Source organism: Phocoena sinus, chromosome 4, assembly GCF_008692025.1.
Source record: "Phocoena sinus isolate mPhoSin1 chromosome 4, mPhoSin1.pri, whole genome shotgun sequence".
NCBI classification, from domain to species: Eukaryota; Metazoa; Chordata; class Mammalia; order Artiodactyla; family Phocoenidae; genus Phocoena; species Phocoena sinus.
Genome location: NC_045766.1, coordinates 63,731,394 through 63,874,938, shown reverse-complemented (window position 1 = coordinate 63,874,938; position 143,545 = coordinate 63,731,394). Strand labels below are relative to the sequence as shown.

The following is a 143,545-nucleotide window of genomic DNA, read 5'->3' as shown; positions in this document are numbered from 1 at the left end:
GATACTGTCAAATATTTAAATATTTGGCTTTCTAATAGAATTTTTAAAGTTATCTCTTTGGTTATGTGTGAGGAGAATATCTTTTCAAATATTTATTGGTTGTTTGTATTTATGTTCCTGTGAATTGTGTGCGAATTTCTATTTATCTATTTTTCCTACTTTGTCATTTTTATTAATTTTTTAAAGTTCTTTGTATATCAAGGAAATTAATCCTTTTGAAATTTTATTTAGCTCTTGTCTTTTAAAAAACGTTTTATACAAAAATTTTTGCTTCCTATTTGGTTAGCTTAATTTTTTAACATTTTCATTTTGGCCTCTAGATTTTTCTGTGTTGCCTGAAAGATTCCTCCCATTTTAAAGATATTCTTTAAAATATGTTTTCTTCTAGAATGTTCATGATTTCTTTTCCTTTTAATTCACTATTTGACCAATCTGTAATTATTTTGTCAAAAGGGCAAAGACCACCTATAGAGTTAATCAAGGGCTGTTTATTCAAATCTTACTATTGTAAGGGGGTCACTATCACTTTCATTCCAGTAGAGATTGGAAGGGGGTTAAAGGAGAGTGAATTTTATAGGCTGAAAGGAGGAAGTCCTACGACAGTCTTTGGCGAGTGTTCTTTTAAGATGGGATTTTCTAATCCTAGCAGAGTGGGATTTTTTGAAAGTGTGGGAAGCTTTCTGATTGGCTTTCAAGTACATTTGGCAGTCTTCAATTGGTCCACTATCTACCTGTACATAAATGGGGGCTTTCCAGGCTGGGTAGGGTCATATGGGTTATTCTGCTTCACCTGAAAGAAAATCTGGTCCCTGGCTTTGGAGTCTTACATTAGCAATTCATGTTTTAAAAAATAAGATAAAATCCATTTTTTTCTGTATTCTTACTGAACCCAGTACCCATTTTAATACATATTTATCTTTTAAATTCTAATTTTAAATGTCTTTTTCATATACTTTTCAAATGCATGGGGGGGGAGTCTATTTCAGGATTCTCTACCCTGTTCATTGTGTGTGTTTATTCCTCATCAGGAGTAAGTATCCTCTTGGCAAACGAAAGCAGCATGATGCAAAGCTCTAAGATATAAGTATTAAAGTCATATCTGAAAGTTTATCCATTTATAAGGCTTGATACAAGAGTAAATATGTAATTGGGAGACTGTATTTAATAAAATTTTCCAACGTCGTACTCTGACATGGAGCCTGGCATACAGGAGGTCTTCATATATGTTGGCTGAGTCCAGAAATGCTAGTGTGGCAATGAGGACTCTGGGCCAGGAGTTGGAAGACCTAGATTCCAGTCTCTGCTTCACTGCAGGCTGGTTGGGTGACCATGCTACACATTAATGGCCTGGTAGCTGGGAAATGGCCTCCAATGTTGGGGACTATAATTCCCATCACTCCTTAAAGCTAGGAGTTACCACATGACAAAGTTTTCACCTATAAAATATGAGAGACTCAGCTATTCCAGGCTGAGTCTTAAAATATTACACATGTGATCTTTCAATTTCTTCCCTGTGAACAGGAGTGCAGATATGCCTGTGACCCAGTTTTTTGGGGGAAGCGTTTTTCTTTTTAAGAACTTTTTAAGAACATATTACTTTTTTCCCCAAGTTTATTGAGGCATTATTGAAAAACATAATTGTATATATTTAAAGTATACAATGTGCTGATGTGATATATGTATATGTATACATTGTGAAATGATTACCAAGATCAAGATAATTAACACCTCTATCACCAGACATAGTTAACTCTTTGTGTGTGTATGTGTGTGTGTGTGGTGAGAATGTTTAAGATCTACGCTCAGTAACTTCCAAGTACACAATACATATTATTAACTATAGGCCTGTGACCCAGTTTTGATCATACAAAGATGATGTTCCAGAGGACGGTGGAAAAACCAGAGGAAAGAAACCTGGGAGTCCTGAATGGCTGTGTGGAACAGAGTAGTCTTCCAACCTGCCCTGGACTGTTACTTGAGATAGAAATAAGTCTATCAAGTCATTATATTGTTGGGTCTTTGTTGCAACAGCTTACTATTCTACTTGGCACAGGTATCCCACAAAGGAAACAGTTCTGCAAAGAGTCTGGGAAATAAAGGGTGTACTAAAAGTATGCAGGTTCTCTTCCTATAGGACTTCTCTGCACCTGTATAAGTGTTTCCTTTTCTCATATATGTCACAGCTTGAGGGAGAAAATTGCTGATCTCTTGTATTCTCTTACTGTTTCTGAAAAGCACATCTGGAAAATGCTGATTTAGATGATTTCTATTTTCTCTAAATATTGCATAATGCATGGCCAGTGTTAGTATGCATTCAGAACACCACCAAATTTTACAGAATCAAGGCTGCCTTTAGTCCAACTACTTCAGTCAGAGCATGTTATCTCTAGGCACAACAGGCAATATTATAAAACCATAGAGAATATGAATAATTCTTCCAAAAGTTTTAGGAAAAAATGTTTTAGGAGATTTTGATCTCATTGTTTTGTATTCTTTCTCATCTAATCAAATGGAAAGATGACAAATGTTTTACCCACAGAGGAGTTTGGGTTTTTTTTCGTTTTTTTTCTTGGTTTTTTTGGTCTTACTTTCAAAGGGCTTGCAAAAGGTACTGCAACCACAGTTCGTGGCTACTGTGTGTAAGGCCCTGGAAAAGCAGGCACAGTGCCCACGGGGAACAGTGGAAGGACAGAATGGACCTGTCCCAGAACACCTGGGGACAGCATCCTCGAACATCGGCAGTGATGACTGGTATTGAAATGGCTCCTCTGGCAGCCCAGGAGATTTGTGGAGAGGTTCTTCCAGGGAGGCCTCGGAGGTTTGAGCACTTCGCATTCTGCCAGCACCATCAAGTGTGGCCATTTCTGTAGATTCATAAAATGACTGAGGTGCAAAAGATTGAGGAAGTTTGGGGCTATTTCTGTAATGGGCAACTGGCCAGTCAATGATCAAGAGTATTTGAGGGGATCCAAGTGATGTGTTTCCTAAGGCTACTAGTCAGAATCCTGAAGATTCTTCTGTCCAGATGTAGTTCTTACATATTCTCATTGAGAAATGTATTATTGTGATTGATAAGATAACTGGAGAGACCAAAGGAGAGAAGTCCACTGGGAAATCTATACATTCAAAACTGACTATCTGAATGTGTATTATAAAAAGTGTGAAAACATGCCATCCTAGATTATGCAGGACTAACCTTCTTTTGACCTGGTAGATTGACTTAGTAGATTAGACATGTCCAATGCTGTTAATGCAGCAAAGGGCTCTACGTCCTTAGAAAATCCCAATCTGTTGATCCACAAGCTTGGATTGGATCTAAAACAGGTTCCCCCCTTTGGGAAAGGACTCCACACAACCTTTCAAGGGTTTCTGAATGCAGATGGAGGATGTTAGGATTGGTTCACCAAGAGTCCACTCCCACCATCTTGGTCTGCAGAACTCCCCTGAGAGATCCCACTGCAGGTCCCTCTGCTCTGCTCTGCCTCTTCTGCAGCTGCACTTCACAGCTGACTGGTCTCAACCCTCCTCCTTCCCCGCAGATGTTTAAGACGCAGCAACCGAAAGATGGAGGGGGAGGGACTCACCCCCCAAGAGTGAGTGGGAAGGAGTGAATGGACCAAGGAATGAGCTGGAGAATTCCAGACATGGCAAGTCAGAGGGTCTTGTAAACTGTGGTTGGAACAGTAAGGTCAGGAAGAGCACTGGCTGTGGGGTTGCCTCCTAGCCTCTTGCAGACTGGCTATGAGGACCAAAGGAGGCCATATCTGTCAAGCACTGGGGCCAGCCCTTAATGTTAGTGCCTTTCTGAACCCCGTGGCCCAGCAGCCTCTGCCAATGCCTCCTCCCTGCTGTGCATCACTTCTCTGTGCCTGTGCACAGGATGTCCTTCTCCTTCCTCTCCACCTGGAGAAAATGCTTGCTCCAGGAGACCGAGCTCAGACATCACCCCTTCCTTGACTACATCAGGAAGATCAGTGGCACGGTGCTATGTCCCTATAGTATATGTCATACCATGTTATCTGATGATCTGTTTCCACATTTGTCTCCCGCAATTGGACTGAGAGCTTCTCACTCATCTTTATACCTCCCTGGTCTCTCCTGGTGCCAGCACCTTCCTTAGGATGGGGGTGCCCAGGAAATAGATGTTGAATTAAATGAGTGAATACGTATGTAAATAAATAAATATTCTTATGGTCAAAATGGAACAATGTGGATTGGAAAATAATGTGAGTAGAAGGAAATAAAATTTCCCAAAGATTTGGGGAGAACTTTATTTTAGTGTGCAAATAATAAATATTTTATCCTACCAATTTGAAACACTCTACCAAGACAGATACTTTGTTGTTAGGAAAGGGGGCATGAGAGCGTGGAACCACCACATAGCTTAGCTTTCTGAATAATTTCGAAGAAGAACACTCTGCTGGACAGTCGTGCCAAGGAGCCCCTCCCTGACGGTGTGTCCCTCAGTCTCTGCCCTTTTTTGGCCACACAAAGGGCTTCTTTGTGGACACACTATTTTGGTTTTCTTGAATTCTACAATTATGGTCCTGAGTCTCATGGGAGACACTCCCCCGGTGCCTGCTGACCCACTCCATCCCAGGAACAAATCAGGGGACAGAAGACTCAGCCAGATCCCTTGTCCAGTGAAAAGTTAAAATCAAATCATCTTAACAATTCCCAAACTAAGTAAATCCAAAACTACCTCTAAAACTAAACAACTCCAGAGTTCAGGGTGCTGGTTATTAGCCATGATCGCTCAGCTCCCTGCCCACCCTTCTGCTCTCTGCTTTGTGATTGGGGCCATTCGCCTCCTTTGCCAGCTGCTCCCTGTCAGCCTGGGCCAACAGGGCAGAGGAGCAGAGGTTGGCAGAGGGGAGAGGGCTTTGCTCCTCCCTGTGTGCCTGGGTTCCTCTCAGCATTGCCCTAGCAACTGGCCTTCACCTCAAGAGCCCCAGTGGGTTCCAGGAGCTGCAATTTACCATTTTCCCAACACTTTCACAACCAGCCTCATCATGCCCCTTCCTCTAGCACCAGCTGGCAGCGCACCCTCCCCAGAGTTCTGTATCCAGTTCCCGGGCTCGTCTTTGAGTTCCTGGGGCACCTGTCCCATTGGGCAGTGCCACCCACTCAGAGGGCTACCCCCAGCCATATGGGGCCACCAACCTCTTCCCTTTGTTCCCTCAGCCCTTGGGCTGGTAGCTGCTTCTTGCAGTTAAAATTTCCATTATACTCCAATATTTGGGGGTGGGTTTTTTGTGTTTTTTTGCCTTTTTCGTTCTCCAATAGCCAAGTAACAATTCTTTATTTAAAATTTTTTTTCTTTATTATCAGTATTGTGTCTCTATCAGTGTTTGGACCCTGACAGTAACTCTAAAACTAAGCAATTTTAAAAATAAATAAACTTGGGCTTCCCTGGTGGCGCAGTGGTTGAGAGTCCGCCTGCCAATGCAGGGGATGCGGGGTCGTGCCCCGGTCCGGGAAGATCCCACATGCCGCGGAGCGGCTGGGCCCGTGAGCCATGGCCGCTGAGCCTGCGCGTCCGGAGCCTGTGCCCCGCAATGGGAGAGGCCACAACAGTGAGAGGCCCGCGTACCGCAAAAAAAAAAATTAAAAAAATAAATAAACCTTAAAACTAATAAGTAAAAATAAAGAACAGAAAAAAATTTCATTAAAAAAGTTAAGAAATTGACAATAAATAGCTCTGAAGATAACTTAAAACTAAATATGACCAAATTTTGAGGAAATAAAAAAACTTAAATAAGTCTGAAAATAATTCAAAAATAACTAAAAACGAAATCATTCAAATCTAAATAAATGTAAAACTATATAGCTAAAATTACAGTAACTAAACAAGTCACACTGAAAACAAATAACAAAATTAAATAAGTCAAAAGTTAAATAACACAAATAGATAAAAACAAAACTAAAAATAAATAACTCAAAATTACAACTGAAGAGTAACTGAAAAACTCACACACCAAGTCTAAAAATAAATAACATTAAGTAAATAATTCTCAAAGCTAATTCGAAAATAACTGAAGATAACTAAAAACAAACTTTGAAAAAAAATAACTTTGAAAATAAACTGAAAAGTCAAATAACTGGAATACTAAACAGCTAAATAGAAATGAAAAAACAGTCCGGCGGGATCGATTGCCTGCTGCCGCCGGGAGCCACTTCGGGCTCCTCCCGGGAGCGGCCTCCGCGGAGTCTGCACCCACGTCGCGTGCCCTGCGCAGGAGCGCGTCAATAGTTCCGGGTTCCGCGCGACGTCTGCGCCGAGTCCCTGCGCTCGCGCTTGCGCAGGTAAGACAGCGCGAGGTTCGCCGCGGGACTGTACCGGGAGGCGTGGGCTCCGCGGCGGACGTGGACCGAGCCTCAGGCCCCACTAGGACGGCCTAATCGCCCCCGGGCAGGGCAGCGGATCCCCAGGCGCCAAGGCCCCTTGCTGCTTCTGCTTAAGGGCGGGCCGGCCTCCGCATGCACAGCAGCGGCTCCCCGGAATGCAGGCGAGTATCAGTTCTCTGCGCAGGGCGGCCTCAGGCCACCTTCCCGCGCCCGCACTGCCTCCGCTCGAAAACCGGTCTCCCCACTGGGGACGAGCAAGCCAGCGGACATCCCAAGGCTCTCCTCAGTTTTGTTTGTGGCCCTGAAATTCCAAGAAGAAAGAGGAGCAATGGCTAACAAGTTCGCTTACTTTTCTTTCCGCTTCTAACTCACGTGTCTTTCTCTTCACTTCCCTCTTTCTCTCCCTGGATGCTCCCATAGGCCTAGTCTTTATGGGTGAGAATCATGAAAAGGAGGGAGAGGGAAGGAGGAGAGGAAGAGAGGACAGGAGAAGCTGATGAACAGAAATGAGGGAAAATATGAAAAGAGGTAAGAAGGATTCATTGCAGCACTACTTAACAATAGGCAGGACATGGAAGCAACCTAATTGACCATCTATGGATGAATGGATAAAGAAGATGTGGTACATATATGCAAGGACTATTAGCCATAAAAAAGAATGAAATTATGACATTTGCAGCGACATGGATGGACCTAGAGATTGTCACACTGAGTGAAGGAAGTCAGACAAAGACAAATATATGATATTGCTTATATGTGGAATCTAAAAAAAATGGTAGAAATGAACTTATTTACAAAACAGAAATAGAATCACAGATGTAGAAAACAAACTTATGGTTACCAGGGGGGAAAAGGGGGAGGGATAAATTGGGAGATTGGGATTGACATATACACCCTACTATATATAAAATAGATAACTAATAATAACCTACCGTATAGCACAGGGAACTCAGTACTCTGTAATGACCTATATGAGAAAAGAATCTAAGAAAGAGTGTATATATGTGTATGTATAACTGATTCAGTTTGCTGTACAGCAGAAACTAACAGAACATTGTAAATCAACTATACTCCAATAAAAATTAATTTAAAAAAAGAAGGAAATAAATTTACACTCAGAGCACTGCTCTCCTTTTCCATATCTTCTGCACCTTCACTATCATCAAAGGTTTCCATGGAGATAAACTCCCTACTGGAGCAACCTTAGGGAAAGAAAGGGAAGAATTTGGCCGGCCGTGGGGGAGAGGGTGTGGAAGGACAGGCCACGCAGCCTATGGCAGGACGGAATGGGCAGCACCGGTCTCCAGGAACCCATTCTTGCCATCTCTCCCTCCTCTCCCAGGACTGCACTGCTTCACCTGGGCCGGGAGGAGGGGGCCTGTGATCTCCACGTTCCCTTTTCCAGCTCAAAATTCTGTAACTGTGAGAAGACGTGTCCACATGGTGTTCACAGTCCTACCTCCTTGTCCTCCAAGAAAACAGTCATTGTCTTTTTGTGCTTGACGACCTTCCTGCCTTCCCTCCTTCCCGCCCTCCTTTCTTCCTTACCTCCTTCTCTCCCCTGATTACTGCCCATTTCCCATTTCCTTGGCAGCCTCTGCCAAAAGTCACTGCTCTCCCCGTGGGAAAATCAGAGGGATGAATACATCGTGCCTCTCTCGCCACTGAACTGATTAATTAACCAGTCAGCCACACCATTGTGCACCTGTCACGTGCCAGGGCTGTTAAAGACACTGGGGCGGGGGGGGGGGAACAGCAACGCCCACCAAATTCCGACCCTGCTCTGTGCCTGCTAGGATGTCAGTTATTTGTCAAAAGTTAAGTCTCACACAACTGTGTAAGGACCTTAGCCCCATTTTACAGATGAGAAACTCACATGAGGGAGGATTAATCACTTGGCCAAGTTCCCTTGGCCTGTAAACACCGCAGCTGGAATCTACCCCACACTAAAGGCGTGGTCTCCCAAATCAGGTAAGGGAGGCGAGCATCTGCAGAAAGATTTTGATCTGAGGGAGCCCCAGGTTGAGCGTCAGCTGAGTCCAATCCATCCCGCAGGAATCTGAGCACAGGAGAGTTTCAGTTCCGCTGAGAATTCAGGGGGAGGGGCCTTGTGGGGGCACAGGAGCGGAGCGGAAGTAGCCTGAAGTTGGGGTGGGTGGGGCACAGTATCTCCGGGAGCAGGCATCCAGCAAGAGGGAGCTCCCGACCTGCCGCCCAGAGCCACCCCCCCACCAGCTGCGTTCGGGGCCCGGGGTCCTCCCCGGAGCAGGGCCGTGAGGGCTGTGCGAGCACGACGGGGAGCAGCCGGGCAGCCGCTTCCTGGAGGCCTCCAGAGACGCCGCGGGACGACGCAGGGGCAACGCCTGGTTTAACTCCTGCTCCTGGGACGTGGTGGGGCGAGCGGAGGGAGCGCGGAGGCGAAAGTGGCTCTGGGAGGCGCCTCCCACCGCCCTCCTCCAGGTGTAACTGCGGGGCACCCGCGGTAACCCCCAGAGACGCCTCTTTAGGGCCGCCATCCCGCGTGGGTCGCCTTGGACCAGGAGCAGACAGTGAGGACGGAGGGATGGCCGTCTTGCTGGAAAGCTCTTAGGGAGGGACAGAGCAGGAGCTGTTGCGCCCTTGACCAGCCCCTGCGTGGATAGAAGAACTGTGTCTCCAGGGGCCGTGGCCTCAGTGCCTCAGGCAATGCCGGGTGCCAGGGGTCCCAGAGCCGCCCGCTGGGAAGAGCCTGGGGTGGTAGCGGGGCTGGGCGGTAACCTGGGAACTGAAAGACGTGAGGACGAGGTCCAGCCATTCCTCGAGGTAAGGGGCTGCTTTCCCCTCTCTCCGGTGGACCCTGCGGGCTGGGGAGTGTGCGGGGGCCTCAGCCGGGCACAGGGCTGGCACAGAGTGGCCCTCGCACACTTGGCCACGCGTTGACTGCATTATTTCAGGGTCATCCAGGCCATCATCCCCTGCCTCCAGGTACGGATTTGCCTGGGCTGGCAAGAGGACCAATCCTCCGAGCACAGTCAAGACCCAGACGCCACCTCCCTGCTGGGGCCGGCGGTGCACATGGGCTCCTCACTGGAGAGGCCACAGCTGGGGGTGGGGCCCCCATTTTAGTCTAGAGCAGGGTTTTCCTAATGTGGTAAAATAAGATGTAAAGTTTACATCTTGATACAGTGTACATGCACGCGCAGACACGTTAAAACAAGTTTTACGCACTATTACCCTGTGATTGATACTCTTTAACAGTTTGTATTGTGTCCATTCATTTTTATTAATGCTGGTCCAGACGCACTGAGTTGATTTTATGATCCACTAATGAGTTAAAACCCACAGTGAGAAAAGCACCTTTCTAGGGCAAAGCGGAGGGAGAAAGAAAGAGGAGCAGAAGGGAAATGGAAGGGACACGGGAAAGGAAGAACAGAGAAAGAAGACAGGACAGAATGAAGAGGGGGGGCGTGTGAGAGGTGGTGGGAGGTCACACAGCTGCCTGCCATGATGTCCTTTTGAGGTCATCTGCTCTTACACAACATCCCACTCTGTGTGTGCCCTCAGCGCTTCATTGGACCCTGGGCTGCTTGGTGGCAGGGACAAAATCTTTTCACTTCTGAAAACCCCACAGCTCCTGGCAGAGGAATTCTTTAGAATCAGGCAAAACCTGAGAGAACGTCTCTTAGTCAAATCTTCTCATTTTCCAGGGGAGGAAACTGACCTGGAAGGGTCAGCCAGCCAGTCAGTGATTATTCACTACAGTCAGGCCCTGGGCACAGTCAGGATTTGCTCCTGGTGGGTCACAAGCATCAGTTTTTCATCCAAAGTGAAGATAACAATATTTACTTTAGAGGTTTAGTGGGAGGATTAACATTATGTATATCCATCAAGAATGGTGCCTGACACATCATAGAAGCTTAATAAATAGCCCCTGCTATTATTGTTAGTAGTTACAGGAGTGAAAAACTGGGAACAGCATTGGCCACTTCAGGTATGCTGCTGTCACTAAATTTGGGGGGGCAGTTTGGCTGCCAACGTCTTCATCCCAGACAAAATAGAAATCCTCATAGACACCTAAGGAAATGACTTTAGAAATAAAAACAGGAAATTTGTGCATACATACACCAGCAAAAAACTAATTCAAACACACGGGCCTTAACAAATATTCATCTTGGTTACACCAACGTTTTATGTTAGTGTACATTTTTTATGTGAATGGAACTATTTTATTTCCCCACTGATTTCACCCAGTATTTTGGGGAAGACATAAACCTCAGAGGCTCTGGGCTACTCCCAGTCTGTGTGCCAAAATAAATGCAGAGTGCTTTGCAGAAATGGGTCTGATAAATGGGAACGGTGGCCAGAAAAATTCACGATGATAAGAACTTGAGAGCATTCTTTTCCTTCCACAGACAATAGTTGAAACTCACACTTTGTAAATATAAACATTTGGGGGAACTTAGTTTTAATTCTTAATGTTTAGAATACTGGGTTGTTGTTTTGCTTTTAAAAAGTTAAATGAATCTATTAATAAGTGAACTCAGAAGAGAGTTTAGGGCTTCCCTGATGGTGCAGTGGTTGAGAGTCCGCCTGCCGATGTAGGGGACACGGGTTCGTGCCCCGGTCCGGGAGGATCCCACATGCCGCGGAGCGGCTGGGCCCGTGAGCCATGGCCGCTGGGCCTGTGCGTCCGGAGCCTGTGCTCCGCAACGGGAGAGGCCACAACAGTGAGAGGCCCGCGTACCGCAAAAAAAAATAATAAAAATTAAAAAAAAAAAAAAGAGTTTAAGTTACACTATTCAGGAAACACTTTTTTATTCTTCCACTTCTTACCTGTATAATATGGGGCAAGTTCCTTCACCTCTCTGTTCCTCTCTTACCTAACTTCCAAAATAGGAATTAAATATGGGACCTATCAATATTTCATGGGGTTAATGTAGTGATAAGGGAAATACCTATAAAGATTTCAGCATGCCTCTGGCAGACTGTACGCCTTTAAAAAATGCTAACTATTATGTTTTATAGTTAAAAAAAGAAGAAAGAAAATACTTTTTTGGTAAATTACGGATGTTGACAACAAAAATCTAAGAGCAATTATTTTGTTTGAAATTTCTCTTTAACCTTCCTGTCCTCTAGATGGCAGAACGAAACCACTCTGGATCCTGCTGGTTGGGAGGCAGCTCTTCCTGCACAGATTTTAAATGGTTAAACTATGTTTTGGTTCCTTCCAGATTTTTCTTTCGTCTAATGGAAAAGAAAGGTAAGCATTGTATATGCAAAATTTAGGACCGTTTCTAGCATATCAACAGAGTCATTTTGACTAGGGGGCTGGAGTTGCCTTAAAGAAGCCTGGGACTTCTTTGCCTTTGGAGAAATATTGGACAGTACCATTGTGATAATGTGAAGGTAAGTCCTACCTGAGCCAGGTGCTGTGCTAAGAGCTCCATCTACCTGAATCTTCATAGGGAGACTACGAGCTGTCACCCCCATTTTGTAAAGTTAAAGATTAAGAATTTAAGGCACATTGAGATTAGTTAACTTGACCAAAGGAACAGGGCTGGCTTGAGCACTTGCACTTAACCCTGTGCTACTGCCACCTAAGTGACTGCTGCCTGGTGGGTGTTAAATCACAGGGCTAATTTCTGCCTAATCTGCCCTAATAGTAACCTAGATCTCAGGAAAGCAGGAGTCTCAGGATTAGTGTAGGTTACTAGGCTAGATTAGGACCTTTTGCAAAGTTTTGCTCTGCAAACCAGAGTTTAAGCTTGTACATTTAGACCAGTATATCTCTGAAGTGTGTATTTCCTTTTCAAACCAGTCTAGAACCAAGAGGAATCAGAGTTACTAGTAAACACTGAGAGGGCATTGGTATCGTTCTTATAAACATCAAAAATTCCTTGCAGTAAGCTAAGAAAATCAGTAATCAACATGAACTCTCCAAATATCATGCTTCTTTTAAAGATAAAAATAGTATTTACCCAAGCCAGCAATTTTTTGCATGCTTCATACAGAAGCTGATTTTAGGCTGAAAGAAAAAAAAAATCGGCACTCAAATTGAAGCCAGTTTTTGGGTTTTTTTTTTTAACATCTTTATTGGAGTATAATTGCTTTACAATGGTGTGTTAGTTTCTGCTTTATAACAAAGTGAATCAACTATACATATACATATATCCCCATATCTCCTCCCTCTTGCGTCTCCCTCTCACCCCCTCTATCCCACCCCTCTAGGTGGTCACAAAGCACTGAGCTGATCTCCCTGTGCTATGCGGTGAAGCCAGTTTTCATTTATTTTACACACACACACACACACACACGGGTAAGCAAGTATTAAAGGAACAAGGCCACCACACACAAAAAACATTATAACCACATACTTAAATGTATATGAATGCATGCATTTGATCTTTTCTTCCTCTTACATTCAGAAGACATTTCTACAGTCCTGGCTCACTTGGTCCTGACATCCTCTCCCACCTCTCAGCCCATCGTGCTGTGTTCCCTGCACGCCTTGATTCTCGGCCCATCCAAGTTGTGGTAGTTAGCTCTGTTAATAAGGAATAAATAATAGCAGCGCTCCCACCATTCTCCCTTCTTCCCTGTGTGTACCAAAAGAGAATAGAGATGAGCCCTAACTGTATAAGTTGGTGGGGTAAACTTACACATCCCTGGGTCAGTGATCACATTCTCTGTTCAGGTGTTGTCCACCTCAGCCTGATGCTCGAGGCTTACCTCCTTTTCTCTCAACCTCATTTCCTTCCACTCTACCCATGAACCTCTCAAGCCAGGCTCCAAGTCGTCACTGAACATGCTCCCTGGGCGGCAGCTCGGCGATTTCAAAGGTTCTTGGGTCCACCTTTATTACCCATGTGATGGCACGAGTTGCCCAGTTGCTAGGATGGGCCTGCGGCCTGGAGCACGATGCCTTGTACCACAAAGGGGCTTTGCCTTGTACCACGCACCGTGCTGCCCCTGCGAAGCCGCCTGCCGCCAGAGCCCCTGCCCGGTGAGCCTGATCTCCCAGTGTCCCTAGGCCTCCCTGTCACACGGGGTCAGGCCACACGGGAGGAGGTTGTCCCAGGCCCCCCACAGGGCCAGCCGCCCTCCTTGACTTGCACCGCCGTGTCCCACGCGTCGGGTTACGCTCTTCTCTTCCCAGCCCAGAGCCTCTCTGACTCTGTAACTCCCTCTGGGCACAAGCCCCTTCTGCCTGGCTGTCTCCAGAGGCCCTATCTCCACACCCTCAGCGGCTCCCAGGGCCCGTCCTGTCGCCTTAGAGGCCCTCGTCGCTGGGGGCCCGGAGGCCTTGCCCAGAGGGCACGGAGTTATCATGCCCAGCAGTCCCGGTGGTCGAAGGTGGGGTCGGTCGGTGTAGGAATGAACTGGGGTGATGATGCATAGGTGTCAGAGCCGTGTGAGTGCTGGGCAGGGCTGAGGTCCTGATGTTCCTGATCTGGCAGCCTCTGAAACCTCCCTCCCCTGTTGCCTGATGCCCCTGAGTCTGTGTTCGGCCCTGGAGTCTCATCTCTCGGGGACCAGCCCAAGGCCCCACTCCTGCTCACTCACCCACAGGGCGCGGAGGCCCCTCTGAATTCCTAGAGCCCTTGCTGGGGGCATCACTCGCAGTGACATTTCATCAGACCCTGCTTGGTGAGCCAGGCTCAGGAGACCTGGTCCTGCTGCAGGAAAGCTGTGTGAAATTGACCCTCAGTTGGCCTGCCTGTGAAAGGAAGGGGCTGGGACCACACCTCTGGGGCTGTCCTCCAATTCTGAGGCTTTATGTGTGTAGACGTTTTCCTTCTTATCTGAACTTTATGCTCTTCGTTCCCACCACAACCTAGAGCACAGTTCCAGGCTCACAGGGACCCTATAAATGTGTTTCTAAATTGGTGACTGAATAACGGGTTTGTCCTACTAATATGGTGATTTTTCAATTTGACACTCCTAAGTTTGTATTTTCTTTCCCCATCTCATAACAACTGGATTGTTTTCTGGGAGAAATTTAGCTAGGATACTGAATTGTAGTCAAAGGCCACTGACTAAACCCTCCATATTCCACAAATGCAGATTCCCAGGCACCCAATCTAGAGATTCTGTTTCAGTAGGTTGGGTGGGGTCTGGAAATCCACAGTAGTGACAAGCCCAAGTAATTCTGAAGCTATGGTCCTGAGAAACATTACTCTAGGGAGAAAGGATCTCTAGGACAATCTAAAGAGTAGAAATTTGTTTCTGTGATGTTTTCTTTCTTTATGAGGAACAGGGTGGTAGGTCTCCTTGAGAGCTGGTGCTTGAGGGGAGAGGAGTGCGCGTTGGTTTCTGTAAACGGCAGGCTGGCCTTTAAGCAGTGCAGAAGCTAGAACAGCCCATGCTGTTGGACTCATGCATAGCCTCCATCTCTGCCACCGTGTCCTCTCTGTTCATGAAATTATTGTGCCAACACTAGGGTGGCCAAGGGCAGAGGCTGGCTCAGGACCCCTGGAAGTCACTCTGTTTGGTTGATTAGTGCCTCTCCCATGGGAGATGCTCCCTGTTGGGTGTTAACATATATTACAAAGATGTTCACATTCCAAGCCCACTGCTTTGGTCCGCATGCCACGCACCTCTTCCCCAGACACCTTCATCCCCAGTCTTCCCGTCTTCCTCCTTTCAAGTCTCTGGCCAACCAGCCAGCATGACCACTGCCCATGAGTCTCTGGGCATCCTTGCCCCAGGCATCTTCTCTTTCTCCACCAAGTGGATGACCAGATGTACTGCCTGTAGCTGTCGTTAGGAGGAAACTCTCTCCTGCAGGCCAAAGGAGCCACCCCAAGTGAGGCTGCAGAGCAGCTGCGGTCCATTTTTGTCTTGCACCCACATAACAACTGACCCGTCCATGAACCAAGCTTAGCTTTTCCTTCTCTGTCAGCTTGTCTTCAGAACCCTTCACGCAGTCTGAGGCAGGCAGATTCTAGAGCGGCCCCCAGGACCCCTGCCTCCTGGTGTTCACTCTCTTAGGTAATCCCCTCCACTTCAGTGTGGGAAAGTTCTCGGACTTGCTTCTCATCAGTGGGATATGGCAAAGGTGATGGGATGAGCATTAGAATGTGTACATGATACATGACATAAGATGGTAAGGCCTATCTCACGAGGGCACTCCCCGTGACGTGTTTGCTTTGAAGGAGCAAGTGACTGTGTTATGAGCTGCCATGTGGAAAGGAACCGGGAACCAGGAGCTGAAGGGGGCATCTCTCCAACAGCCAACAAGAAACGAAACCCCTCATTGTGGCCACGGGCAAGGAACTGGATTCCGACTCTAAGCACGTGAGGCTGGGAGTGAATAGCTCCCCAGCCGATCCTCAGATAATATCACAGCCCCAGTCAATGTCTCAATTGCAGCTTTGTGAGAACCTGAAGAAGAGGAGACAACTAAGTCATGCCCGAGTCCTGACCCACAAAAACGGGGAAGTAGTAAATATGTACTAATGTAAGCTGCTAAGTTTATAAAGTTGCTATGCAGCAATAGAAAACCAATACACAATCATAAATACGAGCTGAGAGAGAGGCACTGGTACAAAGTGTAGGTGACACGGGAGCCTGGGTCACCTGCTCATGCAGCCTGCTTGTATCCGGTCCTATGCATGGCTGTTCCCAGGCCTCCACCTCCACCTTATGATGGAATGCTGCAGACTCCTCCCGGGCCCTAAAGCTTGGTGAAGGTGACAGAACCCAGCTCCTGATGGCAAATCTGGACACTCGGTCCCTTCGTGTCCCATGGTTAGGTGCATAATCTCTACCAGGGCCCATCAGCAGAGGAGCATCTCTTTCCTGAATGATTCTCCGCCGCAGGTGGCATAGATTTGCGTCAGGACCCCAGGGCCTTATGCTGTGGTCTGCTCTCCTCCACATGGCATCTTTTCTCACCCCAAATAACTCTAATCCCGTAGCATCTACCTGGTTGTGTAGCCCACTGGTTGTATTCCCCAGGAACAGGGGTGCTTGTACCTCAGCCTAGATCTGCTACACAACCCGTTCCTGTTGGCAGTTTTCCTTGTCACTAAGGAAATAAGTGAGAGCAGTATTTCTAAATATGGAACATGCTGCCTCCAGAATCCAGAAGGCCTGCCAGGCATCGTGCTTTCTTCTTAGTTGTGTGAGATATGAGATAACGATTTGTCCTAATGCAGTGGAGATGGGAGGATATGTTCCAGCTTGCCCCAAACCACTGGATCTCTAAAAACTTCACTGAAGTAGTGACCCCCTGAATCTTCATCTAGTCTTTATTCTGCCCTCCGGAATGCATGTGTCTTATCCAGTCTTCCAATGCCTTTGCCACTTCTTACTCATTTGACCGTTTAATATAGTAAACAATGTGATCTTCTGCAGAATGTCCAGATGGCCCAGGTCCTTAAGACTATATTAGGGCAAAGGGCAGATTTAGCTTCCAGGCAACACTGTGAGTTGATACTGTGTCCTGTCCTATCAGGATGTGAGCAGCTTCGGTCCTCTGATAAGGATGGAAAATAATACATTTTTCAGATTGATGGCCATATGCTATATATATAAGGCCATTTTAACCTGATCTAGCAAAGATACCATATCTAGCTCACAGCTGTAATTGGGAGTCTACTACTTGGTTGAGTTTATGGTAACCCACTGCTGTCCTCCAGGATATATCTAGTTTTTATAGCGGCCATACTGATGAATAGAAAAGGCGTGTGATGAGAACCACCATTCCTGCCGACTCTGGTGTTTAAGTGGGAGTGGGGTGGCGCTTATATTAGCCATATACTTCATATGGTATTGTTTTTGATTTACCATCTTGGCTGGGGAGGGTAAGGGGGTTTCAAAGGCTTCTACTTGGTTTTTGCTACTAGCCCGTACTGCACAGGACAAGGAGCCAATGTGGTTATTGCCAGTACCTAAGTATGGCTAGTCCAGTTATTCCTTTGAGAACCGAGGAAATGATCAGTGAGTGAGTCTGTGGAGCCCGTGACCTACCATGAGCCAGACCTGAGTCCAAACTCCATTTACTACCTGACCCCTTATCCACCCATTCCAACAAGGGAGTTATGAGGATGCTTTGGGTCCCTGGATTCCTCAACTCACACCTTGTATCCAACTGTCCTTGAAAGAATTTTGTATCCTTCTTTCCCCCCAGTGTATAGTCTCATGAATAAATGGCTTTGGGCAAGGACTGAAGAAATCTCTACTCAGGTTGCCGAAATTCGGCCTCCGTACACAAGTGGTGGATCAAATCTTGGAGACAGAGTTTTGGGTGAAGTAGAAAGAAATAGCTTTATTGCTTTGCCAGGCAAAGGGGGCCACAATGGACAAATGCCCTCAGAACTGTGTGTCCCACCCTGGAGGGGATAGTGAGGAGTCTCATAGTGTTCACGAAGCAGGGCGTGATCAGCTCGTGGACATTCTGCTGATTGGTTGGAGGTGAAGTATTTGGGAGTCAGCGTCAACCTTTTTCCAACCGGTCTGGGGTCTACATGTTTGTGGGCAGCAGACAGTTAACTTCTTCCACCTGGTGGGGGTTTCAGTATCTGCAAAACAGCTCCAAGGACATGGCTCAGAATATTATCTGTAGTCCTTAAGGAAGAACTAAAGGTCCTTGACTTTGTTTAATGGCTAAAGTATTATTATTTTGTCTTGCTTGACTGTTTTCCTTTCTGCATTTCCTCACTTCTCTGATTAAATTTATTCTTTAAAGTTTTTCTGCAGGCAAAATGCAGGCGGAGGACACGAGTGGGGGTCTATTCTGGGAAGGCCTCATACGGTCCTGCTCAGTTACATGCATGCCATGATTCATAAGGACCTAGTTTCTCCATCAGTCAGTGGAATTTGGGTCAGAGAACTGGCTCAGGTCTGGAAACTTAGAAAGTGATCATGACTTTTTACTCTTGTGGCTGCGTTCAGCCTCCTTGCTTCGGTTGTATAGACTGAGCAATAGTCTCATTTGCTGCCCATCTGTCATGTCCTTTGGGATGTGGTGCTGTATCAACCACCTCCCGAGTTCTCTGTGAGTCAGACCTCCCTGACTGCCTCTGACCTCGCCACTCATGATGACAATTGCACCTATCTTGTTTTTGAGAGTTAAGCATTGCCATCTGGCCTCTGTTATTTTGGAAGTCTGTTGTCTCCATTGCTATCAGAAAATCCTGCTCTGTCCCAGCATCTGCTACCAGCAGCCTTGGCCTACAGAGGACAGCCCACCACTGAGCTGGAGGCCTCCTCATCAGCACGATCCTTATCGCTTTGGACAAGAACACTGTATCCCAGGAACTGAGTTGGCTAGTGGTTTTTTGGCCTTACATAGTATATCCTACTTCTGTGAGTCTTTTGACTTCTTCTGCCAGTGTTTACCACTGTAGTTCTGGCATTTCTACCTATTTAGTGTGGGCTATTTCTTTTTCCAAGCTTCCAAGGGCCCACCAAATACTATTACCTGGGGTCTTTGCCAAGCTATTAAATCCTGTGTTGTAGGTTTATCTCCCTTTTCCAACTGTGTATTCTGTTCCTCTTCATCCAGCGCAGTCCCATATATGCTCTCCTGCTTTGCCAGTTCACGCTGCAGTCCTGCAGCTCTTCCATATAGTCCTCTTCTACCTTGAGCCATCACAGCATTTCCCCAGGTGGGCTACATTGTGACTTAATCCTGGCTATCATTCTGGTGGTTGTGAGTGGAAAGTGGAATAGATGGTTGGGGGTGAGGGCAGACATGTACAAGGCAGAAGCCTCTACATCATCAAGCATATACATACATCCCCAAGAGACTAGCATCAACCTCTAACAGGGAAGAATGAGCTACTTCTATAGATCGAAAACATTCAGGGAAATTTAAGATTTTCAAATACATCAACCCAGGTGACCTCATTTCAGGTATCAGCATCCCATTTTTCTCCCAGTCAAGGCCTTGACCTTAGTGTGGCAGACTTGGTGAGGCTGAGAATTTAAACTTCTCTGGAACTCTGATACTCCTAACATTTAGTTTTTTGGTCCAGCCCCAGATTTTTTTGCCCTCTGGCTGCAGGATGTGTGAATCATTTTATAAGCTGTCAAATAGATCCTCTGGCTTTCACACTTGGGCTGAAATAGGCAATTAATCACTGTCATTTAATAAATTAATTTAATAATTTATTAAATTATTAGATTAATTTAATAAATTAACGAGCCCCGCCTCCCCCAGTGGCCATCCAACTCCAATGTACTTATAATTGATTTTCCCTAAAACATCTGGGATTTTGCATCTGTTGGTACATTCCCTTCCACTGGCATCCCATTCCAGTCTTCCACTGGTGAAAATTTTAACAATTGCCATACCATTCCAGGGGCTCAGTCCCCACTGTCACCGGAGATGGGGTTCTCATTACCAGAAGGCTGGTAGGTAATCCAACTTCAAAATTTCGTCTTAGAATCTTTTTCTAGGACTACTTTTTGTAGCAACCATATGGGTTGAATTCCTTAGGAAAACAGATTCTGAGATTTTGAGATTCGCATGTAGGTTTTTAATTAAGTGGTACTCTAGGGACCAACACCTGAGAGGGGTCAGGGAAGCAGGACTGGGCAGAGGTTGTACTGCAAGTGCACAGAGATCTGGGGCTGGGACAATCCATGAGTTGTGCCACATAAGGCGAAATGGCTTAGCCTTTATAACTCTCCTAGATTTGTCCTTGGAGGTGGACTGCCCCAAGGAAGGAGAGTGACTTTGGGCAAAGTGGCTGTGTTTGGCTGAGGACAGTTGCTAGAGAGGACTCAGCTGAGAGCTATCAGCTGTTGACACTCAAAGCAGCTACGGGAGTGAGTGTCTCAGTCCTGAAAGGTGGCACACCATAGCATCCACTACACCTGCATTTCCTGATTTTAAAAATGACACGGCCATCCACTGTCTAGTTCTTCCCACTCCTGACAGCAATCTTAATTTCCATCCACGTCTTTTCCTTTTCTAATGGACCCATAAATCATAATCCAGGTACAGTACTGTCTTGGCAACATACTAAGTAGAGTTGTACTCAACTTTTGAAAGCCCTCTTTTAACATTGAAAAACGTCACAAATTTCCACATTATAGTACCATAATAGTAACTAAATGAATATCCATTAAAAAATAATAAAAGCTATTATAAATTTAGTAACTGGTTTAATCACATGAGCACCCATGTATAATACAAAAAAATGTTATGTATTTATATAATGACATTTCTTGTTCTGGTGACAGAGACAGTACTTGGTGCACACATAAACTCACGAAATACCTGGATTAGGATGCTACCTATACTTGTGTTCAAGAATGGAACGGCCAGCTGAATGGAACAGCAGGTGGAGGCCAAAATCCAGCCCAACCTCTAATCACCAAGACTTTCACCCCATCATAGGGCTGACTGTACTGAAGGAACGTGGGACTTTTTCTAAACCAGTTGCCCTAACAGGCTACCATTCAGGTCTCTTTTTTTCTACTTAGGATAAAGGCACCTCTATGCCAGCCTTGGACCTGCCTCGTGACTAAGTACAAGCCTCAACTCCAGAGCCAGACAGTCCTAGATGTGGATTCTGGCTTTGCTGCTTACTTGCTGTTAACCTTATCCATCTAAGGCTGAGTCTCCTTTGTAAAATGGGATTATATCTCCCTCTGTGTGGTTGTGGTGTTCAGGTAGCAAATGAATGCCACCTACCTTCACAGATCTTTGTTTTTATCAACCTTATTTAGGTATAATTTACATAAAATGTACAAACATTAAATGTACGTTGTGATGAGTTTTGACAATGTAAACCAGTGACCAGATAGGTAAACTGTGTGCTTTTTATACTGTCCAGAGATTGTACCAGGCCCTGCCTGTGCGAGTTACAAAGTAAAACAAAGCACCCTTAATCTGGTTAACCCCTGGATTAGGTTAGGCCTGGGATGTATATATTCAGAGCCCCTACTTCCTCTGCATAACAAATCACACTGTCACTCTCCTGAGGGCAAGACCTTCCAGCTTGTTCTCTGCCGTATCCCCAGCACCTCGCAGTGTAGGTATGGGCACTCCATAAGCATTTGTTGAAAGACAAATGAACATGTAAAGTTAACAGTGAGTGTCATGATGAGTATGTGCGAAATAAAAGTCATTCATCCGGAGAAGACCCAGATCAACCCTGTGGGTTAGGGTAATTAGTAAAGGTCTGCAGCGAAGGCAGCATTTCAAAAGGCTCAGATTTCAATAATATTTAGGAAAACTCCAGAGTTAAGACAAGCAGGGGGTAAAGATTAAAAGGGTGGCCTCAAACACTTGCCTAGAGCACACATTGCATGTACCCTGGTGGCGTTAACATTATCAATCTTGTAACCTTTATTGAGCGTCTGCACCACCAGATTTCTGGGCAGGGCCCTGGGATTAGCTGACCATAGCTGCGCGGCAAGGCCCTCCCTCTCACCAACGGGCAGACACTAATAGAGATATAAGCCACATGCACCCAAAAGGGCAAGGAAAGGCATCTTCTTCCGACGTCTCCGCCCTTAAAGCACACACGATTTACTCCGCGACGACCAAGCCGGAGGGAGAGGGCGGGGATCTTTACGGCGCCCTCTTCTGGCGAAGGATAGACTCCACCCTCCCCAATCCCCGTCCTTCTTTGGGATGAAGCAGGTTGCCCGCCGAATTGTGTCGCCGCAGAAATGTCAGTGACATGTCCATGACTGCCAATGAATTACAGGTTCTGCAGGCTCGTACCTACAAAAGAGAGTGGACCTCCACGATTCGAGGCCCACAAGCCCCTCCTCAACCGCCCTAGCGGGTCAGGGCTCCCGGAGCCCTCCCCGCCCCCGTCCGCTGAGCAGGCGGGTCCTCGGCCCCAGCCTCTCCTGCAGACGGCAGCTGTCAAGTTCCCTTGCCCCGCAGCCTCTAGTTGGAGGGCTACGTCGGGACAGGATGGAGATTTATTTACACCTCTGGACTCATTCCCATCCAGCCCCAGCATCCCCGAGAGTCCGCGTGTCTCAGCTTAAACACCACAGAATAGGAGGATACGGCTCCCTTAAGGCGGGGCGCGCGCAGCAGGCCGGAAGTGACGTTTGACGTGCGGCGTGTTCCCGCCCTGCCTTTCGCCGCTGTTCGGTGGCGGGAACTTGGGCTGCTTGCAGACGGCGGCTACCGTAAGGGTTTCCCCCCGCCATTCTGGCGGCTCGGGACTTCCTGGGCCTGAGAGTCTCCGCTTGGGGAACGGGGCTAAGACTTCGCGACCACCTCGCCTTTTCCCTGCTGCGGAAACCTCAGGAACGAGCCGGTGGCGTCCTAGCTCTCAAGACGTGCAGCTAAAAGGCCCAGGCAGTGCCCGGGGACACACGCGGGGAGCCGGGGAGAACAGGTGACCAGCCGGAGAAATTGCGAGGACTGCCTTCGCTTTCCTTTACTCCTGTGCCCTCGATACCCCTGTGATGTCTTCCACCTCTTGCGCATTCCTTGGTCTACGGGTGGCTCAATCCAGCATCCTTCAGAGCCCTGCTTTGGGCGGTATTACTGTTTGGCAGCCTGTGGCAGGGACTGAGTAATCCAATAACGTTAAAAACCTTAGTTGTTTACAGATGTTAACAATTTATTTTATTTATTGATTATACCCATATGCCAAGCACAGAGCTGTGTGTTTGCACGATTCTTTTATTTGACCCAGTTGCCTTATGAAATGGGCCTTAGCTCATTTACAGAAGGCGAAACTGAGTCTGATAAGTGGTAATTCAGTCACCAAATCTTATGGAGCATCTATTCTGTACCAGGCACTGGAGACACAGCAGTGAAAAAAATATAATTGCCATTAATGCTGGGGATTTTCAGACAAACTATCCCTAAAAACAGCCTTTTGCTGCCTGGAGAACGTTTACCTGAATGTTAGTAGTGCTTATCTTCTGGGTGAGATTTTGAATTTTTAAAACTCCTCATGCTTTTCCAAATTGTTTTGGTTTCTTCAAATGACCATGCTGTGAGAAAAACAGCTGTTTCCATTTTAACAACAGTGTCTCGCCTCCCCCCCCGCCCTCCCCCCACCTTCCCCTCCCCACAAAAGCTTCTGTCTGAAGGCAGGCACGGGCTCTGCCCATAAAATAGGCTCTCCAGTGGCGCTTTAGGCCCAAGAGAAGTGGAGGTTCTCATTTTTGGTCGCAGTACTACTCCTAATTGCTGAGTTCATTCCAGGGTCTGAGCTAGAGTTAGGCCCATGACGGAAGAGACTGTTGAGACCCATGTACAGTTTAGCCATTAATGCCATCATAGTTATCAAAAAGTTTGTTAAAGTTATAGAACTTTGTTCTATAAGTCCCTCACTATAAGTAGATTTGTAAAAAATATTTTATAGATTTTGGTTGTGCCGGGTCTTAGTTGCGGCATACAGGATCTTCGTTGCAGCACACAGGATCTTTAGCTTGTGGCATGCATGTGGGATCGAATTCCCCGACCAGGGTTCAAACCCGGGCCCCCTGCATTGAGAGCCCTGAGTCTTACCCACTGTGCCATCAGGGAAGTCCCTATAAGTAGATTTTAAGTTCCTTCAGCACTTTGGCCTTTTTTCTGTCCCTGTAGTCCTCAGTAGAATGCATTCAAAGGATGCTAGATCATGGGGTGATGTCCTTCATTTAATATTTTTTGAATGTCTTTGCACAAGGTTAAGTGTGCTTTCAGGCTGTACTTCCTCATGATGGTTTCGAAAGAGCTTTTCCTTTTCTGTCTTGCACCTGGTCAGGGTGAAGTAACCATGCAGGCATTTCTAAAAGGCACATCTATCAGCAGTAAACCACCATTGACTAAGGATCGAGGAGTAGCTGCCACTGCCAGAAGTAGTGGAGAGAACAAGAAAGCTAAACCTGTTCCGTGGGTGGAAAAATAGTAAGAACGCTTTTGTTTTTGTTGAAATAGTTAATAAATTATCTCTCTGACCAGTTTTGATCACTTTTTTTTTTTTAATTTAAGAGGAGGATGATTTGCCTTGTTTAAATGTTGCCTTAAAAGTCACCCAATTAAATAAGTCATAGAACCTTGGAACTGAAATGTACCTTAGAATAATCTAGTTGAATTCACGTATTTTCTGAATGAACTACAGCCTTCTCTGTAACTCAGGTCTACGGTTTTTGGGGCTGGGATACAGCAGTGAAGAAAACAGTTTCTATACGCTCTTAGGAGTTCGACTTAAGTCCAAATAATCTGTTCCTCTTTTCATTACTGATAGCTGAAAATTGTTGAGTTTTTGTTTATACATTTTTGGCAAAAACAGCACCTGAAGTGGCTCTTTTTTTTTTTTTTTTTTTTTCGGTACGCGGGGCTCTCACTGCTGTGTCCTCTCCCGTTGTGGAGCACAGGCTCCGGACACGCAGGCTCAGCGGCCATGGCTCACGGGCCCAGCCGCTCTGTGGCACGTGGGATCTTCTCGGACCAGGGCACGAACCCACGTCCCCTGCATCGGCAGGCGGACTCCGAACCACTGCGCCACCAGGGAAGCCCCTGAAGTGGCTCTTAAATTTCAGTCAGCTAAGTGATATTGTAACAGGTAGTTGGAACCCCTGGTGTACCCTCAGTTATTACCAAAGGATTACAGATTACTTATAAGGCAAGTAAGGCCCTCATAAGTTTTGTTTGGCACCAACAATGCTTTTAAAAATGGGAAATTTCACATAAAAGTCTAGAAACTTTTCATTAAATAAATTAGACAAGGGGAAAAAAATCTAGATTTTCAGACTCAGGAGACTAGGCAGCACTAGATGCAAGTTATCACCTGAAAACACTTAGATGGATGTGTGTACTACTCATTTTGGAAAGGTCATATATTCCTCACTTCACCATAGTCCCTACTAGTGTCTCTTGTCTTACACTCGAATTCTTCACTCTTGTTATCTGCCTGGACTCTGCAGGTATTTGAATATGAAACCCTGGTTTATAATATACACTGGTTTTCCAAGATAACATTATCTGACATAAAATATCTGCCCGGCGTTGGCCTGATTAGTTAGAAAAGTATAAATCAAAGAAAAACTTTTGTTTAGTTAGCTAAGCACAGAGCCTGACTTAGGGTTGGGAGTATAACTTCGTTTAACATCATTAGTTAACAATGTAAGACAAAAATTACCCTCCATATTGGTTAAGCTGGTTATTTTGTTAACCCTCAATGAAGTGAATAGGTATGCATTTTTTGTGCAGTTAGGTGATAGGAGAAATTGGTATTAACCCATTAACAACATAGTAACATATATGTAACTTTGTTACCTATCTTTAGGTTGCTAAATAGGTCTCCCTTTTCAGTTTAGGGGCATGTTGTCAAAACATAATATTACTTTCTAGGCAAATGTTCATTTTACATTTTGAACCAGTTTGCATTTGTGATGTTATAAAATCCTTTTGCATAGTTTTTATAAGCACAACAGATATAAGCAGTGCATCTGGAAAAGTGAAAAATTACTTCATTCCTCAGTATATATTTGCATAAAGTAAATATAGATGGGGTTTCCACATCCAATTATGAAAGTTTCTCATTTCATACTGATATGAGAGAGTTATCATTGATATTTTAGCAAAAGGAGAGACTTCTGTGGCTACTATAATACACTGAATAACTTCTCTCTCTTTTTTCTCCAGTCGCCCAAAATATGTGGATGAAGTTGCTTTCCAGGAAGAAGTGGTTGCAGTGCTAAAAAAGTCTTTAGAAGGAGCTGATGTGAGTAGCAGATGCTGTCTAAAGTCATTGGGAGATTTAATTTATTCACCCTCTTCCTTTATAGCCTCCGGCCCCCTTTAAATACTATCCTGTATATACAGTAGGCCCTTGATTACTATTTGTACAATGGATGATTAGTTCAACAAATATTTGTTGAGCATCTCCTTTCTGTTCTATGGCATTGTTATATGGTACTCAAGTGGAGATCATTGAGCAAGACAGACTAGGTCCCTTTGCTCGTGAGCTTTTATTTTGGTGGGGAGAGACACAGAAGAATAAACACGTAAGCAAAATAAATTATAGAATTATAGATAATGATATAGGCACTATAAGGGAGAGTCAAAGATTCTTTGACCGTATGATTGCTCACCTAATTTTAGGATTTGGTTTGAACTACAATACAAAAAAAATTGAGTCTTTAGTTCTGCTTATGGCATCATGTCCCCTGCTGTGATATGTGGGATAAAATGTCATTGAGTGACTTGCATTTTAGATTAATTCAGAGACAAACCATATGAAGAATTAGCAATTTAAAATTGTATATGATAAAGTGTTTTCAGAACTTAGTGGAAGAAGGGAAACAGTTGCAGGTGAAAGTGGGATGTGGTTTTTACTTTATTCCCAAGATTTTCTTCCCTCCTCTCAACCTGGCTGCTTTGAATTAGAGGTTCCTTGGTTTTTGCTGCCATTGGTCTCTTCCTGGAATTACACTGCAACAGTATATATTTTGAAAGAAGTTATATTTATAAAACTGTTGAAAATCTTTTTCTTTACCAGTGTTTTTTTGATTTGATCCAAATATCTTTAGCTTTTAATTTTATAATAGTATATAATTTAAATTGCATGGTAATATTTACACAGATTGCAGGACATGATGTATTTTTTTTTTTTTTTTTTCGGTATGCGTGCCTCTCACTGTTGTGGCCTCTCCCGTTGCGGAGCACAGGCTACGGACGCGCAGGCTCAGCGGCCATGGCTCACGGGCCCAGCCGCTCCGCGGCATGTGGGATCTTCCCGGACCGGGGTACGAACCCGTGTCCCCCACATCGGCAGGCGGACTCTCAACCACTGCACCACCAGGGAAGCCCCATGATTTATTTTAATTGCTGGGATTCTCAGCTCTTTTGGCAAATGTAGTGGGATTATGATCCAGTTCTTTATACCATCTAATTTATGAGGCTGAACTAAGAACTTTCTTCTTTATCCACTTGTTTAATGATTTCTTTTCAGACTTAAGTTTTTTGAAACTTAAAGTTGAAGTAATTTTTTTAACTCTAAAGAGTAAAGGAAAAAATTCAATCCTTCATTTATATTAAAGGGTTTTACAGTAGAATTATAAGAGATTTTTCAGAAATCAATTTTTAGAACTGCTAGTCCATGTACAGTTCTTAAATGCATGTATATATATATATATATATATATATATACACACACATCAGACTGTTACATAATGTAGGGTTTAGTAATTTAACCATGTTTTAAAGGATTTAAATTATTTTAATAGTTGACTGGATGAATCATTACAACTACTGAGGTAGTTGGATCAAAATAACAGTTACAACCTTAAAAATGAAGACGCCTAGGAGGTTTTGCTTTTGCTTTTGTTTTTAAATAGTGAATCTCATAGTTTGTATCTTAAGCTGTATGTTACCAGTGTAACAGTAATAGTCTTTTAACTAATACATTTATATGTTGGTTTATTTACTTGGTGCATACTGAGTACTGTAGGAGATGCTGAGAATATAGATGTGAATAGAACAAATAAGGTTCTTGACCTTCTCAAGCTTCTCATATAGTGAGGTGAATGGGTATTTTACAATTAAACCTAACAGTTACATAAATAACAATAAATAATTGCAAATTACATCAAGTGCAACAAAGACCAGTGAGAGAATAACAGAGGAAACCCTCTTTAGACTGGGAGGTCAGGGAAGGCTTCTGACTTGTAATGCAGTAGGAGTTGCCAGACAGAAGAATGGAGTCAGACCCCAGCTCATGGGGGACAGCATATGTGCAGGCCAGAAAGTGCTTAGCTGTTGGAGGCCATTGTAAGTTGGAACTTAGAAAGTGTGAGAGGTGGTGAGCAGATCATGGACATCCTTGTAGGTTATGGTAAGCAGGGTGATTTTTTTGTCTGTTTTGTTTTTCTAAGTGGAGTATGAATAGGGTGAATAGCTTTAAGTAGCAAGCAGAGTGGCATCTGATTTGGGTGAAGAATGAATGGCTGGGAGGGGGGAAGGTTAGGCAAGAGTGGAAGCAAATAAACTATACTGCTTAGTTTCCTATGTGCAGTGATTTCCGTACATGAAAGAAATGTATAGTTTCATGGAGAAAGACAAATATATATCACTTATATTCGGAATCTAAAGGAAAATGATACAAATGAACTTATTTACAAAACAGAAACAGAATTAGTGAACAAACTTAATGGTTACCAGGGCGGAAGCGGTGGTGGGGGGATAGATTGGGAGTTTAGGGTTGACATGTACACATTGCTATATTTAAAATAGATAATCAACAAGGACCTGCTATATAGCATAGGGAACTCTGCTCAATACTCTGTAATAACCTAAATGGGAAAAGAATTTGAAAAAGAATAGATATATGTATAACTGAATCACTCTGCTGTACACCTGAAACACACAACATTGTATATCAGCTGTACTCCAATATGAAATAAAATTAAAAGAAAAAAAGAATGTCCAGTTTAATTACAGTGCTCATTAGAATTTAGTACATTTGTTAATCTGTACCACAGATCAGTTGCCTATTTGATAGGCGCCAAGCCAGCTAGGCTTAAGGTATAAAAGAAGATAACTAGTTATTTAATCTTATCCTGTCTTCCACTGATGAAATCTCCCTGATACATGCGGGTATCCGTACAGGCAGGGTATGTAATCATGATGTGGACCACGGCCTGGCACTTAAAAGATGCTTGGTTTTTTTTAATATTTCTGTTCTTGGAACTTTAGCTCATGCAAAGCCCCAGTATGCCATTTTCATTCCTTTTTCCTCAGTATTGGCCAAATCCAATTTGGTCTGTGTTCCTTTTGAAGCAACTGACATCTTTATAAAATATAAAATCTTGCCCAGTCCTGAGCCTAGGTGTGGGACAGGGAACTGACAGAAGCCTAGTATTCCCTTCAGAAATAAGAGGTTTTTAATTCCAGCTTTGAAAATCCCACCTAAGTATTAGATTAGGTGTAGAACAATCATAAATATTGATTCAGCTTAAGATATTAGAAAGATCTCTTAGGGAAAAATGATGGTGTTTGTGAAAAAGCGGGATTTAGTACTGTTGTTACTATGATACCAGTTATATTAAGAAATCCTTGTATTCAGATATATGTGCCCTATTAGGGAAGTCATTGCACTGTTCCATAGACATTTTCAGTCACTTTCACCTATTTGTGCCAGAATACAATTTTAAAAAAAATAAAATTTAACTTCTACAGCTCCCTAATCTCTTGTTTTATGGCCCACCTGGAACTGGAAAAACATCCACTATTTTGGCAGCAGCTAGGGAACTCTTTGGGTAAGTTGAAATCTCTCTCTCTCTCTTTTTTAAAGACTTGATGCTAAGAATCTCTGGTACTGCTTTTCATTCTCTAAAACTTTGCATTTGGTTTTTCTGTGAGGTTGTTGGGTTTATTTCTGTTCTGAATTTTTTAATAATCCAGCTGGCCCATTTCCAGTTCCTCCTCTCCAATAAATTAGCTTGCCTGTATCTTTTGTAACCTTTATTCTGAACCGTGTTCAAATGTTTGAGTGTACTACAAGGAGCCTTGTGATTTTTTTCATCACTTTAACTCTTTCATTATGATTTTGGAAACCAGAAGAGCCTACCTCCAGTCATGCTGATAGTTTCATGACTTTTAGTGGTCGTGTTCACATCTGTCGTGGAATTTGCTAGTTGATGCTACTGATGCGCACGACCCCTTCTTGAGTTCCTTCTTGCTCTGGACTTGCCAGGGCCTGCCTCTCGAGTGGCTGGGCCAGCTCCTTGCCCTCAAGTATCCTGAGTATAAGCAGAGTGTGTGGTAGTCCAGGTACAGCAGAAAATCTCTATGAGCCACCTTCTTATTCAGTCCTAGACTGACTGTCTCGGCTTAGCCAACTGTTGTAGTAGAGGAGCCCTTTACCTAAGGTTAAAAGACACGTATCAGCCATGTCTGATATCTATGCAACATGCACCAACATAACAAAGCCTATCTTTAATTAATCCAGAATTTTAATATCAGGCATATGGCCTAAGGGTACATCTGAAATCCTACACATGAAGATAATTAGATGCCTCTGAAACCACCAAATATATAAGGATAATCAGTTCTGTTGAAATGTGAAGGAGGACAAAAGGAGGAAGCTGCTCTGAACTGAGGATTTTATTTGACAGCAACTTTCATTTTCCCAAGGAAATTTTAAGAGAGGTTTTTTGATTATTCTACAACTCAATCAGTTAGATCCAGTCTGAATCATCCTTAGCGATGTAGTCATCATGAAACTGTTAAGTATAGTTTATTATTGGTTGTTCTACAGTAGGTTAGTCCAAATTATATAACTTGTAAAATATTTTTTTTAAATGTTTGTCTTGATAGACCTAAAAGGCCTTAACTATAAATTCCACATTTAATAGTATAGTGGTTTTAAAATAGAAAATACATGCACAGAGCTTTCTAGATGTTTATGCCCATAGAAAAATGCGTAGGATATCATGCTATTTAGGAAAAATAAAGACGAAATCCCAGCTCTTTTTTTTCTATTAAAAAAAATATACACATATATATAGAAAAATAACTAGAAGGAAGTCTTCAAAACAGGGTTTGGCAGTGTGTGCCAGGTATTTTTATTTTCTTTTGGGTTCTCAGATTTTCCTACAGTAACTTTTAATAGTTTTTTTTTAAAAAACTCACTTAAAAATTAACTGTTCATTTTTGATCCAGTAATTTTCCTTACAGCAAACTACTTTATGGAAATAATTCAAAATATGCTACATTGCAGCATTATTTAAAATTGTAACATTTAAAACTATCTAAATGTCTAATAACAGAAGGATGTTAAGTAAATGATGGTACAATCTTAGGTTAGAAAGTCATATAGCTATTAAAATGGTTTTTACAGTGTTTATCATGACATGGCAAGACGCTTATGATACAGTCCAAAGTGGAAAATTGACTTAAAATTTAGTACATTATCATCTGTTTTTTAAATGCATGGAAAAAAGCCAGAATGTTAACTGTATGCCTTTGCAAAAGAGAAAATACATAATGAATTGTATACCTTCTATTCATATTGTTTACTAGGTGTATTTTAAACTACTGAAAAACGTATAAATGTTAAAATATGGTATAAACCTGGGTTACTTATATGCTCTATGATGTTTCATAATTTTTTTTCATTTTGACATAGGCCTGAACTTTTTCGATTAAGAGTTCTTGAGTTAAATGCATCTGATGAACGTGGAATACAAGTAGTTAGAGAGAAAGTGAAGAATTTTGCCCAATTAACTGTGACAGGAAGCCGTTCAGAGTAAGTAAGCTCACCTTCCCTTCTCTATACCATGTCATTGTATTTGTTTAAAAAACATGTTTCTGCCAGATTTTCAACTTCTTTTTCATGTTAGATTGTATTTTTATCTAAATTATTTAAACCTAGAAATGACATTTCCATTATAGTAACTAATTTTAAGTTATTTAGCTGTCAAGGGGTTTTAATTGATATTTGTCTAAGGAGTATTTATTAATCAAATGTGATGGTTTAGTTGTACACTCATAATAAAAATCCTGTGATGTTTGCCATTATGTTATTTTTTAAAAGTCCTATCATATATCTTAAACTTCAGTGTATATTTCATAGTTGGTGACAGTGTAAAACCTTGTCCAAACTGGGACACATTTGAGTGAAAAAGGAGTTGTTACTAATAATAATTCAATAGGGGTGTTTACGCAACTGTGTATACTCCTTAGGTTGCAAAGTTCCAAGGTTAAATTTTTGGTACCTGGCATATATTTAAATTTGTATCAGAGCACACTTAGGAATTTGTAGAAAGTGAATAACACAATTTTTGATATCCACCTTGGATTGACAATGTATATAAATCACATACATGATAAGGGACTTAGATCAAGAATAAAGAACCCTTACGGGGCTTCCCTGGTGGCGCAGTGGTTGAGAGTCCGCCTGCTGATGCAGGGGACACGGGTTCGTGCCCCGGTCCGGGAGGATCCCACATGCCGCGGAGCGGCTGGGACCGTGAGCCATGGCTGCTGAGCCTGCGCGTGCGGAGCACAAAGACAACCCAATTTAAAAATGGGCAAAGGATCTGAATAGACATTACTCTAAGGAAAATACACAAATGGTCAATAAGCATATCAAAACATGCTCATCAACATCATGAGCCATTAGAGAAATGCAAATCAAACCCATGATGAAATACCACTTTACACCCACTAGGATGGCTGTAATCAAAAAGACAGAAAATAACAAGTATCAGCAAGGATGTGGAGAAATTGGAACCCTTATACATTGCTGGTTGGAATGTAAAATGGTGCAGCCATCTTGAAAACAGTTTGGCAGTTCTCCTATGAGTTACCATATGACCCAGCAATTCCAGTCCTAGAATATATACTGACAAGAAATGAAAACATATACACATGTACACAAATGTTCATATCAGCATTATTCACAGTAGTCAAAACATGGAAACAACCCAGTATCCATCAACTAAAGAATGAATGAAACGTAGTATATCCATCCATTTGCCATAGTATTTGACAATAAAAAGAAATGAAGTAATGATATATAACAACATGGATGAACCTCGAAAACATTAAGCGAAAGAAGCCAATCACAAAAGACAATGTATTAAGTTGACAACATGTGGTTCCATTTATATGAAGTGTCCAGAACAGACAAATCTGTGGAAACAAAGTAGAGATTCCTGATTGCCTATGGCTGGGACAGTTGGGAGAGAAAAAAATGACTCCTAAGGGTCACAGGGTTTCCTTTTGGGGTGATGAGAATGTTCTAAAATTAGATTGTGATAATGATGTGTGAATTATAACTCCTTTGTGTTTCTCTGAATCAGTGGGAAGCCATGTCCTCCTTTTAAAATTGTGATCCTGGATGAAGCAGATTCTATGACCTCAGCTGCTCAGGCAGCTTTAAGACGTACCATGGAGAAAGAGTCTAAAACCACCCGATTCTGTCTCATCTGTAACTATGTCAGTCGGTATGTGTAATGCCCTCAAGGTGGATGCACGGCAGCCTTATTTTGATAGCCCCAAATAGGGAGAGAAAAAATTTAAATGTTTCAAGGCTACATTAGTTTCTCCATCACATCTTGTTTTTTTTTTAACATCTTTATTGGGGTAAAATTGCTTTACAAAGGTGTGTTAGTTTCTGCTTTGTAACAAAGTGAATCAGTTATCTCCATCAAATCTTGATTTGTTCTTGACAAAAATGAGTTCTTCTGGGGAGTTTCTTCTTTAGACGCTGAGTTGTTTTTTCCAATATTTTACAGAATAATTGAACCTCTGACCTCTAGATGTTCTAAGTTCCGCTTCAAACCTCTGTCAGATAAAATTCAACAGCAGCGATTACTAGACATCGCTGATAAAGAACATATCAAAATTAGCAATGAGGTAATCACTGTTATTACTATTGTAAATTACTAATTCCTTTGATGAATGCCTATGAAGAGGCACTTCCTGAAAGTCAAATTTGTGTTGCTTCAATTTCTGATGCCGATTCTTCAGGCAAAGTTAAGCTAAATAAACAATGTCTAGGAATTACTGGTTCAGCCTTTCTGTTGCTACTAGAAGTTTATTATCTGTCAATACTTCAGAGACCCAAAGCTGAGGCAGATTTCATGTTAGGATGCAAATTCTGCGACAGCCAATCTCTGCATGACAGCGTACTCCACTTGTCATTACCCATACTCCACTGCAAGGACTAATTTGGTATGATGAAATTCTGGCAGTAATAGAATGTATAGGCCCTTATTCATTATAAAACAGAACTTAACTGTAATTTGAATTCTCCTTGATGTATGTAATCATGGCTGTCTCCATGAATTCTGCCACTATAGAACTGACGTTCCTTCAAAAATGGAAATAGATTTTGTTTTTCCCCCAATACATCCTTAATTGGCCATTAACAGGTTAAAGAACTTTTTTCTCTTCAGGGACTAGCTCATCTTGTTAAAGTGTCAGAAGGAGACTTAAGGAAAGCCATTACATTTCTTCAAAGTGCTACTCGATTAACAGGTGGAAAGGAGGTCACAGAAAAGGTGATCACAGACATTGCTGGGGTAAGAGCACTGGATATTCTGAAATTTTTAATTTGCTTTTTTGTGGCTTTTAGAAAAATTTTAATTCTTATATATATATGGAGTGCTTATTATGTGCTTAGTCCCATTCAGGCTGCTGTAACAAATGCCATAGGCTGAGTGGCTTATAAACAAAAATCAGTTCCAGAGGCTGGGAATCCAAGATCAAGGTGCCCGCAGATTGAGTGCCTGAGGACACACTTCCTAGTTGAGTAGACTCCTAGTTCACGCATGGCCTTTACCTCCCTGCACCGTCCTGTGGCAAAAAGCAGCTTTCTGAGCCTTTTTTAGGAGCACTAATCCCATTCATGAGGGTTCCACTCTCCTATCACCTGCCAAAGGTGCCACCTCCAAATACATTAGGGATTTTTAACATGAATTTTGAGGGAATATAAACATTTGTACCATTCTGGGAGTTAGCAGAATGCTTCAGGCAGGCAGGAATGTGGCAGATGTATCTAACAGATGTCAGATGTTAACAGATACCCCTTTTCTTATAAAGGAAAAAGGGTCATATCCAACTTATAATTAAATCATTAAAGGAATTCTCTTGTGCCACACCCTTGTCTTCAGGTTTCATTTTGTATTGTAATGAAACATAAACCAACCCATCTCTGCATTTTGTTAGTGGCATCTTAGAAACAGGATGTTTCCAGAGTTTGTTTCAGGTCCAGTAGCTTTCTCCATCACCTATCTGAAGACCAGATGAAGCATAAGGGTTAAAGCTGACCCTTTGTCAGTTCTTTGCCCACCCAGCTCCGTATTTATGGATTCAGTATCAGGTAACAGTTCCACGCTTGAAGTGGCACATGTCCTAGCACAGAACACCAGGGAGTTTGCACAGGCTTGGCAGAGAAACAAGTCAACTGTCTTCACCCAGAAACTTTATGCTTTATTTTTAATTAATTCATTCTTTAATTATTTTAGGTAATACCAGCTGAAACAATTGATGGAGTATTTGCTGCATGTCAGAGTGGCTCTTTTGACAAACTAGAAGCTGTGGTAAAGGTAAAGACACTTTACTAACCTGGCGGGGAGGGATGGAAATCATACCAAAATCATTTTCTTTTCTGCTACAGGACTTAATAGATGAGGGTCATGCAGCAACTCAGCTTGTAAATCAACTTCATGATGGGGTTGTAGAAAATGATAACCTTTCTGATAAACAGAAATCTGTCATTACAGAAAAACTCGCTGTAAGTAGGCATCTTCTACATTTCAGCACAGCATACACACCTGAGAGGGAAATTACTTACTAATCTTTCATTTTCTTGTAGGAAGTTGATAAATGTTTAGCAGATGGTGCTGATGAACATCTACAGCTGATCGGCCTCTGCGCAACTGTCATGCAGCAGTTAACTCAGAATTGTTAAAACATATTCAGCATGTATTTTTGTGAACAATTTAAAATAAAATGACTAAAGCACCTTTAAAGTGAATATACAATTTATTTAACATTCAAACTTCATTAAGACATGTGCAATATGGCAATTTTACTGGGGTAAACGTTTAACCCTATCTAGGATGATTGCTTGCTGGGGCTTAGCAACAGGGTCCAGTTCACACTTAGCACTAATTAAATACTTTATTGAATAAATATAATACCAAACAAAATGCATTCAAATGCTTTCTAAAAAAAATCAATTTTAAGGGCCTTTCTATTCAGGCTAATGACAAACACAATAAAGGTAGATATGCTAGTTTAACATAATTGGCTGACTTTATACAGCACTTATATCTTTTAGTCCACAAGTATATTATTAAATGATAGAGAACATCTAATACAACCATTTCTACAGAACTAGGAAATAAATTTCTAAGGAAGAAAGATTTTACAGACCCCATCTTTTATACCCACCCCAACAGTCTAACTCTAAAGAGGATAAAGCCAATGACTTTCCTCACAAGAGCTCACGACTAATGTCGCTTTGCTATCAAAATCTGTATTTCTGATCCGTTATGAGCATTGAGACAAGATTCAAATATTTCCAAAGAAAGAAGCACAATGCACGTTGTGATCGCCTATTCAGCAACAGCGAGCACTGCATTCCAAACTATCTCATCCCAGGAATTAAATAAGGTCAGCCACATTCATTGGCATTTCCTCCACTGTAGTATTGTAGAAAGTCTCAATGTCACGAAGAATCCTCTTGTCTTCTTCAGTAACAAAGTTTATAGCCACACCTTTCCTCCCAAATCGACCCCCTCTGCCAATTCTGTGTAAGAAAAAGAAATCAGCAATTAGAATATACTACTTCACATGCTGCATGAACTACTGAACATGATGATCCACTTGTTAACCAGCAGCTGCTGTTTACTTATCAAGGTTATAGTTCGTGCTTCTAATTGGAGCACTAGCTGCTAATCAATATCTAGAGAAAAAAATCTTCCTTTGCAGTTAGTGCCAAAAGGATTCAAGGCTTGTCTGGCTGCAAAATGAGATTTTATCAAGTATCTTGAGCATTATTATTATTATTATTATTTTAAAGCAGATGACAGTATTGTGTTTGGGGTAGTGAATTTAAAGCCCATACCAAAGTGGGCCAGCCAAGAGCAGATGTCAGCCTGGGACAGATGTAAAACACCAGGGATAAAACAAAAAGAACAGTTATGTAATCCATTTCGACGCACTTCTGGAACTGTAAACTGCAAATACAAATGCTGCAAGGTTAACTACTGTCTAAAACTTACAACTTTTTCCAGTGGGAAAACAAATATTTGGTATGGTGACCCAAACTTATCACTGCTTTTTTGCTCAGTTTCACACGTTATAACTGAAATTACTCAAACGTGTTTACCTCCAAAAACAGCTTTCTAACCTTCCTGATAGAAACCAGACAATACAAACCACCTAATAGGCTAGTATACAAAATGCCTTGGCTGGAGCATCTTAAAATATCAAATAATCATGACAAAAGAAAAACAAATATAAATACCGACTCGCTCTTTATTCAAACAGTGTGCTGTTTCGCTTATGATTCCACGTCCTAAATTACGTCAACGCCGTTTCTGAGCGCCATCTCGTCATCAACTGCTGCTATCGACCCCTGTATTTTTTAAAAAGTCTTTTTTTACATCATATAACAAAGTACAATTCAATTTACTTAGGGATAAAGCCACTATAACTAAACCAGGGACTGCTCAAATTGCTACCAGATGACACCAAGAAAATCCCAACTATAGAGGAATCACCAAGAAAGCACATGGACACGGACACGAGCATCACTAAAAAATACAGCTCAAAAATAAGCTAAGACCAACTGATCTAAAACAACCTTATCTGTATGTATAGAGTCCACAATTTGGGCAACATTCACAACTGTTTTCCCACTGTGTATGACCAATCTTCCCAAGTACAATTTTAATTACACCCTACCAAGTTACTATGTCATATTACTCAATTCCCTGATTTGAGGTTACCTTTCAGACAAATCAGTCAGTAGAAAAGCAAAGTATGAATTTTACCAGTACAGTAAAGTCAAGATGCCATCTACTTACCTGTGAATATAGTTTTCACGATTGGTAGGTAGATCATAGTTTATAACCAATGACACTTGTTGCACATCAATCCCACGAGCCTGAAATACAATGACGATGTTCAAATTCTAACTGAAATACTAGACACCTATGTAATGTAGGCCACAAAATAGTAATGAACTATACTAAGTGGTATAGCTCACTGTGGAGTGTGGTCTTTTCTTTATTCTCCCAAATAGCACAGAATTGGTAAAGGTTATTAAAAAACCTTCCCCCCAAACAAACTTTTGGTGAATTAAAAAGAGCAGTGAAAGACTTACCAACAAGTCAGTAGTGATCAGAACACGGCTTGACCCTGATCGGAATTCCCTCATGATAACATCTCTTTCCTTCTGGTCCATGTCACCATGCTGCAAAGGAACAAACCTATTAATTCAAGAATCACCAATCAAATCAACATTTAATCTTATCAACATGTATGAGACCAAGCGTCCCTGGCTGCTACAGGGGTACAGCAGACAGGTATAGTTAAGAAACAACTTTATTTTGAGCAGGGGGAACGACAACACAGCACTTAGCAGCTATATTGTAGTCTAAATCCTGCTTTAATGAAGGTAGACTTAAGTTATCATTACTAGGTTAGAATACCTCTTACCAGAGCAGAAACTGTGAAATCCCTGGCATGCATTTTCTCAGTGAGCCAGTCCACCTTACGCCTTGTATTGAGAAAAATAACAGCCTGTGTAATCGTCAGTGTCTCATACAAGTCACAAAGTGTATCCAACTTCCATTCCTACAGTATTTCAAAGAGAAAGTTAACAGTAATGAACATGATTGTTTCCAACTTACATTCATTAGAAACTCATTATTAAATTGGTCTAAAGACATATTGCACCAAATCTTAAGACAAAGGACATTGGACATTAAGAAAGAGGTCCACCCCAGTCTTTTACAACCTAGTGCAGTTACTCTTCTTCTTGTGTGTACTCTGCTAGCATTATTACAAAAACCAAGATGTGATCCTAGTTTCTGTAATTTTAGCACAGTGCTTATTCAAGAAGGTAAAAAGAAACGGGGCTACATTTTTATGTTTGACAATTAGACAAATTACCTCTCTTTCAACATTAATATAAAACTGTTTAATTCCTTCAAGGGTCAATTCTTCCTTTTTCACCAGAATTCGAATGGGATCTCTCATGAATTTTTTGGTCACTTCCAACACATCCGTTGGCATTGTGGCAGAAAGCAACACCACCTTAAAAAAAAAATTCATCATGCTGTCACACGTCACGCAAGTAGTTAGCACAACTTGGCACAATACTCGACGAAAAAAAATCTTTTGAGACCAAGCATCTCTGAGCATGGAATTGTGACAGTTATGCATCAGTTGCTTTTGCTTTCAGGGGGAACGACAACAGAACACTTCAGTTATGTTGTAATAATACCTGCATTAAACCTAACCTCCAGCTATTTTAAGAGTGTGAGTGAAATAAAGCTCACCTGAATACTTGTATTTAATTTTTGGAAAATCTCATAGATTTGATCCTTAAACCCTCGGCTCAGCATTTCATCTGCTTCATCCAAAACAAACATTTTGATCCATTTTGGAGCTGTTTAAAATAAAGGCATACTATCATCTCTAGGTTTTCAGGCATGCTATTTACTTTATAATAGTAAAACCAAACTATATTCGACAAGCAATACTTACAAAGGTATCTTCTGTTTAACATATCAAACACTCTCCCTGGTGTACCAACAACAATATGTGGTGCTTCAGCCTGAAGTTTCTGCATTTCATTTCGAACATTGGTTCCACCAATGCAGGCATGACAAGTTGCTCCCATATAGTCTCCAAGTGCCAGAATTACCTTTTGGATCTGAAAGCCAAAAGCCTGATTATTATCCAGCAGAATTACTAGTTCTGTGACTTAACTTCCAAAGCATAATGGCAAATATCTGGTCTACAAACAGCTTTAATGCATGCAGAGCATTTAACTACTTCCGAGCTTAAAATGCAGACCAATCTAAATGCCTCAAGATAAACTTCCCTGAAAACATCTTGTGCCCTGTCAAACTTGAGATCCTGTTGCCCCAGGTACCAGCTACGGAACTAAAAACATTTCCTACTGTTATTCTTCATTGTGTATTAAAGTGTAAACCACGGTAAAACAATTTTTCCCGTAGCACTGCGACGTAATCTTGGCTTTAATAAACCCTACAGATGTATTAGCAAGGTTTTACTTCAAACCAATATGGCAGTGAGCTCTGAAAACATAGCATGCAACAGATACATCACAAACTACTAAGACAGTCAAATAACATGTCACTGTAGTTTTCATGTTGCACAACTGCATTCAAACTTGAAAATGAGAACAGGTCCAGTCCACCCTGAACAAAAACTTGTTTCTCAATCTGTTACACAACCCTGCAAACCATACCTGCACACCCAGTTCCCGTCTGACTGTTTAGCTTTCAACAAACTCCCTGCATGCACAGTTAAAAGGAGGGCTCTGCAGGACAAATTTATACTAAGCTTTAAATTCTTCACAATTGTGAAACCTGAAACCTGTACAACACACAAGCAGTTTTTTTGAACTACACTATCAATACCTGTTGAGCCAGTTCTCTGGTGGGGGCCAATACTAGTGCTTGGGTCTCCTTGAACTCAATCTCCAACTGTTGCAGGATGGAAATAGCAAATGTGGCTGTCTTGCCAGTACCTGACTGAGCTTGAGCAATCACATCATACCCTAAAAAAAGTAGGATACACATTTACCGATCCCACATCAAACCGCCACTTCTAGTTTACACCACGTATTCCATTTGGAACATGAATTATGCCCAAATAATCAAGTGATCAGCAATGAGTATTCTCTTCATTTCAGGTCAGTCCCGAAAGATGATTGCCATCATTTCACTTTAAGGAATACAAATAGGTGCTAGTCCCCCAGAAGGTAATTTTCCCATATTAAAGAGAAAAAGGTGCACATCCTATGCAGAACAGGGAATTCATTTTTAAGAAGCACCAACGAGTCTTTTACCTTTAATACACGGGATAATAGCTCTCTGCTGAATAGCTGATGGCTTCTCAAAACCATAAGCATAGATGCCTCGAAGAAGAGACTCCTTTAAATTCATATCATCAAAGTTATCAACAATTTCATTCCAGTTACTCTGAAAAGTTAAAAAAAAAACAAAAAAGGAATAAACGGATGAACAAACTCACCTTTCCAAAGTTCCAAATTCCACACCCATTTCTTACCTCGATGACACCATCGGGCTCCATTCCCTCGGGGCCGCCATGTTCTCTGCTGACAAAAATACTGCTGTTAGAACGTCCCTTCCCCAAACCCCTGCAACTGCACACTGAGGGGAAGAGAAGCTCTTTCTCATCCGGTCGCTCTCCCCCGCACGTGTACACTTCCCAAACGAGCCAAGGCAGCTGGTGCCGCAGGGCACACGATGTACTGCGCGGCCGCTCAAAGGTTAGGAACCGGGGACGCCCGGAAAGGCCCCACGGACGCCGGCCCTTCCCCCCAGGCCTGAGCGCCAGGCGCTCCCCTCTCGGCAGTGCACCGTCTCGCGAGAGCTCCACGCGCCGAGCTCCGCCCCTAACAATGCGCAAGCCGTAGTGATTGACGCGGGCCTAGGCCCGGCTAGGCCTTGCCAACGGCTCGCCGGGGCCCCTTTGCCGGCCCGGCCCCATCCGGCCTCCGGCCGCCGCTGCCGTCCTGCCCCCACCCAACCTACTGCCTAGCGCTCCCAAACCGCGCCGCTGGCCGCCAATAGAGCTTTACACAGCCCAGTTACACCGTACCGACTGCGGACTGCGCCACGGCTGCCAATAAATGCCGGGCTCCGTATGGGCAGGGGAAACGGCCGCGATTTCAAGGCGTCTTCGGGAAAACACACTCTTTCACCACCTCGTTTTCTTACCCGTCTCCCCACAATCTGGGCCCTACCTATCATGGAAGCTTCTCGACAAAACACAGGAGTACTGTACCCCAAAGCCACGCCTATGAACCCGGGGTTCCCTGCCTCCTCTCCATCTATTACAACCTCCTCCAGCGCCTTAGGACCTGTGCCACAGAGCACCACCACCACCACCGAGGAAGCGGCATACCTGTTATAATCCGCGGAGCTACCAGACATGATCCGAGGAACCACTCAGTGCCTGACTGGAAAGGCAGAAGGGCCGCACCACCCGTTTTTTATAGGCTCGCGGCCGGGACCCGTTTTCTGCGGAGGAATTTTCCCGTCGTTCTTCGACCAGCCACAAAATTGTGATCCTGGGGTGCTTATCTCAGAAAATATCCTAAGCAAATCGGTGGGAAAACCCAAATTTAGTTATTTGTCGATCTTACGGCGTTGCTGAACATCCCAAGACCCTGGCGGGGGATGTTGGGACTCTTTGCTCTGCGGCGGAAGAATATTGCAGCAAGCGATAGGAAGAACCGCTTTCCCCGCCCGCCCTGCTCCTACGGGGTTTCCGCGTCCCCGAAGCAGAGGCGGCCGGGCCGCCGGGCTAGACCGGGAGGCGGAAGGCTGGGGCGCGCCGGACGGTTGGCAGTCCGGCTTTCCCGCCGGACAGTGGGACCAGGCTCGCCGGTTCCGCAGTGCTCGGTACCGGAGGGGCAGGCACGTCCACACTCTGCACTGGAGGGGAATCGGGCTGTTGCGCTCGTTCCCACCGCTAGTTAACTTGACGGTAAAGAGCCGCCTGGCCTTTGGCCCGAGCGTTTAACATCCTTCAGACCTTGACAGTGAAACTCCTGCTACGGAAAATGTCGGCTGCCCAGCAAGCCCCAGAAGATCCGGTTTACCGTCCAGCGTGCCGGGCGAGAAGAAATATGTAGTGTCCTCTGCAGATGTCTCTGGAGCAGCCAACTCCATTCTTCTTATGTTGCCTCTGCTCTTCTCTCGCTCTCTTTTTAAAATAATGCTTATAATTTTAACAAGTGTGGGAAATGCCTGATAAAATCACTGTAAACTTTTGCTTATGTAGGGGTAATGTTCCTTGTAACTCAGGAATTTAAATGGATGCTTCCGGCCTGTACAGCTCCATGCTGCTTTGGGACTACACAGGTTTTGGTTATGGTCTTTCTTTTTTTTTTTTTTTTTTTTTAAGGCTTTTTGCGCTTTAATTGTTTATACATAATGAATGTTGATTTAGTGAAATTGAGAGCAATACAACCCTTGCTGCTTAAATAAACTGCATGATTTGTAAAGCTCCAGAGGTTTTCAACTGTAGCCCTAATCCAGGCTCGTTAATAAAAACCAAAAATAGTATTTTTAGTCGTTTAACTTTAAAATACAGTCCTACCCACCCTGCAAGATAACACAAATACTCAAGAAAATATTTTCTCATTAATTCAGAAGGCCAACCTAAAGTCTGATAACGGGGAAAAAAATGACTTAGTTTTCTATATTTGTGTATTCAACATGATACCTGGTTGTAAATACATTTTTTTCCAAAAATCATTTATTTGAAAATTATCATGCTAGGAACTGTGACAAAAACGAATACCAAGATGACAACGTGTACTTGACCCTCAGTCTAGTGATGATGCCCCCTATCCACCCTCTGTAATGTTCAAATCCAGATTTGAGGTGATGCCAGACATTTTCTGAGAATGGAGGTCAGAAATCCTTGTTGGCTCATCCAAAACCTACTAAAAATCTCCTGGGATCCAGGAAACTGAAGAAAATACTAAATGAGAAAAATGGCTAACAATTTAGTCTCACTTGAGTCTACAGGGTGAAATCAATCAACCATAGGGTGAAATCAATCAACACCTAATTGTTGAGTGTTTTCTTTAGGTTTAGCACTACTGTTACATGCGGTGGAGGATTTCCAGAGTCCCTTAACAGGAAATAATCAAGGGCTAAACTCTGGTTTAAGTCACAATTGCTCAAGGGGTTTCAAGGTAAGAAAGTTTCCTAATCCAAAATTCAGCAAAAATCCAGACCCACATTGCCAGCAACTCTACCATGTATTTCTAATAAATGCTGTGCTTGCCACATTCTCAAGTGCTTACTAAATAGCATTAGTAAGTAAAAAATGAGATAAAGATCCAAACAAAACATACACATTAACAAAGTTTTGCATATCAACACAGAGTATACTGTGAAACTTTTCCACTTACCTGAGATCTAAAATTGGATGGCTATCTCTAAGTCAACTACAATGCTTCTTTGCTAACCTGGAACATGTGAGGCCATTTATATGGCAAGTGATGCTAAAACTCGGCTTCTTTCCCTGTGTGACCACCTAGTTTAGTTTTACTCTCCAGTAGCCTCTGCTGACAATTGTAAAGCCCTCTAGCGATTGTAAGCCAACCTATTTGGGGGGAACATTATTCTGCCTGCCACAGCAACCAACTTTGCTGAATAGTGTATAAAATAAGAACCAAGAAGAGACAGTAAAGGCATTGTTAGCATAGAGTAGAGTTGATCCAGAATAGCTTCTAGGAAGTTGTGAATTTTAATCCAAAAATGGCAAAATAATGTTTTTGCTTCTTTTATTCTTAGGTCAAACAAACTGATGAGGAAAAGAATTTTTTCACTGCTGGCAGTAATTCCTTAGACATATAGTAAGCCCTTAAATGTTTTTGAATGAATGAGTGAATAACTAGAAGAATAAATAGTAGAACTACAAAGATGAAGGGATATTATCTATTTCCTACAGTGAGTTGTACTGTTGATATGCTGTTTTAATTTCTTTTAAAGAGTAAAACTACTCCTGCTATTCATATTCAAAAGAGGACACATCCTGATGTCCCCTTCAGCTTATGTGACCATTTTTATCCCTGAACTTGTAGGCCTGCATTTACTTACTGAAATGGTGATGATTTACATAAAGGTACTTTTAAGAAGAAGCTGTTTTAAACTGTCTGGACTGTAAAACAAAATGAGTTCTACTTGCAAGTTTTTATGTTTTTTGTTGCACAAACAATCCTTTAAGAACAACACAGAGCATTTTAAAAATAAAATTTCTCCTAACCCTACTACATTAAGGAAAAAAGCTCAGCATTTTCCTCCTCTTCACTGCTCAGTCAGTTGCTTTGGTATTGTTACTTCTGCTGATGCCGTCTGTGAATTTTGTATGGTGAATTTGCCCCCATTTGAAAGTGGGCCTGGAGCATAGGCTGGGTGGTGGTGGTCCTTAGGTCCACTCCTTGCATCTGAAACGGGTGCAGTAGACGTAGAAGTGAAGTGGCAGTAAATAGACCTCATTTCCTTGGAATAAATCCAGCCATTCTTCAACTATTCAGGCTTCATGATTCTTGCCATACTTGAGTACCACCTGAATTATTTACCTAATTTTTAAGTCAATTTGCATTTACTTCGCTTGAGTGAAATCATAGGTTTAATTTCTTGTATTTTCTAATACTGATTAATTACCCAAAAAAATCAAAATAAATACCGTGTGTCAATATAGCTCATCTGAACTTTTCTGTTTGGGATACACTGTTTCAGATGGATTGTAGGCCTACTAAATCTGTAGTCATTAGCCAGACCAGGGCAGAGGCAAATTAGATCTTGGTTTCCAGTTCTGAATTCTGAATGATAGGCCAACTAAAGTCTGAAAATAACCAACTAAATATTGTCAGTTGTTTCTGATGAAAACTTTTAAAAAATTATATTAATAGGACTTCGAAAAAATAAAGGGGGTGGGCACTCTGTCATCTTCCTGACTCCCGTAGAAAGGCTGAGGTGATGCGTGTAACTAGCTGGTATTCCCTGAGGCTGTCTCTGGGAAGGCCTTCGCCTCTGAAAAGAGAAGATGGTCAAGGCATAGTGCCTCTTTGCTTGCTAGAGGCTTCCATTTTTCTTTTCCTTTAAAATTCCTTTGAAAAGTAACTTTAAAATTTTATACTCACAATTGACCCAAATAAAAGAAATTATATGCGCCATAATGTCATGTTTTGGCGGGGGGTGGTGGTCAAGAAACCTATTACGTTAAATACTTGAAATTTTCGAAGTATTAGGCTGATCGTTATCCTCCACAGTAAGCTCAGAAGTCAAGAGCCAGGAATATGTACACTCTGGTGATATCAGGAATAAGCAGCCCAGACCAGTGGAGGAGAAGTCTTATGTAATTATAATTTGTAAGGCTGTCTCTTGCGATGTTCAGTAGAAACACCGAAAATTTTCCTGAGATGTCCACTGCTACTAGCTGTTTTCTCTGAGCTGATCATTCATGTTTAAACTCCCTTCTACTGCAAAGCAAATATAACTTTGCAGTGTTTCTTTAATCTGCAGAATGAGTTTGCAGTAGAAAATGTAATTTGTTCACTTAAATTGTAGTTGACTTTAATAGCCTTGACTTTATATGACCTATCTTTCTCTATAAGCTGATGTCTGTTAGTTGATGAAAAAAACCCAGACCCTGTGTTTAGCTGCCTTTCTGCTGGCTCTGCAAGTCAAAAAACAAAAACACCAAAGATGATTCTAATAGATTTAACTCTAAACACACCTCAAAACTTGGTTCCTGGACAAGGTGGTGCTGTGGTAAAGTCAGCTGGCAAACTCCTTCCAGCAGGCAAGGAGACACTTGGGACTGAACTCCCTGGCTTGCCAAGGTGGGGAAAGGCAGAAGATCCTTTGGGACCTTGAATGGGAAGCTTCTTGTTTTTCCTGCTCTCTCTAATTTGGAATTAGCTGTTCAATCTGTTAGACTCACTGAAGTAGACAAAGAAAGGAAAATCTATTAAACGAACTAAATGAAGTTCTGAGGCTAAAAAGTAGAGTCAGGGAGTGCATTTCTATGAGTTTAGATTAATCAGCCAGCTCAAAGGCTGTCTGATAAGATAGCCGATACTTGTGGACAGTGGGAATCACTGAGGGGATAGACTCTCAACAGAATACAGATTGAGGAATAGGTACTAAATTTTCCTTTGGGGTGCCTATTTTCCAATTTGGGTTGCCCTCCTTCTTTGCAGTGACCCTGGTTCCTAGAGGTAAAAAACTGTGGAGGGATTATACAGAGATTTGTACAGAGTGTACAGAGATTGTATAGAGATTAAATGATTTACTTCAAAATGCTTGCGTTTGAATGCATTCCTTGAGAGAACTGTGATGAGAATTCCCCCTGGGCTAACTAGTGTGAACTGAGGTTTCAAAGCTTCCCAGGCAACTCTGAATAGTTTGTGGATCTAGGTGGATTGTTAGGTTCCTAAGGGTATCAGGGGCCCCGCCTTTGCTCCATCCCACCCTCCTCCTTCAAATGGGGACCTTTGTCCCTATGTATTAAAGTCTTGATTTTGGTTAAAGTTAGAAGGTTGATATTTAACCTCTGCCGTCTCTTGAAAGCTCACCAAAATAATAGTAAAAAGTCTTGCTGAAAAGACTTAAACACTCAAGAAAATTGGAAAAGAGATAACAGCTCACAAAACTTAAATTGGAAAGCAAATGAGAAAATGATGAGAAAATTAGCAGATGGGAGAAAGCCCTAAATTCAGAGTATGGAAAGCTGATAAGCAACCTCATTTGTATTGCAGAACAACCAAAAGACTCAGAAATTGGTAGGACCATGTTTTTTTGCATATAGGGATGTGAGATTAAAATATGAACACTGGTTGAAAGTCTGTTGAAAAAGCAGTTAGAAACGGCCAGAGCAGAGAGGAGCAAACACATTTCTATACTTGGGCACGTCCAGGCTCTGCTGAATTCCAGTGTGCCAGAGTAAGTGCCTGTGCTGCCGAACCCGGGTTCGTGTGCACAATGCACAGTGAAGCCGCACAAACTGAAACATCGGGCTTTGGAGCAGAGAAAGGTTTACTGCAAGGGCCGAGCAAGGCGTACAGGCAGCGGCCCATGCTCAAAAGACCCTGGACACCAGCTCTTTGCTGCCCCTGGATTAGAACCCTGTGGCTGCAGAGAAAATAGACATTTTTATCAGGAATTAAAATAGACACTTCAGGCTGAAATCATTGGCAACCCCCCAGGAAGTAAAGGAGGAAAAATAAACCCAGGGATCAGAAAAGCCAACAGGCCAGTTAATTAAACCTTAGAGTGACCAGGAAATCGGGAGTTTCCTACAAGAATGGGAATTCCTTGAATGTGAAGTGGTGAGAAGACTCATGTACAGCCAAAAGCGATTGCCCAGGGTGGCAAGCACAGGGGCATAAAGAAGAGTGGCAACAATGTCTCCAAGTGCTTATAAATTTGCATGACTCCACTATTCATGAGGCCAACCAGAGGTCAAGGAGCAAGCCCTGGCCTTGTCCTTATGGAGAGGCCCCTTCACAGGATCCTGGGATACAGATGGTTGGACAATGTCTTCTCAGATCCTCCCTGTGCACATGTGGCCAGCCTCCTACCTCCCGAATACCAGTCCCAGGCCTGTGCCAGTCATATTCTCTTTGGGGAGCTGCTGTGCCCACCGCCCCAACATGTGATCTACATGAAGGATCCTCAGGTACCTGGATGGGAGCCCTGGAACAGCAATTCTCCAAGGTCAAGTACATTCCTGTTCCCTGCCTTTTTCCTAGCAGCCCCCAGCCTCCAGCTGCAGTCAACCTCCTCTGACTCTGATTCAGATCCTGAACTCAAAGGAAGTTAGAACCTGGATCCCAATTCTGTCTGAAAGTGCAATAGTGCAATTCTATACACTCACAACTCCTTCCTTTCCCAGCCCAGAGCAATGAGAGTAAATGTGAAATTAAATGAGAAAAAAAGAAAAAAGAAAAAGCAGACTTCAGGAATTCCTCCCCTACTCCATGTAGTTAGGCAACTTTCTCTCCTTTACTCCGGCTAGTCTAGAAGTTTACTCTCCAAAGATAGTATTGATAAAATAGTAGATCTCTGGATTGAAGGCCCTCATGAAGGTATACTTGAAATTTGGTGGTCAATGTAGAGAACTGTGGTTTTACCATCTCACACTATTATTGGGGAAGGGCCATGTTCCCACTCAAAGGTCTACCTACTACTCCATAAAGAGGTTTTCTTTTTTGCGGCATGCGGGATCTTAGTTCCCTGACCAGGGATCGAACACATGCCCCTGCATTGGGAGCACGGAGTCTTAAACAGTGGACCGCCAGGGAAGTCCCCATAAAGAGGTTTTGCTATGCCACAGTGATTTAGTTTTCTATTTGCTGCTACATCGCCAGACCTGGTCAAGGCCTACCACAGGCATATACTGAACAACATATCTGTTATTTTTGGCGCCAGATGGAGAGTTCTGTTTGGGCTTTATTAAATTTGACATTAAGCAGGGATATTGAGTAGGCAGTTGTATAAATGAGTCTGGGGACCTGAAGCAGGGGGGCAGGGGTAGGAGAAAAAGTCAGGTCATCAGGTCCTAAGATCTCAATTTGGGAGTTGTGGCATATGAATATTTAAAATCACTGTACTGAATAATATCACCCATGGAATGAGTGCAGAATTATAAGAGACTGGGTGGAAGATTGAGTCCAGAGGCGCTCAACATCTGAAGGTCAGCAAAGGAGAGAGACCACAAAAAAGTCTGAGGAGAGGCCACTGAAGTACAAGAAATAAGAGGAAGGTCTGACAAACCAAGAGAATAAAGGGTTTCAAGGAAGGCATGCTCAACTGTTCAAATGCTAACAAAAGACTGAGTATCTGACTACTAAGAATTTACCACTGGGTTTGCAGGATGAATGTTATTGGTAAGGTTGACTGGACCAGTTTCACTGGTGGGGATAAAAGCCTGATTTGTGTGGATTAAAGAGAAAATAGGAAATTAAGTTCCATGTGTAGTGGACTGATATGATCTGAAAATCTACCTGTAATAACTCTCAGATGTGCTAGATGAATTACAACAAAATTTATTTTAAATTCATAGCTGAACTTGCAAGGCAAAAGGGATATTGCAGATATACAAAATGAAGATGTAAATGAACACAGGACCAGGATGCATGCAAGCTGACTCCATGGCTACCTAAGGGTCTAACCTAGGGGCTTCCCTTTTGAAAAATCACCTTTTTATTTTGGAATCATTTTAGGTTTGCAGAAAAGTTGTAAAGATAGTACACAGAGTTCCTCCATGTACCCCTTACCCAGTTTCCCCCATTGCTAACATCTTAGAGTCCAGTTTCTCATAGAGGTTTGGAGATTGAATTTCTTTTACCAATGAAGTCCCCCAACCCCAAGGTGGGAATTTAATATAAAAATGTGTCCAAGTCCAAGTGACATCCCAAGACTCCTGTTGGAAGTCAACAGGGAATGGATCTGCCAGGACTCTTCTTCACCCAGGGCACAATGGGTTCTCTCAGGAAAAAGCAAGCCCTGCTACAGATCATACGTTTTGATCATAATCAAAACATACGTGGAAACAACTCACCCTGTTAAGAGTCAGCACTTACAACAAGCAGTAGGACTCAGTGGCCATGAACTTCTGGTATTAGAAAGACTATCTGAAAGAGAACACAAAATAGAACAATTTAAAATGACTAAGACATTGAATAACTGAATACCTAAGAAAAAGATAAAATACCATAAAAGAATAATCTGGAAGGGGGATGGATGGGTGGGTGAACAGAGCACCTCTTCTTCTCCAGTTTCCCCCTCTCTCCCTTCCCTTGTCCTCTCCTTTTTCTCCTCCCCTTCCTTCTTTTTAACCACCATAAATGTGGGAGAAGAGCCCAAAATCCTATTCTAGCTTACTAAAGAAAATTCACAAATAGGTATATATTTCAGAAAAAAAAGACAATAATTTAATTATTACCAGACCAGTAACTTACTGAGAATGACAACCAGAAAGAAATCAAACTTTAGATGATAAAGGTGATGAGGAAAAATCACAAATTTTCTATGACAAGACAATCAAACTAAGATGGAAACAAAAAAGAAAAACGTCCCTCTTTGTGGTGGGCCTTTCCCAACGCGCAATGTGCATCAGCATGATACATTAGCCAGACCTCCTCAAAGTAGGACGATATAATCAACTGTTGAGAAAAACGGTCCCTTTCTTCAGACACCAGCCTGGTAATTTTAAGATTAATATTTCTTTTTCATCCCATACAGGCGGTCACATTGACCAAAGGCTTACTCTGTACACACATAACTGACCAAAACATCTCTGATGAACTTGATGTACAATGCTAACCTGTAAATGTCATACATAAATTCTGTCTCAGGAATGTATAAAACTGCACCTCTAACTCTTGACCGGTGGAACAGTTGTCAGAGCTTCTGAGAATCTGTGTCCCGGGTTATAATCCTCTTCTTAGCTTGATTGTGACTTGGTTTTCTGTCAGCAAAGGTAACGTACGAGATACAACAACAATCTCTGAACTAAACTATTTCCAACTTACTACACAATTTTTCAGCTCCTAATTCCCTGAAAGTCCACCAATCCACTTATATAGCTCCCCCCCTCTCAGGGGAGTACAATTTGACAACTTATTTTTGCTTCCAAGATTTTATCTTTTGTGATTTCTATGTTACGAAATCTCTGAAGATTCTTCAACATGAAGGATTTTGTAGACATCACTTCCACTGGCACACCTTCATCCTTGGTGTCACAACCACTTTCCTCATTTATGTCGCTAAGTTCACCTTTACAAAGTTCCCCTGGCTGCATGCCTGGAGTCTCAAGAATGGCAGCGGTGTCAACATTCCCCTGGCGGTATCTTCTAATCAATTTCAATTTCACTTCACTTCTAGCGATATCACTTTTCCTTTTTTGGGGGGTGGGGTGCTGCACTTTAATCTTTCTTGGACAATTCTTTCAGTCATTCACTTTTGTAAAATGTCAGGTGGGCTTTATCACTGGAAGACAAAGCAGCAACTGTATACTGAATAACAAATGCACGGTGACTAGTCATCAACAGACTTTGAAAGAATTGATGTGATTGGCTACAGATCATGATACACATCTCTTATTTCCCTAGTGCTTTGAGGATAGTGAAGTTTTTCCTATGTCATTACTTACAGGTATTGGGGGACTGGTCTTAATTTAGACCGCTGTGACTGAAATGTGTGCATATCAGAACTGTGCAAAGTGAGGAGTTATTATACTCATTTCCCAATGAGAAAGTGATCAAATCGGTTTCTGGCAGAAGAGGTTATCAATGCAGAGGTTCTACATTAATCATTTTGTAGTCTTTGGAACCAGTTCACTCAGGTCAAAGGTGAAACCTTGATGTATAGAAAAGGTAAGTCTGTATTTAAGAGAAATGAAGTACAATCTATTTCTTGGAAACAAACAAGTAAAGTTTGAACCAAGACCTTCCTGTTAACAAGCAGGCAGGTTGAATGTTCCATTGAGAATTTCCTGTTCTCTATTAGTTCCTCCCTTCTCCTTCTCCCCTCCTTTTAGTCATTGAAACACTTATAATCAGAGATTTTTAAAGTTTAGCCTTCAGAATCACCCAGGGCTTGCTAAAACACAGATGACTGGAAATTCACGTTCTGACAAGCTCCCAGCTGATACTGATGCTGCTGGTCTGGGGACCACACTTTGAGAACCACTGCGTTTGTTGGTAGACTCAGGAATGGAATTGAAATCTCTTCAATTAAGTGGCTAATTCACAAATTTTTGACTAGCAAAAGCTTGTGATCAATTGATGAACATGAATACTTCTCTCAGGCCATAATTTAAGTCCCTTAAGCCAAATCCACAATTCTACAGATGCCACTTTTTCCAACATGAATTCAGTTTGCCTTATTGTACACCTATACAAACATTTAAAAATCTTCAGAATACTATCTAGCTATTTTGAACATTTACAAAAAATATTTGTGACAAAAATTAAAATCTAAAGACCAAAAATACAATTTGTTTTGCTGTGTAACAAAGAAATAATGTTTATGTTCTTAATGGCTTGCTTTTTGAATCAAGTAGGTTTATTTTTATTTATTTTTTTATTTTTGACTGCGTTGGGTCTTTGTTGCTGTGCGCGGGCTTTCTCTAGTTGAGGCGAGCAGGGGCTGCTCTTTGTTGTGGTGCACAGGCTTCTCATTGCGGTGGCTTCTCTTGTGGAGCACAGGCTCTCGGCGCGTGGACTTCAGTAGTTGCAGCATGCAGGCTCAGTAGTTGCAGCATGTAGGCTCAGTAGTTGTGGCAGGCGGGCCCTAGAGGGCGCGGGCTTCAGTAGTTGTGGCTCGCAGTTTCTAGAGCACAGGCTCAGTAGTGGTGGCTCACGGGCTTAGTTGCTCCATGGCATGTGGGATCTTCCCAGACCAGGGTTCGAATCCATGTCCCCTGCATTAGCAGGCAGATTCTTAACCACTGCACCACCAGGGAAGTCCGCCTGAATCAAGTAGGTTTTGAAACATAATTTAAAATCTCACAGGAAGTTGGAATGAAGTCTGTGGTGTAGTAATGCACCAATGCTAATTTCTTATCTTTGATAATTGTAATATGATTATGCAAGATGTTAACATTAGGGGAAGCTGGGTGAAAGGTGGTGTACAAGAACTATCTGTATTATTCTTGCAATTCTTCTGTAAGTCTAAAATTATATCACAATTTTAAAAGTTTTAAAAAACTCATAGCAAGAAGAGCACTCTGATATATGTATACTTATATATCGAAAAAAGTTTTCATCTGCAGAAAATTACTTGGGTTTCCTCATTTATCTCTACAGAATAATTCAGTTGCCATGTTCTTTCTATTTCTTATAGTCTCAGGATAATTTCAGAGATCGCCTAAATGGATTTTATTGGGATACCCATTGAACTTTGGTGGAGGTGTAGAAAATGCCTATGGATGAGGCTTTCTGAAATTGGTAACATTTACTATTATCCCCTTCAAAAAATGCTTATTTTATTTTTTGAATAGGTAATATATTTATAATATCTAAAGTTTAAAAGGTACAAAAGTGTATATAGTGAAGAGCCATCCTCTTACTCTTGTCTTACTGCCACCTAATTTTCTCCCCAGATTCAACCAATAATATTATTCCTCTGTATCCTTTACGTATACTTGTTAATACATAAGCAAGGAAATGCATGTCTATTTTACAGAGAGTGATAGCATAGTTTACTTCTGTATCTTTTTCTTTTATTAATTTATTTTTTTACTTAATATATTTTGGAGATACACATTCTGTATCAGTGCATAATAGGCTTCTTGATCCTTTCTTGGGTCTGCATTTTATCCTGTTGTATGGATGTACACAGTTCCTTTCACTCATCCCCTTCATGGATATTTAGATACCTCCCATCTTTTCTATTACATATGATGCTGCCATGAACAGGTTTCCCCCATCATTATTTGCACATGTGCAGTTATATCTGCAAGAAATGTAATTCAAGGGTCATGTATGTGACATTGTAATTTGGAAGAGTGTTATTATATGAACTTTTTGATAAGCAATTATAAACTTTGTACAAAATGCAAAAGAACGAAAGGGTAAATGGTGAAAAAGAAGTCTTCCTCATACCCTTTCCCTCTAGCTCCTCTCCCCAGAGGTAACCTCTGCTACTTGCTTCTTGGCTATAGACAATATTTCTGGCCACTTTAATCCAGTTTTTCAAAATCTTTAGCCAGTGGGGTGGTCCTTCCTTCTTCCCTGCCTTCTCCTTCTCCTTCTCCTTCTCCTTTTTCTTCTTCTTTAAGATTTCTATTTTAACATTACCCTTGATTAATTTAAGATGGAAAAATCAATGAAGGCATTGCTATATACGTGTAGGGCCTTAAAACAAAATTCTTTTACAATCTCTCCTGCGAAGTGTATCCAACTATTGTTACCAGACAAGGGTATTCCAAACCTGGGAATAAACTGTCCCTTAGAAGTCTTTTGCGGATAGTCATTGTGTCTACCTCTCTTTGTGGCTGTTTCCACTCACCCTAAATAGATGCTTGCAATCACGAGAGCATACTCATAACAACTCTTCAACATTGAGGGGCTGGCAAAAAAAAAAAGGGCAGCTTTTACAAGACTCCAGGGCAAGTCTGGAAAAAAACTGCAGCATACAGATCATGCCCATTCACTCCTGGACTCTCTTCCTTGTTGGCAAGTGCTGAACTGGACAAGGCGAGGGAGCAAATCTTTGTTAGTCTGGGGAGCAGCAAAGACAGTTTAGATGAAAATGACATCCTGTGAGTGTCCAAAGCTTCTGAATTTTGGGTCAAGTTGTAGAAATGGGTAATATATGAAAAAGTAGCCCTAAGAGACTGGAGAGTTGATACAAATAATAGCAAAGGTGACTAAAAATTAGAAGTGGATATTTTATAACAGCCATAGAGAGATAACAGTGGAAATCATAATAATTCTTTTAGCAGTCAGGAACTTGGGTACAATCATGGAGCACTCAAAAGCATCACAAGGATCAGTATAAATATTGGCACACTTGCAAAACAGGTGAGGGCACACACAGAGGTTTGACAATCTCTGCTCCCATGTCAGAATATAATTTAGGCAAAGAACTTTTACCTGCTTCATGTTGACAATAGATGACATACCCAGAGACCAATTTTCTTTTCCCAAACTGCAAGTCATCTCTCCTCTCTTATATATAATTTTTTTAAATTATTAACCTTAATATAACTTTGATATGCACTCACACACATATATAGTCCTGTAAGTTTAAATGACAATACTTAAATCTTTAAAACTCCAGCTCTTAAAACAACTTTATCAAGTATATCATAATTTGATGTTTATATGCTTTTTAATCTTAATTTGAGTATTCTGAAGGAAAAAAGTGTTCACACATAAATAAGAATACATATATAAAACCATGCATAGGTGTTGTGTAGGAGCTATGCATTTTATTTTTTATTTCTCTCTGTGTTGGGAGACCATTCTCCATGGGGTTCTCATGATTCTGCACATCATAAGAGCAGAAGCAATGATTAACTTTGCTCTGGACTCTCTTTCAAAGATGTTTGTACAGTGAGCAACCAGGAGATAGAGATTGTGTCTTCCTCCAGAGCAAAGGATGTTTTTATTTATTGCCCATCGTAGTGATGTCTCCCTCCAGTACAAAGTTCAGGTGGGCTTACTGCTCATTATAAAATATTTGTGTTCTTCAAATTCAGGGTTCCTCTCCTATAATGCAATCCACTGTGTGGGCAATACGGGTACCCCCCTGACCCTCTCTGTGTCACTCTGTGGGAAATGGCACTTAGGGGACTGGTGAAATGCTGGGATTGCTGGGAGTAATACTATCTCTGACCCAGGTGTCCTGTGTCTTCTGCCACCGTCCATGAAACTGTGGAAGGCTAGCTTGTTGGCTGAAATTAGAGTAAAATCTTAGATTCTTCACAGTTCTTGGCACTCTGAATTTTATTTTATTTTATTATTTTATTTGTTTGGCCACGCTGCAGGGCATGTAGGATCTTAGTTCCTGGAACCAGGGATCGAACCCAGGCCCCCTGCAGTGGAAGCACAGAGTCTTAACCACTGGACCTCCAGGGAAGTCCATTGGCACTCTGAATTTTAATGTTTTTCAAAGTCCCAGGTAAATATTGATTCTTAACTAGGTTTCTCAATAAACTATTAGTCTGTTTCCACAGACAATTTAAGATTTTAGAAAAATATATTAAGTTGGCATTAAAGTTCACTAAATACTATTTAAAAACTTTTATTAGAAAGATATCACATCTTATAAGTTTACACATAAAGGGAAGTGGAGAAGCTCTCCAGGTTCTCATAAATTTCAATATCATCTGAGGTTTTCAAGACCAGTTTCTAAGGACACCAATCATTCAGATAAAAACACAACTCAGTTGTACACCCATATTCATGTTTATATACTTTAAGCAATAGTAATTTATAAGGCAAGTGTTTAGAATTTTGGAATTTTCATTTAATTTAGCACTTTGTAAAATGCTGTATTTCTCACATTTGCTCTGTTTGCATTTTTATTTCTCATATAGCAAAACCAGGAGAAGATATGTAGCTATCTTTCACATCCAGAATACATAAAACATTTATTAAAGTATTTGAGTAGTATCACATAAACTTAGCTTATATTTTACTTTTTATTCATGCATTTAAAAAGTAATATGGAAACTCTAATCTTCATTAAACGGATTTTTTAAAGTCTTTTCAGTTGGAAGCTGTGTCCTTTTTTTTCTTATAACTTAGAAAAATTTTATTATTAACGACTAGCACCCAGACAAAACTGAGATCTTGTGTTTTGAATAAGAAACTGTATTTTCTTTTTCTAACCTAATCAGGTGTTTTCATAATTATTAAACTTTGGGTATATACATAGAAAAAAAGAGTTACTCAAAAGATCATTGTTCATGGACTCATGAATATTTAGGATCAAGGTCAGTGATGCTTTAATGGCACCAGGTAAAAACGTATATTCCAGTCTAGAGTATCATATATATTTCGACTATAAACCACGAAGTTTCTTTCTTTTCTTTTCTTTTTTTAGCAGCAAGAGGTAATAGTCAATAATTTAAGGTTTTTAGTTTTTCTTTAGTCTTAACAATTCTTTTTTTTCCCCAAATAGATTTGAGTCATAGATCAACATTTTATAGACTCTCCTCTACTTCTACATTATTGCTCACATTGCGTAAAAACTATCCTAACTGCTTTTAATATGACATTTGGCAATGTCTTAAAATATTTTGGAGCAAGGACAATTTATCACTGTCATATGGGTATTTTGTAAACAATCTCAGTTGGGTTAAGAATATAGCCTTAGGGCTTCCCTGGTGGCGCAGTGGTTGAGAGTCCGCCTGCCGATGCAGGGGACATGGGTTCGTACCCCGGTCCGGGAAGATCCCACATGCCGCGGAGCGGCTGGGCCCGTGAGCCATGGCTGCTGAGCCTGCGCGTCCGGAGCCTGTGCTCCGCAACGGGAGAGGCCACAACAGTGAGAGGCCCACGTACCACAAAAAAAAAAAGAATATAGCCTTAACAGAGAATTCTTTATTTTGTCCAAAACAGCAGAATAAAAACATCCTCAACAATACACAAACCTATGTATAAAATATAGAACATCTCCAGTATATCTCCTTTTCATGGGATCATGCCAAGTATAGGCAAGAGAAAACTGATTTAGGCAATGACCCAATTAGCCAGGCATTAACATTCAAAGACCAGGTAAACAATAATTTTATCCAGAAAAGCTGTATGAAAGAGTTCCTATGAAGCCGATTCACACACTATATTCTCTGTTCCTGGTCATTTCACGCACAAGTTGACTATCCTTAACCATGCTTCTTTGCCTTCTTTCACAGAAGAAAGATTATTTGGAGGAGTGGTACTATAAAGGTACAGGGAATACCTATCCCAATACCAAATTTTCACCATGAAAAATTATAGTGACAAAGCTTAAAAAAAAAACCACACAAAACACGTGGGATTTCAGAAGTATATACCCTAATAATTTTTAAGAAAGCTCACCATAAATACTTCCAAAAACAACAGGCTTTACAAAAGACTGTACAATATCCTGTGTGTAGGATATAGGATATTCAGGCCATTTGCCAGATTCACTCAGTAATATGTTTCTGGTGTACGCTTTCATTTCAGGAAGGTCAATAACCACCTGATTTCTTCTTGACCTAATGATCTGTTGTTAACCTACTCCTGATAATGGAAGAGGAAACTGATACCAGTTTTAAGTCAGCTGGTTCTCCTTAAGCCTCAAGGTTTCTATTATATTTCAACACCATGTTATTGTGCACTTACAGAAGCAATCTCTCAGTCATGAAAAATAAAACATCAGTTGCAGACCTTACAAAGTAAAAAGGGAAATTCTTTCCCAAATGCTTTTTTGCTTATAAAGTTAAATTAAATTCAAATGTACAAGACCAAGCACAGGCACTTTCCAAAAATCGAAAATGAAGCCAAACCATGAAATTACTCAATAGTTACAGAAGACAGCTCTGATTTTGGGGGGTCCTCTCTGGTTGCCTCGGCACAAGCACTGGTCTTTGGCTGCCCTGGCATTTCCTCCTCTTTTTCTGTCAGCCCACCAAGAAACCCCAAGGGAAAAGTGCTTTCACAATTCTGGGTCGAGGAGACCTGTGAAATCACAGGCATCTGGACAGAGGAGTTGTCTTCAAAACTGTGTTCTCCAAGATCATACTGAACAAGGGTCTCTTCTTGCTCCTGGTTTAAGTAGTCCGGTACTAGGAAATCACTGCTCTGGAAGTAGTTTGCTAGCTCTGACGTTTCATGGTTCAGACTCCTCAGGTGCACGATTAAATTTCCAGAGTTGGTGAACATGGCGCCACATGTTTTGCACTCGTAAATCCGAGGCTTGCGAATAATGTGCCGGGAAACCCTCGTGTGGTGTTTATATTCCCCGAAGGAAGTGAAAGTGGCACTACATATCTGGCACCGGAAACAGCGTTTACCTTCATGCTTTAGGCGATGCATCTTTAGCGAGTGAGCCCTGGTGAACTTTTTCCCACAGCGGTCATACTGAAATGGTTTAATTCCTGAGTGGGTGAGCATGTGCTGTTTCAGGTTCTGAATCGCACCCCACATGTTGGACACTGAAAAGGTCTATCTGGACCATTTGGACTTGGCCGTTCTGTCCTGTGATCATCATCATCTGCGTGAGCACTGGTGCTAGAAGTGCTCTGAAGTGTAGGTAACCCTTCAGTGACGCCTTCATCTGCTGAACCTGCGGGCGGCGGTGCCAGGGCCCGGAGGCCTGCTGTTCCCCCCCCCCCGCCCCGCCAGGGTGAGGCGGCGAGGAGGTGGTGGCGGCGGTGGCGGCGGCAGCCCCGGGGGAGGGGACGGAGCGCGCGGCCTCGCTCCCTCTCTCCTCCCCCGGGGGGCGCAGCTGTGTCTTTTTTAAAAATCATTCTCTCTCTCTCTCTCTCTCTCTCTATATATATATATTTTTTTCTTTTGGTTGCACCGGGTCTTAGTTGTGGCAGGCAGGCTCCTTAGTTGCGGATCGTGAGCTCCTTAGTTGCAGCTCACGGGCTCCTCAGTTGTGGCTTGCAGGCTCCTTTGTTGTGGCATGCAAACTCTTAACTGCGGCATGCATGTGGGATCTAGTTCCCTGACCGGAGATCGAACACCACATCCCCTGCATTGGGAGGCAGATTCTTAACCACTGCGCCACCAGGGAAGTCCCAGGAAGCTGTGTCTTTATAATTCATCATCTTACAAATGGAAAGGGTCTCCTGTATTTGCTTTTTTTTTTTCCCTTTTTGTAACTACTCATTGTTGGCTTGTCGTCAATTTTCCTACCTCTATTTTTTATGTTATAAATAAGAGAGACAAGAGGTCATTCAATGAACGTTAAATTTTCCTTTTTCTCATCTAAAAATGTTTTTGAGAGTGTTTATATTAGAAAACAATAGACATACTCTTTAAATTTTCATTAATAACTTAGTTATCTTTATATCATAATTTATATGTTTTAAGTTTTATTTTGCTCAGAGTTTTAACTCTCATCTAAAACTTAAACTTTTCCACTTGGAAGGCACCTTTTCCTAGGAAAAAGACTTTTTAAGTTTCAATTTCCTGAAGACTACACGTTAACCTACTTGATGCCTTTCTATAGGCCATAGAGTATAAGTTTACTGCTGGGCACTTGAGTGACAGCCCAGTATCTATCTTTCCTCACAGCCTGGAGATTTTTTCCTCAGGCGTAATGTCTCATTTTTTTTGAAAATCTTTATGATCCCTTCCCCTAGACTCATAAAGTCTTAGTGGTATTTTGTCACCAATTATAGGAGTCCCATTAAATTTGAGATATTTTACTGGACTTTATTTTCTAATTTCCTCCATGGGTGAGTCATCCTATATAATGCAAAGGCACCAAGGGAGGCTCTTGTCCTCTGTCTTTAGTGGCATATCTACACTGGTCTGCCAGAACAGAAAGCTTTTACTGCCAAAGGCTTCAGAAAAGCTAGAGTCCCTTTTGGGGTCCTACATCCTCCTGGGTACATATGGACTTTCACATAGAAAAGTAACCACGGCCATATAACAAAAGGAATCAGTAAGCTCTTAGGCAAAGTGAAATAATACAGCAGCCCTGTAAGAAAAAGGAAAAGAAAGGATGCAAATGTATTCATTAAAAAGAGAAAGCCCTTTTTCCCAGTGGCCTTGAGTTTCCTATAAAGACCTTCACTTCTTTTTTTTTTTCAATCTTTAATTTTTTAAATTGGGGTATAGTTGTTTTACAATGTTGTGTTAGTTTCTATTGTACAGTGAAGTGGAGCTCCCTGTGCTATACAGCAGGTTTTCATTAGTTATCTATTTTATACATATTAGTGTATATATGTCAATCCCCATCTCCCAATTCATACCACCCTCCCTTCCCCCCTTGGTGTCCATACGTTTGTTCTCTACATCTGTGTCTCTATTTCTGCCTTGCAAACCAGTTCATCTGTACCATTTTTCTAACTACACATATATGGGTTAATATACCGATATTTGTTTTTCTCTTTTCTGACTTACTTCATCTGTATGACAGTTTCTAGGTCCATCCACATCTCTACACATGACCCAGTTTTGTTCCTTTTCATGGCTGAGAAATATTCCATTGTATATATGTACCACATCTTCTTTATCCCTTCATCTGTCAATGGACATTTAGGTTGCTTCCATGACCTGGCTATTGTAAATAGTGTTGCAATGAACATTGGGGTGCATGTGTCTTTTTGAATTATAGTTTTTCTCTGGGTATATGCCCAGTAGTGGGATTGCTGTGTCATATGGTAGTTCTTTTTTAGTTTTTTAAGAAACCTCCATACTGTTCTCCATAGTGGCTGTATCAATTTACATTCCCACCAACAGTGCAAGAGGATTCCCTTTTCTCACACCCTCTCCAGCATTTGTTGTGTGTAGATTTTCTGATGATGCCCATTCTAACTGGTGTGAGGTGATACCTCATTGTAGTTTTGATTTGCATTTCTCTAATAATTAGTGATGTTGAGCATCTTTTCATGTGTTTGTTGGCCATCTGTATGTCTTCTTTGGAGAAATGTCTATTTATGTCTTCCACCCATTTTTTGATTGGGTTGTTTGGTCTTTTGATATTGAGCTGCATGAGCTGTTTATATATTTTGGAGATTAATCCTTTGTCCGTTGATTCATTTGCAAATATTTTCTCCCATTCTGAGAGTTTTTTCATCTTGTTTATGGTTTCCTTTGCTGCGCAGAAGCTTTTAGGTTTCATCAGGTCCCGTTTATTTATTTTTGTTTTTATTTCCATTTCTCTAGGAGGTGGGTCAAAAAAGATCTTGCTGTGATTTATTGTCAAACTGTGTTCTGCCTATGTTTTCCTCTAAGAGCTTTATGGTGTCCGGTAAAGACTTTCACTTCTGCATTTATCCTCTGGGGGTCAGCAGTTCCCTGTAAAGGAGGAAAGATACCCTTGGGAAGGGTGAGGGCCACTGGCAGTCATTCATTTCGTTTCTCATTTTTCCTGGCGGTGAGGGAAAACTTGCTTCTTACTGGGGCTGGACACTCACAAAAAAATCCTCACTCACCTGAATAAGATTTAAGCTGAATCACCTCTCAAATGTAGAAACACTTATTCAGAAAGGACTATTTTGAGTCAGCTACTCACAGATGGGTCTCCACCTATCGTATGGATCCACCTTTTGTAATATCAGTACAGTAACAGCAACAACAAATACCATACTTACTGAATTTTCTTACTAAGATTTTCAGCAGTGTATCATTATTAAAAGTTATTCATATGTTTATCACAATTATGAAGGAACTTATGAAAATCAAGTCTAAGGGCATAAAAAATGGTCATACTTGTTGAATAAAAAAATAGAGATTATATGTTATATTTACAGCATGATTTCCTTTCTGGAATACACATACCTACAGGCATTTTGAGAAAATATTTCTGGAAAGTCATAACCAAAATTTCAACAGTAGTTTCCTTTGGCTGGTGAGATTACAGGAGTTTTTACTTCCGGCTTTAACTTCTTCTGTGTTTTCTAAATTTTCCATACTAAGCATTAAAGTATGTACTATAAAATAGTATATAAAATAAAGAATAGAGATATCATCAACCTTAGAGAAAAATAATAGTGAAATTCAACATTTAAATGAATATTTAAATGTGAATAGTCTCCATGTTAGTCCTACATTTTCCTGTTACATGTCCTGGCTTTTATTTATTAATATTTACCTATCATATAGAACTAGCATAAAGTTGTTTGGGGGTAAATAAGATTTTGGCACTGAGTGGTAGTAGATGTTCAAAACAGAGAGAAAAAATGCAGGAGAGAGGCATCTGCTCATTATTACTCTTGCAGGGCACCTGGGCAAATGTCACTGCCCACGTCTTTTTCCTTCTACTCTTGGTCCATCAGTTCTAGATTTCCTCATTATAGGATTCTAGAATCTTGGAGGAGGATGGGCCACCCCTGTCATCCTGTCCTGCCCTCCTACCCAGCTCAGAGACTCTTCCCAGAATACCTCTAACTTCCTGGCCTCTCCTTCAGCACCTCCAGAAATGTGGAGCTCAGTACTTTTGCCTGAAATGCTTTCCCCCTTTCTCTGCCTGCAGCACTTCTACTCATCATTCAATATTCAAATCAGGTGCTCAGTTTCTCAGGCCCATGTGGCACAGTCATTCGTGCTTCTGAGTGTGGACTCTGGGGTCACAAAGACCTGGGTTCAATCCTGCCTCTTCTCCTAACACTTGCTGTGTGATCTTAGCCAGTTTATCTCGCCTCTCTGAGCCTCGGTTTTCTTACCTGTAAAATGGGGTTCGCAGATGTGGTCATGTGTATGGGCTCTTCATGGGGTGTCCAGTACATAGCAAGCAAGTAATAAATGGTAACTGCTACCACTAACATCAGTGGTTTCAACGCTGACCTGCAGATTAAAATCACCTGCAGAGCTTTTAAAACATGATTTAACAGGTCTGGGCTGATGCTCCTGGCAAAGTTTGCATTGTTTGAAAGTTGCCTAAGTGATTCTAATGTGTAGCCTGCCAGGTGGGGAACGGTTACACCAGCAGTTTTGAAAGTATGGTACCTGGACCAACAGCACCAGGGAAACTGTTAGAAACTCAAATTCCAGGGCCCCCTAGCAGACCTACCAAATGAGAAACTCTGGAAGTGAGCCCCAGCAATCTGGGTTTTAACAAGCCTCCCAGGAGATTCTGAGGCATGCTAACATTTGTGAACCACTGCACTAGATTGTAAGCTAAGTAAAGGCAAGAACTGTTTGTCTTGTTCAATGCCGTACATATTCTTAGGGCTTGACACTGTGCCATACACAAATTCAGTTTAGTTCAACCAAGAAATGTTGGGACTTCCCTGGAGGTCCAGTGGTTACGACTCCATGCTTCCACAGAAGGGGCCTGGGTTCAATCTCTGGTTGGGGAATTAAGATCCTGCAAGCTGCATGGTGTGGGCAAAAAAAAAAGAAAGGAAAAAAAAAGAGAGCTTCCCTGTTGGCGCAGTGGTTAAGAATCCACCTGCCAATGCAGGAGACACGGGTTCGAGCCCTGGTACGGGAAAATCCCACATGCCACAGAGCAACTAAGCCCGTGTGCCACAACTATTGAGCCTGTGCTCTAGAGCCCGTGAGCCACAACTACTGAGGCCACGTGCCACAACTACTGAAGCCCGCACACCTAGAGCCTGTGCTCCATGACAAGAGAAGCCATCGCAATGAGAAGCCCATGCACTGCAATGAAGAGTAGCCCCTGCTCGCCACAACTAGAGAAAGCCAGTGCGCAGCAATGAAGACCAAACGCGGCCAAAATTAAAAATAAATAAATAAATAATTTTTTTTTAAAAGAAAGAAAGAAATGAAGAACTGTCGATTGAGTGCTAGTTTTCTTCAAGGCATTGTGCCTGGTCCTGGGGATACGATGCTGTATGAGACAGGTGCTTGTCCTCAGGTTGCTTGCAGCCTCTCAGACTCAACTCTTCCTTCCTGCTCTCACTGCTCCTTAAGCACCTACCGTTGTAAACTTTATGCTGATTTATATATATATTTTTATATGTCTGTGTCCCCCACGAAACTGATCTCCTCAGAGCAGGAACAGACTGTACTCATTTCCTAAGAGATGCTCAAAAGCAGTTGCATTGCTGGGCCTGGCTCTGCATTTAAGACCAATGGAATGTGTTCCCCTAATGAAAAATGATGGAGGGAAAAGGCTGGTGTCAGTCAAGGTTTGATCAGGGAAGCAGAACCACTGTGAGGATTACGATACAAAAGATTTACCTTAGGGCTTCCCTGGTGGCGCAGTGGTTGAGAGTCCGCCTGCCGATGCAGGGGACACGGGTTCGTGTCCCGGTCCGGGAAGATCCCACATGCCGCGGAGCGGCTGGGCCCGTGAGCCATGGCCGCTGAGCCTGCGCTTCCGGAGCCTGTGCTCCGCAACGGGAGAGGCCACAACAGGGAGAGGCCCGCGTACCGCAAAAAAAAAAAAAAAAGAAGCACAAATGGATGAAGCTGTGTGGTTCCAGAGCCAAGGTCATGAACATGGGTGTGCCTTTGGCTTGGGAGTAGGCAGAGGGTGTAGATACTTCAGAAGAGTGAAAGGTAGGTGCTGGGTCTCAGGAAATTCATGATTATTTTATCTAACAAGGGTCTGAGGTGGAAATACTTCCTGTTGTCGAGTAAAGTGAGACCTGTAGACTTTGTATACCAGCCCTGAGAGTGGTCATTCTTCTGCTGAGATGTGATGGTCTGGAGATACCCAGAACACTGCCTTGAGTCCAGTCTTGTCTCATCTAATCAGTGCTCTCCAGAATCTTCAGCATACTGGGTCTTAAATGCTCTTTTAGCCTGTCTTAGCTCAGGACATGTAAAAGGTGCTCTACTGCCTACTTCAATATAAACTCCCACTTGGTAGAACAGGAAACTATACTCAATATCTTGTAATAACCTATAATGGAAAAGAATCTAAAAAAGAATATATATATATGTATATATACACACATACACACACACATATATCAATTATTTGCTGTATACTTGAAACTAACACATTATAAATCAACTGTATTTCAATAAAATTTTTTTTAAAAGCCGTCCCACTTGGGCTTCATTTTATCTTTTCCAAGTTGGTCCCTCCATCTCTTCAGCATCTTCCTGTCACATTAGTTGGGTTCACTGCTCCACAAAAATCCTACTTGGATTAAATGTCTGTTTCATATGCTTTCGTCTAGGCTTCCCAAAGTGATTGTAAGCTCTTCAAGGGAAAGCATTTATGTCTTTTAAATTTTATTTCTCTTCTTTTGCCTTGAGGCTCCCATAGACTGAATATGTGAACACAAGTCAACTAAAGATGAGTAGAAGCACCCAATCACCACACTCGTGCTCTGAGGACCCAGGGAACCCCCAAAATGTGATGAGCCGGCAGGTATTTAAACTAAGACTGACAAAAAAGAAGGCTTACGTCAATTTCTGTCATCTTACTGATGGCATCTTCATCTTACTCCGTAATTCTTCTTTTTTTAAAAATACATAATGACTTTTTTATATATAAATTTATTATTATTTTTTTTTCTGCATTGGCTCTTTGTTGCGGTGCACAGGCTTCTCATTGTGGTGGCTTCTCTTGTTTCGAAGCACAGGCGCTAGGCGCATGGGCTCAGTAGTTGTGGCTCGTGGGCTCTAGAGCTCAGGTTCAGTAGTTGTGGCGCACGGGCTTATTTGCTCCATGGCATGTGGGATCTTCCTGGACTAGGGCTTGAACCCGTGTCCCCTGCATTGGCAGGTGGATTCTTAAACACTGCGCCACCAGGGAAGTCCCTTACTCAGTAATTCTTTAAAATGATTGCACAGGTTTCTCTTTGTTGACTTTCTCTTCAATCTGGATAGTACAATGGAGTGGGATGTTTTAAATAAAAATTCAATATTAAAAAAAATAATAAGTATTTCTCTTTTTCTCAGGACTGACTATGGTAAATAGCCAATGCCTGTGCTTGACTCCATTCTAGTTTACCATGAGCAGGACTCAGAACAGTACCAGCCACAATGAGATATTTCATAAAGGTTTTGGAGCGAAATAATAATCATCTCAGAATCAGAAATTATCTTGATGTGTTTTTTGTAATGACAACATTGATGATAAAGCCTCGTGATAATATGGTGTAAAGGTGTTCAAGGACTGAGTTTGAATGCCAGCTCTGTCACATATTAACTTTGTGACCCTGGGCAGGGCTCCGTGAGCTAGTTTCCTCATTGTAAAAGAAAGGTGATCACGGGGACCTCAGGGTGGTTGTGAGGACTAAGTTACACACGAAAAGGAGCATTCAATAAATGTGTTTTGCTACAGAAAATTTTAAATCTTTTATTTTTTATTCTACTGGTTTTCTATTTTTTCCTTTACCTGGATCAGAAAGATAATTTTACATTTTCCTTCAACTTTTTTGAAACTTAATATTTTCTGATAATGAGAAGTTGGTAGACATCATATTAACAAAAGATTTTTTTCCTTTTTTGGTATTTACCTGGATCATAACAAATAATAATAAAACAAGACGAATTTCTCTCAGCTTTGGGCTGGGAATCAGGAGGAGGAGGAAGGGAAGGGAGAAAGAGAGTCCTTAGACTGGTGGCAGAAACATAACCCACTAACCCTTGATTGGGCACCTGTGACGAGGTCTCTGTGGTGGGGAAGCCCCACCAAAGGGATCCTTTCTCGGTGAGTAAGAATGCTTCGGGGCTGGGCTGTGAGCTCCCAGGGCAGAGCCCTACTGCCCGCTCTCTGATCAGCTTGACTTTGCTGCAGGTTGGTTGTGACTGAAAGGAGACCACTGAATTAACTAGGAGGGAGAACATCAAGTTGGAACTTTATTTTACCCAGCCACAGAGGGATAAAACGGCATTCTTCTCTATTTAAATTCTATCCCATCTTGTCCTTCCACGCAGGGCTGCTGACAGAGGTTGTCGGGGCAATTGTGCCAGGTGTGGAGATTCTGCCCACCGGTCAATTGACCTCACTCTCAGATGCTGGTTCTGCCCCTGTCTCTTGAGGTCGGCCCTTGTACTCGCAAGACTTTATGTGCCTCTGTAAGTATAGTAAAACTCCATTAATCTGATGTTATCATGCAAGAAGAGAAAAGTGAAGCCACCAGTTGACAAGATGAGACTTTTTCCTGACATCATAGGTTCTTTATTTGCAAGTACAGATAATATTTGAAATGAAATAAAAACTCAGACGCTCAAATGCATCCAGTAAATTGAAGGAGCAGTGACACACGCATCCACAAGTGAGTGTAGCTGTATGAAGCCCTACCTGTTTCCCTAGGCAAAAGCACAGCAAGGGTTATAAAATATATGCCTCCCTCACATTATCAGGCAACTAAAGATAATCATATTATTCTCTTTTGCAAAGTCCGTACACTTCAGTGTTGTAGCAAAAAAAAAATGCAGTTATAACGTGAGGCTAGAGAGGAGTTTCTCATAAAATTCCTGTAAGTATAGTAAACAAAATTTACATCACGTCGCATGATATTCCCTTATCAATCATTAAAAAAAGATTTCCTTAAGCAGGCCTGCCTTTGTATTACTTCTTCTGCTTTGCATCCTTATCATTAAACTCAGAGCTACTAAACACTAAGGATTACTCAATCTAGCCCTGGCAACATATAAACAAACAGAAAACTCCTATTTGAAAGCCCTGTTGCAAAGCACAGTTAATGAGTAAACAGAAATTACTGACTTACAAGAAACACTGTCACCCAGAAGGAGAATTATCAGAATAGCTTTGTCAAGTGGGAGTAACTGTTTAATATAACTAGCCCATTTTGGAAACAGAAAGTCAATTAATTTACTTTTTCTCTCCTGCCTGTGGCCAGTCTGTCTTTCTCTCTTGTCCCTCTTTGACCTCTGGAGGTTTTTATTTATTGTTTTTTCCCCATTAAGAAGTTCAGCATTCAGTCTCTTGACTTCCCTTATTTTCACATGTGTTCAGGGCCCAGATGTCACAGTTTATTCAAAATGTCAAGAATCTTTGTATGAAAATTGATGACGTACGTTTTAAGGTACACATTCGTTATCAGAAAAGCAAACTGCAGTAGGCCACGAGTCACATTAGTTTGTCCATTTTCTGTGCTAGTTGAGAAAACTTGTGAGGAAGACTCAGAAAGGAGTTTGAATTCTGCGCACAGCTTTATGTCGTCCATAGAGATTGAGGGTGTCCCCATTAGGAGTCTCACCATTTCTCTCTAGGCTGCTCTGAACGTTCATGGTCTTAGTTGTATTATATCAGGATATTTGGACAATGGGGAGAGGGGATGATGAGATGTTAAGGAAATACCCGTAGCTGCATAAATTAATAAAGAGCATCAGAGAGACTGAAATCATGAAATTCTTTCATTTCTACAGTTGGATTCACTCCATTAACTGGCTTCCAGGGGCGTCCAGGACATTTGGGGGAAGTTGTTTCTGGAAAATCTGGAAGCAATTTAAATGCAAGGCTATTTGGCTCTATCTGGATGTCAGGGATCCAATCATCATCACTCTCTGTGGGAGGTGGTAGTGTATTAGGCATCACAGTTGCAACGAGATCTGAGTCCTGAAAGTTAGGAAAGATATTGGCTACACTTGGCTGGGCTAGGGAAGGGAGGGGTGTTGGCCCTTCTGTCTTCTTTTGTACCTGTGAAGAAGAGGTAGTACTATCTTCATAAAACTTTGCCAAATACTCTGTTCTTTGACCATCGTGCTTTCCATTGTTTTTTCCTCTATTTTTATGTTTTCCGTGGCCATGACCATGCTTATGTCCATGGGCTAGGCCATGTCCCCTTTGATGTCCATGACCCCTTTGGTGCCCATGGCCAAGATCATGACCCCTTTGGTGTCCATGGCCTTGGTCATGCTCATGTTTATGGCCATGGCCAAGGCCATGTTTTATTTGCTTTCCATAGCCCCAGCCATGCCTATGAGTGGGTCCTTGTTCTATTCCTGAATCCCGCTCTTCATCTTGAACAGGTGCCAGGAAAGTGTGGGGTGGACTTACGATTGTTCCTTCTTTAGTTTTCTCCACTGGTACTGATCGGAAAGGTGAAAAACCTGGAGGCCTTTTCATCAGTGTGGTCTAAACAGGAGATATTAAGATGAATGCATTACTGTGAAAACCACACTATCAAAGAAGAAAGAAGGGACAGGGACCTGGCAATGCTATCTCAGTTTACAGTGGGTCATGTCTTTGCCAGATTTTAAGTACTATATTATAATAATAATCCAAAAAGGATGAAAATGAATAATATTTTTCCTTTTTTGATTGATTTTATAATTTGTAGATACTGATTCTTTTTCTTAATAATACTCTAAACTAGAGAATTTTTTATTTATCTGGAAAAACTGGATGGTTAACTATATAATCTCTAGGGTACTTTCTAAGGCTATAATTCTGTAAAGCCACAGCATATTACTTATTAGTTGATGCTATTTCTATTAGCACAATCACTGCTTTTATCCAAAAGGGCCCTACCTGGCTTTAAGAATGGAATATATAGGCAGCATATACCACAATCATTCTGCTGAACTGAAACACATTAGAATATATATGTTCATAAGCTTGAAACACAGCCTTTGTATAATGTTTGTATTAGAGTATATACATACCTACACATGGCGAAAACCTAAATGAGAACAAAGGGAGCGGAGGCAACTTGCATTGAAGATATGGATTTGTGGATTGTTTCTACCTACACTTTCACTACCTATGAGGACGTGGCAGTCGGAGGCACTGTTTGGTGATGCAAAGAGCATGGTCCTTGAAGTCAAACAAGCCAGACCCTACTAGTTACCGGCATCTTGGTGAACAGAGTGGGCTCTGATTTGACCTAGATTTGAATCCGAGCACCACTAGCTTCACTTTCCTCATGTGTAAAATAGGCATGATAAAAGCACCTGCCTCATAGAGTTGTCAGGAGGAACATATGTGTCAGGTCCTCAGTACAGTGCCTGGGAGGGAGGAAGCACTTGAGAAAGTTATTATTCACTTTAGGACTTTAGCATCTTCATAATTTTTAGTGTCTCAACCTTGACAGTGGGGAAAGTATTACTTACCTCCGAGGGTTCTTTTAAGAATTAAAAAAATGATGCAAACTAATGCTTCTCAAACTTGAATATGGGTATGACTCCCTTGGGGACTGTGTTAAAATGCAGCTTTTGATTCAGGAAATGTGGAGTGGAGTATGAGACCTGTGTTTCTCCCAAGCTCCTTGGATGTGTTTCACTAAGAGAGCCTGTGGACCCATGGGGCACTGACAGTGTCTGAGAAGTGATTAAGAGGACCGCTGCTCTCCTTTCTAGTCATAAAAAAAAAGAGATCAGCACAGAAATGTGAGAGCTCTCCGCATTTTAAAAAGATAGTCCCCCAATTCACTTAAATAGTGGTTCATTTTCAACCCCAAAATATGATTTTTTGGAATGAGCATAACTAACCCAAACCAACTGTAATTAGAATCATACCTGTCCAAGTGATTGACAGTTGACAGTAGGGTAAATTTTTTTCTCCCAAGGTACCACGTAAACATCAGCTTTACAGTTTAGAATTAACTATCCACGAAAACAGAAGCCAAAAGAGAGAACAGTGTTATTCATGAGATACATAAACAAGCATAAAACATCATATAGGTTTCCAGGGAATAAGTAAGATGGTTGCGTTACTACTCACACTATGTTTATTGATCTCACAACTTTTGGTCAACTCTTCATTACTTTCCTTAGAACATGTGGTTTCCCTGGCCGTGAACACAATAGAATATTTTTTTCCAGCTACCACCTGGAAAATGAATTAGTACAACATAGGAGCTTAATTAACACTGTGTAATAAATCATATATTTTACCATAAGGGCTTTTAGGGGAGAATATTGACATTTTAATTATACATTGACCAAGTGAGAGCTACACTCAAAAAGCACAAATATTTGACAACAAAACTTTGTTTGTACGCATGTTAAAATATTTGGCTATTGGTTGGGCTCATTTCCTTTTCTAAATGGGAAAAGAAAACCAGGCTATAATTTTTATTTTTATATTTTTCTCAGTTTTATTGTTTAGCAGCTGCAAAATTCACTAGTAATTCTAAGCCTCAAGTCATAATATATAGACTCTAGGAAGAGTAGGAAGTAAAACTTAAACATTTCCTTTAAACACAATCTTATTGGCCTGCCAAACCTTGAATCATAGAAATACTGAGCTAGTACCACTATAGAAGTTATGTGGATTAAATTATGTGAATAGGAAAATTATCTGGATTTCTAGCTCGCTTCTCTGAGTTTTTTAATATTAAGAAATTATTTTAAGCTCTAGCACTCTAGCAATATTTTCAATCATTACACAATGCTGTCTTCTGTTAACATTTGTGGCCCAATTTTTTTCCTTTTTTTTTTTTTTTTGGTCTAGAAGAGACACACTTTATTTACTTAAAAAGTAAAAATCATTGTGTGTGTCTTTTTTTTTTAATACACTGACTTCAACAAAATCCCAAGCACAGTTTTTTTTAAAGCCTTACAGCCTTTATATACTTGAAAAACACAGTTTATAAAATGTTTTTAAATTATATATATAAATTTAAAAGTTAGGGACTTCCCTGGTGGCGCAGTGGTTAAGAATCTGCCTGCCAGGGCAGGGGACATGGGTTCGATCCCTGATCTGGGAAGATTCCCACATGCTGTGGAGCAACTAAGCCCACGTGCCACAACTACTGAAGCCCATGTGCCTACAGCCTGTGCTCTTCAACAAGAGAAGCCACCGCAATGAGAAGCCCACGCACTGCAACGAAGACCCAACACAATCCAAAAGAAAAAAAAAAACAGTTAGTTGATGTGGCTCAATTTTCAGGCTAAGTTATTCAGTATTTCATTCTAGGATTTAAATGTGTGTGTGTGTGTGTGTGTGTGTGTGTGTGTTACGGACTGAATGTATCCCTCCCAAATGCATATATTGAAGGCTTAACCTCTAAGGTGATGGTATTAGGAGGTGGAGCCTTTGGTAGGCAGCTAGGTTTAGATAAAGTCATGATGGTGGGGCCCCCATGATGGGATTAGTGACCTTATAAGAGAGAGACTAGACCCCGTTCTCTCTCTGAAATGTGAGGACACAGTGAGAAGGCAGCCATCTGCAAGCCAAGAAGACAGTCCTTACCAGGGAAACAAACTGGCTGGTTTTTGGACTTTCCAGCCTCCGGAACTGTAAGAAATAAACTGCTGTTGTTTGTCACCTAGTCTATGGTATTCGTTATGGCCGCCTAAGCAGACTAACACTGTGTGTGTGTGTGTGTGTGTGTGTGTGTGTGTGTGTGTTTAATATTAAGTAGCTATCAAAAAGAATATATCACATATATATGTTGACCTGGAGGGTTGACTGTTATTGAAAAAATAAAGTTATAGGGTGATAGTATAATCCCATTTTTGTAAAAGCAAATCATAACAGTCTTTCCGCTCTCTTTATGTTTTTTAAAAGCATGGAGAAATTATGGTGGGAGGAGGATGAGGAGAGCAAAGAATCCCAGGAAGAACTAAACTCCTCCTCTACATTTTCTGGCATCATTTTGCTAGGTAAGCACAGCTAAATTTTTAGGACAAATTTGGTAATTAACTTTTAAAACTCCAGATATGTATAAGTTGGGCAGGAAGGTTTGAAAAGCGTTTTTGAGTCTATACTTTGGTGATTGTGAACTTTGTTGCTTATTTCAGAGTATACTTTAATCCAGCTTGTTTGACATTACAGTTGATCTATGTGATGTTGCCTAAGAAAGCTGACAGTATATGACACAAACTGCAGCTGCTGGCTCGACACTATTCCGGGTCCAGAGGGGAGGAATAAAGTAGACCTAATAACATCTTCTGTTCGAGGGCCTCGAGATCGCATCCATATTGCCATGCTTATCAGGTGCCATTCTTATCAGAAGTCTTCCCTGTTTAAGCCCATCCTGCCCAAGTTTTGTTTTTAAGGTAGAGAACACTATGTAGCAATATAAGTTCCAAATGCATTGAAACATTTAAATTAAAGAAATAAGCTGGAAGGATATAAAAAACATTCATCAGTTCTCAGGATGATGAAGGCTTTTTGTAGGTGAAAAGCAGAGGAAGGAACCAGGAGGAAGGGAAAAATGTCTAAATTTGACTAGACAAATATAAAAACTGATTCTCAAAAGTCACCATAAATAAAGTAAAAAGGGTAAACTGGGAAGAATATGATGTAGGGTCAATATGACCAATATTTAGTGTTGGCCATAGAAAGCCCAACACTAAAAAACTGGACAAAGGACATGACCAGATCTTTTGGAGAAGTTAAAATGGTCATTAATCCTGAAAAAAGTTTACCTTCATTAATAACCAAGGATACGTACGTTAAAAAACAATGCATCATTTTTAACCTTGTGTGTTGGAAAAGATGAGAAACAGCGATGACACCTGGTGTCGGCCAGGTGTGGGAAACATGCAGCTTCAATCACTGATGGTAGGAATATAATTCAGATCAAGACCATCAACCAGTGTCTTACACCCAGGTGGTGTGAATGTAAATTGGCATAATTGCAGATCACTTGGAGATTTGTCAATTTGCATCATAAGTCTTAGACATCCACGTATTCCTTGACATTTCTAGGACTTTGTCAAAGGAAAAATTCTAATGTGCACACACAGATCCTTGAAGTGTATTCATCTGTGCAGAGGCAGGGAGGGACACTGACAGCAGCGGGGACAGAGGCAGTAGGGACACAGCAAAATGAACGGTATATAACAGAAATCGCAACCATTCACATGTGCAAACGAAGGATTTAAGAGATGTTTGGTATCTGAAATGTGAAACCAACCTGGAATGGACATGCACCCAAATAGGACTAAACGTGCGAAGCCAAGGCAAGACTAAAATTGTAAAACAAATCTAGCAATTTGGCAAATTGGTCATTTGGAGATTGGCTATTGCAAATTCATTATGGTAAGTTGATTTCCAATAATAATAAATTGGCTGCTTCCACTAAGGCTGCCTCGAGTAACCAAATTGCTCTCTTTACATGCAAAAATCAGTAAAGAGTCACCTCTTAAAAGTAAATTTGAAATTCTCACAATATTCCAGATTAATTTAGCAAATGAAGGGATGTCATTCCCTTTCAATTCGTAGCATAATCTATTGTGGTTCCCCTTGCACCCTTAGCGTAAACAAACACACACCCATTCTAGTGTGTTGACTCATTTACAGAAAGAACTGTGACTACCAAGACTAGTAGTTCATGCTTGAGAATGAATGCTTCTCTCCTGACAGTAACTCTCTGACATGCAATATATGGTGGAGTACAAGATTGTTCCTGCATCCTTAGGAAGAAAGGAATTTCACAGAAAAGCAGAAATATAGAGTGAGAAGAAAAGCTGACAAAGACAGGAGTAGTAGGGATTGGTAACTCCTTCAAGTAAGCCTAATGTGGGTCACATGTCAGTGAAATCAGGGAAAGGAGTTAGCGACCGGGACAGGAGTAAGTGCCTGAGTAGGAGAGAGATCAAGTTTTATTTTGATCTGTATTTATTTTAATACAGATAATAAATAAATAAATAAACTGTATTTATTTTAATACAGTTTGTTTAGGTCCTTTTTTTCCCCCCAGTTATAAAACTACTACAGGAAACAAGAAAGATGAAAATAAACAGCCCATTGTGCCATTACCTAAAAGCTACCACTATGAATAATATGAGGTATTTGTTTCTTTTCAGTATTGTTTCCTGTACTGTTTTATTTTTGGTTTTTATTTATTTATTTTCTTTAGGCTGTACAGTGTGGCATGCAGGACCTTAGTTCCCTGACCAGGGATTGAACCCGTGCCATCTGCAGTGGAAGTGCAGAGTCTTAACCACTGGACCACCAGGGAAGTCCCTAAACTTTTTAAAATAACACAACTGAGTACAGAATGTTTATTCAATTTTATGGCCTCTTTTTTTTTTTTTTACTGAAGTATAGCTGATTTACAATGTTGTGTTAATTTCTGCTGTACAGCAAAATGATTCAGTTATACATATATATACATTCTTTCTCATATTCTTTCCCATTATGCTTTATCACAGGATATTGTATATAGTTCCCCGTGTATGGCCTGTTTTTTTCGCTGCATATTATAACATAAGCATTTTCCACATCAAGAACTCCTCACAAAGATGATTTAAAATTGCTGGTTAATATTCCATTGTACAAATATACCAGACATTTTCTGATCATGTCTATATTACTGATCATTTTTATGGTTTACTTTTTTTGCTTTTGTAGTTAGAGCTGTAATGAACATCATTGTATTTAAAGACTCTTTCTATTTTAGATTTCTAGAAATTCAATTACTTAGCCAGAATCATAAACTTATTTTTAGTGAGATTTTCTTTGCATTGATAGATTATAAAAACCATCTTGGTTTGCTATAGGAGTTTGGTTCTACTTTGATTACTTTTTTTAGCTTGTATTTAGGGAAGCCCGTTTTGAGGTTCCATAAAAGGAATTGTCCATGAATACATTGGTCATAGGCTATTGGAGTTAGAAGGGATTTGGGCTCTTCTAATCCAGCCACTCATTTTACAGATGATGTGTGAGTCTGAATGACTGCCCAGGATCACCTGGGATGCAAGTGGTGGATGCTGTGGCAGAGCTGAGTCTCCTGACCTCCAGACCAGGATACTCCTTATCCTCTATTGACAAGCATGGACAAGAGAGATGAATCCCCAGAGGGTACATTTGTAGGAGAGAATGACACCCCAGGCAGGGAACAAATGACATGAAGATGAATGTGTGAAGAGAGCCTGGGGGACGATTGGCTGATGTGGCTGAGCGCAAGGCATGAAGTGATGTTATAATGAGAGATGAGTCTAGACAGGCAGAGGATAAGTCTCGCTTTTCCTAGCCCTGAATTTTATTAATTATATATATAATCATTGTTAATATTTATATAGCACTTTAGATTTTGAAAAGTGATTGACATACATTATCTTTTTTAACCCTCACTGTAGTCCTTTATGGATAAAAGAGACAATATTTTAAATGACTTGTCCAAGATCACACACCAAGCATGCAGCGAGGTTGGGACTCGAAATTCAAGTCTACCAAATCCCATTCACCAGATATACTGTTTCCCAATCCAGAGCCAAGATCAGTGGCAAAATTAGTAAGCAATTTGCAATAGATAATCACTATTTTTGTAGCATAATTTACAGACCTGCACTGTTGCTTTTTCCACAGTGTCAATCTTGAAATAGAAGGTTCCATTATTCTCTACATTAAGCTTTGCAATGGAATGATCCAGAGGCTCCTCCAGCTCTGGGCTGTTGACAGGTATAGATATGGGACAGCCAGCACAAATCCTGGTGGGTGGTTGTACAAAATCCTCCCCTGAAAGAGGCAGGTTTTATATCAGCATGTGCACTGAAGGAGCCGTCTAGCCTAGTATTGTACCTTTCCCACATGTGATCCAGCATCCATTTAGAGAGGGCCACGTGGCAGTCCAAGGCCCAGCAGTGAGTGGCTGGAGGTTGCCTGTCAGACCTCCAACTTACTGTCTCTCCTCTCTTCCTCTCCTAAGAGCCAAGTGTGCTTAAGGAAACTTTCAATCAGAAGGTGTTAGTTAGTGACAGTCAATAGGCCGCACTTTTCTTAAGTTTTTGCATTTTTAATGGAAACTGTAAAAAGCAATGCTTAACGTAAAAGAATGATTTTCTAGTGGGAAAATTCTGGTGAGCAGGCAACTTCCATAATGCTTTATATTGTACAACATATACAACTATCTTCCAAATATGAGAAAAGCCAACTCTTGGTATAAGAAATGCTGACATGACCTTAAACTTGCACTATCGCCCTTTCCCCACATTATAACATGTAAGGGAAAAAAATCTTTAATTGAAAGGATTTTATTCTGAGTAGTTAAAAATGAGATACAGCTTCCCCAATTCACAATATCCGATGCAGGGACAGCTTGTATATAAGAAAGACCAGCTGACATATCTGAAGGCTAGCTTTGCCCAGAAAACATAAACTTTCCCTTCTGTCACCATATTCCCTTCTGCCACTTGCCAAGCAATCTCAGCTTCACCTGCTGCAGCACAGCAGGGCAGAGATGGGGCACAGTGTTCCTAGTAAGGTCTGTGGGTCATGTAGATTTTGTGGCATATCATGGGAACCAAAGCACAATATCTATGGAAAGATTTAGCCAGTTGTCTGAGACCAACATGAGCACCAATATGTATCATCCTGTACCTGGATAAAGGTCACATTTCTGCGAGAAGGAAGCAATTCTTAGCTGGATATCCACGTATGCTTTATCTGTACATTCACCGATATTCTGGTTTTTAAAAAGCATATAAGAGCATAAATTAAAAACGTTTTTAAGAATCTTTAAACGACTAGTAAAATTAAAAATAAGATGTTGACTTTACAAATCATCACGTGGAAAAAAACAAAACATAGTCTATTTTCAAAAGATAGAATAATAAACAATGAAAAAGCACCAACACCAACAGCAAATACATACACACAAACACACAGAAACATGAAAAAACATGACAAGAATATCTAATGTAGAAATAATAGCCATACAAGTGAATGGGTAACATTTTGTTTTAGCAAGACAAGGACTTTCAGATTAGGTTAAAACCAAAATCAATGTACTACATCTTCAAGAATAATAGCATATAATATAAAAGATAAAGAAAGATTAAATATAATGGATGAGCAAAGCCACAAGAAGCAAATATGAACAAAAAAGGAGCTAGAGCATTATTAATACTGGACAAAGTAAAATTCAAGGTAACAACTCATAAAGGTAAAAGAAAGATAATTTTATTTTTATCTAAAAGCATGGAATCAAAATGCATAAAGCAAAAAACATATAGAAATAGAAATGGATAAAAATAATTGTGCTGGGAAACTCCAATATATAACTATTATACAACAGGCAAAATGTATAAAAAATAAATAAGGTCATAGAGGACTTGAATAACATAATAAAGATTTGTTGAAATGGTATTCTCATATGATACACACGATTTAAAATGATACTCTCATAAGTATGATGCAAATAATATTTCTAATTGCTTTTACACTAGGTTACAAGAAAGTCTCAATAAATTTTGCAAATTGAAAACAATACAGGCATGTTCTTTGACCTCAGCACCACAATGAAACAAAAAACTTCCGTAAAACTTAATAACATAAGTTTAAACAAATAAACAACCAAAAAGTACTTGGAAAAATAAACACACTTTCCTAACTAAAATCTTCATTGATAAGGAAAATAATAAAAAACAAACTGAGAAAAACGAGAATTCCACATGTTGCCAGGGCAGCACTCAGAGTTAACTCCTGGCTTTATACACTTCCACAATTTAAAAAGAGGCAAAAATAATCAAAACACCCCCAACCTCAGTGTTTATCTCAAGAAGTTAGAACAAGAAGAACAATAAACAGCCTTAAGGAAAACAAGAAGGAGGAAACAATAAAAATAAAAGCAAAGCTGGTGAATTAGAAAACAGAAAGCACTAGCATTAATAAATAAATCCAAATAATCATTCATGGGGTAAGGAAAAAAAATCAAATGCATAAAAATGGAAACCTAACAAAGTATACATAGAAATGTAAAAATATAAGAGAATATTATGAACAAGTGTATGCTAATTTAAATCTCAAAGAAAGACAATTTTCTGGAAAACTATAAATAACCAACACTGACTTAAGAACAAGAAAAAAACTTGAATGGACCAATGACTAAAGAAGAAATGGAGAATGCTATTACTACGCTCAATTTACATCCCATTTTCCACCTCCAAACAGCATAGATGTTTTATAGATGAATAATTTTAAAAATTAAAGAAATATATACTGTATTTCCATGCTATATAAACCATTTCTGAATACAGAAAAACTACCCAATCATTCTATAAAAGTATATTCTGGATACCAAAACCTTAAAAAATAGAATGCACACACAAACACATACCCAGAAAACTGTTACACCACTTTCACTTATAAATGTATACGTAGACTGCTTAACTAAACTAGAAATAGAATCCAAATGCATATTTAAAGAAAAATTAACACTAAACAAGTAGAGTTTAGTTTAGGAATCTAAAGATTACTATTAGGAAAGTTGTCAAAACAGCATAGATTAAATTAGAAAAATATGATATTTCAATACATATTCTAAAGCACTTGCTAAATTCAACACCAATTCCTTATTTAAAAACAAAACAAAACTCTTTAAAGAGGAGGAATGTAAGGATGTTTCCTTAACATGAGGAAGAATATCTACCGGGATCCCACAGCAATATTATACGTAATGACAAAATTCTAGAGCCTTTCTCAATAAAATCAGGAATAAAACATGAATTTTTGTGATCACCACTATTTCAAAAAATATCTCTGAAAATTTGGGTCAATTCATTGAGACATGAAACAAAAAAATAAACATTGGAAAAGAGGAGATAGTATTATTTGCATAAGGTATTATTATAGATCTAGAACAATCAAAAGAATCAATGAAAAGACATTAATCAGAGAGTTCAATAAAGTTTCTGGATACAAGGTAAGCTAATCAAAATGTATACATTTGTAGGGCTTCCCTGGTGGCGCAGTGGTTGAGAATCCGCCTGCCAATGCGGGGACACGGGTTCATGCCCCAGTCCGGGAAGATCCCACATGCCACGGAGTGGCTTAGCCCGTGAGCCATGGCCACTGGGCCTGCTCGTCCAGAGCCTGTGCTCCACGACGGGAGAGGCCACAACAGTGAGAGGCCCGCGTACCACAAAAAAAAAATTAAAAAAAATAAAAAGTATACATTTGTATATAACAATAACTTGTTTAAAAGAGAATGAAAGGAAAAGGGGAAAAAAAGGATTTAATTCCTAATAACAATTACCAAAAACAAAACCTAGTAATAACTTTAGTGAGCATTGTTCTGAATATATTTAAGAAAATCACACAACTTTAGAAATATAAAATAAAACTTGACTACATAGAGATGTATACCAAGTTCTTGATTAAAAAGACTAAATATAGTACATATGCCAATACCTCAAATCAATTTAGAAATGTAATGCAATTCCAATCTATGTGACAGTGTAAGTTTTTCTTCCAAACCTCTTCTAAGATTGGTTTTAAAAATACAAACACTAGAATAATAAAACATGTATTCAAACTTACTATGAAGCTATGGCTGTTAAAATACGGTAGTGTTGGTACAAAAACAGAGAACAGATTTTTTGTAAGAAATTATTACGGGATAAAGTTTGTTGCAAATTTTGTCGAAGGAAAGACTGTTAAGGTATCTGGTTATTCTCTTGAAAAAATCAAGTTAGATACCTCACAAGATACATCAAAATTAATTCCATAAAGTTTCAAAAGCTATATTTAGAAATACTGACCATAGACAAACTAGAAAAAAAAAACATATAGTGACTGCTGAGCAAGTTGTAGAAAGATTCAAAAGGAAAATATTGATAGATTTACTCACCTATAAACAAAAACTATCTGTAAGTCAGAAATACCATAATGAAAACTAAAAAGTAAATAAATGAGAAAATATGACAAAACACTGATACCTTTAATATATAAATACTATTTCTAAGTCATTAAGATTTATCCCAAAAAGAAATGGGCAAAGGATATAGAAGAATTCATAAATTCAACCCATAAATTTCTAATGAATGTATGAAAATATAATGCTTAAATAAATGCATACTAACTATGTTGTTGATTGAGAAAATAAAAACTAAAAATGTTTTTGTCTATGAATTTAGCTGAGTTAAAAAAATACTGAATGCTATCAAGGGTAAACATTGCTGATGGAATGTAAATTGGTGCATTTAGCAGTTAACCTATATATATATCAAGAGTTTTAAGAGCTTTCATACAATTTTACACTATGTGTAAAGCCAGGACTTTATTCTGAGAAAAACAATGCCAAACAGAAATAGCTTTATTCTAAAAGATGTTTGGTGAGTTATTAATTATAATAAAAATGGAAACAACCCATTTTCTTGGTGGGTTTTCAACAAATGACCAAAAATAGGAAAGTAATTTAAAAAATAATCTATGGTATCTTCACTAGGATATTAAAAGTTATTTTAAAAGTTTATCAAGAGTTCTAATGACGTAGAAGAATTCTTAGGTGAAAAAAATATAGCATGTAAAATAATTACAACTACAAAAAGACAAAAAAGAAAATCACTCAAAATTGCCCATATTCCCCACCAAAAAAGACAAGAGGGAAATACATTCAGATAACTTTGGGTGTTTGGGTATGTGGTGCAACATTATTATTTTTTCTTTGTATCTGCATTGTCTTGAAGCTTTCTATAAATGTATATTCCCAATAAAGGAACACACATATAAGAAATGTACTCCAATAAAGATGTTAAAAAAAAAGTCATGTTTTTTAAAGATACAGGGAATACCACACTTATAGTACCTTAATTTTGGATGGGGAGAAGGATGCTGGAGATAGCTCAGAAGTTCTCAGTATTATTAGCACATTTGGTTTACCTGAGAAATTTTTAGATCATCTGACTCCAGGGACTCACCCCAGACCAATTAAATCAGAATGTCTGGTATGGTACTGGCACAAAAACAGAAATATAGATCAATGGAACAGGATAGAAAGCCCAGAGATAAACCCACGCACATATGGTCACCTTATCTTTAATAAAGGAAGCAAGAATATACAATGGAGAAAACACAGCCTCTTCAATAAGTGGTGCTGGAAAAACTGGACAGCTACATGTAAAAGAATGAAATTAGAACACGCTCTAACACCATACACAAAAATAAACTCAAAATGGATTAAAGACCTAAATGTAAGGCCAGACACTATCAAACTCTTAGAGGAAAACATAGGCAGAACACTCTATGACATACATCACAGCAAGATCCTTTTTGACCCACCTTCTAGAGAAATGGAAATAAAAACAAAAATAAACAAATGGGACCTAATGAAACTTAAAAGCTTTTGCACAGCAAAGGAAACCATAAACAAGATGAAAAAACAACCCTCAGAATGGGAGAAAATATTTGCAAATGAAGCAAATGACAAAGGATTAATCTCTAAAATTTACAAGCAGCTCATGCAGCTCAATATCAAAAAAACCAAACAACCCAATCCAAAAACGGGCAGAAGACCTAAACAGACATTTCTCCAAAGAAGATATACAGATTGCCAACAAGCACAAAAGAATACTCAACATCATTAATCATTAGAGAAATGCAAATCAAAACTACAATGTGATATCATCTCACACCAGTCAGAATGGCCATCATCAAAAAATCTAGAAACAATAAATGCTGGAGAGGGTGTGGAGAAAAGGGAACCCTCATACACTGTTGGTGGGAATGTAAATTGATACAGCCACTATGGAGAACAGTATGGAGGTTTCTTAAAAAACTAAAAATAGACCTACCATATGATCCAGCAATCCCACAACTGGGCATATACCCTGAGAAAACCATAATGCAAAAAGAGTCATGTACCACAATGTTCACTGCAGCTCTATTTACAATAGCCAGGACATGGAAGCAACATAAGTGTCCACTGACAGATGAATGGATAAAGAAGATGTGGCACATATATACGATGGAATATTACTCAGCCATAAAAAGAAATGAAATTGAGTTATCTGTAGTGAGGTGGATGGACCTAGAGTCTGTCATACAGAGTGAAGTAAGTCAGAAAGAGAAAAACAAACACCGTATGCGAACACATATATATGGAATCTAAGGGAAAAAAAAGGTCATGAAGAACCTAGGGGCAATACAGGAATAAAGACGCTGACCTACTAGAGAATGGACTTGAGGACATAGGGAAGGGGAAAGGTAAGCTGGGACAAAGTGAGAGTGTGGCATGGACTTATATACACTACCAAATGTAAAATAGATAGCTAGTGGGAAGCAGCCGTATAGCACAGGGAGATCAGCTCGGTGCTTTGTGACCACCTAGAGGGGTGGGATAGGGAGGGTGGGAGGGAGGGAGCCGCAAGAGGGAAGAGATATGGGAACATATGTATATGTATAACTGATTCATTTTGTTATAAAGCAGAAACTAACACACCATTGTAAAGCAATTATACTCCAATAAAGATGTTTTAAAAAAAGACTTAAATGTTCAGTATGTACACTGTTGGATGCTGCAACTTTTAGTTGGGACAACTAAAAGTTGTCCCAACTAAAAAAAAAAAATCAGAATGTCTGGGGGAGTGATCTGGGAATAGGTGTTTTTTAAATCGAGGCTAGTGCTTCTAAGGTGCAACATGCCCTGAGAACTATGCAGGAAAACCCTTAAATCAGTGCTTTCCAAACTTTAATGTGCAGAGGAATCACCTGAGAACCTTGTTAACATGCAGATTCTGATTCGGTAGCTATGGGTGGAGTTGAGATTCTACTTTGCTAAGAAGCTCCCTGGTGATGCTAATGCTGCTGGTCCATGGACCACACTTTGAATAGTAAGGCCTTACATCTTACCAATTGTGGGCAAAATATTTCATTTATATTTCATGTCCTTTAATTACTGTAACAACTCTGTGATATAGGTGCTATTATTCTTCACAATTTTACAAATGAGGAAGTGAAGGCTCAGAAAAGTTATACCAAATCTGATTGGCTTTGTGACTCCAACCAGCCTTTGCAACTCTGTGTTGCAAAGAGAAAACTTAACTTATAAACAGATGCAGCAAGATTAAAGCTAGATAACATAGGCCTAGATACCATTTAGGCCTATATAACCTCAAATGGCTAAGCATAAAAACAGAAGATGTTAATAGATGCTTAAAAGGCCAGACTCAACTCAACCTGACAAAATTAAATAGTGGCTAGAACCTATGTGTTTAGAGGGTTCCTCTCTCTTTCTCTTTCTCTTTTATACTATTTTTTAAAATTCTGGTAAAATATATATAATATAAAATTTGCCATCATAACCATTTTTAAATGTATAATTCAGGGCCATTTATTACATTCACAGTGCTGTGCAACCATCTCTACTATCTATTTCCAATAGTTTTCATCACCCCAAACACAAATTCTGCGACTATTAAGCAAAAACTCCCCGTTCTCCCTCTTCCCAGCCCCTGGTAAACTCTAACCTACTTTTTGTCTCTATGAATTTGTGTATGTTGGATAATTCATATAAGTGAAATCATATACTGGTTGTCCTTTTGTGTCTGGCTTATTTCACTTAACATTTTCAAGGTTCATACATGTTGTAGCATATATCAGAATTCCATTCCTTTCTATGGCTAAAGAAGTGTTATATACATGTCACATTGTGTTTATGCATTCCTCTATCGATGAACATTTGGGTTGTTTTCCACCTTTGGCTATTGTGAATAATGCTGCAATGAATATTGGCATATAAGTATCTTTTTGAGTCCCTGTTTTAAATTATTTGGGGTATATATCTAGGAGTATAATTGCTAGGTCATATGGTAATTCTACATTTAACTTTTTGAGGAACTGCCATACTGTTCTCCACAATGGCTGCATGATTTTACATTTCCATCAGCAATGTACAAAAGTTCCAATTTTTCCACATTCTCCCCAATACTTGGTATTTTACAATTTTTTAAAATTACAGCCATCCTCTAGGTGTGAAGTAGCATCTCATTTGTGGTCTATATTTACATTCCCCCTGATGGCTAATGATGTTGAGTATTTTTCACGAGCTTTTTGACCATTCGTATGACTTCTTTAGAGAAATGTCTAAGTTGTTTGCTCATTTAAAAATTTTGTTGTTGCACTGTGAAAGTTTTTTATATATTCTACATATTAAGCCCTTTTCAGATATATGATTTGCATATATTTTCTCCCATTCTGTGGATTGTCTTTTCACTCTCTTAATAGTGTCCTTTTTACTCCCCCCCCATTTATGAAACAAACACATGCTTGATTAGAAACATTGGGAAGTATTGAAGAGTTTCAAAAAATATAAAAAATCAGAAAAAACAGCCATAGTTCCAACTAAAAGTTAACCATATTTTATTTTATTTTATTTTTTTTTTTATGCGTTACGCGGGCCTCTCACTGTTGTGGCCTCTCCCGTTGCGGAGGACAGGCTCCGGACGCGCAGGCTCAGCGGCCATGGCTCACGGGCCCAGCCGCTCCGCGGCATGTGGGATCTTCCCAGACCGGGGCACGAACCCGTGTCCCCTGCATCGGCAGGCGGACTCCCAACCACTGCGCCACCAGGGAAGCCCTAACCATATTTTATATTTTGGCATATTTGCTTTTCATCACTTTTTATGTTTACATCTACTTTATGTACCTGAGTAAATCTGTACGTGTAATTTTGTACCATGCTTTTTTTTTTGTTTTTTACTTAACATACTGTAACCACTTTACTAGGTCACTAAAATCTCTGCAAACATAATTTTAATCGCTGCACATATTCTACTGTATGGATATACTGTAATTTGCTTAACCATTCCATATGTTGAAAATATGTTATTTTAAATATTTTCCTTTTAATAAAAAGTCAAAATTAACATCTTGCTGCCTGGATTTCTCATTTTCTTCCCATATAATGGACGTTGAGAAGTAGAATGACTAGGTCAGTGGTCCTCAACCTTTCTGGCACTAGGGACTGATTTCGTGGAAGACAATTTTTCCACAGATGGTAGGGAGTGGTGGGGTGGGGGAGATGGTTCAGGCAGTAACGCGAGCGATGGGGACTGATGGGGAGCAATGGGGAGTGGTGGCGAGCAGCGATGGGGAGTGATGGGGAGCGATGGGGAGCCGTGGGGAGCCGTGGGGAGCCATGGGGAGTGGTGGGGAGTGGTGGGGAGCGATGGGGAGCCATGCGGAGCCATGGGGAGCTATGGGGAGTGGTGGGGAGCTGTGGGGAGCGATGGGGAGCCATGGGGAGCCATGGGGAGCTATGGGGAGTGGTGGGGAGCGGTGGGGAGCCATGGGGAGTGGTGGGGAGCTGTGGGGAGCGATGGGGAGCCATGGGGAGCCATGGGGAGCAGTGGGGAGCCATGGGGAACGGTGGGGAGCCATGGGGAGCGGTGGGGAGTGTCAGATGAAGCTTCGCTCACTCGCCCGCAGCTCCCCTCCTGCTGTGTGGCCCGGTTCCTAACAGGCATCAAACCAGTACCGGTCCATGGCCCGGGGGTTGGAGACCCCTGGACTAGATGAAGGGACTTGCAGCCACCCCTTGCTTAAAGAACAGCCTTCTGCTAAAATGCAAATAGCCCTGGGAAGGTCATCATGCCTTATCATCTTAACTTGCACTAACTCCTGCCACCTTGAGATGCTCTCTTTTAACATAATTTTGGTTCAGGTAATAAGATATCGTCCTGGAAAGGGCCACTAAGGGAGAGAGATGCAGGATGTACTTATTAAAGATAAAAGTAGGGGAGGGAAGGTGAAAGAACAAGCAGAGACAAGTTGGAAGTGAAGGATTGTCCTGGGTAGAGCTCGGGAGCCTTGTAAGGACATTGAGCACACGGGGAGGAAAGGAGACAGGAAAGTGTGAAGACATGAAAAGACAAACTTGACCGTGGCATCATTTTGTCTCAGGCTATTCCTAGCCTCTGGTTATATCTGTAAGTGCTTATTGCCAGATGTACAGACTCTGACCAGCTGGGTAAGCAGCTTGACCAATGACGTGAACTGTAGAGTCTCAAATGAAAGTGAATGTGAGCTGCATATGTCATCAAAAATTTTAGTGACTGAGACTTCCTCCACAGCTAAGAGTTCCCACACCTGTAAATACTGGACACAAAAGGCTAAGAACTTTATGATTAGATTTTTGCCTACTTACACCATTTGAAAGGAACTTGCAGTCTGGAGTTAAGAATAGAAAATTCTCCTTGGAACAATTAGTCTGCACAATTGAGTAAGTAATTTCATAGTTCCATCCAGCCACCACCTGAAACGATTTTGGATTGCATATTTATAGGGCAGTTTAAACATAATTCACAATGTTAGGAGGAGCTTAGAATACTGCCTGACATTTCATAAGTGCTCAAAAATACGAACTATTATTATTACTAGGCAAAAGTCAGTACTGAATAAATATTGAGCACATTATGACTCTCACACCCTTCAACACAACACACACACACACACACACACACACACACACACACAGCTACACATCTGAAAATGAAAAGCAATTTATAGATGGAGTTACTGTATTTCCTTAAGAAAGACCTAGCAATATTTCCTCTGCCAGGCAACAGGGAAAAAATGATCTGTTGAATTTTGTAAAATATTAATAATGCTTTTCTAGATGGATAAAAAAAACTTTGGAGTTGGAATGGCCTTGACCAGTAGGTCCTTAGGTCCCCAGACTGCCAGACAGTAAGATTTCTCCTGCTTTATCTAGGGTGGGTTCCACCCTGATAGCTGGATATGGACAGAACTGAGGAGAGCATGCATCTTGCATGAAGGCAAGTCGGAAGGTCAATTAAAAGCAGGAAATGCTACTGACCAAAGTGGGTCCCTCATAATTAGAGGCTGAAATCCAAGGGGCCCAGTCAGCTGTCAGTAAAGTCTTCATGAACTGAGGCAACAGAAAGACCAGATTTACAAGTATTTGCTTTTTTCTCTGCTGAAATGGAAACCATAATTTAGAGGGTACCCAGCAAGCTTTGCCAACTTTTTTAGGTACAATTTAATATTGGGGGGCCATGTTTGCCTCATAATAGTTAGGTGATGAGAGAGTCTTCTTAAAACCCTAAGGCCAGAATGACTTTTCCATTTTACCATCTCTAGGAGAACATGCAATGCTGACCACCCATTCATTAAAAACAAATCTCCCAGGAAGGGGGACTGATTAGGTTCCCTTTCCCCATTTACATACTGCAGTACCCAAATCATTGTGCCTGAAGAGGAAGCCTTTGCCTCCTGAGCTAGTCGTATGAGAACGTGAAAGAGTTCCTCACCACCACCTGTGGAATCATATGTCTTCCTCGGCCAAAGGTTTATTTTAGGCAATGAAACCCTAAACCATAAAGATCTAACACATTCTAACAATACTATGACATGGGAAAAATTAAAGAACAAACCTGTCTCTGGGCCCTTTTTATTTCTTTAAGATCAAAGAGGTGGGAGTGATCAGTGTTGTTGTTAAAGTGTTGAATGGCATGTCTCAGTACAGGTTCCAAGTCGGGGCTTTCGGTTGATATGGGGTGCAGGCAGCCAAGGCAGTCGTACTGGGCTGTCACCATGGGGCCCTCGGCTTGACAAACAGCAAGCAAAAGGGCAGCGTTAACAAGCAAAACCTGCATTCACATACATTGCCCTAAATAAGTCAGATAATTTGGAAGGCCCTGATAAGCAAACTTTCCAGTAAGTCCTAGTATGCACTGGAAAAAGAGAACACAAGACTGAAGATAGGGAAGACCTATCATTCACTTAGGGGCATCTTATATGCATCCTATTGTGCATAATTATTTTAAAGTCATTTTAAATTACGGAAGTGATACACGAATTTATCCTCATAAAATTAAAACATGACAGATGCATTTTTATTTCTTTTTCAGTGTTAACCAAAGCTCCTTGAAGGTGGGAGCAGGATGTAATATATTTTCTATCAGTTCAATCCAACAAACATGTATTTCGCACCTGCTATAACATGCCCTGTGTTGAGCATGGCTGCGTGGATGCATTAATTCGTTAGTAATGGCCACTGCCATGAAGGAGTCGGGGAAAGCCAAGGGGGAGAGACCGAACTGGAGATGGATGATTTCAATATAATTCAGCAAGAAATTGGAAAGGCAGGAGCCCAGAGTGAGCCCAGGGAAGCCTTTCCTGAGGAGAACAGGCTGAGCTAAGAAGGGTGAAGAGCAGTCAAGGTCAACCTCTCAGAACAAGGTGTGAGGCCTGAGGAGAAGGGAGGGACGGCTCCTGAGGAAGAAGGATGAGGCAGGGACCGTGTTGTACACACATCTTAACCAGAGCTTATAGCAGGAGGCAGGGAGGGGTGGTTTGAAGTGTGAGCAGTCTGAAGAGAGGCCTCCGCTGTGGAGTCTGGGCTGTGCTCTGTAGGCAGGGATTCTTAACTATTTTCCTGGGTCATAGGCTCCCTTGATGACCCTAATGTAAGCTATGGCGCCCTCTCCTGGAAGATGCACATACTCACAACCTTCTCCACTTCTGGGCATTCCTAGACCCTCTGAGGTGAATTGAGAATGGTCCCCTGTAAGAATGGGGAGCCGCCGAATGGGTTTTAATAAAATGATGTAAAATATTTTAAAAAGGAGAGAGTCTGGGGCTTCCCTGGTGGCGCAGTGGTTGAGAGTCCGCCTGCCGATGCAGGGGACAAGGGTTCGTGCCCTGGTTCGGGAAGATCCCACATGCCGCGGAGCGGCTGCGCCCGTGAGCCATGGCCGCTGAGCCTGCTGCTCCGCAACGGGAGAGGCCACAACAGCGGGAGGCCCGCGTACCGCAAAAAAAAAAAAAAAAAAGGAGAGAGTCTGTGTTAAATCACCACTGTTCATGACACACAGCCCTGACTCCCTGGTCAGTAGCAGTATATGTGGCAAAAAGGGGAAGAAATGAAGGAGTCCTGCGCCCCTTGGCCCCGGGGCTCTCACAGCCCGAGGATGTAAGATCCCCCAGTCAGCAGTTCAACGCAACCCCCTTGCAACTGTTTCTCGGCATTCTCTCCATAAGTTTGTGTCAGGAAATGGCATATTGTGTGAATATTCATAGCTTTCCCCCCTCCTTTCCTTGTAGAAGTTAGGTTGAATCAGGGTAATGGGCAAAGTTAAAAAACTAGAGGGAAATAAATAAATAAATACTGTTGAAATAATATTTACATTTTTTCCGAGAAAAATATACAGACCCTTTGAATAAAATTCTTTCTAAGATGGTTTCTGTTAAAAAAAAAAAAAAAACTAGAGGGGATGATGACATGGGAAAGATGAGAGAATTACTGATGGGAAAACAAAACAAAAAACGATGAACACAGGAGGTGAAAGGGAGAGATGGAGAAAAGCCCAGAGGCTGGTTTGCCTGACCTCAAGGGCAGCTCCCACTGGTGTAGGGGAAGCAATGGAGCAGCCTTTGAGGGTGAGATGAGCAGGGAAAGATGCAAACTCAGTTTTTCTGGGTGACAATGATTTTCCACCCTGCCTCAACGTTTCCAGAGAGATTTTTAAATTAAAATGTTTCAAATTTTGAATTCTGAAACATATCTGGCCAAAAAGTTTTCAGATAAGAGATTGTGGACCTAGCACTAATTTCTGAAGGTGTGGCAAAGAGTTTTTTCTCTCATGGTACATAACGTGCTCTGCTCTGGATAATGTTAAAATGTGCTTACGAGATAGAGCTCTTAAACCAAATAATAAAAAGCTACCCCTATCAAAAGATTTTAATTACTTGTGATTTCTGTTTTGGACTATTTTTCTTTGAATGCAACTTCTTGCAGGAACGGAAACTCAAGGGATATAGTTTTTGTGGGTACCATATAGGGGATTAAGGCTGGAATAGAAGGACCACTACTATAGTGGGCTTCAATAGCATGGCTGAGGATGCTGTTCTGGAGCTTAGGTACAAAAACGCTATCTTGCAGAAGGCCAGTTCCAGGATGGCTTTTGTGACTGACTTCACCTAGACGTGCCCATCCTTCTGTATGTGGCACCTCTGCCACAAGAGGGAAGGAGCTAACAGTGGTCATCTGTTGATAAGTTTCTTCATACTTAGATTCTAAAGGAATATCATTCATGGAGGGTCTATTCCACCAACTCTGCTAACTGCTAGCTGTGGGGTCTTGGGCAAGATATTTGACTGCTGTGGGCCTGTTTCCTCATCTGTGAACTGGGGATATTAACATTTGCCTCATAGAGTTGTTCTGAGGAATAGATATGTTAATACACATGAAGTGATTAGAACTGTAGCTAGTAATAAGGGCTCAATAAATGTTAGCTATTATTACCTTTTCCTTGATTATCATTAATACATTATTATGATTACATCTTCAGGTGTATCATCTAGTTTCATTCTAAACAATTGTGCAAAGTGGGAATTACTGTGATCTCCTCTTATAGGTAAGGAAAAGGAAAGCCAAGAAGGTGAGAGCTTTGAAAGATTCCAGGCCAGATCTGACCTCAAAGCCTGTGCTACTCTCTAGGACGCTGCCTACAGTTGAAGCCAGTTCTGTGTCTTCTCATCCTTTTGCACACACCTAATACAATGCTGCTCTTGAGGAAGAGAATCAGGATAGCGCTGAGGGGTGTGAGCCCGGCCCCACCTCAGGACTCTGCCGCTCCACCCCCTCCAGCGCCCCCGCAAGGCTGCAAGCGGTATTGCCACTGCTGCCCTCCGGGAAAGAGGGGTCTTTGGTGCCACACAGAAGAGGTTCATTTTTCCCCAGGGCAGCACCACCAGGCACAGCAGCTACCTGGAGTAATCTGGCAGGTCTGGGTAGCCACGGAGAACTTCATATTCCCCCTCTTTGCCACCGTCGCTGTGCATTCCCCTGTAGCCTAAGAAGAAAAAGAAAAAAGGATTAAAAGATTTAATCTTTCAGATGAAAGCCACCTAGTACTATTACTAAATACGGCTTTCCTTTGTAAAGCCTTGTCAAGGGCTTCCCTGGTGGCACAGTGGTTGAGAGTCCGCCTGCCAGTGCAGGGGACGTGGGTTCGTGCTGCGGTAAAGGAAGATCCCACATTCTGCGGAGCGGCTGGGCCCGTGAGCCATGGCCGCTGAGCCTGCGCGTCCGGAGCCTGTGCTGCGCAACGGGAGAGGCCCGCGTACCGCAAAACAAACAAAAAACAACCTTGTCAAGATTTTTTATGTTTTCTAGCAGAGTTTTGAGACACAAGAATGAATGTTTTGCAGCCTAATCATTATTTTATACAAGCCACTGATATTCGTGAAATATTGGAGGAAAGGCAGTTTAAATGGCGAGGTTTTAGAGTATGAACCTTTGTGTTTTTTTTTTTTTTTTTTTTGCGGTACGTGGGCCTCTTACTGTTGTGGCCTCTCCCGTTGCGGAGCACAGGCTCCGGACGCACAGGCTCAGCGGCCATGGCTCACAGGCCCAGCCACTCCACGGCATGTGGGATCTTCGCGGACCGGTGCACGAACCCGTGAACCCTGCATCGGCAGGCGGACTCTCAACCACTGCGCCACCAGGGAAGCCCTGAATCTTTGTTTTGAGCCCCAGAGATATTTCTATTTCATCAAGATGCACACAGTGCCTGAGAACCAGCTTGCTAAACTGTCCTCTTGATTTACCTTTCAATTTCAGTGTTCAAACTGCATACAGGAAGCCAGGGTTTTGACATTGAAGAGGTGGCTCCCTGGACTGGGAGGAGAGTGGCTTGCTTCTCCCTCAATTACGGCCCAGCAAGAAGCTGTGCTGTGCCAGGGCAGGGTAGGCGTTAGGTTAAGACAGCCCTTGGTAAACTTGGCCGAGAAAACTGGAGGCTCAGAAACTGTCAACACACTCACAGCTTGTGCAGAGTCATTGTAGTCACAATCCTGCCAGGTTTTGTCACTTTGAACAGGACAGTTGCCCTCCTTGACTTGGTACTTGAAGGAATAAAACGTGTCAGGATCATCCTGAAAAACAGCAACCAAAGATACGTACGGTTCATCTAACTGACCCCACGGCAAATCATTTGAGTGGGATCTGGTGCAGTTATATTTGATCTTGATTTAATTCAATGAAGGCAAAAACATTTATTAAAAATATTGAAAGTTTATAAATATTTACTTGGAGGAATGTTCATAATATACTATTTACAAATTATATATATATATTTAAATTTCAAAGTAGATCCATAGTTTTAGCCCATTTTTGTAGAAACCAATTTATATGTAAATATATATAAAATTTTTTTTTAAGTCTGGAAAAGTACGCAGCAAAGCTGTTAAAATGTGTGTCTTTCAGTGGCGGGAGTATGGTTCTCTTTCACTTTCTTCTTTCAACAAACATTCCTGAATTGTCTATTTTTTTTGAACAAACATATTATTTTTACAGTTAGAAAACAAACCAGAAACCTTTTTTTCATTAAAAAAAAAGTAACAGTTATCTGGATAGTGGGAATAATTATGGGTAATTTTAGTATTTTTATTGGCATTGTTTTGTTTTCTATTTAGTATAGCATGACGTGAAATGACAAATTAAACTTTTAAAGTATAAAGGTGCTGATTTAGATGAGCCTTCATATGCAACGTCCTGGTGTGTCAGAAGAGCAAGGGACTTCAGAGGGGATGTTGTCCATCTTCTCAGTTTGCACATGAGAGAAAAGGAGGCCCCAGGTAGATAGCGTATGCCTTAGGCAGCCTCCCCACCTTGGAAAGGCAGAGCCAGCTCCGGATGGCAGGTCTCCTGACTCACCAGGCAGTGCTCTCTCCACAGTGTTTGCATTTGGGAGATGATGGAATCAGACAAGATAGACTCTTCTAGTTCCTTCTAGGTCTCAGATTTTAATAAAATCTAAGTGGTCATGGTACAGGCAGTCCCCACACAACAAGGTAGAGATAAAGAGTGATTCTATGGACATTTTAGAATAAAAAACCACATTTGCCATGGATGTCTACCAATAAAGACTACAACCATACTAGAGAACACTAGGACTCACAGGACTACACAAATTTGTGAAACAGAAAGGCCAGACTTTCAGAAGACAAACAAACAAAAACATATCTACTGGGCCTTTTCCTTTTTCCTTATCATATCAAATACCTGGGGTTTTTTTCCACCAAAGTAATCAGTTGCTTAACTATCACAGAAACACAATGTTTTGTAGTGAAATTCACTTAAACAAACTATTGAAAAGATTTGTAATTCTTGAAGTCACATACGCTGTTAGGGTTTGTCTCCATCCTGAGTGCATCGATCATGGATTTTAAAAAAGTGCTAAAAATCAAGTAGAACATGGCTGTTACCTTGATGCATTCAGCCATATGGACTTCATGGTAGGTATTTTGTCCAATGCAGTTGAACCAACTTAGTCTCATTTCTGACTCCTCTTAAACAAACCTGCCCTTTCCCCTAGCTTAATTGAGGTATACTTGACAAATAAAAATTGTATATATTTAAGGGGTACAATCTGATGAACTGAAACACATGTATATTGTGCAATGATTACCACAAGCAAGCTAATTAACACACCCATCACCTCACATACTTATATTTTTGTGGTGAGAATACTTAAGATCTAGGCTTTCAACAAATTTCAAGTGTACAATAAAGTATTATTAGCTATAATCACCACACTCTACATTAGATCCCCCAGGACCTATTCATCGTATAACTGAAAATTTGCATCCTTTGACCAGCGTCTCCCCATTTCCCCCACCTCCCAGTCCCTGGCAATCGCCATTCTACTTTCTGTGTCTGTGAGTTTGAACTTTTAGACTCCACACATAAGTGAGATCATATCATACTTGTTAGACATACCCCTTTAAGAACCCATTTCCCACCTGAGGTCTGGAGGTCTTCATATTTTTGTCTAGGACTGGTCACCCAGTAAATCCTCCTCCTGCAGCCTGACCGAGTTCCTGGATTCTCTCACTCTGCACAGTCCCTTTAAAATTTCTCCATCTACCTTTGTTTCATTTCACCCTAGGATATGCTGCTCTGATCACCCAGGAGGAGTCATACCTTTCCCTTCACCCCCAGGCCAGAGAATGGTGTTGGTCTTTTCTAAGAGCTGTAAGCTTCCCTTCGATTATCAGTTCTTCGGTGATTGGGGTGCGTGTGTGGCGTGAGACCTGGGCTCCAAGTGACAGCACAAATCCCCAATGACCTCAAGGTTAAACACAGCTCACTCACCGTCTTGATGACCTCAGTTATGCGGTACAATACAAATTGGTTGCCATTTTTGTTTCCACTGTTATATTTCTTCAGAGCAGTGTCCACAGCTTGAAATACATCCTGGTCGTTGCAGTCGATTTCTTGTGAGGACTCCTGGGTTAAACTTGGTAGCAGCCTGGAGCATAGAAAAAGGATGGTGATTAATTTCATGATTAAAGTCTCCCTCTGGGAGTTTCACCAAGAATTGGGAGCCAATTAAGATGCTGATTTTAACTATCTTCAGCCTCTGTCTCCTCCGGGCTCTCCTCTCGCTGCTGCCTCAGTGCTCTGGGGGCCTGGCTAATTCCTGCTGCCATGCACTATTTGCTTATTCCAAAAGGACAAATGGCCCTGCTGGGTAATCCAAGCAGATTTCAGGCTGAAACATTACAACACTGGGGTTGTTGACCTGCTTGTTTGCATTTGGGGAGCATGTGGGAGCACAGAACACATTTCCTGGTGATTGCACAACTTTGTCTAGCAAATCAAAGCAGACTCTAATAAAGGAAGAGAAAAAAACACCAACTACCTCTGTTATTCCCTTGTGACTTTCCCAAAGCCATTTATGAAGGTCACTGCACAGGACAACAATGCAACTGTAGATACAATGTGCAGACACCTTTCAATAAAATTGCTCTGCATGTTAACTTCTCTAGCTGCAGAGAAGCAAGCTGCCAGCAATCATATTGTGTGCCTGGGGAGCCCATGCACAGTGATGTAGTAAGTGCTGGGGGTCCTACACCAGGATATTGGTGCAACTAAAAATAAAATATGGACATCCTTTCTGGTCTGTGTTCAACCCAGCCTCTCTCCACTCACTTGCATTAGTTCTAGAAAGGAAAATGCTCCCCAGGGTGGAGGAGAGAGAGGAGAAGCATAAGAAGAGATGGGTTGGGTGAAGCCCTGCATCCCCAGGCCTTGCTTCTGGCTTGGTGTCTTTCACTACCAAGCCTCCGCCACCTGTCTGAGAAAGATGGACTATTCGGGGAGAGGTGGTCTAAGTCAGGGGCTAGCCCCTAGCAGAAGTTTGCCCTCAAGTCTTGTCCCCTCCCTCACAAAAAAGGTGTTTGACTTCTTTGTTGTTGATAGGGTCTCTAGCTTGGCAATTCGGTCTCCCTGAGAGCCCTTGGAAAAGAGGGGTCAATGTGGGCTGAATGGCAGCCTTGTAGTGGAGTGGCAGGAACATTTCACTTGACAGTAATCCAACCTTGATTCCAATCTAGCTCTGCTCCTTAATTGCTCTGTGTTCCTGAGCAAGCCAGGGTCATATAACCTTTCTGAGCTTCAGTTTCCTCCTCTGTTAAATGTAGAATAGTATCTTCATGGAGTTTTTTTTGTTTTTGTTTTGTTTTTGAGGAGTGAATGAATTAAGATATGTACAGGGCCTGGTAATTAGTTCTTATAAATTATAAACACACTTAGAGTGGGATGGTTAAGAATCCCTGATTTACTGAAGTGGTTTCATGTGCATGGTGATAGCAGAAGGTAGATTCCAGTATGTGTGTGTATTGAGGCGGGGTCGGGGGTGGTGTAGGAAAAAAAAAAAAGCTAGAGGTGAAAGAGACTTAGGTAAGTTCTTAGGCTGGGAAGAAGGAGAGATGTGCAAAGATGGAGATGCTGAAGCTGGGAGAGTGAGTGGCTGAAGGTGCACGGTCCAGGAGGACTCGGAAAGGAATACAAGGCTGATCATGGTGATGTCTCAAGTGAAGACTCAAAAACCGGACTTGGAGGAAGGTGCTCAACAGACACAAACTTTCAGTTATGAGATAAATAAGCACTAGGGCTATAATGCACATCGTGGTGACTATATAGTTGACACTCCTGTGTGATATATAGGAAAGTCGTCAAGAGTAGATCCTAAGGGTTCTCGTCCTAAGAAGAATTTTTTTCTTTTTTTATTAATTGTATCTATATGAGATGATGGACGTTAACTAAACCTGCCGTGATCATTTCACAATCATATATATCAAAGCATCATGCAGAACACAAACTTACACAGTGATGTATGTCAATTATTTCTCAATAAAACTGACAAAAAATTTAAAAACACAGGACTTGGCAGTGTATACAGGAAATATAATAAGTAGCAAAGAATGTGACTTTGGAGGAGGCTGATCTGGGTTGTAATCCCAGACCCACAATTTACTGACTGTAAGACCCTAAGAAAGGAATTAAACGTCTTTGGGCCTCATCTTTCTTTAAAAAATAGTAATGGTGGCAACCCATTTTTCTTTCCTCCTTGGAATACAGCTAGACTTCATTTCCTGGAGCCACAGTGTTGATACTCTAAGTATTCAATAACTAATATGACGAAAGCACTGACCAATCAGACCAGATACAACAACCAGTCAGAAGAGTCACCAGCCATAGCAACTAGGGTGGCACCTGCGGAACGCCAGCCCTGCAGAATCACATTCCTCCATGAAGGCACGGACACAGGGAGTGGAAAAAGGTGAAATCCAGGAAGACCAAAAAAACATAGCTTAATAACCCACAGAAGCATTTGAGCAGTGTTTTAAAATTTTTATTAAGTCCTTTCACAAATATTGCTTGAGTTATTAAAATTATTTCCTGGAAAACAGAGGATTGAATGCTCTCAATTTATTTCAATTAAATGCATTCATAATATGCAATTAGTTGCTACAGGTGAATAATGGGGTAAGAAAGGATTCCTACTTACTTTAGGGATCTTACATTGTTCTAGAGGTTTAGACAATATACCACTGATTGCTCCTTTTCTAGATTTTTGTTGTTGTCATATGATAGCTAAAAAGTATACGAATGCTTTTTTAATGTTTGATATAATTAGTAAATTGTGGGACTGGGATTAGAACTCAGATCAGTGTCCTTCAAAGTCACTCTTTCCTATCAGTTATACACCTGTATACACTGCCAAGTCCAGTTGTAACTGAACAGGACCCTTTGGGGCCTTCCCAGAACCAGACCCCCACCGCATGTCCTCTGCCTGCCTCTTGTTTGTAAAAAGGTTTTAGTCTCCTAGACCTTCCCTGAGTTCCAAAGACAGATTCAAACAGTTACTAACTAGGGAAGTGAGGAAACGCAGAGGAAGAAAAATCAAGTCCAACATAATCTTATCCATGACTGTTAGTTTAAACTAATGCCTTGATTTATGACCCCAAACTGTCCTGTGGCTTTAACCAGCTGGCTCCAAGCAGGCTTAAAATTGATGACCCTGGGAGGGTCAATTAAGAATTGAAACTCCTGAACCATCACGAAGGCTCTAAGAAATAATAAAATGCCTCAACCATCGCTGTTGCTGTCTCCTAGAAAGAAGTTAAGGGATCACAAGACCACCATTGACTAATTTGCTTTGCAGGAACACATAGATCAATCACAATCACCAAGAACACATCGAGTCACAAGATGGCGCCAGGATGTCTGCAACTGAGGTCTTATCAGGAAGCGAAAATCACAAAGATCCCCTCCCCTTTACTTTTTTGCCTTTCAGAACCTTTTCCCCCGGCCAGCCAGGAAGATAAATTTGAGAAAAGTCCCATCTTCCACGCTGGCATCTCCTCAACTAATAAACCTTTCTCTGATCCAAACTCTGACATTTTTTTTTGGCTTCACAGTGTGTCAGGCACACAAACTTAGGTTCAAAAACACTGTTTTTGAGTTTTCACTTGAAACACCACCGTGATCGGCTGTGTATTCCTTTCCAACTCGTGGACCGTGCACCTTCAGCCATCCCCTCACTCTCCCAGCTTCAGCTTCTCCATCTTTGCGCATTTCTCCTTCTTCCCAGTCTAAGAACTCAGTTGCTTTCACCCTTAGCTTTTTTTCCTACCCCACCCCGCAGCCCTGCTGTTAGAATCTACCGTCTGCCAACACCACACACCTGAAACTGCTTCACTAAGTCAGGTAGAGAGAATCTAAAGTCTTAGTAGCCTGTGTCCATGCTTGAGACTTGATTTGGGAAGAAGGAGAAAGAAAGAGGATTCAAGTGTGAGAAAGGAGTCTTTTGAGCAAAAACAAATAAAGAGAAGTTATCTGAGACTAGAGTGTCCCTAGCCTGGGGAGAAGAGAAGAGAAGAACAGAGGACTTGTGAAGCAGAGGACACCTCTGTCCTGCTTTCTGGGGCTGTAGCTTGGAGGCAGCAAGATCTCAGGGAGAGACCAGCAATATGGTGTCTCTTAGCAGTCATGTCCATTAGCATCTTACGGAGACTCCTATATCCCAGTTTGGTACAGAAGAAGCAGATAAACGAGACCTAAAGAGAGATGTGAACAGGGTATTAAGCATCCCTCAGCCGGGGCACCTGGTGGATTAGTGATGAAGAATCAGACCTCCGGGCTTCCCTGGTGGCACAGTGGTTGAGAGTCCACCTGCCGATGCAGGGGACATGGGTTCGTGCCCCGGTCCGGGAAGATCCCACATGCCGCGGAGCGGCTGGGCCCGTGAGCCATGGCCGCTGAGCCTGCGCGTCCGGAGCCTATGCTCCGCAGCGGGAGAGGCCACAACAGTGAGAGGCCCGCGTACCGCAAAAAAAAAAAAAAGAGAATCAGACCTCCTTCTCATGCCCACCACGCAAACACTTTGGCACTATGAGAGTAAAACTCTGGCACCACTTCATGTGGGAAGTAGCAGGAACTCCAAGAAGGACTGAGGTTAAATTTCCCATTAGCTCAGTTAGGACATCAACCTGAAATCGAAATTAATTTGTTCCAAAAAAACAAATGGGCTGGAAAAAACAAGTGGAAGAGAGTTTGGGTCCCTTTTATAAGAATAATCCTTTAAGTGAGAATACATTCCTTCTTGGTAGGCCCAGCCTCAGCATAAGTACTAATAGAGGAAAGACCTAGAATTAAAGGAGTTAAGTTCAGGAAGAAAGAAATTCTGAGGATCAGAGATTTGCCTCAAGTGATGTAATAGCCAGTGATGGACTTGACTTCTAATCTGTAGTGCTGAGATCTTTCCTCTCCTTTCCAGTTGCCTCCCTCTTCTCATGCCATTTCCACCCCCACTCACATTTTGCCCTATGCTGAGTATGAATATAAGGTTAAAATAACTTGTCTTTTTGCATTTAATACTGGTCACATTTTATTTATGTTTCTAATCTAGGACATGATTCATTTTTCCCAACAAGGAAATCAGATTTTACTTATTTTTTTATTATTACTTTTTTTAAAATTTAGTTTTGGCTGCGTCGGGTCTTCGTTGCTGCATGCGGGCTTTCTCTAGTTGAGGCAAGCGGGGGCTTCTCATTGCGGTGGCTTCTCTTGTTGTGGAGCACAGCCTCTAGGCACGTGGGCTTCAGTAGTTGTGGCCTGTGCGCTAAGTAGTTGTGGTACACAGGCTTAGTTGCTCCATGGCATGTGGGATCTTCCCGGACCAGGGATCGAACCCGTGTCCCCTGCATTGGCAGGCAGATTCTTAACCACTGTGCCACCAGGGAAGTTTGGAAGTCAGATTTTATTTTAGAACTGTATATGCAAAAAAACTTTGAGATTTGTAGAAACTCATTCTTGAATTCTCCTGGACATGATTCAGAGGCTGATTGGGGGAAGGCCTGAATCTCTGGCTGTAGGGGATTATTGTGGTTTGGCAATGAGAAGCTGGGAAAATTGGCTTCGGGAAGAGGGAGAACTTCTCCTTTCTTTAGTGGAGGGAGTCAGTGAACATATTCAATTTGTCTCCAATGGAAGGTCCTTTACCTGGACCTCTTTCTTCTGAGTGCCTAGGTGGTGGGCCATGGCCTTGGCGATGGTGGTCTTGGGGACCTTGGCTATGGGGTGGTGGGTCACAGGATCCATGGTCATAGAAATCATGGCCATGGGGTTGGTGTCTATGGGGATGGTGACTGTGAGGACGATGTGTGCGTGGATAGCGCTCACCTGAACTATGATTATGAGGGGGCCCATGGGTCCCACTGGTGTCAAAATGAGGGTGATGGCATCTTGACCCTGGAGGGGGCAATGGTAGAGGAACTTCTACTCAAAATGGTGGGCTGTCTGAGTAATTTTTGTCTTCTAGAGGAGGTGGGCATCTAAAGTTATGTGACTCGTGGGGATTATGGTGATCTCTAGATCCATTGGGCTTAAATGGAGTCCTGCCGGCAGGAGAATGCTCACCAGAGTGGAGCGCATGGCCCAAACGATGCTTCACACCACTGATGTTTGTATGTTCCTGGTGAAGGACACAGAAGAGCGAATATCATCCTGTAACACAAAAGAAGTTAGATGTTTAATTTAATTTACACCAGTGGTTTCCAGACTTTTGGATTTCACAACTAATTTTAAAAATAGGAGACCCAAAATAATGGTTCCTCGAATTCTTATCTAGCCAACTTGGCATTTAAAATATGAACAAAACTATCATCTACCACCATTATTATTTCACAATAGGAATAATACTTTGATAACACGAGTCAGAAAGTTAATCTCAGAGTAAAGGATACTCCTTTAGACGGAATAAATGTTGTATTATGAAAACTTTCCTTATTATTATTCTTCTCATTTCAACATAATCTGGTGAAATTATATTATAAAATGATACTCATCTATAGATCAACCTTTGGGAAACTAGTGCTTTGTAATTTATATTCTCAAGAGTTGAGGCTTTATGGTACAAATATCTCCTACTCCTAAAGGATGAGCACTTACCTCTTTGCCCTTGTGGAGCCATGTTCATGGTGACAAGCCTGCCCCCTCCATTTTGGGGGTGAGGGTTGGTACACGGACATTTGGATTATACTCAGGTTTTTTTTGGTTTTTTGTGGGTTGTTTTGCTGATGTAAAAAATACTGTGAAGAATATCTTGGTATAGAACAAAACTTTCTGGGACATATGTAAAATATTGTTTTGAATCTTATTTCATATACCTTTATATAGTAAATTTTAGGTTAATTCATAGGTTCTATGCCTAATAATAAAAGCTAGGAATTATTAAGTGTCAGCACTGGAATCCTGACTACAAGGGCCACTGTCAAATTCATTAGAGGTTGATTGCATTGATCATGATTTTACTTTTCTGGCAAATCTTACCCTCAATTCTTGGGAAAAAATTCATGCTTTTTGCGTCATATCAGCAATTGTAGTTTCCCAGGGGCCTATTCTCTCTGTATTTCTCCTCCCCCCATCTCTCATCCATCATCTCTCTCTTTCCCTCTACCTATTCTCTCTCTCTCTGTCTCTGTCTCTGTCTCTCCCTCTCTCACACACACACACAGAATACACACCAACAGCCATAAGAACAAAATACACTATATCTGTGAAAATATCACTTAGTTTGGCACTGCTCATGACAAAGGCTACTTAAGCAACCCACCTTAAGATTGAAAACGTCATAGTTTATGACAATGTCTTTTGGGGTTTCCAAGTCAGAGTCGTCTACATCATAGGAAAAATCTGCTCTGCAGAATCCAAAGATCTATAAAGAAGAGATAAACCTGTTAGTGTCTATGTGTATTTGAGTGTGTGTGTGCAGGTGGTATGAAGGTGCCCAGCTCTTGTTGTGAACTTCCAGACATTTGGGAAAGGAAAACAGGCTTTCGAAAAATCAGAGTAATATTATCAAATATCTCCATCAGCTATTTAACCATTTTTCCTAGTCAACACTTTGGGGAAAGTGTAGGTTCTGAAGGGTTTCACTCCAAGTTGCAGTGGTTCCCTTCCATGAGTGGTCCCCCGTGCTGGGTTTCCCCATGGGCTGTAGGAGGAACTCTGCATCATTGATACCTTGCCTTTAGCCCAATCTTCTGCATGAAGACCTGAGTTGCCTGTGTCTAGAGAGAGTGAAGAGTGGTGTAGAAGAGGAATTTATACAACCTAAACTGGGCCCTTGGAGGAAAGTGTTGGGAAGAAAGGAGCCAGTATAAAAGTGGGTTTGCACAGACCCCGTCAAAGTGACTGTCTGCTGGCCCTACCCTAGGTACCGAGGCTACAACTGGCTGGCACCGCTATGCCCCAGAGGCCCCAATACCCAGCTGTCAAGGTTAGACTAGGACAAGAAGAAAACTCTTTTTTTAGAAGAGACTGTTAAGCATTGAGGCTCTGAGTACAGTTTTGGAGTCAAACAGACCTATGTTAATCTTGGCTTTGCCATTTACTGGTTGTGAGTTTAAGCAAGTTACATAAAATTTCTGGATTTGTCTTTGTAAAGTGAGTACAATGCTAACTATGCACAGGTTGTGGGAAGGCTTAATTAAATGAGATAATATGCTGGAAAACACTTAGCACTGAGCTCCTCTTCTCCAGCTGCCATGTTTCTCGACTGGGTTTGCATTACCTACACCAAGATAGGGGTTTGTTGGGGATGGGAATGGAGGAGGTGGGGTGTCTTTCCTGGTAGCTATTAAGCAGGATTCTAGAACTGCTTGAGGTTGAAAAGTTGAACAGTGAGAGAAGGAACGAATGAATGCCTCCTTTTTTTCCGTCCTGGAGAATGTGTTATTAAACCTCAGAAAATTCCTGGACTTGAAATCAAAAGGCCACCATTAACATCCTGTGTCCTAACACTTTCTAGCTAAGTGCCCTTAGGCAAGTGTTTAAACTTCTAGACCAACTTGTTCCAGGGAAATGGAGGCAAACACTTGCTTCTCCTCAGAGGGCTTGTCACAGGGCTCCAACGAGGCAATAACATGGGTGCTTTGTAAACTGTAAGTCACCATGCAAACACTGAGTGGTATTAAGGAGATCTTCCTGCAGGTACCTGAGTATCAAAGTATAAGTGACTAGGGGAGCAATCCCATCGATAGAGCAACTGGAGGACTGGACTCTAATCTCAGCTCAGTTGTGAACATCAGGCAGGGAGGGAGACGCAAGAGGGAAGAGATATGGGAACATATGTATATGTATAACTGATTCACTTTGTTATAAAGCAGAAACTAACACACCTCCCTCTGTTGAGCCTCAGTTACCCCCTCGTTTGTCAAATGGGGTCACTGAGTGGAGTAAACAAGGTGAAGTGAGTGAAAGCACCCTTGGGTGTCAGTTCTTAATACAAGCAAGTTATTAGTTTTAGCTAAGTCTTTAATCCTACTGGGTAAAGAGCCTGGTGTTAAGTTGAGGTATATAGCATATATAATTCTATAATATACATGATACTCTCATGATTCTCTTAACTTCTCTGTGCCTCAGTTTCCCCATCTGTAAATCGGGAATAAAAATAGTACCTACTTCATAGGGTGGTGGTGGGCTAATAAGGTCACATACGTAAAGCACTTAGAAAGTTGCCTGGCCCATAGTAAGTGGTCTCTAAATGTTACCTAGTATTTCACAGAGGCTGGGAAAGTGGTGACTGGAGCAGTTCCTCACAGAGAAGTCCAGGTAGTAATTGGTTCTTTCCCCTCCTCTCTAGAACAAGTTGAATCCAAGCAGTTTCGGGACATAAAAAGTAAAAAAGGCAGTGGATACCTGCGATCCAATATTCAATATAGCACTATGAGGATTCAAAATCCCCAATATGTGCCATTTTTCTGACGGTCTCTGCCTTTAAAATATTTATCACATAAGTGATAAGGTGAATACTATTTCATTGAAACGTTCAACTAACACAGACATAATCAAGCACAGTGTGAAAAATCACCCTTCCTGCACCCCAGCCTCCCCTTCTCAGAGGTACCATTATCATCCACTTGATGAGTTTTTCCTTCAAGCCTTTTCCTAAATATGTTGCCCATATACACATATATCTAATTATTTAACATAAATAGGATCATATTCTAAGTATTGTTCTGTAACCTGTTTTCTCCATTAGCAATGTATCTTGAAACACTTTCCAGGGCATTTACCTCCAAAACGTTGTTTTTAGCAATTACGTTGTATTCACTCCATTGCTTGGATGCATTGTAATATATTTCCCTTTGCATTTTCAAAATGCACAACGGACATCAACTAGCTGCTCTACAAGACCCCTCTGGGTGGGAAGCGCTTAGGTCCCTGGACCGGGAGGCAGAACTGCCCCACTGAGCCACACCACTGGGTGCGGTGAGATAGGCAGTCTGAGCCTCAGTCTTCCATTGTAATAGAAGGAGGTTAGGACCCAATGATTTTAATGACTCGCATCATCTTATCACGCTCTTCCTTCTGTCTTCCCCTCTTCCTTGTTTGGGTTTTCCCTTTTCTCTGTTAGATATTCAGATACACACACCCCAACTCCAAAGACTAATGAACTGAAGGAGGGCAGTTCTATGGTATCTGCTGCCTCTCTGCTAAAAGGCAGCTGGCCGAGTGAGGCCAGCGGAGAGGGACAGTGCTGCCCCGTGTCCCCTGCATCGGCAGGCAGACTCTCAACCACTGCGCCACCAGGGAAGCCCTAGCGCTAATATTTTGATGACCTCTTCCTGTCTCTGCCAACGAGAGAGAGGCATCGTTAACAGAGAGAGGAGAAGGTACAGCTCAATCTTTCTTTAAGGCAACCTCCTGAGGGAGTTGCTTGACTGTTGAATTTTTATATGTTGAAACATGTTAAGATTAATTATTTTAAAAGAAGTTCTGTGATAATTCTTTTTGAAAAAGTGAATTAAAAGAGCATGGAATTTAGAGTCAACACCGGTGGTACAGGGTCATGACTTTGCCACACTTTGGCTGTGTTCACCCGGCCAGGTCATTGAATCTCTTTGAGGCTCAGTTATTTGATCTCTAAAATAGAAAGGATCATAATCTTTACTCCATAGTCTTGTTGTGAGATGAAAGGAGATAATATATCCTTTGTATAACTGCTTTGTGAACATACGTAACCTTCAGATGTTGATGGCAATACTCGAGTGCTAAGTACTTTGCAAAGTGTACTACACAGACGATTTTATTTAATTCTGAGAAGGAACCAAAGGGATAACGTTGTTATCCTCATTTTACAAAGGAGGAAAGCTTGAAGAGGTTAAGTAACTTGCCCTCAAGACCACACAAGTGGTAAGTGATAAGGCTGGGATTTAAACTCAAACAAATCTGACCCCAGAGCTTATGTTCTCTACAACGATGCCATACAGCCTCTTGTAAATTTCTATTTTCATATGTTGAATTTATTTAAAAGAAGGTGTGCCAGTAATAGGAAAAACCCTCTCTCTTCTCTTCTCAGGAGAGCAAGTAATAATACGTCCACAAGGGCAGGAACCATTTCTGATATGTACTTCATAGTCTTATATGATGATACCACTGTAAGACTGAATTTTGTATTAATTAGAATTAATTAGCATTTTAACAGATGATCATACCAGAACTTGTGGTGCAGTTAAAGTCATTCACTCTAAGATTCTGAGACCCATCCAAAAGTGTTATAGCTATTACCTTACATTGTCCAATCACCTGCAAGAAAGAGGGGTTTATATTATTGCCTACTGCTTTCCTCAGGTTGACACGAGGGAACAAAAAAGTGAGGCAACATACTCCTACTAACCATTTGAAATTTGTCTGTGCTTTCTCTCACCAAACCCTCTCTCAAAAACCTGTATTTTCTTAGCATATTTCTGTGATCTGGATGCTATAAGCATCCAAAACCCTCATGAGAACCACGGAGAAACTGTTGAAACAGATCATGGCCATACCCCAAATATTTGCAAGGGAAAAAAATGCTAAAACCCCTGGGCATGTAAACATCTTATTTTCTGGAGTTGAAATCTTATATCTGTGCTCTCTCATCTTTGTGTCCTCCTCCTGTGGCAGGGAGCCTGGGCTCTGAGTACCCGCGTGCAACGTGCAGAACAAGACCCTATTCCTCACGGTGACTGCAACTAATTCCTTTGGCCATTTCTGTTAGTGGGACCAGTATTCATAGGACACGGTTACAAGTTCATAGGTTCTTAGACGTTAGGTGATTTGCTCAAGGCCTTACAGCTGGTCATGCTATCACATGGGACCACAAGCCCCACTGACTTTTCTTGAACTGGGTTCCAGGGTGTAGATCTCAAGAAAATATTACTCAAGGTCAACACAGTCTTCATGAGGCAAGAGGCAGAAGCTGCTCTTACTCTTTTACAGTGTTAGCCCAGGTATGCAGCCACCCTGGGCAAGCACAACAGACAGAAGTCAAGAACGCTAAGAGGAGAGGAATGGAACCGTGCTTACTTACGATTTCAGATGGACGAATAGAAACAGCTTGGCTCACAGTCAGCCCAGTGTTTCCTGGATAGGACTGAACAGTCAGATTCTTTCACATCCAAGACTAAATAATAGACAGCTGTGGATCCCTGGGGAATACCAAGAAAGCGATGGGTAAGTAGCATGTGGCAGCCCAGAGTTTTCTTCAAAAAAACCCCAATCTTTTTATTTCCTAAACAGAATTCCTGCTCCTCTCCAAGTCATTGCAGATGTCCTACCTTTGCGTCATTTGATCTATTTATTTAATAGAACGCTTCAGAGAGTTACTTCTGAATGCTCTTTTTAACTGGTCACAATGTTGCTTCTGCCCTTGAACTTTCAAAAGCAATCACTAAAAAGCAGTGTTGGTTTGGATGGAGGTGTTGCAGGTACAAGCCTAGAATATAAGTGCTGACAGTCACATCACGGCCTCCAATCTGTATATGCAGTCGGGTCCTCTCATCCAGCTCTATTCCTGAAATTGGATTTCTTGTCTTTTTAAAAAAATATAGATTGACTCTTTTCCCTTTTGGCTGTACCACGTGGCTTGCAGGATCCTAGTTCCCCGACCAGGGAATCAAACCCGTGCCCCCTGCAGTGGAAGCGCAGAGTCTTAACCACTGGACCGCCAGGGAAGTCTCAGATTTCTTGTCTTGATTTCAACTTGCCCAAAGCTAAATTCAGTCTCTTCTCTTACAAACCAGCTCCCTCTCTCCACTTCTTTTGTCTGGTCAGTGGCACCATTAATCATTTATTGCCTTAGTCTTTGTCTTAAAGAATGTCCTGTCCTCAAGCCTTGAATGGTCTTTCTTTGAAACGTCTCATGTCTTTTCTTTACTCTCATTGCCCTAATTCCCACTGCCTGGGGCTGCTCCTCATGTCGTCATTTCTGAACGAGCTCCTAGTTGTGTCCCTGCTCCGGCCCCTATCTTCCCAGGCACAGGGAGATCCGCGCCCCCCCCCCCCCCCGCCCCTTCCCCACTGCCACTCAGAGGTCGCACTGTGCTGATTCATCCTGTGTCCTATGATTCATCCTGTGTCCTACACATGTGGCAGAGAGCCTGGAAGGGGGAGACTGGTCATCAGATTGCTAGTGGAATCCTAAATCCCTCCACTCTCGTTCTCTGTAACCTTTAGGGCCTTGGTTTCTGACACTGTAACAAGTATAAATATCTCTGCTTGTCCTCTTTGGTGCCCCATGGTCTCGCCTCCCTGATTTCAGTGGTTCCACCAAAGGGTAGGTTATTTCTGGGGTGGTGGTGGAGAAGCAGGACTCCCTCTGTAATCTCTATCAAGCCCTCAAATGCACTCCGAATAAACATATAACCTAAATGAAAACAGTAGGCTTGCTTTCTTCAAGCCTACGGTCTCTCTTCCAAGGTGATGGCTGCTCCAAAGCCCACGGAGAACTGCTGGAACCCCTCTGCTTTTGTTCCGCTTCTCCCTAACACCTTCCTTCCTGATTCCCTACCCACACAGAGGTGGTATGGCTGGCGTTCTCCTGGAAGGCCATTACACAAGCCACCGTCCTATTCAAATCCTGCTCACCCTTCAGGATGCAAAGGAAGCCTTCTCCCATCCCATCGAAATAGTCCTTTTATGAGATCACTCCTGCATCTATACCACTCACTTGGTCACTTGAATATATCCCATCTTATGCAGTTCACACATGTGTGCATGTGAGCTGATTATTATTTCCTTGAGAGCAAGTCCCACAGTTTAATCTTTCTCTTATAGTACTGAGCCTTTGACTGGGCTCTGCATAAGTGTTTACAAGTACTTACAGGCTGATTCATAGTTAAGGACATACTAGTAACAAACATTCATCTGAAGGAAAAAAGAACAGTCACAGCAGCCCACAGATGAAACAGACAACCCTGCCCAAAGCCAATCCACTGTGCAAAGCAGCAGGCTTAGGGGCTAGAGTCTCAGTTGCCCCTGGTACATCATCTCCCCACTCAGCTCTGCCATGGGCAGCGCCACAGCATTTTGTCCAAGTGGACATCAGCGACCCACAGCAACTGGAAAAGGTAGCCATCCCACCGTCCCTTATTGATCAGGTCTAGAGCTTTCCCAGCCACGGGCTCAGCAGCATCACAGCCTGTGGGACTCACAGCACAGCAACGCTGCAGTGGGATCAAAAGGATGAAAAACAGTGCTGCAGTGAGTAACTTCATTTTGTTAAAATGTGAAAACCATTCTTTGCTCTGGGATACCACAGCAGAGAAGTTTATACAGATTTTCTAAAACACACACACATACACACACAATTGATTCAACGAAGTCTTTATCTGTTTTTGTTATGTAACTGGGTATGTTCACCTTGACCCCTGGTTCACATATCAGTCAACACGCTGTAAATGATTAGTGGGTCCTGGGGACAGAAAGTTGAAACATGCCACCAGTGAGTGGGTAAAACTGTGATCTGCACAAATCTGGTTATTACTAGTAGGTAGCAGATCCAAAGTATGTTTTTGGCCGTAAGCACTGCCTGCATTGGTATACGAGGTGGAGTCAGAAATAATTTTCCTCCATCTGCCAGCCAGAAATCTCCGCCATCAGTCCCTTCTTTGGATTGTGGCACTGAAAGTCCTCAGTAGAATGTAGCTGCATTATTGAAGGGAGGAGACATGTTAAATGGTTAACACCATAAAAGGAAGACAGTTCAGGTAGAGGAGAAGGATTAAGAGGCTATCGCTTTGAAGTCAGATCTGAATTTCAACCCTGGGTCTGTTACTCTCTTACTGTGTGATGCTGGGTAAGCTATAAAACTTCTCTGATCCTTAGTTTCCTCGTTTATAAAATAGGGTTTAAAAATCTCTTGGCAGGCTTGTGTGATGATTAAATAAGAAAACATGCATAAAAAGTCACCAATACAATTCTTAGCACAGATCCAGGTGCTAAATACATAATGCTATTTTATTATTATAATTAGTGTGACTGACAAGAAGTTGGGGGCACACTCATGTCATTCCAGTTCTTTGTGACCCTTAAAGTATGCTAAAGAGAATTAGTTCATGTGGAAGAGGATGGTGGTGAGGGTAGAAGTCAAGCCATTCTATGCCCATTCCAGAGAAGGGGATAGAGGGACTAGACCATTGGGGGAGGGGCTCAGCACTGGAGGACAGGGCTGGGATTAAGCTGCTTCCCCCCACCCTCACTCCTAAAAAGTCAATATTGGCTTCCCTGGTGGCGCAGTGGTTGAGAATCTGCCTGCCAAAGCAGGGGACACGGGTTCGAGCCCTGGTCTGGGAGGATCCCACATGCCGCGGAGTAACTAGGCTCGTGAGCCACAACTACTGAGCCTACGCGTCTGGAGCCTGTGCTCCGCAAAAAGAGAGGCCGCTATAGTGAGAGGTCCGCGCACCGTAATGAAGAGTGGCCCCCACTTTCCGCAACTAGAGAAAGCCCTTGCACAGAAACGAAGACCCAACACAGCCAAAAATAAATAAATGAATAAAATAGTTATCTATCAAAAAAAAATAAGTCAATATACCTGCAGGGATCCCTCATGCCAGCAGAGACCAGCGGCATCAGAAAGGACCAGAGAGGGCTTCCCTGGTGGTGCAGTGGTTGAGAGTCTGCCTGTCGATGCAGGGGACACGGGTTCGTGCCCCGGTCCTGGAAGATTCCACATGCCGCAGAGCGGCTGGGCCTGTGAGCCATGGCCGCTGAGCCTGCACATCCGGAGCCTGTGCTCTGCAACGGGAGAGGCCACAGCAGTAAGGGGCCCGCCTACAGCAAAAAAAAAAAAAAAAAAAAAAGAACCAGAGGGAGTCAGCCCAGCTTGCTTCCCCACTACCGGGGACTTAAACGGCATCTGCCTTCCTCCCCACTCTCTTCTCTGCGGTGAGTCACCCGAGATGCTTTTCAGAATCCTTACTTCCAGGCCTCCCCCAGAGCAATTAAATCAGGATCTCTGGAGATGGGTCCAGGTGTTGGGAGTTCTTCCAATGTGCAGCCAAGGCCGGGAACTGGTGAAGCTCTAGACAGAACCTGAACGGAGGGAAAGAGTTTGAAGAGAGAAGCAATGGGGACGGGGGTATGGAAAGCAGACCTCACTTCCCAGAGTCACAGGTTGGTTTAGCAAGTGTTAAAAGGGGAAGAAACCCATTTCGGATTATATTTGAGATTGAACTTTTAATATTAGTAACACTGGCTTTTAAATATCCAAACAGGACAGCTTCATTGTAGTTTAGAATGACAGGATTAGTATGGAATCTGGCCAAGATGTTACTAAGCGGCTCCAACCCAGGGTTGGAGGTAGAGAAAGCCATTAATTAGAACAAAACCGTTTTATGTTTCAATAAGTTGAGCTCCTTAATGAGGCCTTTCTATTATTGCTACACTGGTCACACCCAATGTGGAGCGCCCTGGGTGAGCTAAATGCTGGTGGAGGGAAAGAGATGGGAACGCTGAGCGGATGGGAAAGGGCACCGAGGGTGAGGATCAGCTTTTCCTACATACTCTTGTGCTGAGACCTAGGGGTCGTCACTAGAGCCATGAATTCCCTTCCGCTCACTTTATTGAACCTGAAAGACAAATACAATGCTGGTGATGCGTTGTGTTTCTTGCTAGACCCTGATTGAAATAGGGCCATAGCCACCACATAATACCCCCACTTAGTCATTTTTCCTTCTTAAAGGAGGCAGATAAGAGTAATAGAGTGTGAATATTGTCTATTGCTCTTAAACAAATTATGCCAAGACCTATGTGCCTCTTCTGAGAAGCAGCTGCCAGGAGAGAGGACAAGAGTTACATCTGTACATTCCCTGTTGTATGAGTTTGCTAGGGCTTCCAGAACACAGTACCACAAACTGGGTGGCTTAAACAACAAGTTAATTTCTCACGATTCTAGAGGCTAGAAGTCCAAGATCAAGGTGTCAGAGGAGTGGTTTCTACTGAGGCCTCTTTCCTTGGCTTGTAGATGGCCGTCATCTCTCTCTGTCCCCATGTGGTCTTCCCTCTGTACTCATCTGTATCCTAATCTCCTCTTCTTATAAGGACACCTGTCATAGTGAATTAGGGCCCACCCTAATGCCTTCATTTTAACCTAATTACCTCTTTAAAGACCCTATCTCCAAATACAGTCACATTCTGAGGTACTGGGGGTTAGGACTTCAGTATATGAATTTTGAGGGGACACGATGCAGCCCACAACACCTGTCCAACTTCAAAAGATATGTGTATATGTAAATGTCTGCAGACATATATGTGCATGTGTCTATATATTATACATATACACACATATAATATTATATTTTATATTATGTAATTTTTTAAGTGAAAAAATTGGGAATAAATATAATCTGGGCCCTTAACTTCTCCTCTGGGAAACAACTTTTAAAGGACTCAGAAAGTTCCCCAACTTGGACCAATGTTTGGTTCTCTCCAGGATTAACCACAGGCCACAGGTAAATGTCACTTCCACCTAACCCACTGCTAAGTGAGTCTATCAGCTCACCTGGGATTTGGAGACTATTCAGACAGGTTAAAAAAAAAAATCCACCTTCAGTCTGGATATATCTGACCGATACTTGGTGTTGAAATAATTATGGAATAAGGGGAGAGTGAAACTCTGATGAATCCCAGTCTCTTGATATCCCTCAATTTTCATCTTATTTGATCAAAAGAATCACAGTATACTTTTGCCCAGTGTAAATAATTAACAGAAACCTCAATTACATAGAAGTTGGGAGACCAGAAGGGGGAGCACTCATGCCCTGTGACAGTAGCAGAGCTCAATAGGAAGAAGAGAGACTTTCTTTCGTGGCAACAGCTCAGCCAATGGAAAGCCATGGGCTCTGTTTACTACAGCCCTCCCAACTTCCTCTTCCTCTTTATAAGAGTTTTCCTTCCCTTGTTGTTTGGGGACTTCGCTGTGGCTCACCATGGTTGCAGGCCCCAAACTGCAATTCTCTGCTGATCCCAAATAAACCCATCTCTGCGGTAGAAATATCTGGCAATCTATTTGTTTCAGGTCAACATTTTGGTGGCCTGTACAGGGACCAGAGAAGACACCCAACAGCTCCGGGGTTGGTGAGCAAACAGGTGTGGTATCCACAGTTGAGCCCATTGTTCCTCATTGCTTTTCCAACCCCGGAGTTTGAAGGTGTAGCTTTCTCCTGGATCCGAGCTCACACCCTCTTTGCTTTTGAAGCTCCAGCTTTATTCAGTATCTATTTGAAGGTTTCCTCTTTCTCATTAAGGCCTTGTTCTGTATGTGAAATTGGCACTTCTGTCTGATTTGAGATCAGACTGTTTCACTGAAACTGGCTAACCTTCAGCCTATTCCCTTTGGAACAAAGGCTGCTTCTCCTGAAGCTGGATACCCTTTGACTCATTCCTTCGGGAACAGGGGAACTTTTTTCTGAATCAGTGCCGAGTTTTTCAGCCTTTTGCCTATTCCTTTGGAATGGCTATCTTCTGGAGACTGGCTTTAAAAAGCCTTTGGTCTAGATCCTTCAGGACAAAGCTGTCTCCTTAAGACTGGCTGGGATTGGCTTGCAAGCTATTTGAATTGAGCCGTTTGTTCTGTAAGCTATTTGAGCTGTTTGAAAATTGTTCTTTACCCTAGAGAAAAACCTCTAAGAAATGGGCTCCCAGTTATCTAAGTATTTTGAGGGTGCCCTCACTACAGGGACTCCAGATGATTTTATGTCTAAACACCAGGGTCCTTCCTCATGTTCATTTCTAACTAAATAAACGGACTTGACCAAACTCAATTTAGAGTACCAATGGCCATTGTGGGGAACTTTTGAAATTCACAAAATTTAATTTCCTTAAAACTGAACTGGTCTTCCCTGGTGGCACAGTGGTTAAGAATCCACCTGCCAATGCTGGGAACATGGGTTCGAGCCCTGGTCCGGGAAGATCCCACATGCCGCGGAGCAACTAAGCCCGTGCACCACAACTACTGATCCCGCGTGCCACAGCTGCTGAAGCCCACAAGCCTAGAGCCCATGCTCCGCATGGAGAGAAGCCACAACAATGAGAAGCCCTCATATCGCAACAAAGAGTAGCCCCCACTTGCCTCAACTAGAGAAAGCCCGTGCACAGCAACAAAGACACAACGCGGCCAAAAACAAAAACCAAAAAAAACCAAACTGGACTACAATAGGTCAAAAATTTCCAGAACTGAGTGGAATGCTTATTTCAGTTGGTATTTTGAGGCTTCCCAACTATTATCAGCAGTCTGAAATTACCTCTGCAAAAGATTAACTGAGGCAGACAAATGATTGAAGAAAGATAAAATGGCTCCTGAAGCCTGAGGCTCTTCTTCCTTGGCTTCTTTGTCTCAGGCTCTGCCTTTGGCACCATCTTCTTCTTTCTTTTCTAGGATGCCTATGCCTCCACTATACCTTCAAATCCCTCACAATAATTCTTCCACCAAACTTTCCCTTTTCTCTGAAACTCTCCCCGCTCCCTTTTCCTCTGCACTTGTCAGAACCTGTCTTTTTAAAATTAAGACTTCTGAGGATCCAGAGGCTAAGCCCTTAATTTCTTACACTACCTGGGCTAAAGCTGAAATGCAAGCCATAGTCAAAGACCTTCCCGAAGAAACTGAAGATCTCAATGATCCGCTGAGGAATCTAATATAGTCATTCAGACTTTTCTACCTGGTTTCTGTGACTTTTCTCAGCTAGTTCATATGCTCATTGGTGAAGGCCAGGCCCAGCACTGGATGAAAACCGCCAATTAGGAAAGTCCTGAAAGGTCTCTAGAGTTACAACTGGGAATCCAGCCTACTAACGTACTATGTGATCAAGCTCAGGCAATTGCTAGGCAACTTTATGAAGCAATTCCTAGGGCTTTTCCAAAGCCTGTTGATGGGAACAAAATTCAGGCTTGCACACAAAACTCTGACGAACCTGTTCATGAATATTACAGTAGGCTTCAGATTCTGGTCTTCCTTCAGATGTAGATTCCACCCGGGTAGCCTTTAACTCTATGTTTATTAATGGGCTGAACCAGGACCTTTCCCTTCTAGTAAAACGGACCAGGATAGAAGGGAAAGTATGTCCACTCCAGATTTAGAGAATCTGGCAAACCAGCTCTCTCGTACTCTAGATGAGTCACCTCTAAGGAAGACAGCCAGAATCTTAATCTTCCCACATGTAAGGGTATATCCATTCGGGGCACATAGAATCCCAGACAGGTTACAAAGGTTCAAAGAGTGGTTAATAGGTAAGAAAGCAAGAATAGATGCCTTGGAGTACTAAAACAGTTCAAATAGTGGGTACCTCCAATGAACCTCAAGAGGTTCCTGCCTCTGAACTCATTCCCTTTTGTTTAGGCCTTTTGAGAGATACCCACACTTTTCTCCTTAGTCCCTCTGCTGTTATTCATTTATTAGGCTGAGACTTCTTAGAGAAGTAGCATGCCTGAATGTCTTTGTCCAAAAAAGGGGAAATAATTCTAGAAAATGGACAGTCGTCATCAAAGTTATCCACCGGGTGAATTAAACGATCCTTTGACATCTTTTTTTTGTTCCATCTCTGATAATAGTAGAGCAGATTCTGGAAACACTGATCATTTGTCCCTATTGAATCAGCTACCATTTTCCTTATGGGCACAATCCACAGTGTACTTCCCATCAAGATTCAAATAGATCCCTCAAGACCTCTTCCCAGAATTAATACCCTATTTGTAAAGAAGCCCTTCAAGGCATAAAGCCCATAATAGAAGATTACAAGGCTCATGGTTTCATTGTCCCTTGTACTAGCTCCTATCATACTCCCATTTTACCAGTGGGAAAAACCTAAGGACCAAGCGTGGAGATTTGTCCAGGACCTCCAAGCAATAAACAGCATTGTTATCCCTCATACCTTACTAACATCCATTCCCACCGGAAGTAAACTTTTTACTATAGTAGATTTACGCAGTGCATTCTTTAGAATTCCAGTTGACAAAGCTGGCCAATACCTTTTTGTCTTTACTTGGGAAGAAAAACAGTTCACCTGGACAGTAATGCCTCAGGGTTATACTGAGAGTCCTTGTTTCTTACAAATCCTGAAGGCTTATCTGGATGATGTAAAGTTCCCCAGGGGTTCTACTTTGTTGTAACAGGTGGATGATTTGCTTCTTTGCTCTCCTTCTCAAGCCTCCTCACAGGAAGACATCATCCACTTGCTAAAGCTTTTAGCCTTAAAGGGACATAAGGTTGCCAAAGAAAAATTGCAGCCTGTCCAAACCCAGGTTTGATATTTAGAGCCTCTGATATCAGAACAAGGACTACACCTAGATCCAGATAAGATTTCATAGTGTCCTAAGTCCCCTTAGACCTAAAACTAAGTGCCAACTGCAAGGTTTTCTCGGGCTAGTCGGTTATTACTGAAATTGGATTCCAAATTTCTCTCTTAAGGCCAAACCTCTATGTTTTGCTCAACAATAACCCAGTTCAATTTTATGGGAAGAACTGGATGACACAGCCTTCAAGGCCTTAAAGAAGAGTTTGATGAACTCTCAGCTGACTTTGGGCATCCCAATTATCAGATTCCCTTTTCCCTTTCTATATACGAAGAGGAAGGGCACGCCTTGGGGTACTCACCAAAAACACAGGGGCCGTGATAAACTCACGGGGTATTATAGCCAGCAACTGGATTCTGTGGCACAGGGATACCCCCTCGCCTTAGAGCTATTACGGCTACTGCCTTTTTGGTTAACACTACTGAGAAAATCATTGTGGGATCCCCTTTAACCATTTTTGTACCTCATGCAGCAGAAGCCTCTGGAATTCTCATCACACTCATTTCTCAGCCAGTCACCTCACCTCTTATGAAGTCCTCTTGTTAACTGTTGGCTTACACAACTCTTTTACATTGTAATAACCTTAACCTGGCTACTCTTCTCTCCTCCGTCACTGATGAAGTCCCTCGCAACTGCTTAACGCTGACCAACCACCTGACCCCTCTCACGATCTGTAGGAAATTCCATTGGGTAACGCTAATTTCTCATGGTTCAACAATGGGTTGGTTGTATTTAAAGGCGACAATGGTGGATATTGTGCTGGGTATACCATTACAACTCCTTTTGATGGTATTGAGGCAGCATCTTTACCTATGGCTACTTTGGCCCAATAGGCTGAATTATACGCTCTTACAGAGGCTTGTCCTTTAGCCAAGGACAAAACCGCCATACTGATAGTAGATATGCTTTCAGAGGAGCTCATGATTTTAGAGAGTTGTGGGGAAAATGTGGCTTCCTTACTAACATGGAAATAAAATTTAAGAATGGCCCCTACATTTGGGAATTATTAAATGAAATACTTTAACCTGCTGCTTTAGCTATTATTAAGATCCCGGGGCATTCTAAACTGGACTCTCTGGAAAGTAAGGGAGATTTACCTTGCTCAGATTTCTGCAAGCAATGCTGCCCTTAAAGGGACCAACAGTAGCCAAACCTCTGTCATGGTCCAAAGGGATATTTCCCCAAACAATAATTTAGAAAAGCTGGCTAGAGAGGCCCTAAAACTGGGCTCAGAAAATCAAGATTTTCAGCAACTGTTGATTTTATAAAAAGAGAAAGCTCGACATATGGGAACATATGTATATGTATAACTGATTCACTTTGTTATAAAGCAGAATCTAATACACCATTGTAAAGCAATTACACTCCAATAAAGATGTTAAAAAAAAAAAAAAGAGAAAGCTCTGGTTTGGACCAAATAACAACACAGTCCGACCAGAGATTCTAAAATTCCCACTCCTTACCACTGTATGTGCATTAAACCATTGGTCTCCTGACAAAATGAGAGCCTTCATGATCCAATATTGGTGGGAAAACAATAAGGTCGGAAAAAGTGCCTACCTCACTTGTCCCACTTGTCCAAAGTGCAACCCAGGGAAGCCTGTTTGTATCGTTCCCAGACATTTTAAACTGCCAGATGGACAGTTCAAGGCCTGGCAAATGGATTTGATGCAACTTCTCCATCTAATGGATATAAATATATTTCAGTCATGGTCTGTATGTTTTCACACCAAACTGAAGCCTTCCTTTGCAGACAGACTACTGCCTCTTCTGTAGCTAAAGTCCTCCTGGAAAAGATTCTCCCTGTTTGGGGAACTCCTCTCAAACTTCATAATGATCAAGGAACACATTTTAGTTGCCAGGTATTTCGACAAACATGTGCTGTTTGGTCGCTTTTACAACACTTTCATTGGGCTCACCACCCTCAATCCTCTGGTTTGACAACATCATGAAGACTCAATGGGAAAAATCTGTAGAGGCCCTCCAACTACCCTGACCAAAAGCATTGCTATTGGTCCCGCTAAATCTCAGATCTGCTTATCTTGGAGCTCATAAACTCTCACCCTTTGTGATGGTCACAGGATACCCAATGAACCTGGCTCCTGCTTCTTTTGCCCCACAGCTGATAAAGGAGAACTATTCCAATATCGCCAAGGCCCTAATTGTTTCTATTAAAAATAACCATGTTTTGGTAAGGTAATCTTTTCACGGTGTGCCCTCGGGAGAAAAAGACCTTAAGCATCACACCTTGCAACCTGGAGATTTTATCTATTTTGAAAAGACGTCTCCAGAAGAACTCTCCTTCAACCTCATGGAAAGGTCTCTATCAGGTACTGCTAGCCAGCTCTTGTGCCACCAAACTCCAAGGAATAGACTCTTGGATTCATGTGACCCACCTAAAGAAAGTGCCAAACCCTAATTGGACCTGCCCATCATCTGGTGACCTGAAAGTAAAGATTTCCCAGAACTGAAGCAGATGACAGCGGATGAGACAGCTTTCCCAGGATAACCAGAACAGGCCTGTTGGAAGCTTGTTGCCAAAATTTTGATTATAGAATGCTTCAGATGATCTCCAATGTCTAGGATCTTGATAAAATATGAACTTTAGATAAAAAGGGCCTGAGAGTTCTCCCTCTTACCCCTTCTTATCATTTAAAGGTGACCTTAATAAGTTTCTAATCTTCGTACTTTCCCTTCGATTTGAGACACTACACCAAGGAAAGGTCCTTCCTGACACCGAATGACAAAAAGCCATTGAAACTAGAATACCTGACTCTTGATCAGTGATGCTTTCAGAGAAAGATCTTGATTAAAAGGGGAGAAAGGTTAAAAATTAATAAACAGAAACCTCAGTTCATAGAGTTGGGAGACCAGAAGGGAGAGCTCTCACCTGTGACGATAGTACAGTCCTATAGGAAGAAGAAAGACGTTTCTTTCCTGGCGCCACAGACTTTTTGTTTAGTATGGCCCTTCCAACTTCCTTTTCCTCTCCATGAAGGCCTTCTCCTTCGCTTGCTGTTTGGGGGCTTGCATGTGGCTCTCCACAGTTGCAGACCCCGAATCACCACCCTCTGCTGATCCTGAATAAACCCATCTTTGCTGGAGAAATGCCTTCAGTCTATTTGTTTTAGGGTAACCTCAGAAAGATGAGGACATTCTTAAGTAAGGCCCTATATCAGAAACAATTAGCTAAAAGTAAGAAGTCATTACAAAGAGAGAGGCAGACGATATGAGAGGCATCTATCCATGGCATGGGGCCTTGGGTGGTTTAGGAGGGATGCAGTCCAGTGTGCAAGGGAACAGTTAAGTCTTATTTCCATTTCCGGGCAACATGATGAGACCAAGAGGAGTCAAAAAGACATACTTTATTAGCCTTCTCTATGTTTGAACTGTTTCTCCGTCCCCCTTTTCCCAGCGCCTCTCATCTCCTGTAGGGCAGTATGTCGCCCAGGATCCTCCACGTGGTTCTCAAGGTGGGAGAATAAGAGGGTTGTCCTTTTGAGCTGGTCCTGGGCACTCAGCAGGGTGTTGTTCTTTTGCGGGGAAAGGCAGGACAACCAGCTTCTCTTCCATAGGCTCCAGGAAGAGGAAGGAGACATCCAGTGGTTCTCCTTGGGGATCTGTGGTTAGATCCAGCTGCACAGGGAAGGCCTCAACAGGGTCCGTTCCCTGGGAACCTTTAGGCTTGTTATCCAAGTCAGGAAGGTACTGGACAGTTCCTTTGGGCACAGCTTTGGCTGATGAGTTGGTGGGAGCTGTGTTTGTCTGCTGGGGCTCTTCCACCTTGAACAGGTTCACAGGTCTCGCGTTAACAGTAGAGTTTTCACCTCTAGGGGTGGGATCCTGAAATAAGAATGCTTTCAAATAAGGGAATGTCCTCCAAGAAAATCCCTGCCATGCCTGGTACTAGATTATGCTGTTCTGTGCCTTTCTGATGGAATTTTCAAAGGGAGACTAGCTAGATGGGCCTCTGATTAAAGGGCTTAAAGGAAATTCCCTTGCATCTAGTAGTTAAGACTCCAGGCTTTCACTGCCATGGGCTGTGGTTAAACCCCTCGTTGGGGACCTAAGATCCCATAAGCCAAAAAAATTTTTAAATAAATAAATGGTTAAAAAGCAAAACAGATAAGGGCCAGGGGGAAACCAAACCTTTAGAAGCTTGACTGTAGGCTTCACAAATTCCACAGCTGAACAATGATCCAGAGAGGTAAGATGGCTTGTTCAAAGTCCCTAGTAAGGTGTCTCCCCACTCCTAGTAGTGGCAGAAGAAGCCACCTCTGGTGACTGTTTATTCTGTGCCAGGCCCAGGGCAGTGCCCTTCAACCAGATCCTCTGACCTGTTACTCATGGGGATCTGAAAGAGATAGGTATTGCAATCCAGTTCTATAGATGAGGCAACCAAGACTCAGAGAGGTAGGAAATTGTCCATGTTCACACAACTTGTAGGTGGCAGAACAGGACTGGAACCCAGGTGGCCTGTCTCAACCACCCTTTCAACTACACCAGGCTGCCTTATGGTAAGTGCTCAATAAATACTTCTGAAAAAGGATTCAGTATTTCCATGGAAACAACTTCTACCTATGGTTCAGAGTAAGAGTCTTTGGGACACTGAATTTAATAGCTCAGATGCCTGAGACACTCAAGCTACAGGGGTCTTACTTATGCCATATGGACCATGTTGTAACTAAAAGAAAGGGTGACAGGTTTTTCTTTTAGCTACCCTGTGGATGTGGCCTTAGGACACCCTGAATAAAGTGGTGATCATGGATTTTAGGAAAATAAAAGGAGAGGGTAGGGTAGGGGCAACTAAAATAATCTGCTCTTTTATTCACAGAAAGACAACCAATTAGACTAAAAAATACCTCTGATTTAAAGAAGTCACAAGTCACGGAGACCGACTTTTCTGAAGCTCGTTCACTAAGAGAACCGTGGCAAATACCAACAGGCTAAAAAAAGGAAAATACAATGTCACATGTGTATTACGATTATCAATGATCATAAATGGAAATCAACTTGCTTTCTGATTACATAGACACACAGCCAATCAACACTTTGATGCTCCTACCATGTAATAGGTAGGCTCTGAGCCAATTCTTTAGCTCATCCCTACCAAATAATCACCCAAACTAGGCTAAATTACCTCCAATGAGAGAAACTCAGGATTTCTTGAGGAACAAACTCTATTAGAAAATTCTTTGTATTGAGCAGAAATCTGTGTCTATAGAACAGACACAGAAATCTGGGTCTATCTCTTGGCCACACTTCTACCCTTGGGTCAACTAGAAAACTTGTTTTCATCTCTCATATAGCAGCTCTTTATGTATGTTCCACCTGAGTTTTTGCTTCTCAAACAAGACTACTCTCATCTCCTTAAACTTTTCTTTATTTAAAAATAAAATAAGTTTATTTTCTTATTAGAAATGTAATAAACAGTTATTTAGAATATGGATAAACAAATAGAAAATAAAAAGACCTGTAACTACATGAAAGGTACCCGTTTCCTGCAGTGATTTGATTTCTTTCCTTCTAACATTTCTTCCTATGCATACATAATTTTTCTTCTAGAAAAATAGAATTATACTCTTCATAATATTTTATAAATCTCTTTTGTCATTTAACAATATATAGTAAAAATCCGTCTATGACACTGAATAGTTTTCTATGATTTTCTTTATAATGGCTACCTAATATTCCTCTGTGTTATTTAACAAGTTCTCTTTTGTTAGAAGCTGGATTGAACCTAATTTTTTTTTTTTTTTTTGGCGGTACACAGGCCTCTCACTGTTGTGGCCTCTCCCATTGCGGAGCACAGGCTCCGGACGCGCAGGCTCAGTGGCCATGGCTCATGGACCTAGCCGCTCTGCGGCATGTGGGATCTTCCCGGACCGGGGCATGAACCCGTGTCCCCTGAATTGGCAGGCGGACTCTCAACCACTGCGCCACCAGGGAAGCCCTGAATCTATTTTTTTATGTTTAAACATTGAAGCTATTTTCATATATCCTTAGGGTAAATTCCTAGAAGAGAAATTTTAGAGTCATAGAGTATACATTTTTTTCAGGTGTAAACAGAGGGCCAGTGTAGACCAAGAGAAAATTACAACTGCAGGTCCAGTTATGTAAAAGACTTTAAACTCTTTTCTCTAATTCCTCTCTCATTCTTCCTGGAACTTGGAAGAGCCACAGTTAAATAAATGATTGCAGGAGGGGGAGAAAGAGTGAAAGGACAGACCTTGACTCCTTCCTCACAGCAGGTTCTAAGCTCTAGGTCAGGCTTGAGCTACAGGGAGGAGAAAGCTTTGAATTGGATGTGAGATAGAAGTTTTGATTCAGAATTGACTAAAAGGGATTTTTAATACCTGAAAGTGAATCTTAATAATCTAAGTGAAATTGTTCTTATTACCGAATATAACCAGAAAGCTATGTGATCTGTCCAAGATGGCATTGAGAAGTGAGAAAGGGAGATTCTACAGAAGATGATGAAGACATTTTCCCAATTATTCCTTAATATTCAATTGACTGGTTATGAAAGACTTTTGAGAGACATAGCTCAGATTCAAAGACACACATGGGTTGAAAATTAAAAGATGGATTGTAAAGCAATTATACCCCAATAAAGATGTTTAAAAAAAAAAAAAGCAAAAAAAAAAAAAATAATAAAATAAAGTGACATTTTTCACCTTAAAAAAAAAAAAAAAAAAAGATGGAAAAAATTTACAATGCAAAGAGTAACAAAAAAGAGCTGGGAATGGCTATACAAATATCAGACAAAATTTACTTTAAGACAAAAATCGTTACTAGTGACAAGGAAAAACATTTTATAATGATAAAAGGCTCAATTTATTAGAAAGACACAACAACTATAAATATAATGCCCCTAATAATAGAGCCCCAAGGTACATAGGCAAAACCTGACAGAATTCAAGGAAGACATAGATAATTCAACAATAATAGTTGGAAACCTCATTTTCAATAATGGATAGAACAAGTTTGCAGAACATCAACAAAGAAACAAGTCTTGAACAACACTATAAACAAATTAAACCTAATAGACAATTACAGAATGCTTTATCTAACAACAGCAGAATACACATTCTTCTCAAGTGTACATGGAACTTTCTCTAGGATATACCTTATGTTAAACCATAAAACAAGCTTCAATACATTTAAAAGAATTGAGATCACACAGAGTACATTCCCCAACCACAATGGGATGAAATTAGATGTGAATAACAGAAGGAAATTGGAATTTTCACAAATATGTGGACATTAAATAACACTCTTAAATAACCAATTGGCCAAAGAAGAGATCACAAGGAAAATTAGAAAATATTTGGAGATGAATGGAAACAAAAACAACATGTATAACTTGTGAGATGCACCTCAATCATTTCTTAGAAGGAAATCTGTAGATGTAAATGCTTATGTTAAAAGCAAATAAAGATTGTAAATCAATAACCTAAACTTCTACCTTAAAAAGCTAGAAAAAGAAAAGTAAACTAAGCCCAAAGCAAACAAAAAGAAGGTTACAATAAAGAGTAGACAGGAAATAAATGAACTAGATAATAAAAAAAGAACGGAGAAAAAAAATGAAACTGAAAGTTGATTCTTTTTTGAAAAACTTAATAAAATTGGCAAAGCTTTAGATAGACTAAGAAAAAAATGACTCAAACTACTAAAATTGGAATTAAATAGGGTACATCACTTCTAATCTTTCAGAAATAAAAATGGAATACTATGAACAATTGTATGCTGGAAAATTGGATAACTTAGATGAAATGGACAAATTCCTAGGAAGATATGAACTACCAAAACTTACTCAAGAAGAAATATAAAACCTGAATAGACTTACAAAAAGTAAAGAGATTGAATTATTAATCAAATAATCTTCCCACAAAGTAAGCTCAGGCCCAGATGGCTTCACTGGGGAATTCTACCAAATATTTAAAGAAGAATGAACATCAACCTTTCACAAATTCTTCCAAAACAAAACAGAAGAGGGGGGAAAATTTCCCAATTCATTATATGAAGCCAATATTAAACTCATATGAAAATCAGGCAGATATGACACAGAAAAACTACAGACCAATGTCTCTTATAAATATGAGATTAAAAATCTTTAAAAGAAATAAACAACCACTGGCGAACTGAATTCAGGACTTCCCTGGTGGCACAGTGGTTAAGAATCCACCTGCCAGTGCAGGGGACATGGGCTCGAGCCCTGGTCTGGGAAGATCCCACATGCTACGGAGCAACTAAGCCCGTGCACCACAACTACTGACCCTGCGCTCTAGACCCCATGAGCCACAACTACTGAAGCCTATGTGCCTAGAGCCCATGCTTCACAACAAGAGAAGCCACCACAATGAGAAGTCCGTGCACTGCAATGAAGAGTATTCACCGCTTGCTGCAGCTAGAGAAAGCCCGCATGCAGCAACAAAGACCCAACACAACCAAAAATAAATAAATAAACTTTTTAAAAACTCTGAATTCAGAAACATATAAAAGGGGTTATACACCATGATCAACTGTGATTCATCCCCAAAGCACAAGTCTGTTTTAATATAAAAAAATCATTGTTATGTACAATACTAATAGATAAAAGGAGAAAAAGAAAACCAAACGATTATCTCATTAACACAGAAAAGGCATGAGACAAACTCTAACACTGTTTTTTGATAAAAGCATTCAATAAACTAGTAGGACTAGATGGGAACTTTCTCAACTTGATAAAAAAGCAGCTATAAAAAGCCTACAGTTACCATCACATTAAACGATGAAATACTGAATGATTTCCTCCTAAAATCAAATTAAGATAAGGATGTCTGCTCTCCCCATTTCTATTCAGCATTGTACTGGAAGTTCTAGTCAAGAAAATTAGGTAAGAATTAAAAGTCATTTAGATTGGAAAGGAAGAACTAAAACTATTTGTAGAAGACATGATCTTGTATACAGAAAATCCTAAGGACTCTACCAGAAAACTATTAGAACTATAAAAACGAGTTCAACATGGTTACAGGATACAAGATCAAAATATGAAAATCAATTATACTTCTACATATTTGCAATGAACCATCCAAAAATAAAATTGAGAAGACAAATACATTATATCAGCATCAAAGAGGACAAAATACTTAGCTATACAAAAAAGTGAAAGTTTTGGACACTGAAGACTACAAAACATTGTTGAAAGAAATTAAATAAGTCCTAAACAGGGCTTCCCTGGTGGCGCAGTGGTTGAGAGTCCACCTGCCGATGCAGGGGACGCGGGTTCATGCCCCGGTCCGGGAAGATCTCACATGCCGGGCAGTGGCCGGGCCCGTGAGCCATGGTCGCTGAGCCTGCGCATCCGGAGCCTGTGCTCTGCAACGGGAGAGGCCACAACAGTGAGAGGCCCACGTACCGCGAAAAAAAAAAAAAAAAAGAATTAAAAAAAAAAAAGTCCTAAACAAATGGAAAGACATCCCATGTTCATGGGCTGGAAGAATTACTAATTTTAAGATGACAGTACTTACTATATACATTGGTCTACAGAGTCAATGAAATCCCTATCAAATTTCCTGCTTTTTAAAGATAGAAACTGACAAGTTGATTCTAAAGTTGATTTATTATGAAAATGCAAAGAATCCAAAATACCCAAAACAATCTTAAATAGGAAAAACAAAATAGGAGGGCTCAGACTTCTCAATTCAAAATTTACTACAAAACTATAATATTGGAGATAGTGTGGTACTGGTATAAGAATAGATATGCAGATCAATGGAGTAAAACTGAAGGTATAAAAATAAACCCTTACAGAGAGAGCAGATAGCAGAAGCAAGAAGAATTACAATCTTGCAGCCTGTGGAACAAAAACCACATTCACAGAAAGATAGATAAGATGAAAAGGCTATGTACCAGATGAAAGAACAAGATAAAACCCCAGAAAAACAACTAAATGAGGTGGAGATAGGCAACCTTCCAGAAAAAGAATTCAGCATAATGATAGTGAAGATGATCCAGGACCTCAGAAAAAGAATGGAGGCAAAGATCGAGAATATGCAAGAAATGCTTAACAAAGACCTAGAAGAATTAAAGAACAAACAAATAGAGATGAACAATAAAATAACTGAAATGAAAACTACACTAGAAGGAATCAATAGCAGAATAACTGAGGCAGAAGAACGGATAAGTGACCTGGAAGACAGAATGATGGAATTCACTGCTGCGGAACAGAATAAAGAAAAAAGAAATGCAAAGAAATGAAGACAGCCTAAGAGACCTCTGGGACAGCATTAAATGCAACAACATTCGCATTATAGGGGTCCCAGAAGGAGAAGAGAGAGAGAAAGGACCAGAGAAAATATTTGAAGAGATTGTAGTCGAAAACTTCCCTAACATGGGAAAGGAGATAGCCACCCAAGTCCAGGAAGTGCAGAGAGTCCCATACAGGATAAACCCAAGGAGAAACACACCAAGACACATAATAATCAAATTGGCAAAAATTAAAGACAAAGAGAAATTATTGAAAGCAGCAAGGGAAAAATGACAAATAACATACAAGGGAACTCCCATAAGGATAACAGCTGATTTCTCAGCAGAAATTCTACAAGCCAGAAGGGAGTAGAATGATATACTTAAAGTGATAAAACGGAAGAAGCTACAACCAACATTACTCTACCCAGCAAGGATCTCATTCAGATTCGATGGAGAAATGAAAAGCTTTACAGACAAGTAAAAGCTAAGAGAATTCAGCACCACCAAACCAGCTCTACAACAAATGCTAAAGGAACTTCTCTAAGTGGGAAACACGAGAGAAGAAAAGGACCTACAAAATCAAACCCAAAACAACTAAGAAAATGGTCATAGGAACATACATATCGATAATTACCTTAAATGTGAATGGATTAAATGCTCCAACCAAAAGACACAGGCTTGCTGAATGGATACAAAAACAAGACCTATATATATGCTATCTACAAGAGACCCACTTCAGACCTAGGGACACATACAGACTGAAAGTGAGGGGTTGGAAAAAGATATTCCATGCAAATGGAAATCAAAAGAAAGCTGGAGTAGCAATACTTATATCAGATAAAATAGACTTTAAGATAAAGAATGTTACAAGAGACAAGAAGGACACTACATAATGATCAAGGGATCAATCCAAGAGGAAGATATAACAATTATTAATATATATGCACCCAACATAGGAGCACATCAATCCATAAGGCAACTGCTAACAGCTGTAAAAGAGGAAATCGACAGTAACACAATAATAGTGGGGAACTTTAATGTCTCAGTTACACCAATGGACAGATCATCCAAACACAGAATTAAGGAAACACAAGGTTTAAATGACACAATAGACCAGATAGATTTAATTGATATTTATAAGACATTCCATCCAAAAACCGCAGATTACACTTTCTTCTCAAGTGTGCATGGAATATTCTCCAGGATACATCACATCTTGGGTCACAAATCAAGCCTCAGTAAATTTAAGACAATTGAAATCATATCAAGCATCTTTTCTGACCACAATGCTATAAGATTAGAAATCAATTATAGGGAAAAAACTGTAAAAAGCACAAACACATGGAGGCTAAACAATATGTTACTAAATAACCAAGAGATCACTGAAGAAATCAAAGAGGAAATCAAAAAATACCTAGAGACAAATGACAATGGAAACACGATGATCCAAAACCTATGGGATGCAGCAAAAGCAGTTCCAAGAGGGAAGTTTATAGCTATACAAGCCTACCTCAAGAAACAAGAAAAATCTCAAATAAACAATCTAAACTTACACCTAAAGGAACTAGAGAAAGAAGAACAAACAAAACCCAAAGTTAGCAGAAGGAAAGAAATCATAAAGATAAGAGCAGAAATAAATGAAATAAAAACAAAGAAAACAATTGCAAAGATCAATAACACTAAAAGTTGCTTCTTTGAGAAGATAAACAAAATTGATAAACTATTAGCCAGACTCATCAAGAAAAAGAGGGAGAGGACTCAAATCAATAAAATTAAAAATGAAAAAAGAGAAATTACAACAGACACCACAGAAATACAAAGCATCCTAAGAGACTACTACAAGCAACTCTATGCCAAAAAATGGACAACCTGGAAGAAATGGACAAATTCTTAGAAAGGTATAGCCTTCCAAGACTGAACCAAGAAGAAATAGAAAATATGAACAGACCAATCATAAGTAATGAAATTGAAACTGTGATTAAAAATCTTCCAACAAACAAAAGCCCAGTACCAGGTGGCTTCACAGGTGAATTCTATCAAATATTTAGAGAAGAGCTAACACCCATCCTTCTCAAACTCTTCCAAAAAATTGCAGAGGAAGGAACACGCCCAAACTCATTCTACGAGGCCACCATCACCCTGACACCAAACCCGGACAAAGATACTACAAGAAAAGAAAATTACAGACCAATATCACTGATGAATATAGATGCAAAAATCCTCAACAAAATACTAGCAAACAGAATCCAACAACACATTAAAAGGATCATACATCATGATCAAGTGGGATTCATCCCAGGGATGCAAGGATCCTTCAATATACGCAAATCAATCGATGTGATACACCATATTAACAAACTGAAGAATAAAAACCATATGATCATCTCAATAGATGCAGAAAACGCTTTTGACAAAATTCAACACCCATTTATGATAAAAACTCTCCAGAAAGTGGGCATAGAGGGAACCTACCTCAACATAATAAAGGCCATATATGACAAACCCACAGCAAACATCATTCTCAATGCTGAAAAACTGAAAGCATTTCCTCTAAAATCAGGAACAAGACAAGGATGTCCACTCTCACCACTATTATTCAACATAGTTTTGGAAGTCCTAGCCATGGCAATCGAGAAGAAAAAGAAATAAAAGGAATACAAATTGAAAAGAAGGAGTAAAACTGTCACTGTCTGCAGATGACATGATACTGTACATAGAGGATCCTAAGGATGCCACCAGAAAACTACTAGAGCTAATCAATGAATTTGATAAAGTTGCAGGATACAAAAATACAGAAATCTCTTGCATTCCTATACACTAATGATGAAAAATCTGAAAGAGAAATTAAGGAAATACTCCCATTTACCATTGCAACAAAAAGCATAAAATACCTATGAATAAACCTAACTAGGGAGACAAAAGGCAAAAGTTTCCTACCTAGGCAGAAAATTATGTCTACTGATGAAAGAAATTAAAGATCATACCAACAGATGGAGAGATATACCATGTTCTTGGATTGGAAGAATCAATATTGTGAAATTGACTATACTACCCAAAGCAATCTACAGATTCAATGCAAGCCCTATCAAATTACCAATGGCATAATTTAAAGAATTAGAACAAAAAAATCTTAAAATTTGTATGGAGACACAAAAAACCCCGAATAGCCAAAGCAGTCTTGAGTGAAAAAAGTGGAGCTGGAGGAATCAGACCCCCTGACTTCAGACTACACTACAAAGCTACAGTAATCAAGACAATATGGTACTGGCACAAAAACAGAAATATAGATCAATGGAACAAGATAGAAAGCCCAGAGATAAACCCATACACCTATGGTCAGCTAATCTATGACAAAGGAGACAAGGATATACAATGGAGAAAAGACAGTCTTTTCAATAAGTGGTGCTGGGAAAACTGGACAGCTATATGTAAAAGAATGAAATTAGAACACTCCCTAACACCATACAGTGAAATAAACTCAAAATGGATTACAGACCTAAATGTAAGACCGGACACTATAAAACTCTTAGAGGAAAACATAGGAAGAACACTCTTTGACGTAAATCACAGCAAGGTCTTTTTTGATCACATCCTAGAGTAATGGAAAGAAAAACAAAAATAAACAAATGGGACCTAATGAAACTTAAAAGCTTTTGCACAGCAAAGGAAACCATAAAAAAGACAAAAAGACAACCCTCAGAATGGGAGAAAATATTTGCAAACGAATCAACAGACAAAGGATTAATCTCCAAAATATATAAACAGCTCATGCAGCTCAATATTAAAAAAAACAAACAACCCAATCCAAAAATGGGCAGAGGGCCTAAATAGACATTTCTCCAAAGAAGACATACAGATGGCCAAGAAGCACATGAAAAGCTGCTCAACATCACTAATTATTAGAGAAATGCAAATCAAAACTACAGTGAGGTATCACCTCACACCAGTTAGCATGGGCATCATCAGAAAATGTACAAACAACAAATGCTGGAGAGGGTGTGGAGAAAAGGGAACCCTCTTGCACTGTTGGTGGGAATGTAAATTGATACAGCCACTATGGAGAACAGTATGGAGGTTCCTTAAAAAACTAAAAATAGAATTACTATATGACCCAGCAATCCCACTACTGGGCATATACCCAGAGAAAACCATAATTCAAAAAGACACATGCATCCCAATGTTCATTGCAGCACTACTTACAATAGCCAGGTCATGGAAGCAACCTAAATGCCCATCGACAGACAAATGGATAAAGAAGATGTGATACATAGATACAATGGAATATTAGCCATAAAAAGGAACGAAATTGGGTTTTTTGTTGAGACGTGGATGGATCTAGAGACTGTCATACAGAGTGAAGTAAGAGAAAAACAGAAAGAGAAAAACAAATATCGTATATTAATGCATATATATGGAGTTAGAAAAATGGTACAGATGAACTGGTTTGCAGGGCAGAAATTGAGACACAGATGTAGAGAACAAATGTATGGACACCAAGGGGGGGACGTGGCAGGGGGTGTGGTAGTGGTGTGATGAATTGGGAGATTGGGATCAACATGTATACACTGATGTGTATAAAACTGATGACTAATAACAACCTGCTGTATAAAAAAATAAATAAAATAAAATTCAGAAAAAAGGGCTTCCCTGGTGGCGCAGTGGTTGGGAGTCCACCTGCTGATGCAGGGGACATGGGTTCGTGCCCCAGTCCAGGAAGATCCCACATGCCACAGAACGGCTTGGCCCGTGAGCCATGGCCGCTGAGCCTGCACGTCCAGAGCTTGTGCTCCGCAACGGGAGAGGCCACAACAGTGAGAGGCCCGCGTACCGCAAAAAACAAAATTCAAAAACAAAAAAACCTCTTACATTTATAGTCAGTTGATCTTCAAAAATATGTCAATACAATTAAATGGGGGAAATCATAGCCTTTTCAACCAACGGTCCTGGGACAACTGGAGATCCACAAGCAGAAGAATGAAGTTGAACCTCCTACCGCATATCATATATAAAAATTAACTCAAAAATGGGTCAGAGGGGACTTCCCTGGCTGTCCAGTGGATAAGACTCTGTGCTTCCAATGCAGGGACAGGGGTTTGATCCCTGGTCGGGGAACTAAGATCCCGCATGCAACTAAGATCCCACATGCCATGCAGTGTGGCCAAAAAAAAAAAGGGTCAGAGACCTACAGCTAAAACTATAAAACTCTTAGAGGAATACAGAGGAGTAAATCTTAATGATCTTGGATTAAGTAATGGATTCTTAGATATGACACAAAAAGCACATTCAACAAAAGAAAAAATATAAAGAAGATTTCATTAAAATTAAAAAATTTTTGTACTTCGAAGAACATCATCAAGAAAATGAATAGACAAATCAGAGAATGGGAGAAAATATTTGAAAATCATATATCTGATAAGGGGATTATATCCAGAATATGTAAAGAATTCTTACAATTCAACAATAAAAAGATAAATAATCTAAGTTTTAAATGACAAAGGATTTGAATAGACTTTCCTCCAAAGAATACATACAAATGGCCAAAAGCACATTAAAAGATACTCAATCATTAGCCATTCAGAAAATTCAAATATAACCAAAATGAGAGACTACTTCATACTCAGTAAGATAGCTATAATAAAAAGGACAGATAATAATAATAAGCATTGGCAAAAGCATGAAGAAATTGAAACCCTCACCTGTTGCTGATGGGATTATGAAACTGGTGCCATCACTTTGGAAAACAGTTTGCAGTTAGTTAAAAGGTTAAACACAGAATTCTCATATGACCCAGCAGTCCCACTCCAAGGTGTGTACTCAAAAGAAATGAAAACATATCTATACATAAAAACTTATACACAGGGAATTCCCTGGCCGTCCAGTGGTTAGGACTCGGTGCTTTCACTGCCATGGGCCTAGGTTCAACCCTTGGTTGGGGAACTAAAATCCCGCAAGCCAAAAGAAAAAAACTTATACACAAATGTTCATAGTAGTACTATTCATAACATCTCAAATGAGGAAACAACTCAAATATCAATCAACTGTTGAATGGATAAACAATACATGGTATATCCATGCAATGAAATATTATTTGGCCATTAAAAGAAATGAAGCACTGATATATCAATGCTGAACAAGGATAACCCTTGAAAACATTTTGCTAAGTGAAAGAAGCCAGACACAAAAGGCCACATACAGTGTGGTTCCATTATATAAAATGTTCAAAAAATGTAGTCATAGAGTCAGTAAGTAGACTAGTGGCTTCCCGGGGCATAGGTGAGAGGGCAAAGGGAATGACTGCTAATGGATGTGGAGTTTCTTTTTGGGCTGATGAAAATATTCTAAGATTAGATAGTGGTGATGACAGCACAACTCTATGAATAGACTAAAAAACACTGACTTGTATACCTGAAAATGGTGCATTTTATGGTGTGTGAATTATATCTTAATAAAATTTTATTATAACTAAGTGAATAAGGGGGGAAAAATGCTTGCATTTTTCCTAATTGTGCTACAATACATTTTGCCAATTGACATTCCTACTAGGTGTGCTTCAGATAGTTTCAGAGCACCCTCCCCATCTTGGCTGCATTCTTTGAAAGAAGCCCTGTTTCACATTGTCCTTCTTAAAGAGTGGTCCAAGGAATGGAACACCATGCTGTATTCCAAATGTAACTGGGTCTGTTTGGATAAAAGCAGGACTACCACCAACCACTGAGGAGATTTGTTTATATTTTTATAGCCTCCTATGATCATTTTTGGCAAAGGCATCACATTGCTGATGAAAACTGCATTTACAATCAAATACTATTGCATCTGGGCCATCTCTAACTAGTCAGTTGCTCCTTAAGCGGAAGAAAAGTGTCTCATGCATTACAACATTTCATGTATAATTTATGCTCAATAAACATATATAGATGATCTGTGAGCACAAAGCTTAAATTATGAAGACAGTCAACAATACTCACCACAGAGTTAGGGGGCTGAAGTGCACAGCTGCTAGCCTGGGACTGGGTACATGACTCTTTGATTAAATATTCTACAAAGTAGGCAGGGCCAAACACCCACTGGTAGGAGACAAGAGGTGAGAAATAAAAATCAAACCTTCTCAAGTGGAGAAATGAGTCAGATTTGGCAACATTATATTTACAGAAACCATACATTCCCAGAGTCATTGTCAACACAGGTCTCTTTTTGTCCCTGTAATCCCCACCATGATCAAACCACGTATTATGATTTTGTTGTTTAGAAAACATAATCACCATACCTTTCTTCCCTTCTTAAGGATTTAACTGGGCTCTAAAAACCTTCCCCTGGGTGAGCTTATTTTTCCTCATGTAAATTTGTTTTTAAATTAGCTTTTCTCCATATGATAGATATCAACATAATTTAGGTACAAATGAACATTTCCCCTAACCCATAAAACTCAACATCCACTCCTGTACTTAAAACGCAGAGTAGAACTTGACTTGCTAAGTGGTCCAAGGTCAACCAGATATGGGAATGTGGTAGTAAATAGTGAACCTAAGTAGAATAGCCCGAGGAGACTGTGAGTCCATTTCCCTTCTTGCCTTCAGGGCAATGAAGTAAAATCATACCACACAACTCTAACGGAAATCCCATGGAATGACTCAGAAACTAAAACATGATTGAATGTGCATCAGGGTTACCAAAGGTAGGGAATGAAGCAAAGGCTTTTAGGGTTCTAATCAAAAAGAGGGCCTCGATAGCGATAGCAACAGTTATGAGACATATTGTTGTAACTGGCCTTTCAGCCTCACCTGCTTAGAAGTCTTGGTGATTTTGACAAGAGAATACTGCTTCGAGGGGCTCTCATTGTTGTATTTTGCAAGAGACTCAGTAGCAGTTTCCAGGAACTTGGGGTTTGACAAATCATAGGGGCTGGAGCTGGGGCAGTCAGGGCACATCGTGGTAATCTTACTTCGAGAAACTGTTGATGCCAAAGGGAGCAAGTTTAAAAATAAAACTCCTTAATGATACATAATCCTATAAATCATATGATCACAACAGAAGCAGAGATTGAAAGAAAAAAAGATAATGCTCAGCTTTGTCAAGGATGGAGTGGAAAAGCATTATTTAGAAAGAAAGTTAGCTTACTGCAGAGTTTTCTGCAATGAGCGTGTATTACTTTCATAATTTAAAAGGAAAAAAAGCAATATTTTTTCACCTTACACAAATTTTTTTACCCTAGGCATTTAGTTAAAAAACACATAATATAGTACAGTTGACCCTTGAACAACACGGCGGTTAGGGGTGCTGACCCTCCAGACAGCCAAAAATCCCAGTTTAACTTTACATTCAGCCCTCCGTATCCACAGTTCTGCATCCATGGATTCAACCAACTGCATATAGTGTAATATTACAGTATGTATTTAGTGAAAAAAAAATCCATGTATGAGTGGACCATGATAGTTCAAACCCATGTTGTTCAAGGGTCAACTGTATATTGGTATAAGAACATTTTCCTAATTAGCTCAATATCTTCCACCATTATTGCCTCTGTAAAGCAGACTGAGTTGGGATTTCATTACCGTCACGTTTTATTTACCTTTTAGTTGCCAACACCTAACATAATGTCTAATGCATGGTTGGTGCTTAGTAAACACCTGCTGAATGAATGAGTGAGTGAATGACATATGGAAGGTGGAAGCACACCCTCTTTGGTTAGAAAATGCAAGTAAGCTGGAAAATAAAAGTTGATCAAACCACTGTATGACTGGATAGGATAATCACACTAATGGTACAGCTAGAATGTCTGATCGGGAGGAGCAGGGGGTGGCAAAACTTGTATAAAAGTCAGCCTAGGAAACTTGTCTAGAAGTTGTTTTGACAAAGCAAGCACATGGTTTTGATCAACTGTGTGTTTATTTGGATGTATTCGGGCATTTTGTGGGGAAGTTACACCCACAGTTGTCACTCCCGGCACCATCCCCACATGTCATTTCCTGACCTCCCATACCTCAGGTACCTAGGACTTCCATTTAAGACCTGATCCGTTTTACTGGCTGTTGTCCTCTAATTTAGGCGAGTCTCATCTTCACAACCAGGAAGGTTTAGATCTGCTGCCCTCTCAAAGGAACCAACGGCATTATTATCACCTAGAGCTTGTTAGAAATGCAGAACCTCAGGCCCTGCCCCATACCTATGGAATCAGAATCTGTACTTGAACAAGATCTCCCAGGGGAGTCACACACACATAATAGTTTGATGAGTAGCCATATCCTATTTTCCCATGCCATGGATGCTTGCTGTTCAAAGAGAGACCCAGAATGAATGTATGTATTTATTAATTTATTCAATGATATTACAGACTCCTTACACTTGATAGGAACTGGGGGAGAGTTGTAGCAGAGAGGAAGAAGGGATAAAACGTTCTACACAATATAAGACAGAAGACCCCAAATCAAGGCAGTGCATGGTCTGTACTCCATGAATGGTTAGGTTAAAGTTGTATAGGGCTGTAGAATAGGAAAGCACCACTTTTTGTTTGTCTTTTGAGGGGAGGGGGAGCTTCTTGAATAGAGAACGTGGTGGAGGAAGCAGCATTGACAATGATCTTTAAAGAACGCTTATGAGTTCCAAGGGCAGAGGTTATCAGTGGAGGGCATCCTCAGCAGAGGGAGAAGAACAAACAAGATGCAGAGATTGGAAAGTGTGATGTGTATTCAGAAAATAGTGAGCGATCCAGTTGAATGGAGGGCAGAGTTGGTATAGTCAAGGAAATAAGGCAGAAATAGCTAGAAAGGAAGCCTGGGGACCAGTCAAAGAGGTTATGCCATTTATGTCTGACTGAAAATTTAGGATTTGATGTAGGACACAATGTAGATTAATTGTGGGAAGAGGAGCAGTGCAAGTGTTGGATATATGAAGAACTTGGCTTTGGAATGAATAGGAAGTAAGGATGGGAGAAACCCTATACACTATAGCATAGTATAGCTAAATACTCTTTTTCTATCTATTATTAAAATGCACAAAATCGAAGTGATCTCTTACCTGGGCGAAGAGTACAATTATAAGCAGGTAAATAGAAAATTCTTCTTGCCTTATTAATGTAAAATATTGCTTTGCATTGACCATAAACCTGGAACCAACAAATACATTTTATGACGCAGTGGAATGAACTAAGACTTTTAAATACCCCCAGAATGAAATTGGACATTTCTTTTTTTTTTTTTTTGCGGTACGCGGGCCTCTCACTGCTGTGGCCTCTCCCGTTGCGGAGCACAGGCTCCAGACGCGCAGGCTCTGGATGCGCAGGCTCAGCGGCCACGGCCCACGGCCCCAGCCACTCCGCGGCATGTGGGATCTGCCCGGACCGGGGCACGAACCCGTGTCCCCTGCATCGGCAGGCAGGCTCTCAACCACTGCGCCACCAGGGAAGCCTTGGACATTTCATTTTTAAAGAACAAGAAACTTAAGGTCAATTTTAGTAGTTTGGGGTGGGGAAACGGCCAGCTGATCATTAGACAGTTTAACCTTCTCCTGAGACACAGCTTGCCTTCTTCCCAGCCTCCTTCCTGCTTAGGTGAGACTGTGTGTAACTGAGTTCTAACCACAGCATGGTGAGCAGAAGTGATGTGTAAGCACTTCCAGGTCTAGCCCATAAAGCTCTCCCACGTGCTGTCTGTCCTCCGTGCTCTTTCCCTTTCCATAGCTCGATGCAGATGAGCATGGGGACCACAGAAGCCACGAGCTGAAGGCAGCAGAGTCTAGGGCCACAACATGGAAGGTACCTGGGTCTCCAAATCACTCCTGGAGGAAGGCCCCTTCCTGATCAAGAATTTCTATTTTGAACTTTATGTGAATGGGGATCAACTTCTATCATTTTGCAATCAGTATACGCTTTTTAGTGTATGTGTTATAGCAGCTAGTGTCACCTTAACAAATGTAATTCACAATACAGTAAATAGACTATTTGCTTTTCAAAACCATGTAGGTGCAGTTTGACAAATTTGGTTAAATGATTAGAAAAAGATATCTTGGTCAAATAGTTCACTTCTAAACACTTATATCACACTCCTGTACTCATAAAATTTCATATAAATTAATGAAAATAATCTCAGGATAATTGAGAACCAAATGAAAACTGACTATGTTATTTTCAAGCCTCTTCTATGGTCATCTTTAATAGGATCAATTCTGACTCCCTTTACGTTCTATGATTCCAGGAAATCCTTCCATGGCACCTCTGAGAGCTCCCATACCATAGCCCTCCCTGTGTCCAGCCTCAAATCTCATATCAGTGTTCAGTGAAACAAACTAAAGCAAAATAAAACAAATTAAAAAGTTCCCCCTCCATTACTTCTACAGTTTTCCTTAGACATACTTCTAGAGCACTACACTTCAGATCTTTTTTTCTCAATTTAAACACTAGCTCAGAGCCTACAGAAAGGTCTTGGATGTAGGAAATAATTTGGGGGCAACTTTTCAATTCTGGTGTCATGACCCCAGTGGGAGCCTCAGACACCCCTCTGATTAAACTCTATTTTGTCTGTAGAATTGGAATAACCACATAGGCACCCCGCCAAAGAGATTTTAAAGAGGGACATTTAAAGATGGCACAATTGAACCATCTTCATGCTGTAGACAGAGAACACCTAGTTTTCCCCCTCGAGCTCCTGGACACAAGTACTTACCGATTCATGTAAGGTCCTCACCCCACAATTCTTCCACGACCTCCTGCTGAGCACATGGCAGCCAGTCTCTAACACGTCCAGCATGAAATAGAACAGAGACCCCAGACCAGCCTGTGGGAAGGGGAGGAGAAATGCACAACCCACATGAAGCAGAAACTCCTAAATACCAGCAAAAAAGGTCCCTGTTTTATGGCAAAGCCAAAGGCTATGACGTTTGTGAAGATTTCTTATAAACGGTGGGACACACATTTCTGAGCAGATACCGTTAGCACTTGTTTCTAATAACAGTAGGAACCTGTAGCACCCTGGCAGAGGAGAGCAACATGTACTCAACAGGGTTCCTGATTTGGAAAACACCTGCCAACAGGTGTCTCTGGGTTCCCGTGCCCTGGCCAGCCTCCCCGAATTGTGCAAACACCTGCCCCAGAGGGTACTGCCACTTACCTCTTGTGTGTGTTCACGGGCATCGCTCACTCGGTTGAGGCTCAGCACGTAGCCGTCCTTTCGGTCCCTGTTGATGTCCTGCAGGATGAAGTTCGCGATATCCAGCACATATGAGTTGTTGCAGGCAAGGGAGAGGAGATGCGAGGGGCTGGGGGCTGGCTGGGGTGGAGATACAGCCCCACAGCAGGCGGCCAGGGTGCAGAGCGCCAGAGGTAGGAACAGACTCATCCTGTGGGGGGCAAGGCCCAGGAGGGGTCAGTATGCAGAGCTGCAGGCACCGGGCTGTTTATAGGGCTCTGAGGCCAACTTGAGCAGCTTTGTGATTGCAAGCTAAACCAGTGATCAGGTTTTGAAGCACAATGTCCTCTTTTATCTCTTTGAATTCTAAATGTGGATTTCCCTGAGTCAGTACTTTGGATGGAATTTGCCACTATCTGTAACCTTAGACCCCTGAGTAATCTCACATTCATGTTTACATGTAAACAGATGTCAGTTTCCTAACCGTTTCCCAAGAAATCAAAATAAATCCTTGGGTCAAGGCTCCCAAGAGGTCATGATTGAGTTCTGGTTTGTGTCCAGGGCTCCAGCTGAGTCAGAATATGCCCCTAGCACCTTGCTTCTAGCTGATGTCCTGGCCACACTGATTTTTATCTCCATCTTGGAGCCCGGAATCACGGTGCTAACGGGGCTCAGTGACTTCATGCTCCACCTCCCAGGATCACCACTCTTGTTATATCTGAAAAAGGGCTTTAACCCCATATCATCTACATAAAGGCCCACATGAGATTCCTAAAGCATTTTGGGATCTGGCTAGAAACAGTTTTGTTTAGCATACATACAGATGGCCAATAGGCACATGAAAAAATGCTCAACATTGCTAATTATTAGAGAAATGCAAATCAAAACTACAATGAGGTATCACGTCACACCAGTCAGAATGGCCATCATTAAAAAGGCTACAAATAATAAATGCTGGAGAGGGTGTGTTGCACTGTTGGTGGGAATGTAAATTGGGGCAGCCACTATGGAGAACAGTATGGAGCTTCCTTAAAATACTAAAAATAGAGTTGTCATATGATCCAGCAATTTCACTCCTGGGCATATATCCAGAGGAAACTCTTAATTCAAAAAGATATATGCACCCCAATGTTCTTAACAGCACTATTTACAATAGCCAAGTCATGGAAGCAATCTAAGTGTCCATTGACAGATGAATGGATAAAGAAGATGTGAGATTATATATATATATATATATATATATATATATATATATATATCATGGAATGTTACTCAGCCATAAAAAAGAATGAAATAATGCCATTTGTGGCAACATGGATGGACCTAAAGATTATCATACTAAGTGAAGTAGGACAAAGACAAATATATGATATTGCTTATATGTGAAATCTAAAATATGACACAAATGAACTTATTTACAAAACAGAAACAGACTCACAGACATAGAAAACAAGCTTATGGTTAACAAAGGAGAAAGGGGTGAGGGGGGGATAAATTAAGAGTTTTGGATTAGCAGATACAAACTACTATATATAAAATAGATAAACAACAAGGTCCTACTGTATAGCACAGGGAACTATATTCAGTATCCTGTAATAAACCATAATGGAAAAGAATATGAAAGAGAATATGCATACATATGTATAACTGAATCACTTGGCTGTACATCCAGAAACCAACACAACTAATATAGTTTTAAATCAACTATATTTCAATAAAAAACAAAATTTTTAAACTTTTTAAAAAAGTGTTCTATTTAGCCTCATTTAGTTTTTTTAAAACAAGGACTTCATTTACATTAAAAAAAAGTGAGGGACTTCCCTGGCGGAGCAGTGGTTAAGAGTCCACCTACCAATGCAGGGGACATGGGTTCTATCCCTGGGCCGGGAAGATTCCACATGCCGTGGAGCAACTAAGCCCATGCGCCACAACTACTGAGCCTGCGCTCTAGAACCTGCGAGCCACAGCTACTGAGCCCATGTGCCACAACAAGAGAAGCCACCTCTATGAGAAGCCCACGCACTGCAACGAAGAGTAGCCTCCACTCTAGGCAACTAGAGAAAGCCAGTGAGCAGCAACAAAGACCCAGTGCAGCCAAAAATAAATTAATTAATTAATTTAAAAAGAAAAGTGAATGGCATGTCAATAGTTCTTGCATCACACTCCAATTCTACACTTTTTTCTATGGATCTGCGTGGAAGCAAACTTGCTCAGAGGCTAAAACCTAATACTATTGTTAAGAGAGAGATGATGATTGGAGGGTGGGCTGAAATACAGGAATACACTAGTTCGCACCCTGGCTTTTCTCTTTTAGCTTCTGCTTGGGGTTCCACTTGGAAGTTACTACTGACTGGAACTGTACAAAGCACAAACATCTTTTAAAACTTTCTATTTGAAAACACATACACACATCAGAAATAGCTTGTCACAAGAGAAGGGAAGCTTCTAGACTAGGCTACCATAGAAGGTATTCTATAGAACCCTATTCCGTGAGATATGTGCATTACTCACCCCTCTCTCCAGCCTTCCCACCCGCCGCCCTCAGTGTTCTGTGCTCAAAGAAGTTTAGGAACTGCTGCATCCATAGATGCGCAGTCTTATAGAGTCTGAACACACACGAGCATGTTAAAGGCTCTCTGAAGTTTTGAGGTGCAGAAATCTATTTATATCACAATTTCCTATACTAACTTGACTATAAGAGAGATTTTTGTGATACTTATTATTAACCTGCAAAATCCAGTTTTGGAATTGCTGCACTGGTAAATAAGGATAGCTATCTGTGAGATTTTTTGATAGGAAACTGCTCAGATGTATGAAGGTTTTTTACTGAAAGTGGAGATATTCCGAGTGGTTTGAAAGAAATGTCCCTCCCTGAACTGAAATGTGCAGTATGGTAGTCACGGCTGATAACAGTGAACTAAACCTAAGCAAGTCATTTAATATTATCTGTTTATTTAAAACTTTAATTTCATACTAAACTTAAATATAATGATTTGTGTTGCTAATAAGGATTACTGTAATTAGCTATTGTGATAAAATTTAAATTTTTATTAAAAAGTTGAGTGGAAAATAGTTTTTTCTTCATCGATCACCATGTTCTTGGGGGTCACTGTAGATCTCTTGGTGGTAGCATACAGACTCACAGAAAAGTACTGTACCCTTAATGGTAATTTAGTGACTCTGACCAGCAGATTTCTGAGGTGAGAAAACTGAGGTATAGGAAGGGAGTGCCTAACAAAAATCATAAATGAATTAGTGGCAGAACCAGTTATAGAAAACTTCTGGTTTAGAATCTTTTTCATCAGAGCAAATATTACAGCAATAGCCTAATTGTAACTCTTTTAATTACCAACTGAATGAACATGGAAAGTCAGGTGACCACCATAAACCTCAAAAGCCAGATCTGTAAAATGGGCTAATCACAGGGCCTGCCTCATAGGAGATTCTATACGAGGAGGGCTAGACCCACACTTGTTACCCAGGATAGCTAGTGTTATAGGTATAATCATGGCAGTTACTTGAAACCCCACATACACTGATTGAGGGTTAGGGTTATGCCAGGACTGTGTTAGGCTCTCGGTAATCAAGGGTTAATAAGACTAATTAGCTTAATATGATACAGCCCCTAACTAATTTCTGTGAGCAAACAATCGGTTTTCAGGGCTTGATTTATAAACTCAAATCTAATGATCCCAGCTCCTTAGAGATGGGCATGAAGCATTGTTTTCAACCAGAAGCAACAGTAGGAAAATGGGTATGAAAACCAGAAATGGGCATGGACGTCAGACGTTCAATTATTGGAGTACGACAAAGATTTACAGCCAGCGAGGGAACAAACATTCACAGGGCTCAGATGATGTACAGAAAGAGGCTGGGAAGGACGGAGGAGACAGGACTGAAGAGAAGCCGAAAGAGGAGGAGAGAGTTTGGGGCCTGAGGAAATGCATTGGACATGCAGGGGTAAAGGCCTTCACCGCAACTAAGAAGAAAGGCAAATAGATTAAAGGGCGATTAAACTCTGACTGACCGGGGAGGAAACTGGACTTTGACTCGAATGTCCTGGTTCAGCCCTTGGCTGTGTAGACCACGGCTGAGAGGCATCAGTTTCCTCAACTGTGAAATCGAGTGTAGGATCAGGTGACTGCTGAGAGCCCTCAGCCCTGCCTTGAAGGCATGCCTGCCCCTCTCTTTACCTGACACGGTTCCATTTTCCAGGAGAGATCTCTCCTAGGATCTGGTAAGATGGAACTTGTTCTCCAGAGCCCAGGGAATCTGCGTTTCGAGCCAGTTTCAAACAACCTGGGCCCAGCCACCTGCTAGGTTGTGGAGTATGGAGCCCTGTGAGAGGCAGCAGGGAGAGGAGGCCGGTCTTTGGAGTCAGATAGACCTGGGTTTAAATTCTGCCTCTGCCATTTGCTTTGTAGATGGCCTGAGACACTGTGGGTGCCGTAACATTTAGCTTCCTTGCCCATAAAACACCAGCACGCACAGGCTCACACACACACATACCTGCACCTACTTGTAGAAAGAGGGGAACACATTTGGTCTTTCCCCAGGAGCCCCACCCCAGGTA

The 143,545-nt window shown here is 41.3% G+C and overlaps 6 protein-coding genes and 4 non-coding genes across 19 annotated transcripts; 1 reads left to right on the top strand and 9 right to left on the bottom strand.

Moving 5' to 3' along the window:
* The first annotated feature begins 22,348 nt into the window (after positions 1-22,348).
* On the top strand, positions 22,349-35,736 carry RFC4 (replication factor C subunit 4). Its single transcript, XM_032630168.1, has 11 exons — positions 22,349-22,649; positions 24,015-24,157; positions 25,898-25,976; positions 29,432-29,511; positions 31,383-31,502; positions 33,061-33,204; positions 33,496-33,616; positions 34,159-34,284; positions 35,230-35,310; positions 35,382-35,498; positions 35,580-35,736. Exons 2-11 carry the CDS (start codon positions 24,027-24,029, stop codon positions 35,673-35,675), a joined length of 1,095 nt encoding a protein of 364 aa, XP_032486059.1. The 5' UTR covers positions 22,349-22,649; positions 24,015-24,026; the 3' UTR covers positions 35,676-35,736.
* On the bottom strand, positions 35,731-42,018 carry EIF4A2 (eukaryotic translation initiation factor 4A2). 7 transcript variants are annotated; one of them, XR_004349655.1, is made up of 12 exons: positions 41,903-42,018; positions 41,042-41,087; positions 40,821-40,953; positions 40,390-40,529; positions 39,488-39,656; positions 39,280-39,389; positions 38,891-39,034; positions 38,435-38,572; positions 38,100-38,189; positions 37,801-37,880; positions 37,239-37,349; positions 35,731-36,518 (listed from the first exon to the last, which is right to left on the bottom strand). XR_004349655.1 is itself a non-coding variant. In XM_032630167.1 (11 exons), exons 1-11 carry the CDS (start codon positions 41,929-41,931, stop codon positions 37,340-37,342), a joined length of 1,089 nt encoding a protein of 362 aa, XP_032486058.1. In that variant the 5' UTR covers positions 41,932-42,018; the 3' UTR covers positions 35,731-37,339. The 7 variants fall into 7 exon arrangements, 4 of the variants coding, with proteins under 4 accessions (XP_032486058.1, XP_032486056.1, XP_032486057.1 ...); XR_004349653.1 differs by having other exon boundaries at positions 41,042-41,090; positions 41,903-42,002; XR_004349654.1 differs by having other exon boundaries at positions 36,383-36,518; positions 37,243-37,349; positions 41,042-41,090; positions 41,903-42,002.
* LOC116753713 lies at positions 37,934-38,073 on the bottom strand. Its single transcript, XR_004349815.1, has one exon. It is a non-coding gene; the product is annotated as a small nucleolar RNA SNORA4 (small nucleolar RNA).
* Positions 38,254-38,385, bottom strand: LOC116753696. Its single transcript, XR_004349800.1, has one exon. It is a non-coding gene; the product is annotated as a small nucleolar RNA SNORA63 (small nucleolar RNA).
* On the bottom strand, positions 38,664-38,842 carry LOC116753725. Its single transcript, XR_004349826.1, has one exon. It is a non-coding gene; the product is annotated as a small nucleolar RNA SNORA81 (small nucleolar RNA).
* LOC116753729 lies at positions 40,631-40,699 on the bottom strand. Its single transcript, XR_004349830.1, has one exon. It is a non-coding gene; the product is annotated as a small nucleolar RNA SNORD2 (small nucleolar RNA).
* Positions 42,019-58,504: 16,486 nt separating the features above from the next.
* LOC116753687 (zinc finger and BTB domain-containing protein 44-like) lies at positions 58,505-59,120 on the bottom strand. Its single transcript, XM_032631699.1, has one exon. It carries the CDS (start codon positions 59,118-59,120, stop codon positions 58,521-58,523), a length of 600 nt encoding a protein of 199 aa, XP_032487590.1. The 3' UTR covers positions 58,505-58,520.
* Positions 59,121-67,392: 8,272 nt separating this feature from the next.
* On the bottom strand, positions 67,393-95,739 carry KNG1 (kininogen 1). 2 transcript variants are annotated; one of them, XM_032631693.1, is made up of 11 exons: positions 95,318-95,739; positions 92,986-93,096; positions 91,928-92,012; positions 88,590-88,762; positions 87,341-87,448; positions 77,797-77,881; positions 76,763-76,935; positions 71,245-71,352; positions 71,040-71,126; positions 69,580-69,657; positions 67,393-67,629 (listed from the first exon to the last, which is right to left on the bottom strand). In XM_032631693.1, the coding sequence occupies exons 1-11, from the start codon at positions 95,507-95,509 to the stop codon at positions 67,549-67,551; spliced, it is 1,281 nt and encodes a 426-aa protein (XP_032487584.1). In that variant the 5' UTR covers positions 95,510-95,739; the 3' UTR covers positions 67,393-67,548. The 2 variants fall into 2 exon arrangements, with proteins under 2 accessions (XP_032487584.1, XP_032487583.1); XM_032631692.1 differs by lacking the exon at positions 67,393-67,629 and having other exon boundaries at positions 67,712-69,657.
* A 2,860-nt stretch (positions 95,740-98,599) lies between these two features.
* Positions 98,600-109,551, bottom strand: HRG (histidine rich glycoprotein). The gene is given in 12 exon segments (XM_032629397.1): positions 98,600-98,622; positions 100,785-101,009; positions 101,012-101,199; positions 101,302-101,486; positions 102,627-102,728; positions 104,279-104,289; positions 104,584-104,653; positions 106,040-106,113; positions 106,513-106,603; positions 107,367-107,393; positions 107,395-107,483; positions 109,359-109,551. Coding segments are annotated over 12 exon segments (1,278 nt in total).
* A 10,540-nt stretch (positions 109,552-120,091) lies between these two features.
* On the bottom strand, positions 120,092-139,182 carry FETUB (fetuin B). 3 transcript variants are annotated; one of them, XM_032631214.1, is made up of 7 exons: positions 138,955-139,182; positions 138,511-138,621; positions 136,868-136,955; positions 134,635-134,804; positions 133,822-133,920; positions 121,486-121,569; positions 120,092-120,466 (listed from the first exon to the last, which is right to left on the bottom strand). In XM_032631214.1, the coding sequence occupies exons 1-7, from the start codon at positions 139,180-139,182 to the stop codon at positions 120,092-120,094; spliced, it is 1,155 nt and encodes a 384-aa protein (XP_032487105.1). The 3 variants fall into 3 exon arrangements, with proteins under 3 accessions (XP_032487105.1, XP_032487106.1, XP_032487107.1); XM_032631215.1 differs by lacking the exon at positions 138,511-138,621; XM_032631216.1 differs by lacking the exons at positions 136,868-136,955; positions 138,511-138,621 and having other exon boundaries at positions 138,951-139,182.
* Between the last annotated feature and the right edge of the window lie 4,363 nt (positions 139,183-143,545).

What these genes read in the sequence shown, in the direction of transcription:
- EIF4A2 (XM_032630164.1), bottom strand. Translation starts at nt 41,931, where the DNA reads ATGTCTGGTAGCTCCGCGGATTATAACAG. An exon ending in AGCCCGATGGTGTCATCGAG is followed by an intron (nt 40,954 to 41,041) that starts GTAAGAAATGGG and finishes TTAACTTTTCAG; the next exon opens with AGTAACTGGAATGAAATTGT. An exon ending in AATTAAATACAAGTATTCAG is followed by an intron (nt 39,035 to 39,279) that starts GTGAGCTTTATT and finishes TTTTTTTTTAAG; the next exon opens with GTGGTGTTGCTTTCTGCCAC.
- FETUB (XM_032631214.1), bottom strand. Translation starts at nt 139,182, where the DNA reads ATGAGTCTGTTCCTACCTCTGGCGCTCTGCACCCTGGCCGCCTGCTGT. An exon ending in TTCAGCCCCCTAACTCTGTG is followed by an intron (nt 121,570 to 133,821) that starts GTGAGTATTGTT and finishes TCCTTTTTTTAG; the next exon opens with CCTGTTGGTATTTGCCACGG. An exon ending in GTGACTTCTTTAAATCAGAG is followed by an intron (nt 120,467 to 121,485) that starts GTATTTTTTAGT and finishes TTCTTATTTCAG; the next exon opens with GATCCCACCCCTAGAGGTGA.
- KNG1 (XM_032631692.1), bottom strand. Translation starts at nt 95,509, where the DNA reads ATGAAATTAATCACCATCCTTTTTCTATGCTCCAGGCTGCTACCAAGT. An exon ending in TGGAAAAAGCAACAGTGCAG is followed by an intron (nt 71,353 to 76,762) that starts GTCTGTAAATTA and finishes TTCATTTTCCAG; the next exon opens with GTGGTAGCTGGAAAAAAATA. An exon ending in ACTGTCAATCACTTGGACAG is followed by an intron (nt 69,658 to 71,039) that starts GTATGATTCTAA and finishes TCTCCTGTTTAG; the next exon opens with ACCACACTGATGAAAAGGCC.
- RFC4 (XM_032630168.1), top strand. Translation starts at nt 24,027, where the DNA reads ATGCAGGCATTTCTAAAAGGCACATCTATCAGCAGTAAACCACCATTG. An exon ending in AGTCTTTAGAAGGAGCTGAT is followed by an intron (nt 25,977 to 29,431) that starts GTGAGTAGCAGA and finishes TAACTTCTACAG; the next exon opens with CTCCCTAATCTCTTGTTTTA. An exon ending in AACTAGAAGCTGTGGTAAAG is followed by an intron (nt 35,311 to 35,381) that starts GTAAAGACACTT and finishes TTTCTGCTACAG; the next exon opens with GACTTAATAGATGAGGGTCA.
- LOC116753687 (XM_032631699.1), bottom strand. Translation starts at nt 59,120, where the DNA reads ATGCTCACCCACTCAGGAATTAAACCATTTCAGTATGACCGCTGTGGG.